Raw genomic sequence first — 144,179 nt, 5'->3', positions numbered from 1 at the left:
TATTTTTCTAATCTTTAAAAAGAAGAAAAATGCAATCCTCTGCTCGTCGACTAACATAACCGCAACCTCGTAGATAGCAGCTTACTTTAAGACACCTAACTTTTCCCTGAACTGCTTTGACAAAAGTTTAGAGGGAATTTATTTCCCTGATCATCATATGACTAAGTTTAAGGGAAATTTATCATTTGGTTCAAGCAAAGCGTTGCTATTTCCTCTATTGAAATGGAAACACTAAATCATACATTTTTCTCACATACCATATTTTGAAAGGTCTGCATTCTTTCACGTTTCAGGCTCAAATGTTCCCACAACTAAAGCTTATTATAAAAGCATTCAACTCAAAGCACTCCCACCTCCAGTAACCGGTCAACCCCAAACACCCCCCAGTTTTACATGTAGCCTCGTTCATCCAAAACAAATAACTTGGTCTGTTCACGGGAGATTTATTATCTTAATGTGCTCGTTTCATTGTTGGCCTTGGCAGAGACGTCCAGATTTAGAATGAAAGATAGAAAAAATTGACAAACCTTAAATCCCAGTGTTACAAAATTCTATTAGGTAACAGATGGAAAAGATAATTAGCCCACAACTCAGCTATCACATGCTTAATTAGGAGCCCTACTCCTATCAGACACAGTCGCTCAGAGATTTTATCTTCATGACAATAATGGCTATTGTCTTCCACCGGAGGGCCTTGAACTGGCAAAAAACAAGGCGAGCTCCTGAAATCTGGAGAAGAAAAAAGCCTATATTCTTCTCTAAATTCAGTGGTTTGCTTACACATTAGTAACTTACAGCGGTAAGTTGGCCCTGGGATCGCTGTGCAAGAGATTATCTCGGTGACCAAAAGGACAGCTCAAGAGTTTCTCAGCCAGTCCCCGGCGGCAGCAGAAAGTTGTTAAAGAGTTATCAAGCAGTGCAAAATAAATATACATATGCATAGTATACCAACAGCAGTGACAGTTTCTTCCTTAACTTCCATGCAGTCAAAATTTAACTGGAGTCTTTCTACTTCTGCTTATGTTCGTAATGAAACACTGAAAAGACTTGTGCATCTGCTACACAGCTCTACACTTAATGACAAAATATTCCAAGTAAGAGTAAATAGATGAAATAGCTTTAAACACTAAAATGGCTTGTTGAAATTTGTACATTATTTATATAGGTCAGACCAATTTTCCTCTGGAAAGACCTCCAGCAAAAAAATATATTAATTTCTAGAATTTGTGGGCTCACTCTTCCTCAAGTTATTGATAGGACAAAACCTCACCAGCAGGTCAGACCCCTCAGGCTCTGCAATGTCTATGTCTTTTCTATCATTTTTGTGATACTCTATATTACTAGTCATATTTTCACTCCATTACAAACTGTTAAAAATTAATAATATATTTTGAAACGAATTGTGTGCTGATTTATTCATATAACATACAGACTACGGGCAGCAGAGGAACCCAACTAAAGCTGTATCTGGTAACACACAGGAAATTTCAAAGAGAACCTTCCATATAGTATTTAGCCATTTATGTATAAAGTCACTAAAATGACCTGAGTAACGGTTGATGACACAGAGATTGCATCCTCCCCTCTTCCACTGAAGAACAGCTTGAAAACCACCCATATAGAGCGCAAAAGAAAAGCAAACGATTTCCATAGAATCAGGGGAAATACCACGATGAAAACAGCGTATTTTTTGCAGATCTACAGTTTTATTCTCAATGGAATTCTTCCAAACAGTCAAAGGAAGAACTGAGCCAGCCCTTTGATTTGCAAAATCGTTTCCACTCCCTCTTAAGTAGATGAACTGCAAAACAGCCACAGCAGAGGCAGAAAGAGATGAAACACAACCCGAGCCCTAAGCATTAGATAGCAGCAGTCCAGTTTGATGAACCCAAGCTGCTGCCAACAATGGGAGGGAAATACTAAAAACACGAAAAAAAATAAAACATTTCTAAGCATTTTGAACAATCAGCTTCAACTGTAAAACGAGCTTCACTAGCTGCCAGTCGCTGGGTCTTCCCTCTGGGGAGAACTCTTGAGTTTCACAGATTGGTGGTTGCAGCTCAAAGGTGAGCAACAATATTCTTATTCTCCCTGAGATGAACCACCATCAAATGTATCTGCCTGGATACTACTCCAGCTGCAAACCTTGGCCTGTTCCTGATGACTCAAGTGACCCCCTGATTCCCTGTACACTCATTTAAAACACTGCTGAGCATTATTAAAAAAATTCTGTTTCCACATTTGCTAATGTCCCCCCGCAAAGAGCCCTGCTGCGTGTCCCCAACAGGATGCCACCCACCTCCCAAAGGCCATAGGGTACTGTCTTCAGGTGCTGCCAGCAGAGGGTAAGGAGAAGGTGTATCTGCATTTTGTAGGAACAGTAACGTCCCCAGTTTTACTAGGACAGGCCAAAAGACTAAATTTCCCACACTCTGTAAAGCATCCAGGTCTTTGGGCATGCCCCAAATCAAGAAACAAGGAGCGTATCTCCGTTGTGCGACTGCTATTGATTTCATCACACCCACAGGGTGGTAATTTGTTGAGTTGTAGGGTTTTTGTTCCCCAGCGATACCTCAGTGGTGAAAACTGAATCAAATCCAATCCTCTGAGCACTGTCCTTTTTGGGGAAGTACACAATAAATCAGGCCCAACTTTGCTGGCACTGACCTTGACAATTCTTTATAGGTTTATATCATCCCTATCTCAGCTGAAATTTTCCTTGTCCTCAGCTGGGAAAGGACTTGTATGTGAACTAAAGCTTAAAAACTGCATTTCTTAACAACTATCACGTCTTGCCTACCCCTCCCATTTTTTTATTTTTAATAAAATTGACCTTAACACACCATTCAGATAACAGTGCACCACAGGTAGTTACTTGGTTTAGACTACATTCGGTGACTGGTGATCTCTACGGAAAAATAAAAAGTTAGTCTTTGGTTTTACCTATACCCTAAAAATGTGTCATTTAAATTTCCTCAAATTAGTTGCCTAAGATTATGAAAGGGAGACAGCGTTTATCATTCCCTAATTGTGAACAACATGAACACGGCCACGCTACAACACAGGAGCGCCCGATTTTCATTGCAGCATTTGGGAAAAAACAGCCTTCCAGTTTTAACGAGAAGGAATATAAAAAAAACAGATGGCAATTGTTTTGAATGCAGTTTATTGCATTCTTCATTTGGTGACTCAGCTTTACTTCTCAAGCTGTGTAGACCCATTACATCAAGAGCCTCAGGTATTTAAAAATAAGATAGAATTACTGCAACTACACCGTGAAGAACAGACTTCTGTTAGAGCTTGTTAACTTTCAGACGTACGCATTTACTTTTCTGAGGTCAAAATAAGGTAAGCTCTTTGAATTCTTAATATTGTTCTCAAGCAAATGCAGTCAGCTCTAAAAACCCACGTCTGCAGTTCATCAGCTGACACACACCTCGAAACCCTTTAATTCGGTCGGTGGAAACCCTTTAATTCGGTCGGTGTGCTGGCACGGGAGGCCACGCGTTTATTCTGCGGCTCTCACCTTCCACATTCCCGTGTGGTGTAGCCGTTGCTCTGCAGAAACAGCAGCATCAGCAGCAGAGGGAAGGAACAACAATTTGCACCCATTAAACAACAAGCACCAAAATAAAAAGGCCAACAATGACTGTTTGTGCCACCTCTTCCTCTAGAAAGCAAGAATTTCTATAAAATGAGGCTACCTGGCCTTTCTTTTTGCAAAAATAATAAAACATCTTAATTGCTAATTCAGATAGTTCACTATTTCTTAAAGTACTGTTACTGTTTGAACAGTGGTTAATAACCATCATTATTTTAGTACTGTATTAGTATTTTTGTATGTTTAGTGTATTCAGTTTTCATTTTACAGTAACTATGAGATGACAACCTTAAAGTACATTCTCTACACTCACCACTATTTGATGAGCTGCAGCATTCAGACCGAGAGCTACGCTGCTTGCTGGCCTGCAAGAAAACGCCTGTCTAGAAATACTGTATAAACCCAGATTAATCCACAAAATACCTAGTGAGGTGGCCTGATGTATCAGCGCAGCAGGAGACTCACCTTTACGGCTGCCGTTCCTTTCTTGCCATTATTTAAGGTATCACAGAACTCGAGTTCCGTGAGGGACGCAACACGCGCACAAACGGACACAGGAAAAACAGAACTATACAAAATAACCGGCTTTTGGGACCGAGTCACAAAGGCTCCAGCATACGGGGTGGAGAAGCGGGCCTCACATTGCTCGCCGTGTACAATTTAGCAGAAGTTATCGCCTGCTGTAGCACTTTAGGAAATGTACTGTAACCTCATTAACAATCAAGTCCTTTTTGTACAGCCACGCACCGCTCTTCAGCGCCCACATACAGCCCGCCAGGATTGCTCCTGACACACAGCCTCTGGGAGCGAGCATGAGCTCTGGAAAGAGGTTTTAAAGAGCATCAAATCAAGCTTTTCTTTGTATCCTTGTCTTATGGCTTAGCAAACTATACATTCAGAAAAATGTCATCATTCTTTAGCCAGCTTTTTTTTTCCCCCACAGCATACCTTTCTCTGAACTAGTTTTTCCAGTTAACCAGCACAGAAATCCAGTTCATAGTTTTATTAAGCACATGAAATCAGACTATAGAGGACTTAGTACCTTTCTGGATTTTTATGACAACATAAGGAAAATTAGCCCTAGCAGCAGATATTGCTGATGAAACATTAGGGATTATATGGAGTTGTGTTCACAGTCGGTTACATACAGTTTTTAAATTCATTTATCAGCATATGGTCTTGTGTCTAATCACAACAAACTGTGTGAAATCTTGATGGACCCATAGAACCTCTATCACTCACCAGTTTTGTTTCAATATCCTATTCCCTAAAGAGTAAATGAATGCAGGCTAGAGAAAAATACAAAAGACTTCACTTGCCTTTTCACATAGCCACTGCACATTGTACTTATTTTTTCTGTCATAATACAATTTTTACCATGTTATTTGTAAAACTTGCGCTTAATTCAGGATTGGATAAAACTGGCACGTATTCTAGAGATCAAGGAAAGAACTATGTCTGAAACAACTCAGGTGTTCCCAACTTGCTAATAGCATTAAAAACATAACTCTTAACTGGGAACTCTTAAAGCTTTCTAACACTTTCAACAATAAAGAGAAGAAATCACAAAGAAAGTTGGCTTAAGATACGCTGGTTTGTTTACCTTTGTCTATTATTTATTTGAGTTACAGTGAAGAGTTACTTTACTGCCTTCCAACTTGATGTGTTTGTAAATCAGCATATATGGGATGAGGGATTGCAGAGAATCACCTGGGAAGCAAACCTGGGGCAATCTTCCCTCCAGAAATCAAAACACGGCTGTTTTACTATGGCTTCCACTCCAGAACTGCATCTTTGTGACACCATGTTTATGTCTAGAAACAGTAACAGAAAGAAAAGAGACACAAGATTAGCATCATTTACAGAGCTGATGGTACTAGAAAGAATGAAAGCCCAAGTTTGCCTTTTCTCCTTCTCAGTTGCCCAGAAGTTTGGGTTGTGCTTTTGTTTGGTTGGTTTTTTAATTAAAGAAAGGCGACTTTGAGAAACAGTGGCCAAGATAATTAACCTCAGAATCAATTTCAGAGACAGCATAGAATGAAGCTGAAAAAAATTCATCCAGAGAAGCTAATTTCATCAATATTTCTGTTTGCATCTTCCAACAGTTAAGCACTTACTCTAATAGTATTTTAGGAAATCCTTATAAACTCAATTAAAAGACATGGATGGCAATAAGCAGTGTATTGAGCGATCTCACAGGGCTACCTGTGACCAGAACTGGGTGCCCGTTGCCCAGAGGCGTTATCAGCGAGCCCTGCTCAGGGGCTGCAGCCAGGCAGAGCTCCAATACCCCTTGGCATGCCTGAGCCTGCGCCCAAGCTCTCCACTAGACTGTAGCGGAGCTGTGACCCCTGCTTATGATGCCATTTTAAAAAGGTCTTCTTATAGAATCTGTAAGAATAATATTACACAATGTTCAAATAATTACATTTAACTGTTCTGGAAAAAGTAAAGAAATAGAAGTTAGAATACATATAATATTATAATAAATATTTGTAATATTATAAATATATATTATATTGTATTATAATAAATATTTATAATAGCATAATAAATAACCATAATACAAATAAATGGGAATTAGGATCTCTAGAACCCCTTACCTGCAGAACTCCACCCTCTTGCTTGTGTCCGCAGGGCAACGAGCAGGGCTGTGTCTCATTACGCTGGTACGTCCCCCGCTAAGCCAGACCAGCACTATCGTGACACGGAGAGTGGTTATACAGCTGTCTCATCACGTCACCTGCAGCTACGCCTTTCCCCCTCTGCTTTCCATTAATCTGCACAGCTATGATTATCACAGGATGTAGTCTTGGCAAAGACTTAACTCATCTAATTTACAACAACACTCCAAGACAATCATAATATCTTGACATTAAGAACCATCAGACACACTAGTTTTTGGAGGTCCCACAAAAAAACCCCACATACTTCTGATATTTGTCAACTTGTTTTGATTTTTAAAGGAATCAAATTAAAATCAGATTCTGTTTCCATTCTTGAACAAGCTCTTACGAATTACTTCTACTCAGGCAGCAATCAAACATCTCCTTCTGACCCGGGGCCCTATCGAGCTGCTCATTCTAAAACAGAAACAATTGTCAACAGGAGCTGCTGTGTGTTCCTGCCACTGACTCCGACCCTCAGGTGTGCACGAGAGCCTGCCTCCACACATCCATTCCCCAAAATCTCATACACCAAAAATGATCCAAACTCTAGTGTAGCCACCGAACAGAAGGAGCAAGCCCAAATTCCACCAAGCCCTTATGCTGAGAATTTCTAAGTAGCTGGAGGCCTCTGAAGTGAAGATCGGCCACCGGGAGGACACTGCCCATGGGAAAACCCCATCAGAAAAAATCAAGAGTGTTCTTGGTGACACTTTTGGTGGATGGTTGTCACAGGGAAGATTAGCAAAGAATGAGAAGAGATAGAAGTTAGCATAGAATATATAGAAGCAGCAAATAAATACCTACACGTACCAGGAAAGATGCTACAGTCCCACAGAAAGCAAAGAGGCTCTTGCTGGCTCCAGCTCCAACCTCACGCGCAAGGACGGCAGAGCACAGGCTGCAGCTTCTTCTTTAGGAAACGTTCCATTTCCTTGTCTCATCTCTGCTATAGACCTAAATACATGTCTATTGTATTTTGCCCTCTTCTGTACCTGCAGCCAATACAGGGGCAAATACATCACAGCACAAATGACAAGCTCTCAGCTAACAGGATTAATTACAGTTTTTCTTAGGTGTCCAAAGTGAAAGAAAGGAGGCATCTCTCTGTTCTTACAATACCTTGCAATCTGCTCTAAATCCATTAAGGACTAAATTTAAGACACTATAAAGAAAAGGTGCATTATTTTATGCTGGCCTTGAATGCACTTTTTCCCTTTTCTCTTTTTTTTTTTATACACAAATCAAACATGTATTTCCAGAATAAAGATAATCAGTTCCAGTGAAGCTCAAAGGATGTCTACTCTCAGCTGCAAAATAAAACAAGTGTTTGGATCTTATTAGTGAAATATATAACTAGCCTTATATCTGAAAACAAATAGTTTAACTAATTATCTGTAATGTTACTTTTGAAGGAAGAAATGGTTTATGGAAGTGTGCCATGGCTGCATAGACCACTGCACCAGCAAAATACAATACTGCAGGACTGATAACACAAGATGTGACTGACATTATGGGCAGTTTTTCATCGTTTTTGTACTTACTCAATCTCAGGTAAGCTGTAGGGAGGGAGGTCAGACCTGCACCAGGCTGGTAAGTCAGAACCAGAGCCCCACCACAATCATTTCCTATGCCCATTCCATCTTTTCAATCAAAACAGCTTTTTTGTCTGACCACAATATTCTGCATTTAGTTTCAGGAGGCAAGTGCTATGTGCAGCACATTCAAAAGGCTGTAAGAAAGTAGGGCAGGAGTTACTTTGTCCTAAGAATTATCTACAGGTCGGTACCGCAGTTGCATTGAGTCAGGTTCTGAGCAAATCCAACCTCCTGTTCCCACCGCCATAGTAAGCCTCGGAGAGAATTGGGACCAGTAATAGGAACTAGTCCTTCATACAGCTCACCAAGATGTCATCTCTTTTTTTTGGAGGAATTAATTCTCTTGATCTTTGGTAAAAAGTGACCGGTTGTAGCAAAATGATCTGCATAGCGGATAAGATAAAGAAGGGAAAATTAGATGAGCGCTGGGTGAGAAATCTGAGAGGTTATCAAAAGCGACAAGGAAAGACTGAAAAACTGTAAATCATGCTTATTTAAAGTTTAAGCTAAAGGCTGGCACGTACTGAGCAATTTGCAAGTGTGCCTCTAGAACGGCTGGGGAATACACAACCTGTGCTAAATTCAAGGCAAGTTCAGGACACAGCATCACTTGGGATTAGGCCCTTTAGTATTGCTTCTGAGACGCTCTGCATTTTAGAATCAGCCGGGGGGTACGAGGAAGATCATCTCCCATCGGGCAAAGAGCAAGTGAACTTTCCTCTTCACCGAGGGATTGCAGTTTTCTTGAAAGAAGGTGGATTTCAATTATTCAAACACTGGTATAGCAGACCCGGCAGTTTTCTGAACCCAGCAAGCTCCTTCAGCTCCTGGCAGCACAGTGTGAGCCAAGTCGAGATCCCCAATTACCAACTTCATAACTTGTGGATTTGTCAGTGTGCTCCCCAAAGCGGCTGCATGTAGGACACCACTGTAGAGTACAACTTGTAAACTGCAAGAAATTCCTAAGTGTCACTTCACAGACAGCAAAAAAACACGTGCAGCCAGCTCTGAAAAGAATCGTGTGCCTTGTTGTGTGTGCAAGAGAAGGCAGACACACTGTGGAACAGCTCACTCTGGTAGCGGGACCAGAAGGTTTCGGGGAATGGTTTCAGGACCATTAGGTTCCTCAAGCTGTGAGGAACAGCAAGGAGCAGAGGACCTGGGAACACGGACATTTATTACTCACCAAACATAAGCATTACTTCCTCCTATCCCTCCCAATAAACTGTCCACCAATTAATTTTTGTAATCTTTCTTTCTTTTTTTTTTTTTTTAAATTACAGCTCATTTCCCAAATTCCTCCTTCTATTCACGAGACAAGTCTGGGACTTGACAGTGCAGGGTGTCCAAAAAAAAAAAATCACACAAACCAAAAAATCCTACCTTCAGTTTGAAAGAGACTGATATTAGCACCTAAAGCTAAGATGTATCAGCTAAGACTATGACCCCAGCACCCAGTGGTTTTCATGCCAGGTTCTGGACTGTGTCAACTCTCTGACAGAGGAGGGGGGAGGCTGGAGCTCAATGCACCAATCGTAAAAATCACATAGATGAAAACACCAGGTCTTCAGTTTGTTTTTTGAACGCATTTCACACGTGGATGACTAACAAGAAATGCGTGTTTGTACATTAACTGGAAGTTATGGAACAACCCTCACTATTTCTTGCTTAAGTAATTTGAGTCAAAACTACTGTGTCTTATTATGAAAGAGAAGACCTGCTAGGTCTTTCTTCAAGATCGTTTTTTGGTTGTAAATTAGGGGATCAGTTCCAACACATGCCTTTCTATACGGGAGGATTTTATAGTTACAGCTGCAATTAAAAAAAAGCCCAAACCCCACATTTTTCCCCCATAATATTTGCGACTACATAGCACTGTCCCACCAGACCTACACAGGTCTTTGCATTCCACAAAAGAAAGCTATAAATTTTGACAGTGGTAGATCAAGGCAAGGTTTCCGTGATGAAATTTTCAGTGACCTTTGCCTCCCGATAACAGTATATTAACTATGAATCATACAATATCTGTGGTCTAATTCAACTCAAAAAGTTTCACCACTTCTTTTCAAAAAACAGTACACATTTATATAGTTTCTTAACACGTAGAAATTAATCTGTTGGTTTTAACAACCAAGTCAAATATCATACTAAATGAAAAATTTTGAAAAATATGAAGGAGGAGTTGTCTGCTTACCAGTTCTTACTTTATAACACTGAAAATACAGTCAATATGTCCATTGCTTAATGATCGCAAATTTTACAGAGGAGTCGGAAAGCGAGCAGGCTCTTCTGCAAACATTTCCTTCTCTCTGAAGAGATAACGATTTATAAGAGACCTCTAACAAACTACTGCAGCTTTAACAGAAGCTTAAAGTTTACTATCTGTAACGATAAAATACCTAAAATAGGAGTTGAGAAGTCATCCGCTGGTGACAAACCTTGCACTATTCACCCTTAAGACTCACTGCGGTTTCAGTGACGTTTTAAGTAAGAAAAACACATCTTCTTGTCTTCTCAATCAACTGTTCCATTCAAAGGTTTTGACAGCCAAGACACACGTGAAGTGAAAAGAAAAATCAGCCAGCATTGTTCAACGTCATTTTAATCTCCACCAAGGGAAAATAATATAAACATGTTAACACAAACAGAAAGTGTCTTGGAAAAAACCACATGGTCCTATGACAGGGGTTTAGTTTATAGAAGTGTAATTTATCATTTTATAAAAATTATATGAAACAATAACATTTCAGTAACATCAGACAGTATAGAAAAAATAAATCTCAACATTAATTGTACTCTGACGGTCCTTCTAGTAAGAAATTTAAAAGTGCTTTTAATAACAGTGTTGCAACTCATGATTAGTGCAATATGTCAAATCTGTTTTAAAGCAGATATTTATAGCAATTGTGCAAGGTCTTACAATTAACGTACGCGATCAGTCTAAAAAACTAACCCTAAGTGAGGTAAGTATTCCAATGAGAATTAAACATTCCTTAAATAGCTTACACGCCAATTGTACTACAAGGAAATTATTGGTGTTTCTTCATAGAAAGGCTCCAACCTAGACATGACATGAAACTTGTACTACAAATCAGTGAATACTTGGAGGTTAAAAAAGCTGTTGCAAAATATACAGTTTAGTACGTTTACGACCCAATGCTACAAACAGCACCTAATGCAAAATGTACCATCTTAAATAAACCCAAACTTTAGAGTTAGTGTACTGAATTTGCTTTTGAACACGGTATTTTGTTCCCATATCCTCCCAGAGGCTCCCACATAAAGTTAGCACATTAGCGTAATGTAGAAATTGCACTGTATTTTTACCTGTAAGTATGAACAATTTGGTTACCAACTATGACTGCAACTATGAGTACCGTTACTCCTTGAGCAAGTGAAAAACACAGCACTAGTTGAGGGGAAAGAAAAAAAGAAAATCAAAATTTACTCTTCACTGTTTTATACATGACAAGCTGGCAGTAATAAAAGATAACCTACATTTCTACCTAATATTTTCTGCAAGAATTCTCAGAACTCTAAAATCAGCTTTCATTTTATTGTAGTTACTGTACTCTGATTTACAATGCATAGTAACTATTGCCTTTTATATGCAGGCCTCTTTTTAAGAGAGGCAAACACTAGACTGTTAACGCTGAGCCCTTATGGCTCATTTGCATATGGAGCCAAAGGCATTTCATATTTTATTTCTCAAGGTGTTTATAAGGGGGATTTAAGTCACCATCAACAACTGGATTAAAATATAAATGAATGAACTTTCGTTCTAATAGGCTATGGCTTAAAAGCATACCAACTGCACTGGTTTTTATAGTATTGCACTTAACTTTAACTTTAGTATTTCACTGACAGCTGTACAGAACTCATTTTATAACAGTATTTCAATTAAAAAAAAAAATAAATAAAATGCAGTATCTAACAAAAAAAAAAAGTACCAGTAGGTTTAGTCCATATTTCTCCTACCACAGTCTGAACTGCGTCATCTGAAACGGGTTGGGGACAGCCTTTGGATACCAACTGCATAGTTCTTTCAACATAATAGACTACCCTTAACAATAAGAGAAGCAATTGAAGCTTTCTACAGTAATAACATAAACTGAAAGACAGTACCCTTGAGTATAAGTCTCAATTAGCTTAAAAGGATTTGTTGCCTTCGCTCAATATAGCTTCAGCAGTTAGAGACAGTTACCCTGTGACTGCGTATGATCTCTACTCTGTTATTTTACCAGCAAGTTGAGTCTTTTTAAAATACATTAACCCTGATAATGACACAGAGATTTCCTTCTCCTAAACCAGGAAGTTGTTTCCTAAAATTCAGTAACTTGTCACTGCAGTGACAAGTTGGTTAAGTCTTTTTCAGAGTCTCTAATCATCTGTTCTACCTTAGGGTTTCCAGCTCCGCTGGTTGCGAGCTCCTTGTCAATAAGCCCCAGGTTGTGCAAATTGAGGATGGAATCAGCGATAATTCGTGCCGTTCTCTTCTGGTAGCCTCCGGACGTCACCATCAGGATTGGGATTCTGCGGCTTCGGGCAGCCTTGAACACCACTTCATCTCTCTTCACAATTCCCTGCAAGTTTACAAGTCACACACACAAAAATAAATTAAAAAGAAAAAAGGAAAAAAAAAAAAGAAGAGTAGTGATATGAATATATTTTAGTTCTACCTTATGGTTTATGGATATATAGTATTGGATGCTTGGTAAGTGATTAAGCCCTACATTTTACAGTAGGAATAAAAAATTAATTTAAAAGGCCGTTTAGCAGGTTTACATGAATAATCATTAAAAAAGAAAAAAAAAAAGGAAAAAGGCAAATCAAAAATCCTTGACTTGGTTTTAGAGGACACGACAAATAAAAGTCTTTAGTATCAATTCCTAGAAGAATTCCTGCTCAAAGGCTTTGAAATCCAAAACGACTACAAAATGTAGAGGTGTTCACCCTGTCTTACAGGTGAGGAATTGAGAACAAGAAAGATTCAAAGTGCTTTAGTTTGTGCTCAAGTTGCACAGCACCCTCTGACAGAAGTTTAGCAACTTGATCGAGATTTCACAAACCTACAGAAGAACGAAAAATTCAAATCGGATTTTACATGTTCACAACCACCAGTTGAATTATAAGCTTCCAGTTTCTTTAACAAAATGTAATACTAAAAGAATCTATGGCTGAAGTGGGAGATGCAGAATGTAAGTAATGGTAGATCCATAGAAAGGAAAATAAATTCTAAATAACGTCTTACTAATAGAGAAGGGTATGGAATTAAAAAAATAGCAAAGATTGCTGGCCAAGAGGTACTGTATTGTCCTTTAACCCATACAACAGAAGACTGAGTCTCTTGCGTTTCAAATAGGTACCCATGGGGAAAAAGAGAGAATCCAGAAATGAGCGAGAACATAATTAAAATCTACTTCTGTGGAAACAGGAAAAGCAGAGAGTTCCAGAGATACACAGGAGGCATAAATAATCCATTACAACTCCTCAAAAAAAAAAAAGGACAAACAACATAATAGACAACAGCTTACAATGGTCAGCTCAAAATGTAAATAACTGCAAAAGCTGGAGATGGAGAAAGGGATTAAAATGCAATCAAATACAAAAAAAATTAAGGAAGCAGCAGCAAAACTGTCACAATAAAATGAATATGCGCTACTCAGACTGGTTAGAGGGAGACTGTAAATACATCAAGAAATATTACCCTCCCATTAAAAAAAATTAGGCCACAAACAAATGGTAAAGGGAAAGAACAGAATTCAAACGTAGCTGAAAAAATATTTTGTAGCACCATAAAGCAGCAATGGGTTTCGTATAGTTTGACACAGCCCTGTAAAAGAACAATGGGAGTAAGGAATAACAACCGAAAAATAAGACAAAGGAAACTGAAGAATTATATTAGGAACAGATCCTTGAAGGAAGTAACAGAATAGTGGAATGAGCTGTACGTCCCTCGGGAACTGCTGCTGGAGCAGCAAACACTATGCTACCCAACAACTGGAAGCAGCCGCTGTTCCCAGGAGCCTCCAGCATCTCCAGTGCCTGAGCCTGGAAAAACTGAGGGGAAAACACACTGGCTTATTCCAGCTTTTGTGTGTTACCAAGAAAGAAAATACATCAAATGAAAACAACAGCCTGATGCAGTTCCCTCTTGCAAACAAAGATCAGAGGGACTCACCTGCTACACCTTGAGTTTCCTGGCTATAGCCTCAAACACCAAGAAACTATCACTCAGGAGGCATCATTTTGAGTAGAATTAACACTGTAGCAAGATTTTAAAACCTGAATGACATCTACAACTGTAGGACTGAAGACTGGACTAATGAACCTTGAAGAGATGAACTATCCAGGCTCAATGCCCTCAGTTTTGGCATTTCCAGTAGCCTGGGATGTCAAGCCTGGGGAAACATGCCATTCACACCGAAATCAACGAGATCAGGGAGACAAGAAACCCTGTCTTCAATTCAAAAAATAAAGACTTGAGCTGCACAAACCTTCTCTCCATGAGTCACTTGAGCCACTGGTTGCACAGAGAAATGGCACTCTGCCTTTCTTATGACCAGAAGAACCATTTCGCCTTTCTTTCCCCATCCCTACGTTTTGCCTCTTTCCCTACGCAGCGCCCAACAAGCTACAGTAACTCAGTTTTCTTGGCTATTAACACCGCTCCTTCTGAAGTGGCAGAAGAATTTTTGAAGAGGCACATCTTAAAGTATTCTCTGTCTATCCACCAGCTTCCATTTCTCCATTTTCCACAAAGCTCTGCTCCACCAAATGAGATCTGACACCTCAGGTCATACCTTATCGCTCTCTACAACTCCCTGAAAGGAGGTTTGAGGTGGGTGTTGGTCTCTTCTCCCAAGGAACAGGCAATAGGACAAGAGGAAATGCCCCAAGTTGCACCAGGGGAGGTCTAGGATGGATATTAGGAAAAATTTCCTTCCCAAAAGGGCTGTCAAGCCTTGGAAGAGGCTGCCCAGGGTAGCGGTGGAGTCACCATCCCTGGAGGTATTTAAAAGCCGGGCAGACGTGGTGCTGAGGGACATGGCTCAGTGGTGGGTTTGTCAGTGTTGGGTTGATGATTGAACTCCATAATCTGAAAGGTCTTTTCCAACATAGACAATTCTATGACTCTATATCCTCTCCAAGGTCAAACCCAAACAAGTCCAAGCCCCGCAGCTCTTCCTTTCTTCTTAGAGATTTTTACACAGCAATGGAAACACTACCTGGAGATTCAGAGTGGCTTCAAGTCCTTCCACCTGGGATCCATCGAGGACCTTGCAGGCAGTCAGAAAGCAAAGCAATTGCTCGGTGACATAGATAAGAATGAGGAAATAAAACCCAGCAAGGAACTACAGTTCTGTGCAAAAGGAAGCATTTGAGAACTAAAGTACTGCAACACAGAATGAAAACTGAACAGATCGAGCAATGGCTCGATTAGAAGGGAATCTGAGAGCTCACAAAGCAAAAAAGCATTTTTCTGTATTTATCTGGTGGACACTAAAAGAGACCCAAATGTGAAAACAGGAGAGACAGAACCAAGGAACTATCAGAGAAGGAATAATTTTTTGAAAAACGGAGGAAATAAGAGATCTGTAAATTTTTGTGTATTTTGAGAAAAGCAGACCTCTTGTATCTGGAAGGTGAAGACTTCGATGAAGCTATACAGAATAAATCAACATTTTAATCTGGTACCAAACTGGGGAGATGGAAGATAAACTGAACTGAAAAAGTGGAATTATATTTGTATTGAAAAGAATGAGGAAAGGGAAAAAGTCTGTTGGTTTGCTAAGAATGCACAGACAGACTGCACGAAATTGCTAGAACTGGAAGATACCAGAAGAGCAGTTTAGAACAGCTGGGAGCACTACAGAGGAAATTAAGTGTAAGATACATACTGGGGACAGATGACAAAAGAAATACATCACAAAATGGGTTATGGGAAGGTAAAAGAAAGAAAGAATGAACAAACCCAACAGGAAAAATAGGAGTCAGGTGAAATATGAAAACATATGCCCCTCTGGTTACTGTCCGGATGTTCAAAATCGGTACACTTTAGAAAGAAAAATGATACTGGAACAGGCACCTGAAGAACAAAAATATTTAGTCAGGAAGAGCCAACAAAAAACATACGGTGAAATAGATACATTCCTATTGCTCCACATACCTGTAAGAGGAAAATGCTCTGGTTTTGTGTAAAGTATTGCCTTACCTTCTTCTAACCACTGGCCACAAGTCATTGTCGGGACTGCCCTTGCTATCGAGGGAGGAGTGAAATCTGTAGGTATTTCAGTATTATACAAACCTGAGGGGAAATAGCAAGTCCTCCCAAGGGATCGCCATCCAGAATATCAGTCCCGGCATTATAAACAATGACGTCCGGTTTTAATTCATTTAATGCTCCTTCCACGTGAGTATGTACCTTCTGAAGATACTCGGTGTCCTCCGTGCCCCACTCTAACTCCACCTTGCGTTTTATGGCACCTAAAAAAAAAAAAAAGTTTCGATGTTACTCAATAAACAAAGCATTGCTTTGAGAAAAAATGCAAGATTTCGGTAAGCAAGAGAAAAAGATAACATTTCTGGAAATTCTGTAAATACATTGCATCTCCACAGAACCTTGAATTAAAGATTACTCAACTACTTGTCTTCCCAGCAAATGTAAGCAAAATGACCTTGAAAAAATTCCAATGAAGAAAGAAAATTAGATGCAAGGGGAAAAAAAAAAAAATATCTCTGAGACACAAGTGGAAAATGTTATTGAAAAGCAGCTGATCTACATGTCCATTTACCAGTCAGCAAAGAAATCAAAGAAAATTATTAACTTAAAAGTAATCTAAATAAAGCATAAGGGAAAGAAAACACTGAGTTGCTATTGCAGAGGAAACAGTTGGGGGAAGACACAAGATAAATATCACTGAGAATATTAAGATGCTTTATTTTTATCACAACACTCAAAACTTAACAGCAAGGGATCATGGATTTATGTGAACTGCTTTATGAACATGTAACCAGATTCAGCTTTGCCCCAAGCATTTTCAATTTAATGTTCTTACCCTGTAATCCTACCAGAAGAGCAAATATCTATCCTTAATTTAAATCAAATTATTTCTAGTGTTTCTAATAAAGCATTAGAAGTAGAAGAGGAGGGTTGAGAAGGTAAAGAAAGCCAAGGTTACGCAGCGTAGTTTTGGGTGCTTTTACAGAGTTATGTATAACTCTAAATCTGAACTAATCAAATCTACATCTGAGGTGTTTCAGGGTATGAATTCCACCATGATGTACCCCATGCCTAAATCACTTGGAGTCTTAAATCTTCAGAGTGGATTCAGCACCCATCAAGTGTGCATGAATATATTCAACACAGAATGATACTTATTCATTCTCGTGATTGCTGGGTAGGGGTTTTTAATGCTTCGCATCCTCGTTCAACATGAGTGAAGCATTCTTTTTCTGTCCTTTATGTTATTGCATCAACAGTAGTTTCAAACATTTTGTTTCTTTATGATATTCTTCCTGAATTCTTTCCTTATTGTTATCTAAATGTTTATGTAAGTCTGCACAGCTGTGCTCTTCTGAACACTACTTAGAGCTTCTTCAGGGTGAAGAACCCCCTGGCTGGGGAGAACTTTAGAGGAGGGGGTGAACACTTTAGTATGGGGAACAAGTAAGTATTGTTCTGATGAAGCCATTAAAAAGTTGAGATGATCATGAATAAGATTCCATGCCTTTGCATGTCTTTATCTTCATCTCCACCACAAAACAGAATTACAGTGACTAGTTTATTACCCAGATCAGGGACTACTGATGGACACAGTGATGGATCTGTAGGTTAGCGTGAACACAGATTTGCATTTGATAGCCCTTTGTCCATCTCTTGCTAATTTGTGAGTATACTTCTGCAGCTTTGAAAACAGGTAAAATGACACTCAGACCAATAGCATTGCTTTTTTAAGGCCTGAAGTTTTAAGGCCTGTGAACTTTTTCTGCTCATCTTTCACTGAGCTAGTCCTTTTCCCCATCCAGCTTAGAATCACGGAGTGGTTTGGGTTGGAAGGTACCTTAAAGCCCCCCCAGTTACACCCCCCTGCCCTGGGCAGGGACACCTCCTACCAGACCAGGCTGCTCAATGCCCCGTCCAACCTGGTCTTGCCCCATCTCCAGGGATGGGGCAGCCACAGATTCTCTGGGCAACTTGGGCCAGGGTCTCACCACCCTCATAATGAAAGATCTAGTCCTGATATCCAATTTAAACCTCCCCTATTCCAGTTTGAAGCCATTGCCTCTCGTCCTGTGCCCTTGAAAAAGTCCCTCTCCAGCTTTCCTGTAGGCCCCTTCAGATACTGGAAGGATGCTATAAAGTCTCCCTGGAGCCTTCTCTTTTCTCCTCTCCTTCTCTCTTCTCCTTTCTCTTCCTAAACTTCTCTGTCATTCCAAACTCCTTCCCCTTAGCGACTCAACACACTTATGGCTAACCATTAGTCAGTGTTAGCTAGTGGTTTTTTGTTGTTTTTTTTTTTTTTTCCCCCCACCCTAATGAAATACACGGGGCAAACAAATGCACAGAAGAGAGCCCTGTAATAAAACACGGTGAAAGAGTAGGAAGTCCATCTGCAGAAAGGGAATAGTGGTATTCCCAGCTTTACAGGAGTTCAGCGTTTCAGATTTCCCAACAAGGCCTTATTCTGCTTTGGTCTTCACCCTTCTGTTCAAAGTGTCGCCATTTGATATATGAATAAAGAGATGCTTTTCTTAGGGAAAAAAAAAGTACCTTCATTTGCTTTCAATTTGTCTCTTACAGACATGATGTGCTTTAAATGGTCATTTTTTAGTTTAATAACTTGAAATCCACATACAATTTTCAAAATCTACTAGTTAAACAAAAGTACAATGCACTGAACCTAACTCTTGCCAAGAATTCAAATTAAGTAGGCTTTTCAGAATGAAGAAATTCAACAGCAGAAAAACATATCCCTCAATAAACTATCATTCAGTTAACAAATGAAGCCTGTAATAAATGACAGCGTAACAGAATCAAAGATCAAATAAACTTGGGGCTTTTGCATTCCAATTTAACCATTATCAAAAGCCCTCTAATTAATTGTGACAGGTCACCAGACACAAGAGGCACATCACAGTAGGGAAAAACAAACAACAAAAGAATCAAGCACCAGCTCTTAACATCTGTAGGATTTCCTTTTGCTTCCCAACTTGTTTCACATTCAAATGCATCCTATTTCCTAGATGCTTAGAAAACAAGTTCTACTGGAAAGACAACACCTAAACGCGTTATAATTTCATAGAGTCATAGAATGGTTTGGGTTGGAAGGGACCTTAAAGACCATCCAGTCCCACCCCCTGCCCTGGGCAGGGACACCTCCCACCAGACCAGGTTGCTCAAAGCCCCGTCCAACCTGGCCTTGAACCCCTCCAGGGATGGAGCAGCCACAGCTTCTTTTGAATGGACTGCTACCAAAGTCCACCTACCACCCACATCCGGCATCCCAGAAATTCATTCCAGAAGCGAGGGAAAACACCACTGTATTAACACTACCGTGATATATCACAGGGATAATTGAAAATCCCATGTTCAATGGGAAATTTAAAAAAAAAAAAATAATCAATATCTACTTAACACTGTTGCAAGGAAACTTATTAGTCAATGAAGTTATTTAACAGCACAATAGGTCTTTTATATTTTGGAATATGAATTTCAATTATACTTACGTTTAGCAAATCCATCCCCTGGATAAATATATCTATTGTACACGTCCATAATATATACCCGATGATCATCCATGAAGTCCCTCTCATGGCCATTTCCCTGAAGGAAACTTAAAGTTAGCTATTCCTAGCACACTAACACAGAACTAAATAATCTGCCAAATCTAAAGTAATTAAAAGATTTAATATTTAAAACTCCTGTGTCATTCTCTTATTTATAGTCTTGAAGTTTATTTTGAGGTGTAGAGTTTTGAGGGTTTTGACAACATCAGTCTGAAGACCACAGGTATTACCAAAATCAACATCCTTGTATCTCTGTGAACGCAATCATCATACATCTCATTACATACATAAGAAAAATAAATGAAAATCAGAAGCTAATTGTCTTCAGCAACATCACAAAAGCAACTGTGACCACCAAATAGATCTCTCATCTTCCAATTGTGCAAAGAAAGTCCCTTTCAGCTGCTACAGAGACACTCATACTCTTATCCAAGGATTAAAAAATAAGTGAGTAAATAAAAACCAGACTACAGCTCTTCGGATAATTAGAGTCCTGGAGGGATAAGTAATTCCTGGAAAAAAATACAAGCACTAAAGACCCAACAGTTTAATGTTTTGTTTAACACCAGAGATGCCCTGCATAAAGACTGTATTGGGTATGATTCATATTGGGTATGATTCCCAAGAGAAAACTCAGATTCTGAATATGTCCCCCTCCCCCATTTCTGAATTTCAATAGAATTTTTTCCGCTCTTACTTAGACTCTTTTCCACTAGTATAAAAATAATCCTTTCACAGAAATCACTAAGATAATTGTGTTGAAATCAGCGTATCACACAGGACCCCAGCTCCTAGCCCTAACAGAACTTCATTTCAACTATAGAAAGAGGTATTTCCACAGATTTATTTGCTGTAATTCAGGTACAGAATTTATGTTCATTTTGTAACTCTCCCCAGACAGTTCAGCTATATTTCTGGTACAACCTCCCCTCCTGGAAACAAACCAAAAACAAGGGAAAAAGAAAGAATAGCCAGGCTAAAGCTAGTCAATGCGTGTGGAGGGGAATGGGAAGCTCCAGAATTGTATTTCTTTATGCTTCATTATGCAAAAAATGGCAATTCCTACTTATTTCTTCAGCACCTTTGGTCCACAAAAAGAGCTCATGAACAGAAACATAGGAATACGAGAGCCTCTGGGTTAACCATTTTCTTACGAAAGGTGAAATTCGCCAATGCACCAAGAACTGGAACACTTACAAGAGGAGAATATCTGCATACTTAAAAAGGATCTGCTGAGCTGCTGCTCCACACACCTCTCATTCCCCAAAGAAAGGAAACTGTTACAGAAAGGGAGCGATTTAGCTGCAGGCAGAGATTACCAGCACGACAGCTGAAAATCAAAACACGTTGAAAGAAGTTTTTAAAAAACAAACCAAAAAACACCCCCAAAAAGCACCAAAAATTCCACACCCTGACAGAGAAGGCTGAAGAGAATCACGAACACAGAACTCCTTTCTGTTGCATAATCTATGTCCTTATTTCATGGTCATTTTAGGATGTCTTAACTTTCAGACAAGAGAAATGATATTAGATGGGAAACTTGCAGCCATTAGGCTTCCTCATTGCAATGGAGCTACTTAAAAATGATTTATTTAGACAGATTAAATTAATTTCAATGCTTTAGATTGGACACCATTTTGGTGCACTACCTGCTTTTCTAAAAATACTATTTTCTTCCTTTCAGGATTTATTTAGGAAATCCTACCAAAGACAAGATTTGTTCTCAGTACCCACAGTAAATCACTTTGCCAGGTGAAGAGAGATGTATCTGTTACTTCATTAGCCTGAAGCCAGGCTTTCCATTAAAACGTTGAAGGTCAAATTCCCTGCAAAGGCTGCTGCAATGATCACTGTAATTCTGTTTCACGAGATTCTTGTTTCTTCAGGATGCTGATCTCCTCTGGACACTGTGATGCCTCAGATCAGCATGAAACTCAAAAAGACTTATACATCTAGCCACATGATGGAGCTACAACTCAGTTTAATTTTATTAAACTGGCTTAACAACCCTTTGAACCACAAAATAATTAGACAACTAACTCGTTCACAGTTTCCATCATCTATGATTAACTCTGTATTCTGCGAGTTGACAGTTTATACTACTATAAGAAAAAAGGGTATTTATCACACACTTGTATTTCGAGCAGAACACCTGCAGCACGGAATACAGGTCAGCTACTCACCTGATGGGCATCCAGATCGATAATTGTGGCTTTAGACACGCCCTGGACTCTTTCAAATAGGAACTGAATATAGAAGCAAAGAAAAAGATGGAGAAAGTTATGAAGCTAGGTGCCAGGTTAAACTGAAGGCTTGAAGTATATTACTGTTCTGATTTGAATGGAGTACGTGTCCATTCATTTCATTCACCAAATAAACGGCTACATGACTCCAATACATTTAATTACAAAAGCTCTAGTTATTTCGCATAAAAAGATAATTTATTTTGTGTCTTTCTACATCATCCCACACTAACCCGAAAAGCAGACTTAGCATATGAGGCACAAGTCCCAGTGACAGGAGCCCAGGGTCATCAACCCAGTGGTAGTAGGGCTGGCTCTACCCCAGTGCAGCTGGTGCATCCCTGCATCCCGTGCCAGCCAGGAAAGGACAGGGCCAGTGAGGGACCAGGAAAGCTGATGGTGGCACTGGTGCCATCAGAGACAGGAGTGGAACCAGCAACAGCACCAACTGTAGGCTGCGACAGGGTGACAAGAGCTGCACAGGCCCCAAACAAGGAGGAGCCAACTTCACGAGACACAAAGGACAGCACAAGTGTTCCCTGCGATGGCATTGAAGTGTAAAATCATAAAATCCACCATTTAGGAAAATCTGCTACAGGGCCTGGATGCATTAAAGCCACTTTTAGCTACAATTCATTTCTTATCCCACATCTGCAGAGAAAAAAAGATTTTAACACTCTGCGTCTTAACTTTGACAAGTTACTATCTTAATATAGACACGGTAAAACCCAAAGATTTTGTACAAACTGTCACCCACTATAATTTCTCAATCGGTATTTGAATGATAGGAAAAATAGAACACTGTGGGTTACTTTTCTGCAAATTACCATCTGCACAAATTAGGATGTTATGTCATGTAGTGTGCTGCAATCGCTAGAGCTTTTTATGGTTGGTTATTACTGATACTTTATAAATATTCTAGTATACAAATACACCACAGTACATTTGATAAAAATAAACGCTAATTGCAGAAGGCTCTTGCTTCAGCCTTTCAACAGCTAAATACCAAATGTGTTCATTCACATTCAGTGATTATTTTAGAGACGTTCACATTTTTATTGATGAATCTGAACCACTCCAAGCTCTGTATGGCGCAGCTTGATCAGAGAGAGGATTTCTGTCTCTGCATACCTCTTGTTTGTAACCACTGAAACTCACAGGGAATTTTCAGGTTCAACGGCAAGGCTCAGATAATGATCACTGAGGATATTAAAAGACAATCTGGTTTGATTTTGAGTGGGGTTTTTTTGCAAGAAGACATTATTAACGCAGTTGTAGTGGTTCATATTTACACTGATAATTCTGACCCCTGGAACTCTTCCCTTCCCCTTAACAAGGCTGCATATGCATTATGTTCTGCAGCATCAAGCACCACACCATTCTCCTGTTCCTACCCGTATATCGATGGCTTTGTTTACTCCTATGAAGATGTAAATTAGTTCTTACTAGATTTTTTTTCCCCCCATTTGCACCAATAGTAGAAAATACTGGTTTAAGAGTAGCTCCTACCTTTATAGCCAGTGTGATATCTGCATATGCACAAAATCCTCCACCTTTGTCACTCGAACAGTGATGAAAACCACCTCCTAAACATAAAAAACGTTGAAGAGGTGAAAAGTTAGATACTTAGATGGTCTTTGCAAAGAGTCAGAGACCAGTTACATGTCAGGCACTTTTTTTTCTTTAGCAAATACTCTGCCTAGAGCTGTCAAACTCCTACCTAGCACCACAACACATCTCACAGGGTTTCTGGAGGTTCCTTGTGTGAGGCCTATGAGACCATCAGGCAAAGGATCTGCAGATGCCCAGGTTAAAGGGAATTGTCCCTTTCATCTAGTGATGTTGTAGAAGATGAAGATGTGTGTAAGAAATAATGGAAAAATCCCAGAATTGATGAAAACAACTACGAAAACAAGAATCTATGAAAACAACAAGCTAAGTCTTACATGACACAAAATATTGCTTCAATAGTTTTGCATTGCTATTTGCTCAGAGCAGGAGAACAGATTCACTATATTCATGGTTGGTTCATTCAAGTCTTTTTCAGAACAAACTGAACAGCCAAAAATAGACACTAACTGGTACAGCCCTGCTCTCCAGCGTTTCAACCAATCCCTTCATTTGGTATAATATCTAAATTAGCTGATAAGATCAATGAAAATGATTTCATAATTCAATGAAAGCAAAGATTTTATTAAAATATTTACATTTACTCCAAAATCTTTTTTCTTACTTTTTCACAATACTTCAAGTTCAAATACTTTTCCTTATACATGGTATCGTATCTTTACCAAGTTATCTTCTTTTTTCTTGCCAAAAAATATTTTATTTAACTATAAAACTGGAATACAGGTGGTAGTGGATGAGAAAACAAATCCAGTACTTCTTCCATTTTTTGAGTTGATTTTAGTTAAACCCAATCGAGTCATTTTCTGTTACTATAAACAGAACACACATCGTGCTAAATGAAAATGATGTTAAACACACTATTCCAAGTATGATTTAACGCACTATGTTTGTACTTACCCACGTTGATTGCCCAGCCTCTATCAACAGCAAGTTTTCCTGCCTTAAGAAAATTACAGTGAGAACTTCACGAACGAACCATTGAGCACCATCTGCCTCCACCCCGCACCCGACCCCTGGCATTCTGACATGCCCAGGGAATTCTCAGATGTTGTACCACTGCTTGCCGTTCTGAACCACATCTCTGAATACGAACTATACAAAACTATCCCCAGCATAATTAGGTGGGAAAAAAAAGTATTTGATCTCTCATCTGTATTTCATTCTCTGGCAGTTGAACAGATCCTAGACTCGGCACGCTCTGCAGAGAACACCACCGACCCCTAGCAGACAAATGAAACAGGGGAAGTGCAAGCACTGGTAAGAATAAAAATAAGCAAGAATCTCCTAATATCCCTCTTGTTCATGTAAAAATAAGAGGAATGTAAGCTCAAAATTCTGAAAATACAGTGAACGCAGTTTCAGATGGAGGTGGGGACAGAAAAATGCTCGACTATGAAGCACCCTGTGATGACTTTTATTTTTTTAAATTATGTATCATGGTAGTACAGAATATTACCAATCTTCTTCCCTCCAATACAGAAAAACTGTACCTGTATCTCTCCTTTGAATTCAAGTGACACTCAGGGAAGGGAAAATATTGTCAGAGAAGAGATACACAAAGCTTAAATGATGAAATTTTATTTGAAAAACCTGACTTATTTTGGCCAAGAAGAGTCAAGCAAGTGTTTAACTGCAGTATTCCTTACATGCTACGTTAAAAAAAATAAGATATTACTAACTATAATTAAAAAAAAAAAACAAAACAACAGATTATTCTTTCCCATAATCATGGAAAGAACATATTACATATCATATATGAAAAGAAGTTTGGACAGTTGAGAATTCATCACCAATATTTATATTTGAACAGTTCTAATCTAGTATTAAGAAAACTACTGGGAAGGTAATCATCATCCTGTTATGAACATGCCAACTTACACAAATTACATCTTGAGAAAGAGACTGTTGTTTCTGAACTATAAAAGCCATTAAGTGACAGGGAAAGCACATTATCTGTGATTTAGCATACTTCCTAGGGATTCCTCACCAAAAAACATTCTTGCCATATTGCTAAAAAAAAATAAAAAATAAATCATTAAAAAGTACAGAAATGCAACAGGAATTTTCATGATAAACAGGACCATCAGGAATAGCAGAAGATTGTACTTCTGACTTGTACTGTACAAATTTTATCATCTGATGAATCAAAACTGCTTTTAAAGTACAGGCCTATTTCCCCATAATGAAAAATAGAAAAGGTAAAAAAATAACAGCATATGGGACCAAGATCAACCCAAAAGCGATCAGTGATGTCACCCATGTTCCAGGAGACATGATACAAAGACATAATAGACAACTAGTGGTTATCTCTGCTTTGTGATCACGTTTGTAACTAGTGAACACACATTTGTGAATTAAAGATAATACAAGCACAACGAAAAACATCACAAAACTATATAAAAGTATTGACTAGTTAGAACCACGCTGAAATAGATTTCACACACACGTACTGTCAAGACCCTCAAGAATTATCAAAGGTAGAGTATTGGGAAACTCTAGACTCTTCCCAATTCTTTTTCTCTTCTACCTTTTCCTTCATTCCTCATAACTACTGTACAGAAAGACAGCATGGCTATAATAAAAGAAGATTATATTACAGTAAAAGAAGACATAGACTATTCAGACAGGACTTTGCAGACTGAAGTCCCTCATCTAAATAACCACTGACGGCACTCAGACATACAGCACAGAAGGGAGACCTGACCGGGCGTCTGAGCTGATGCTGAAGGGCTACATGGAGAGACAAAGGAGCTACTTCTTTCTCTGGGAGTGACAACCAAAAATTTGTAAGGACCTTGAACTATTTGAACCATACGAAACCAGAATTCTTTCCCTCTACTACTCCCCAGTCTATAACATCAGGTTTTAAAAAAAAAAACAAAAAACAAAAAACAAACACACACAAAGAAACCCCACAAAACAAAAGTCAAACCACCTCCAAACTTCCTTGCAGTCCCTTGAAAGCAAGATGAGTACTCAGATGCCACCAAACTCAGACTGGTGCTGTCTCCAGCTCCCGCTGGTAATTTGCCAGGAGAAAGCATTCCAGGTGGATTGTTCAGGTTTGATCAGGGAGATGCTCTGTGTTCCATCAACTCTACTTTTCCCAGTTAATACCTACTCAGGAGGTAGCACTTTTTATCTAGCCTACTACCATAATCCAATAAATCTAAAGATTTATCCAGAACCTAGCATGGTCTTTCCAAACTCATATAGGTAGATTGGCCTTAAAGTTGGTTTAACATTTTCACAGAATCACAGAATGATATGGGGTGTGAAGGGACCTCTGGAGATCATCCAGTCCAACCCCCTGCCAAAGCAGGTCCACCTAGAGCAGGTTGCACAGGAACTTGTCCAGGCAGGTTTTGAATGTCTCCAGAGACGGAGACTCCACCACCTCTCTGGGCAGCCTATTCCAGAGCTCTGCCGCCCTCACAGGAAAGAAGTTCCTCCTCATGTTTAGATGGAACTTCTTATGTACAAGTTTGTGCCCATTTCCTCTTGTCCTGTCACTGGGCACCGCTGAAAAAAGACTGGCCCCATCCTCCTGACACCCACCCTTTAAGTATTTATAAGCGTTGATCAGATTCCCCCCTCAGCCTTTTCTTCTCCAGACTAAAAAGACCCAAGTCCCTCAGCCTTTCCTCGTATGAGAGATGCTCCAGGCCCCTCATCATCTCTGTAGCCCTCTGCTGTACCCTCTCCAGCAGTTCCCTGGCCTTCTTGAACTGGGGAGCCCAGAACTGGACCCAGTGCTCCAGATGGGGCCTCACCAGGGCAGAGCAGAGGGGGAGGATAACCTCCCTCCACCTGCTGGTCACACTCTTCCTGATGCCCCCCAGGATGCCATTGGCCTTCTTGGCCACAAGGGCACATTGCTGTTATTTTCAGTAGTTTATCTGGTTTTCTCATGCTTATGCAGACTTTTAGGCTTCAACAAAAGCCCCAGACATCACTACACTGTACAAACACTCTTACAGATTTCCTTACCCCAATATTCTTTTGACTTTAAACAACACATACATCCAAGACAACAGAGCAACACAAGAGAATTAACGTAGAATTAGGAAATGGGATTTAAGAGGTGAGAACAATAGTTGGAGAAACAGAGTCCAAGGTGGGCAAGACACATACAACTTTTACTGTATATAAGACAGCCATTTCCCACTCACTACATTTTTCACCTCGAATGACATATACACTGCATTACATACACACTGCATCCCCCCTTTTAAATCATAAAATGCACCAGTTTGCATTTTACACCTCTACTCCAACTTTTTGAAGAGCTCCAGATTTTTAAATATCTCTGACCAGTGTTTCGGATATGACAAAGGGAGGTAAGATGATATGCTTAAAACAAATCACGCTGTTAGAAGATGTTTCTGAATGTTAACAGTAGGTATTTAAGCCCCATCACAAAGTGTCCAGTCCATTCTATTCCTCTCTCTACTACCTTTTGGTAACAAAAACTGGCAGAGAGTTACTTTTACACACACACTTGTAAATCCCAGCTGGATGGGACATAAATTTAACAAGAGAGTACTAAAATACTGAAAGAAATAGCCAATTTTTGTCGATAAAGAATCAGGCATTGAGCAGTTCTGTCACTTCAAAAGTAAATACAACAGAAAAGCAGGATATTTCACCTTGCCTTAAAATCTGCAAACAACTGGCTCTCTACTTTCATTTCCCATAGTAAAACGCAAGAGGGCTGAAAGGTACTAGTGCCCAGATCCGTTTCAACCCCCCACAAATGACAGTAGCAAGAGTGAATCTCACGTCAGCCCCACAGAATTAAAGAAAACTTGGGGAACTGCTTCATCAAACTTTTTGGGCTGGCTCACATCAGTCTCACAGCTCAGACTCACAGCCAGATTCAAGCTTTTTAAATGTTTCTGAAAGCCATACGTACTGCACTGCCTTTTATGCGCCAGTCACAGAAGAGCTCCTTGTATTATTTATGTCTTTAATGAATTCTTGATACATTCACGAAGGGAAGCATTTAAAAATAAGAAACCTTGATTCTAGTGCACACATTATTAAGTACCTACACTTCTGTTGACAGAAATGGGAAGCTCCCTACTAGCCTATTTCTGAAAATAATGCCACTACTTTATCATTCATTTATGGCTTCCCAGTCTCGCTCACCTTTAATATCTAGTGGTTGCAATAAATCCTGTTCTCATATCTGGCACAGACATATTCTGACTCATTTGCCAACCCACAGAATAGTGTTCTTCAATAACTGGCTTCAAATAGGTACAGAAAAAGCAATATGTGCTTCTATCCTTTTCACATGCAACAGCAACCTTCAGGAAGAGTAGCTAAAATGCAGCAAAGATCTATTTGTACCATAATATTAATGACTTCAGACAGGATTATTTGTCTTTCATTTATGTAACTGTTACAGCTCAGTGCCTGGGAAGAGAGATCGGGACTGTCACCGTCTCCCAGCACCACGCTGAACAGTTTCTGAACTCTAGTTCTAATATGACAAGGAATGATAAAAAGGGCAGAAAAGGTTCCATTAGTTACTGGTTTACAATTACGAAGGCATCTTTTCCTCAATACATGGTTTCCTCAATCCTGGCTCCAGCTATTAACTGTCTTATTACCTCCTACTTCCTCAACATCTCTAATGGTAATTCTCAGGCAAAATTAAATGTCTGGCGACGCTTACACAGCTCTTCTGTCCAAAGCATTCATTGAACTAATTAGAAAACATTTCTGTTAAGGTGAAGCAGGCTATGTCTCACTCGAGTTCTGCTGAGCTGCTTACGCAGTAGCAACAGGAGAAGTAAACTAATCATTAAAATTAGCAAGGTGATGTGATTTTTAACCTTGGCAGCTGCTACCAAGTGACAACCTTTGCTCAAGTTTAGGACTGTACATTAACTCGTTCCTTCTACAGACCTCCAGGGCTCAAGCCTTTGAGTTATACAGAATATTACAACACACGGGTTCACGCTGTTTTGATCAAGAAGCTTAAACAGACTAAAAGTGAATCAAGAGCACCTTACCATTATCGTGCCTCCTGTCTGGGTTCGTAGAGGTTTCAACACTTTTCTCTGAACAACGAAATTGGGAAGAAAGGCAACTGGTGGAATTTCCGTGATTGTAGCCACAACAAACGACCACTGCAACAGGTAAGAAAAAATTTCCAATTAATTTAGCCTGTCTTAATGACGACATTTAGGTCTCTCATCAGTTGCTATTTACTGTAGAGAAGCTCAGGTGGCGGTGACAACAACAGCCCCTTTTAGTAACCTCCAAATAGGTTTGTCCTCAAGTTGTTAACTATGAGAATCATCACTTTCAATCACCATCACTAGGTTTTTCGGTTTTCAGTATCAAATGGTAATAAATCAGCAATTTTTCAGCAAGCTAGTATTTCAGAATACCTAATATCCCTGGGATTAGGAGGAAGAACTGTAGGATGTCCTTCAGCAGTATTAACAGCTAGCTACACTTGATATATTGTTCAAACCTAAAATATCTTTTCCCATGTCAAGTCAAAAGGATACACCAAGGAGAAATGAAAAACAAGCAAACAGACAACTCAACCAAGAAGTTCAAATACCGCAGTGAAGACACAGGGCAAATTTTAGCATGGAGAATTGATTCAAATTTATTTAGCATATTAAACACTGCTGGAAAATGTTCCAAGGAAATGTTTTGTTAAAAAGTCCTACCATCAAGAACATGATTTGAAGGTTAGAACACAAAATATTTGCAATATGAAAATGCTTTTTTTTTTTCTGCAAACACACATAGATTACTTCAAAGAACTTCTACCAACATTGCTAACAGCGATACGACTTCTAAATATATTTCAAAGCATAAGTTGGGAGCAAGAATAAACCTCTTCATCCAATACTGAAACATTCAGGTACCGAGAATTACAAATTTGACACGCTGTAGAGATTGTGAATAGATTCTATTTTCTTCAACAGTAGGAAACTCAAGTATATTGACTACATCCGTTGCCCAATTAACCCAAGATAATCACATGCCAATTTCTGTGTCCTCTGATACTCAAAAAACCTTAAAGCTACTTCGGCTTCCCAGCTATCAATGTTTCAACTAGAGAGTACTCTTGGCTGGGGTGGGGGTGGCATTAGTCATAAAGTTCTGAAGTACTAACTATATTTTATCAGCAGTTCATTTTAAGCTCTTACTACTTTTCTATTTGTAAGACATTATTCTGTTACCGTACTCTCAGCTCTCCACCCTTAACCGTGGGATTTAATTATTTTGTAACACAGTCAATCTTGATCAAGTCCTTTTGCGAGATATTTTAGCTTTTAAACAAGCATAATGTAAAAACCTGGTGCTCTAAAATGGAACTGAAGAGGTCACATTTGGATAAAATAGATTTTGATTTCAAATATGAAAGATGATCACAAGATTTCAGAAAGTTTTAATACATTCACTGCTTCGGACTTAGTCCTTCACTGTGTTTGTGTAATTCCTAAGAATCAGGGGAAAAGCCATGTGTGAGGAAAGTCTCAGGGTTCAAGAATGGAGCTATAGATTAAAGAAAATGCTTCTCAAACTGAGAAATATATTGCCTCAAACTGTGCACAGTTTTGTGCTTTTTTCCTTCAATGTGCTAATTTTGTTTTCCAACATTTCCTGCAATAAATTCTCAGAACAGCTATGTATATACTCGAAAAATAAATCAAGAGGAATTGGTTTTACATAATTGTATACTTTTTTCATGTTGTAAAAATAAAAAACAACATTTTGAATAGATGGGGACTATATTAATTACATTTTCCAGGCTGTCAGTTGGCTTCCATAACACAAGGCTTCACATAGATTAGTTTCCTTTGACAGAGAACAAACCCTTCCAATTTTTTAAAATCACTACTTTCTGCACTCAAATTGCATATATCAGGATATCATCAGATATTTCTTTTGGTAGATACTTGCTCTCCCTCAGCCATCATCAAATCCCTGATTCTGTAATAAAGTTTGCAGACATGTAATTATGTAACTTAACAGAAATTACAAGTTGGTCTGGATTCAGGGAAGAGTAATAATCATATATAAACACTATTCAGTAACATGCCTTCACTTATTCTTTGTAGTTGTCAGCTCCATTCAACTCTTTATTTCTATTGCTAATATCATAAGATTTACTTTCCTGTGGTTTGGATAAATAATTCAATTTACTAATTTAAGCTTGAATTTTTTAAAAATTTCACTCCCTGTTTTCTTAAAAGGAGTAAAGATGTCAGGTTAACCTCTAACCAGGTATATTTTCCCTTAATACATGCCTCCTGCCAACTTAACTGCTAGGCAGGATCATTAAGTGTGGCTAGAGTATAACACTATACCAAGGTGTTACATACAAAGAAGCCTCCAAAACAAAAAGGAAAAAAAACAAAACCAACAACAAAACCCAACTTCAGGAGTTCTTAATTTTCCTTGCTTAAGCCCAAACTCTCTAATAACATCTATATTTAATGAGGATATTCTCACAGGGCTTTACTTAGAAGCTATTATTACCATTAACTTTAATTCCTTAACTATAAAAACTCCTCTTAGTACGGTTAAATGACTTTACAAATTATTTTGAATTATTAGTGTTCAAGGACTAAAACTTAAACTGAAAAACTAATATTAGGAAGATAAAGGTAAAGTAGTTGCTTTTATGCTGATACATCCTGGATTAATGCAAACAGCACATTAACGATCAAAGCCAACCTCTAATGTGCTGCCTTTTATGTTATGCATTCATTGCAGTCCAGCATTTTAAAATAGCCAACAACGTGACTTTTTTTTTTTTAAAATATGTAATTTTGTTCTTTAATATCTAAATTTAAACTGCATTTAAATCTTTGATAAGTTCCTGGAGCTAGTCCCAACTTCAAGGGAAAATTCACAGACTTACAAATCCAACCATCAAGCAACTGACGTGATTTCTTACTTAGAAGCTTGTCTGGCACAAAGCTATTTGGGGTCCACCTTCAATAGATAAAGAAAGTACGTTTTTAGCTTGAATTAACATTAAAAAAAAAAATAAATCAAAAAACAAATAAAATAAACAGAAAGAAACCATAAAGGAGAGAAGGAAGCTTGCTTCTTCTCAGAAAAGTTTCCAGGTGAAGGTATGGACGCACTATTATCATTAGGAATAAGATACCTGGTAGAAAGCAATGACAGCCAAGGTGACACCGCCAAGAAAAACAACCAGATAAACTCCAGTTTTGATGCATCAATCTCCCAACCAATGAGTTGGAAATCTTAAAAGAAACAAATTGCTGTTAACCAAATGCTACCTGAGCCTGAAGAAGTTTCCCAGTTGCTTTAGCTGCAAAGAACACCCCGCAGCATTCGTGCAGTGCTGTAAATGCTGAGACCTGTCACACCTTGTTCCCCGTGACTATTCTTGTTCAGTGCTTTCTCCAAACATCCTCAAAGACCATTACCTTCAAAATAACATTTTTTGTATATTCCTACAGACACGTTACCATTTACATGAAAGTATAGGTAAAAGGGATCAAATACATTTATCTGCTCTCATGACCTTTTAAATTAACATTTTACAGCAAACCACCATTCACTTTCATAAATTTTTCACCAATGAAGCTTGAAAAAATTGAGCAAGGAACAAAGCACAACATAGGGAGCAGAGACAGAGCAGATGACAGCACAAGAACTGCATGAACTGGGGAACTGGAACTTCTAAGCACTTCTGAAGGTGCCCATTTTATTCAAACCAAAACCACTCATTTTCAGCTGCTGAGTCACCTCTGGTCACTAAGAGAATCCCAGACTGGCAGGGGTTGGAAGGGACCTTTGGAGATCATCCAGTCCAACCCCCTGCCAAAGCAGGGTCACCCAGAGCAGGTTGGACAGGAACGCATCCAAGCGGGTTTGAATATCTCCGGAGAGGGAGACTCCACACTTTCTCTGGGCAGCCTTTTCCAGGGCTCTGCCACCCTCACAGGAAAGAAGTTTTCCTTCACGTTGAGATGCAATTTCCCGTGTTCCAGGTTGTGCCCGTTGCCTCTTGTCCTGTCCCCGGGCACCACTGAGAAGAGTCTGGCCCCATCCTCCTGAAACCCACCCTTTAGATACTGCTCAGCATTGATGAGGTCCCCTCTCAGTCTGCTCTTCTCCATGCTGAACAGCCCCAGGGCTCTCAGCCTTTCCTCAGCAGAGAGATGCTCCAGTCCCTCACCATCTTCGTAGCTTCCACTGGATTCTCTCCAGCAGTTCCCTGTCCTTCTGGAACTGGGGAGCCCAGAACTGGACCCAGTGCTCCAGATATGGCCTCCCCAGGGCAGAGCAGAGACGGGGGATGACCTCCCTCCACCTGCTGTCCACGCTCTTTTTAACGCACCCCAGGACCCTTCTTGGCCACCAGGGCACATTGCTGGCTCATGGGCAACTTGTTGTCCACCAGGACTCCCAGGTCCCTCTCAGCAGAGATGCATTCTGTGCTGGTTTAGCTGAACACCTCAAACAGCCAGAAGTATCACAGGCCAAACGGATTATTTTAAGAGGCTGCTTCTCCTGCCTTCACCCCCGAGAGCCCCCACCATCCCTTCCCCCGGCACGGGGCCAACACCCCCACGCCACAGACAGGCAGGTACCACTGCTCTCCTGGCAAGAGGCAAAGCACACAAGCCCCTGAGCACCATCAACACTCCCTACACTCACATCAATCCACTTTTCACCAGGCATAAAAATTTACATTTCTAATACAGTGATTAACTTTTTATTTTTAAACCTAGATAATTTGTAAATATATAAAACAGGTTAAAATTTGTAAGTCCAATTGATCGATCACCTGTTTCGGATCACTTTCAGAAAAGCACATCTTGCATTCCACTGACGCCCGAGCATTATCCTCATCACTCACATTTCGGTGTTCGCTCACATATGTTATCGTAGAACTTGTCAAATAGAAAAATGGTTCAAGTGAAAGACTTATATGGTCTGAAACGAGCTTAAACCTCATTGCCTATCTCCTTCCAAAATTGCAGCATGCTGATATGCGGGAAACCATTATTTTATGTAACACCAGAAAAAGGCAGTAAGTGGAAAACTACTGCAAGCAAATTATCCAAAGTTCTGTCATTACCTTAGAGACTTAAATTCTTCAAAGGAATAACTGAGGGGGAATCACCTCAATTCAAAAGGCCAGATTTTGTTGAAAGGACTAATCACATTACCTGAAAAGCAGGGAAACAGGGAGACCTTCCTTCCGACACAGAATTGATTTCCGGGGCTGTTTGATCTATTTTGTGCATACCATTTTCTTTCTCTTCAACCAATTCCCTCCCAGCTTCTTCAGCTGCTGCTGAGATACCAACCACCACTTCTCCTTGCAAGCGTATGGAATTTCCTACCAAAATCATGCTTAAATTTTAAATGAGGAATACTCAAGTGATCCATTATTTTAAAAGAACTAGGCATTCCCAGAAATGCACGCACCTCTGTATCCTTCAGAGCTGATCTAACATAAAACTATGGCACTTACTGGTAGATCTGTATTTGTCTGGATTAAAAAAAACAAACAGCACAGCAGACTTCGGATAAGGCAATACAGAGGACATCCAATGCCTTGTCATATCCAGCCACATTATTTTTTGTTTGGAACAAAGCACTTTTACGTTGGCTGCTTGGCAGGAATTTGCTGGCATGACCCGTGCAACATCTTCCAGTTTCTACAGTTGCAGGAAATAGTCTCTCAAGAAAAGGGGAATGAGAGACACACAATTAATCACATCTGAATGCATACGACAGTCCTGGTTTTGAACACCAAGACACAAGTTATACAGACAATTCCCTCTGAAGCCATCCTGAAGGTTCTAAAAATATTATTACGTTATTCCACACCGAGCTATGCACATTACACCCTGCTTCAAAGTGGTGATTCAGTAAAAAGAGGTGGGTGGTTCCATGGAATTAAAATCTCAGTATCAAGAATAGCTGCAATAAGATCGAATCTAATGATGTATGAAATTGCAAGTAACTGTATAGCACAGAGTGAAGAAGTGCAAGAGAATTCCAAAAAGGAGTAAGAGCGAAAAAAGTTCACACAAATAATAGAACCCTTACACAGAAATATAAAACATTCCAGAAATAGCAAGACAAGGACTCTTTCGCTGTGGAAGGACAAAGATGACTCAAAATAACTTCTTTTGAATTATGAAATGGAGGATTATTTCTCATACCAATCCATTCTCTGCCCTCCAAGTGAAGAGTTGCAAAATAAAAGCAATGTCACCTGTGCTCGTCTACTACCCAATTCCACCTGCAGATGCCTGAATATATTCAGAAACAGAGATCTTGCATGTTCGTGTTTTAAAGTCACATTGAAGTCTAACAAATGGATGTTTAATTTAGAAATACCCAATGAATGCTGTTTATCCCCTGTGAATACGTAATCCTGTATGAGCTGGCATTGGAAACCTCCACACACAGGTAACATGCTTTGATCTTTCAACTTTCTCTGTATTCCACCGACACCAGCAGTGTCTAAATATGCAGGCAGTACTTCCCCCCACAACAGAATCCCTGTGCAGATGCTCTTTTGAGATTATATAAACCCCAAACCCATAAAGCAATCTTTACATTAAAAAACGTCCAATAATGTACTCTGTTTTAGTGGTTTCCAGCACATTTTCAATTTCAGAACCATATTTTACTGGAGTAAATGAAAACTTATATTTTTGAAGACTAAAACCCTGGTACTAGAGAATATTATTTACATCTCAAACATAAAAATTTTCCTTATGTTCATTTAACTCTCCTGAAATATCATTTCAGGTCACCTATCTAACATGGTAGACCCTCTTTCTCCCCCACCCCTCTGTAGTGTGAATTGCCTACCATTTCTATGGTTTTCTTCAATGACAATGTTAGCATTGTTATCAAAACACATCGTTCTATAACCTGTAAAAGTTGATTCTATAACAAGTCTAGTAGGATATTTGTTGCCTTTGACACTAATTCTAGATCGATTGCTTGAAAAACAAACACAAGAATAAGTACAGCACCTTTAATTTATTAAGGTAGCGCCTTGTGTGAACAACCAAGAGATCTTCATCAGTGGCCTCCTGTGCCTGTACAATCAAGTCGTCTGCAATTAGTTTTTCTTCTGAAACAGGAGAGAAATAACAATTGGCATTGTAAACCATCACTTAATGCCCCATATTCCACCCTGCCACAGAAGCTACTTTGACTCTGAGGTAATAACTTCATCTGGAATGTAAATCACTCAAACAACTTTTGTTTACTCGCTGTTTACAAATTTTCCAAATACATTCCCTCTATACATGTAAGCTATTAAGTTAGTGTGTATATGATAAATATTGTTTACAGAAAGCTTTCAGAGTGTAATCACGGTAAATTCTCGTTTAAACTAAAAGAAAAGACACGTAGTGACAGAGGATGGACAGACAGAAAAGAATCCTTACAGTCTAGGGCTTGATACACTGGGGAGATCTTGGTACTCATACCATCGAATATTCCCCGCTCTAACATGCTGTCCCGGTTTGAAGTAAAACTGAACCAATTTTCTGTTCTGTAACTTTACATCCTAGCTAGGCCTCCTCTAACTCTCTGAAATTAACAGCATATTGTGGAGAAAACTGCTCGTTCTCAGAATGATCAGCCCAATGTTTGTGCTCTATGCCAAGGGATGGTGAGCAGGGAGGCCCTTGCTTATACTTATTGCTGTAACAACCAAGGGCAGCCAGTTTCGTTATTTGCCCCCTTAGAGGGTCGGAAACAGAAAAAACGTAGAGGGGTCACATCGGTGGGGAGGAGGGGACAGGAGAGGTGACCCAAACCCGACCAACTGGGGTATTTCATCCCATCTGCCCCATGCTCAGTATAAAAGCTGAGGGATCAAAGGGTCAACCCCCTTCCTGCGATGGCCGACGTCCAGAGAGGACTCTGTCTATTCATCTGCCTTTGATCCCGATCCGTGTGTTCCTGACTCCAGAGCTGGAATCCAGTTCCCATCCGTCGCTGACTCCAGTCTGGGCCTTCCCCAGTGCCTGCCGGTGACGTGACTGTCATCCTGGGAGCTTGATACGGTTTTGTATATATTGTATCTATTTCATTATTTTCTTCTTTATTTTTATTTTAATATTAATTCTTCATTAAAGTAGTTTAGTTCATTCTAAACTTCTGAATCTCCTTATCTCTTTCTCCTCCTCTCTCCTCTTTTAGGGGGGGGGAGGGGGGGGGAAGGGCCATCTGTCGGTCCGGTTTTGGTAAATTCAGCCGAAACCACGACAGATTTATTGGCGCCCAATATATTCCCCGCTCTAAATTCCACACTTGATACTAGTATTTCATTCCCTAAATCAGGGAGAATAAAAAAAAAAAAAGAAAAAAAAAAAGAAAGGATGCTCATGGCAGCAAACACTTGTGCTTAATTAGGATGTCTGTCGTATCCCTGCCTCTGTTTAATTTCGAGAAATACCAATGACCAACTATTAATTCTTCACCTTAGAGACCAAAAGATAGTTTATTTAAAACCCTAGGTTTATAAGACCAGGTTACAAAATATCACCCCAAGATTTCAGAATGTGATCAAAGACAACATCTTGGAATGCATACATCTGGATACATTTGCCAGAAAGTTCAATTTAGGGTCAACTGGAAAAAAATCCAAGCAGTGCAGAAAAACAATGTTGCTTCGCATATAGTCACTACAAACAAATAATATAAGGCACTATGCCAATTTTCCCAGACAAATTTTGATATTTAAGTGCTGCACAGTTACAGTTGTCTAAGACTGCACCTTTTCTCCAATTTATACTTGAAAAGGAAGAAAACAACTCAAAGGTGAGAGATTTTGTTCTGAAGTGTTACAGGAGAGCAGGACCTGCAACAGTATTTGTTTTGGGAAGCGCCTGTTTCTCCTGAGGGAGGCCTGAGAAACATTCCATTCATTCCCTGGTGTCAGAGGGAAAGCCAAACCCGCAACAGTTTCGCTCTTGAGGAAGGAGAAAACTTTCTCTGGAAGACTGGAAAGACTTTCACTGGAGATTTTTCTAGAAGATGGCAGGGAACAGTGTGGGTCAGCTGTCGGCAGGAGCTGCTGCAGAGACAGAGAAAACCAGGAGCGCCCCGGGGTGTGCTGTGGCTTCTTTCTCCGTTACAAAGCAGGGAGAATAAAAGGATTGGGAAAACCAATTTTCTGTGAAATACTGAGCAAAGAGTGGACACTTCACACAGGAAAGAGCTGGAGGAATAGACTTTACACAGAGAAGGAGCAGAAAGGCAAAGGTTTTGATTAAGAAAATGGTCCCGGAACCCAAGATTTCATTATTTAAGGTTGCTAGAGGGAAGATCCAAAACTCAGCAACCAAACGGAGCGTTAGAATTCATTTAACCTTGGTTAAACCGATGCAAGACAGCCTAAGGTTGGCAGGGCAATAGTTAACTGCAAAAGTTCATCAGTTGAAGGAATCATTAGGACCACATAAAGAGGGAAGCCTGGCTCTTCAACAACCTTTGTCTTGGCAAGAGAAAAACATTTTTATTTTTTTTTTACTTGATGAGCAAGCTTAAACTTCAGATGAAGAGGTGCCAAGAGTTTATAGGCCCTGATCCTAACTTTGGTTCTTATCTTTGTATTTTCTTAATGTAAAGAGGGTGTGAAGCCACAGAAGCACGAGGCTGTAGGATGCCACACGCTCCCAACCTGCAATTTGGGCCTCGCAAGCCAACCCCTTTGGAAGCTTGCAGCGGAGATAGGAAGGATTTCCCATTCATTGCTACGAAACTGCAGTCTGTGTTCCGTTTTAGATCCAGGCTTGGTCCTCAAAAGAAAGGAGAAACTGGAACTGCAAATGACAGCTATCCTCAACAGGGAACTTGAGAGAAATCTTGTTCTCACACATTAATCTCGAACTGAATCATTAAAAAAGTCTGTTGAGTATCAAAACACGGCACCCTGAGCTACGTCCACAAGGCTCCAGCATTCTGCACCCAACTCGGGCTAGGCTGAAAGTCACGGCTCGGGTGCTCGCTTCAGAGGTGGAAGCAATTCTGAAACATCCCCTGTAGACATTTGTCGTAAAGGCCAAGCAACGAAATGCTGCTCACTTCATGCCTTCATTCCAATCCCAAGGACTAGAAATATTTTAAGATGGACTAAGACATTGCTAAGCTCCTGTTTCTCCTTACTCCTTTTCACTCAGAGTCTTGCAAAGCCAGACTGAAATGAACCAAACAGGTTTCTCTGACTAGTATTATCCATGCCTCTGGGGAGAGCAGATCATGTAACGAGCATCAATTTTCAATCCCATTTCAGGAATTTCACTCTGCACAGACGCCATGACTGAGCTGACACCAAAACTGTGGGTTTCTTTAGTGGAGCGGGCTAGAACATACATTTTCAAAGGACCGTGGAACAAACCTTTGTATTAAGAAAAACCCTGTTGTAGGACGTTTGCTCTAACACTACAATTTCATCTTTTAAATATTTAATAGGCGAGATGTTCAACAATACATAACACATGACATTCAACCCACCTCAGAAACCCTACAATCAATTTAACTTGCCAAGACTTAAGTCTGCAAATATGTAAGAATCCGAAAGCACTCCAAATATGATTAAAGTGTGTAGCTTAAATCCACACAATGAACAATGAAGACGTACAGCCACTATTATATTGACAATTATTAACGTTCAGTCTGCACTAACTACATCATTCCTATTAGCTTTTGGGCAACTGTGGGTCTAAGAGGTTCCCTCTTGTTTTACCTTTCAAGAAATTGATTACTTTTCCCCATTTCCCTGCATCGAACGGGTGCAGTTTCTCAAGTCCCATGAAGGTGATGTTGTAGTCTGGGGAATACACGATAGGCCAACATGCTGACGGAGCGTCCTCGTACAACTCAGTTCTGTGAGGCCTTGGAAAGCAAAAAACCAAACTCGTCACCATTTTTAGCAACTATTTACAGAGCCAAATGTTTTTCGCTAAAATCCCAAATTAGAGTCCTTATTAATACCAATGTTACATTAAGAATAAGCCCCGATGTTGTTATTTCCCGTGGTTGCTGAAGGAAACACTTGGTTTTCACTGAATTATTTTTTTTTTAGAGTTGGAAGGGACCGTATAGATCATCTAGTCCAACTCCCCTGCCGAAGCAGGATTGCTTAGAGAATGCTACTCAGGACTGCATCCAGGCGGGTCTTGAAAATCTCCAAAGAAGGGGACTCCACAACCTCCCTGGGCAGCCTGTTCCAGGGCTCTGGCACCCTCACCGGGAAGAAATTCTTTCTCATATTCGAGTGGAACCTCTTATGTTCCAGCTTGTGCCCGTTGCCCCTCATCCTGTCACTGGGAACCACTGAAAAGAGTCTGGCTCCCTCCTCCTTCAACCCACCCTTCAGATACTTATAGGCATTAATAAGGTCTCCCCTCAGCCTTCTCTTCTCCAGGCTAAAGAGTCCCAGCTCTCTCGGCCTTTCTTCATAAGGGAGATGCTCCAATCCCTTAATCATCTTGGTTGTTTGATTGCTCTTCGGCAGTAGGGCCAGGGAGATCCCTCACTGCCAACCAGTACAGTTAAACTCTTGAGCTAACCAGTACTGGGGGGAAAAAGAATAACCCAAGACTGAAGAATACACGTTAACGAATTATGCGTTGGAAGCTCATTGCAGCCATTAATTACTGGAAACATTTGCTTCTCTTCCCAAGTTCATCAAGCAGCACCTCTGTCTTAGAGGGTACAACCCATTTTACAGACAACGTAACCTTCAATAAATACCTCACCAGACTCACATCTTAGAGCACGCATCAAAACGCAGCCACAGGACGTGCTCTCGACTCCGGACTTCGTGCCTCTAACCCTTAACCAAACTCGTGTATTCTCCAAACCTCAGTGGCACAACACAGGCGGGCAACGGCGTGCCCTGCGCTACAGACGCACAGGCTGGGTGTTGGGAGGCCGCCTGTGCGCACACAGGGCTCAGCAGCCGGGCCAAAGCCCAGGGGTGTCTCCGCGCCCGCACCCCGCTGCGGCCCCTCTGCCCCGCACCCCGTGACACCAAGTTACGCCGAGGCCTCTCGTGCCCCCCAAAAATTCCGCTGAACTTCACAAAAGTCTCCGCGAGACAGAACGGTCCTTTGTCAGGTGAACAATACAAACAGGAAAACCTTTATTTCCAGCCTAAATGTGCTCAAAAATACCCTTTTAAAATGCAGTTAAAAACAAAACGAAACAAAAAAAAAAAACCCCGACTGGAAGACAATGGATGTTTTTCACCAGCCCGCAGCCGCGACCCCACACACTGCCCACAGACACAACCGGGGCTCCTTGCGTCCTTCCCTCCTCCCACCCCGCAATAAAAGCGGCTTTTATCCGGGGCGAGCTGCCACGCCGGGCCCCGGCTCCTCTCCCGGCCTGCCAGCGGGACCTCGGGGCTGCGGCAAGGGGACGCTTCCCGGGGGTCGCCCCAGGCCGGGCCCGGGCTCCCCGGGCGCACCTTGCGGCCCTCCCCCAGGGGCAGGGCCAGGCCTCCGCCAGGCCCGGTCGCCAGCCGAGCCCTTCCGCCGCCCCGAGAGCCACCACCCGCCCCGGTCCCTGAGCCGCCGCCGCCCGGCGCTGTACTCACATCCCCCCGCCTTCCGCGGCCGCGCTGGCCGGGCCGCGCAGGGGACGCGGCGGGCCGGCACCCACAGCCCCGCGCCCGCAGAGGGGCGTGGCCAGGGCATTGTGACGCGGGGGGCGTGGCCATGGCCTTGTGACGCAAGGGGGCGTGGCAATGGGGGCGTGGCCAGGGCATTGTGCTGCGAGGGGGGCGTGGCCAGGGCGGGCGTGACCAGGGCATTGTGCTGCGAGGGGGGCGTGGCCAGGGCGGGCGTGGCCAGGGCATTGTGACGCGAGGGGGCGTGGCTCTCCCGAGCCGCGCCCACGGCGCGGGTGATTTTACATGGAGGGCCTCAAAGCGGCTCCAGGCAAACGGTGTCTTTGGTGAGAAAAATATGATTCTCATTAGCAAATAAAATCGACAGCCTCCCAGGAGGTGACGAGGCGGAGCGGGGCAGCACCAGAATGGGGGAAATAAAGGTGAAATAGTGCTATTATCTAACGCAGCAGCAGAGCTCCCACTGATTCTGTCAGGTTCACCCCAGGAACACCACCCCCAGATTCAGGCACTCAACAAAAAAATAAGTTAGTTTCAAGTCAAAAGCCAATTTCTAAGTGTACTTTGCTAATCCCGCTTGAATATATACAAAGAGCATTCCTTAGGCGGTTGTACAGCTAAATCAATAGTAGCATCGTGAAAAATGCTCCATCAATCGCAGCAATATCTATCAAGCCAAGGATAAACGCACAGAAGCCCTCTTTTCTCATGAGGAATAATGTCTCTTTATGAGAGTTCCAGATAAATATCTGCCTTCTTAAAATATGCTGGCTTGGGCTTGGCATTCAGTTTTGATGGATGCCTGGATTTCACCTTGGTATTTATTTAGCGGCAGGAGGCTGTTATCCCAAGAAAACATTCCATCCTTTTGACATTATCTTTTAATTAACATTTCTTTTTGTTCTGGCCCTTTCTGCACTTGCCTCAGTTCAGCATATCTACCTTTTATTCCTTGTTACCGGCTGCTTAATGCTCGGTGCTTAATCAGAGTTTCAGCGTGGCTTGGTTAACTAGATACGAACATAACGTGTTGTTATTTCATTTTCGTTTAAATTAACTTTCAAACTTAAATTGAAAATAAACTCGGGGACTAGTTTCCGTATTTGTTGGATGTTGTGAATTGGGTTTCGTGTGCTCTTTCCCATTAATCGTTCACATCTAAACTACGACGCTCACACTTCAAACAGAAAGTTTCCTTCATCGTTCCTTTTTTCACCACCAAAAATGAGATGTAAGTATCTACTCCTCTGTTCCTGCTACCCATGAGGTCTCTTGCTTTTGTTTTCATCGAATCGTCGAATGGTTCGAGTTGGAAGGGACTCCAAGATCATCGAGTTCCAACCCCCTGCCCTGGGCAGGGACACCTCCCACCAGACCAGGCTGCTCCAAGCCCTGTCCAACCTGGTCTTTTCCTCCTCTTGTGCCACAGTAAGTTGGATTCTTACCTGCAGGCTGATTCTCCCACCTTTTCCTTTCTGTGTCGGGGCAGAGACAAGCTCTCTTGGAGGCTCCCCGAGGAAGAGCTGCGGATTTATACTAGTGCCTGGTCACTCTTGCTGGGCTACGAGTCTTCCTGTCTCCAGCAGAAAAAGAAAAGAAAAAAGAAATACAATCAAGACGTGTACCTATATCAATGTAGGACACACTATTTACTCTATTATACATTAAAAAATATTATTTATAGTATGTATTTACTGTTTGGACGTTCTGTGATTGTTATTCTTGACACTCCAAGGAAGTGTGGTTGCGGACACCACACACCCGACAAGCCCTCTGCAGAGGACGTACAGCCCTGCTCCGGAAACCCACACAGTCTCATTTCTAACAGCTTTTAAACAAACCAGCTGGGGCATAACTTTGTTGTTCAGTCTTATCTTTTTGGCTGGGAAGGTAATTGCTTCCTCATGAACTAGGCCCAAGATACGCAAAAAAGAATGACCCGTGCTGGATTTTGGACATTCTCCGAGCTCCGGTTTTCTGCCAGCAGATTTTGCAAGGCAAATGGGTTGGGAAACCTTAGAGCGTGGTAGAAGAAACAGAGCTGAGGAAATAATGACACTTTTGGTTCACTAGTCACTTAAAAAAAAAACTTTTTTGAAGGAAAATCAGTGTTTCTCATTATTTTTTACAACATTGCAATATTTTTTAAAAAGTGAATTTTTTTTAACAGTCTGTCCTGAAATTGTATTTTAAATACATATAAGTGAAATATTTTGATTAAAAAAAAAAAAAACAACCAGACCCAAACTAATAACAAACTTTTAAATTAATATGCATCCACAAAATGTACTGGAATAGCTGAATCCATACTTTTGACAGAAAGGTATTTCCTTTAAAAGTTCTGCTCAGTTCAAATCTTCTCTGTACAAATTAGGAAAGTGGGGCAACGAGCTTAACTCAACAGCAAATAGGAGAAGATGCCCTAAGTCTCTCAGAAGAAAAGCCCGTACCCAGAACAAGCAGAAAATAGTTACGGACCATACAGAAGCCAGCCCTCTCTAAATTACTTGGAATCCTTCAAAATTAGGCCCCAAATACGCCAAAACAGTGAGAAAATAGATGACTTGCAACCCAGCTCATGCAGACAGAGGGAATGTTTTCTCCTTATGCCATTTTGCTTCTGTTGAGACAAAGTGCAACTTGAATCACAGAATCACCTAGGTTGGAAGGGACCCTTTAAGATCATCTAGTCCAACCAATGAAAAAAAATAAAACAAACCACCACACACACACAACACACCACACACAACCCACACACACACCACCACACCACCCAACACTAATCCATATCCCCGAGCACCATGTCAACTCCTCTCTTGAATACCTCCAGGGATGGTGCCTCAACCACCTCCCTGGGCAGCCCATTCCAATGCCTGATAACCCTTTCAGTAAAGAAATATTTCCTAATATCTAACCTGAACTTCCCCTGGCGTAACTTGAGGCCATTACCCCTTGTCCTATCATCTGTAACTTGGGAGAAGAGACCGACCCCCGCCTCTCTACACCCTCCTTTCAGGGAGTTGTAGAGAGCGAGAAGGTCTCCCCTCAGTCTCCTCTTCCCCAGACTGAACACCCCCAGCTCCCTCAGCCTCTCCTCGTAAGACTTGTGCTCCAGACCCCTCACCGGCTTCGTTGCCCTTCTCTGGACCTGCTCCAGCACCTCAAATGGGTTTGAATGTCTACCGCTGGGGTCCTGTGGTAAGGGAGTTTATTAATTGCTGCATACTTGAAAGCGCAGGCATACCATTGTTATAATAAATAACCAGCAACCTATTAACTCTCAAGGTCTGGCCTGTTTAATGTGCTCTTCATCATCCAGGAGATCATTCATCTTGTGGAAAATCATAAAAAGCACCTCCGGGAGGACAGACTGCCTTCCGAAGAGAAATATTTTTTTTATAACAGGGCTCCAGTTTGAAATTGTTTCAGATCCTGGCCCTGTCCTTCCGGGGAACTCATTTCAGGCCATTCGTGTGACTGGTCTCTTTAAAATCCAGGGATCCACTTGTGCAGATCCATCTGAAGGTGGGTCCCAGAGTCGGGATTGCTGGCAAAACCAACTTCTAGCAAAGAGAAAATCAAGCCTGACTAATGTCCCCTATGAAACATACTGGTCTGCCAGGAATCATGCCAGTTTATTAAAAAATCTGTTCAAGCAATTCATTGCACATCCATTCTTTAGTAGAATGAGGGAATTTGGCAAAAGCCCTTCATCACCCTCTCAGCCTCCCATAGAATAGAAAACGACTTCTTAGTTCTGAAGTTCCTTGATGGTGAAATGACTTAAACACGATGAATGGTGAAATATGATAATGATATGGTGAAATATGAAAATCTCCTTCTCTGGAGATTTTCAAGACCCGCCTGGATGCAGTCCTGAGTGATGTGCTCTGGGCAACCCTGCTTCAGCAGGGGAGTTGGACTGGATGATCTCTAGAGGTCCCTTCCAACTCTGACAATTCCATGATTCATGATAAGGGTTTTTCCACATCAAAAACAGTGAAATTAGAGACAAAAGTTGGCGGTAGCAAATTCGTGATACTATGAAAATGGGCACTATGGATCCACTCATCCATAATCTGGATCAGTGAGGTAACCTGTGGATCACTTGCCTCACAGGTGAAGCAGTGCAAATTAAGAGTTGTTGCAACTTACGGTATTATTTTAACCTCCCAGAAACTTTCCTGGAGCTGGAATGACCAAGAGTTGGAATATTCCCAGTAGGTTTGCTCCGGCCTGACCCTTGCAGCTGCCTCCATGGTCTCATCCCCATCTCTCGTCACGACAGCCTGTCCTCTATGGGAAAGAAATCAGTGTGAAATCAGCTCATTTTGTTTCAGTTGTGAGATGCAACACAACCTGCCTTAAAGGACCCCAGGATCCCCAGGACTAAAATAAAAGCCAGATCACAAACAGTTTGGTGTCAAACTCCTTGAGGCTTTTGAAACAGGTTAACATGAAGGGAGGTGCTACAGATAAAATCAGGGCTGAAACACTTTTGAAGGAACATAAAGAAATAGGATTGTTATTTACATTGAGACTGACTTCTACAAAAATTTTCACTACTAACTCATTACATGAATTTCTACAAGAAATTTTAATTAGTGCTTTTTAATCAGAAAATAATATTTTGAGAACCTGCGCTACTTTAATCTCTTTGATCCTGAGGGCTTTGATCTGCCGTGTGGTGACATGACTGAGATCAGGCATTTACTTCCATGGTGGCTAGAAAATGTGAAATTATTGATTCCTGTAATCCAGCAGAGCAGAAAAAGGTCTGTGCTTTTTATAGCTCAGAAACTGATACAGTTTTCTTCCCTCACTGTTGCTCAGAGCAGCTGGAAATGCAAGGCCAGGATATTGCTTAAAGATATCATTATTCTCCTCACAGTCTTATCTTCACCCTTATTAGCCTAAGTCCTTCTCCCTCGTGGAATTATATTGAACTGAAATCCTCAGTTTTTAAAACAATAGAGCATGATACCACTAACCGCCACTTTGTGCCTTCACCGTCATGTGATTTTCAAAATGAGAGATGTAGGCTATCGCAGCAGAATTCAGGTTATACAAATCCCAGCAAGGCTTTATCCAAAACAGACTTTAAATGGCCTTTTCAAATTCACTAGAGGGACTCAGCTTAATGCCTTGAGCCCACGACCAGGGAAGGAAGCCATAAGACTTGATTTACTCTCAGACGCTGTAAACATCTGCAAGTCACTAGCAAAATGGAGAAAATTGTGTTTAGTACAACGAGGCGCTTTCTGACGCAAGAAAATTGTTCAAAGAAGTGATTTATTTGCAGGTCGCTACTTAACAGCGTGAACAGAGCACAGGAGAGAAATACAATTAAGTTAACGACACATTCTCTATTACCGCAGATTTGTCTCCAAATTAATTTGTATCCATTCTCCTAGAGCATATTTATAAATGTATGTACGGTATATAATTTGTAATTTCATCGCCAATTACAGAAACAACCTGATGTCTACTACTCTAATATCTAGCCAAATAAACAGGGTTGTGTATAACATGTAAAGTTTTCATAATATTCAGTCCTAAGAGCAACCAGATACACAAAAACTGCTTTCATCTAATAACCAGCGTGTTCAACTGAGCACGTTTAGTTGATATTTGCTCTGCTCTGATTTTTAAGTGCTTTGATAATATGAGTGATATTTAGTCTGTTGTCTGTAAGCAAGAAAGCAGCGAAGTAAAACAGATTTCTGTCCTGTATTTTCCAAGTACATTCAATAGAAATTCATTCAAACATCTGGAACTCAGCTGGGGGTAAGACTGTAATGAACATTAGCAAAATGTTTAAAAGTATACTATTCCTTCTACCACTGGGAAAAGATTAAATCTCAGATTTCGGGACAACTTTTTGTTTCTGATGGCCTCAGGCACCTTGCCCATTAACAAGGTAACATTTGCTATAATTTTCAATGTAACAATTTCCTAGTAATTAGTATTGCTACTTAATCAAATTGGGGGTGGTGAGGTGGGGAAGGAAATGCAGTTTTACAGAATATTTCTAAAGATATCAATAAGTAGAAAGGAGAATTCCCACTGGAATAAAGTCTAGGAAGGGACTAAAATGTCCAGTCCAACAGTCTAATGGGAAAAGATTAATCAGAATCATTGATACATCCATTATATACACATTACACATTCCTTGGCATGACAACATTCGTTAGAAAAGGTACTGTACAATAAGTAAGGACATTCAAGCTCATGCTGGTAAACAAATACACCTGAAAGTTCAAGTTCCTTTGAAAGAATCTTCTCTAAAAAGATAAGTTAATATAAAAATCTGGTTTAAATATATTGGGCAGTTATAGCTGACTATTACTTTGCTACAGATTAAAGCCAGGCACGTAAAGCATAACCAGAAACATGAATTTTCTGCCACCAGCAGCACAATCAGAATTTGCAATGAGTGGGAACACTTCTCCTGTCCCAAGAGAAGTCAGGGGTTCAGCGAAGGAGGTGAGGTGGGGCTTGGGGGAAAAATCATCACAACACAAAACATACCTGAAACATTTCCAAATCCACTATCCCCTTTCAATATTTCCATACTTCTGTACTAGGTTTAGATTCACAAAGCGCAATGTAAACACCTCAAGAGATACCCTGAAGGAATTTCATTATCAATATTTACCTGAGCACAGTCAAGAAAAGCAAAGGAACTACAATAATACAAAACATTACTGAACAACCTGGCTTTGTTTCAGGCTTTGTAGGTTTGATAAGCTCAGAACTATTCAGAAACTCCCCTTCAGAGTCAGAGGCTTCAGATGAAATTCCTCCCCGGCACCATGAGATGTTTACACACTTAGATAGGGATGTCTTGCCATAACTAGATTGGACGTTTTATTTGTTCTCAAGTATCATGGCACAACTTAGAGGTGAATTACCAGATAATTGGCACGCAAGCTATATTAGGCATCATGAATTAATATCAACATTCTGAATTGCTTGTTTTAGCAAACAAGCAGCTAGCGCGATCCAGCTCCGTATGGCTGGCATTACTGAGCAGCTGTTTCGGCTGCTGGATGACGAGGATGGATGATCACAAGAAGACAGACATGGTAAAACGTAGTCAAATAAGGCCACACAGCTTCTGAGATAATTGCCCTACACCGCTGCATTCAGCCAAGCTGTGGTTATTGAAGGAAAGAACTAAACTATTACACAAAGCATTTCAAAAGAGAAGTGGCATACGTGGGGGATGCTAGGGATATCCGGTGCAGGGTGAAGAATGCTGCTTCAAATCATCGTGATCAAATTCCCTAAGAAACTTCCCAGTGGTATTTTAAAAACCCTTTTTCAGTCACCTTAAGAAACCTTTTTTAAAAAATGGACCTAACTACTACCAATCCAGAAATGCATACAGTGCTCACAGAAATGAGAGGGAGCAGAGAGGACTCCGCAACAGCACTTGCTCTGCTTTTGTACCCAGGACACTCTTAAGGAAGGCAGAGATCTCTGAAGTGAAGGTAAACCCTAGCAGCAAGAAAAGGCAGTGCCAAAGGACAGCCTGCATTGGCTCTATGTGGCCTCAGCATGACTCTGGGGAGCTCTGGTGGGTGGCCAGAGCAGCTGTCAGGCCAACTCTACCCAAAATTCATGGTGGCAAGTATTGCCGCATCACACTCCTACATCTGAGATGTGACCCACGCTAATTTTCCCTAGGAGAAAATAATATTTCTTAGTTGTACTGCAATAAAAGTTCCTACTGGTGAAGAACCATAAGAGATATATAGGCATATATTTATATATAAAAAGATAATAGAAGTAAGATGGGAACAAAGATGGATGTAGTGCACCCTGCTGCGATCCCAGTTTAAGAAATACTTGCTTTTTAGAAAGTGCCAAAGCCTTCATAAGGTCTCACAGAGGAAGAGAATTTCAGAAAAAGATGTTTTCTTCTCTTGTGTTTTCTTTACCATCTGACTAACACTTACAATCACAGCAAAACAAACCCAGATTTTTCAGCTATCTCAGCAAAACTCCTCTTAATGTGTAAGGAGCAGCTCATTTCTTATTTTGATTCCACAGGAAGTTATTTTGACAAAGACGTGCTGATCACGCAACGTGATAGCAATAAACCTCCTTCATTTCTAAGGCTAATAGGCTGCAGTATGTCAATGACCAGCAATTAGCACCCTTCTCATTTAGCTACTGTGATTACATCAAATCTTGTATTAGTGCTGCATTAATTGCAGCTTACATCATCTTGGCTTGGGGTGTGTGGGGATTTAAAGCAGCAGCAGGGGGTGGAGACTTTTCTTATTTCCCTTATTGCCAGAAAAGCTGGGAAAAATCACCAAAATGAGGAGTGAGGCAACTGAGCTCCCTCACTGTTGTGTTGCAGGCTTCCAATTTGGCTTCCTACTCAGGCCTTCTCTCTAATCACTGAGACTAATTGGAGTATTTGCTGCTCCCTCAAGCTTAACTTTTTTTTCTCGTGAAATACAGGATTAATGTCAAGGTAAGTTCTGTTAGGTCAGCCTGGTCTTTCTGACTGCTTCGGTTAAAATTATTTATCTTGGTAAAATCTATATATTCTTGGGTTATGTGGCTACGAAGAGGGAATCTCCCAACTGGGACTTGGCAGAGCCCTCAAGAGTTTGCAACTTCACATCTATGTAAAAAAAAACTGTTATGGTGCAGTATGGTGAACCAAAATATGCAATTAAGTTTGTTCTTTCTGGGCTCTCCCCATCTACAGCAGTATCAACCTTGACTCTGAAACCCAGTTCTTAATAATTAGCACCAAAGCTTTTCACGGATGCTCACTAATAGTGTGTTGTTTAGGGGGGTGGCGCTCTGTAGCTGGTATCACAGACTTGTTTACACATAAAATTAACAAAATTAAAATCTAAACGTAACAATGTCAGAAATTCTTGAGTGTGCCCCTAAACCAGGGCATTTCGAATGAGTAGTTACTTGTGAATGGTGCATCTGTGGCTCAGTTGTCCACCTGTGTATTTAGTATTATTAATAATACTACTACTATAACTATGACAAATACAACTTTTCTGGCTGGCAGAAACATTGAGGAGATCTGTTGACGAGGGCTGGCTCTTGGATGGGTAGATGTGACAGAAAAGGAAACTAATTATTCTTCTCCATAGCATGGTTTGAATCATGTGCAGTAGACAAGGCTTCAGGGCACACGCTTGAATAATGAGGAGAAAACAAATAGCTATGTATCATCCTTCCTCTGCCCTTGAGTAGGACAGGGCTTCTTCTGAAAGGTCCCTGTCCATATTCCAGCGCTGTCTGAACAGGGAATTAAAGATTATGAAATCTTACATGTGAAAAAAAGAAGCATATTAAGTTTGCCCAAGTAATCATTATGGTATTTCCTAACATTGCAGAGTTCTTTTAATTTTTTACATAATTTTTAGCATATTTTTATTTGAACTTGTCACAGAATCATAGAACGGTTAGAGTTGGAAGGGACCTTAAAGATCATCGAGTTCCAACCCCCCTGCCATGGGCAGGGACACCTCCCACCAGACCAGGTTGCTCAAAGCCCCATCCAGCCTGGCCTTGAACCCCTCCAGGGATGGGGCAGCCACAACTTCCCTGGGCAACCTGGGCCAGGGTCTCACCACCCTCACAGCAAAGAACTTCCTCCTAATATCTAGTCTAAATCTCCCCTCCTCCAATTTGAAACCATTACCCCTTGTCCTGTCACTACACTTCCTGACAAAGAGTCCCTCTCCGGCTCTCCTGTAGCTCCCATCAGATATTGGAAGGCTGCTATGAGGTCTCCCCGGAGCCTTCTCTTCTCCAGGCTGAACAACCCCAGCTCTCTCAGCCTGTCTCCATAGGGGAGGTGCTCCATCCCTCTGATCGCCTTCGTGGCCCTCCGCTGGACCTGTTCCAACAGGTCCACGTCCTTCCTGTGTTGAGGACTCCAAAGCTGGACACAGTATTCCAGATGGGGTCTCAGGAGCGCAGAGTAGAGGGGTAGAATCACCTCCCTCGACCTGTATGTCTGTATGTTTTGTAACAGCTTATCTTCTGGCAAACTATTATTGGTTTATTTGAACATTTGCATGACTCAAGAGTGGCATTTGTTAAAAAAAGAATGCAAAACTGAACAGTGTTTGTTTTTTTTTTCTCCCCGAATGGATTACCCTTCTTGTAAAACCCAATATTCCCCTCTCCACAGTGCAAAACTAACCCAAATTGGAAGCCACCTTCCACATAAGCCCAGCTGAGCAGTTCCAGTGTGCTCCATTCATTTAAATTGTCAAGACAACTAAGCCTTTGGGGAGGCACCTTCCCCGTGCTTCCCGATGTCTTTAAGCCGAAGGCCAGAGGCAGGAGATCAGTCACCACAGATTACTTCTATTTACCCTGTAAATTCTCCCTTCATTTGGTGTGATGCCAGTGTCCTACTGAGGAGACCACAAAACCTCAGAGCATCTTTTGGACTCGAGATGAGCTGACAGGTACATCAAGTTACAGAAAATTAGAAGCAAACTCCCTGGTAAATACCTAGCTCCAGGAACGGAAGAGTATGAGTTATTCTGGCTGGGTTTGGAATCAGCTACACAGAATATTTATGGAGATGGATGCTGTCTCCTGGCAGTGCAATATGCTTTGGGTTTGACTATGCTTCGTCTTTCCCTCCTCCTGGAGTGCTCGTATGGAGCTGGCTGACCAGCAGTGATGGAGTCAAGGATAGGTACTGTTTATCCCTTTCTAATTTTGGCAGCATACACTCCCTAGATAATGTTCCTCCTTCCTGGTGTCTGCCTTGGGCCACTGAGCAGTTTACCCACTTGGTTAATTATTAGACAAGCACATTTGCCTGCCCTTTCTATAAAGCGGGACACAAGGGATAGCTGGGAGAAAGGGAAGGAGGAAAAGGGGTGAAGGACAGTTCTATGTAAGCACAAAACTTTGGGCACCTTCTGTTTTTCAGTATCAGATACACAAGCTGTTGGTTCCCTAATCAAAAAGCAAATCCTTATACTTTACAAAAATCTAAATTTCAGCAGTTTGCAAAGTATAGCTGTTTATTTCAAATTCATACTAAGCCAAGTACGAAATATCCATTTGTAATACCATAGCTAAAATGTAATTAATGTTATTCGTTCATTATCAATGTAGGTTAGTGCACTGGGGACTTGCTCTGTTATCGGGCAAAAAGGCAACACAGGTGAAGAGTAAACGAACAGCAGCAAAATGCAAACACATAATGTATGTATGTACAAAATTGGATATAATCAATAGCCAGGTATAAATTCAGGTCACCAGCCCAAACTAGAAGCCCCAGCTTGCAGGTCAGATTGGGAATTGGTTTGGCAATGATGTGTTCTCTCCTATTGTCTCTAATGCGGTAAAAGACAAGACTTTAAAAAAAAATTTTAAGTAGAGAAAACATTAAAAAACCTTCAGTTTTCTGCTTGGCAATTCATTACAGTCCCCCCTGAAAGAAGAGAAGATTTATTTGGTTAAAAAGATATCTTGCTTGGTCTTCAAAGTCATCAAAGTTGAACTTTGGTCTCTACCCACACCATCCCAGTGCCAGTGGAAAGGAAGGAGCGTCTGTAGCAGGATTCTGGACAGGACTTGCAAAATGCAAGGAAATGTGAACTCCAGGCCATATATCCACTCCAGATACCCTCACCTCACAAACCTGGATCGATTCATAGCAAAAGGTGCAATTCAAATGTAACAGTTCAGAGGGCATGCAGTGTACACGGGTAAGTACGTGCATAAATCTGCTGAGGGGCAGAGCACCTGTAATTATAGTGATGCAATTCCTTAAAGAATTTGGAAAGTCAATAAAATATTTAGATCCTTTACAGATAGATTTTGCGCTGAAGGAGCATCTTGTGCTCTACTGAATTGTTTATAATTAAATACTGAATTGTTTATAATTAAATTATGTCCTTTACAAGAAGATCTAGGATTAAGAGCATAGCTAAATTACTGAGATTTTGCTTAATATTTGAATTCTGAAGCAAATGATGTTTATTGCAGATATAGTACTTGCATGCACACATAGTCCCGCAATATAAATCATGTTTAGTTCACTGCAAGATGAAAATCAGGCATAATTTGGAAGGAAGTCTATATGTATGTCTATATGTATGTATATAGTAGTGTGTAGTCTATATGTATGTATGAAGGAAGAAGTCTATATAAACCAAACCAGAGTTGGTTTGGGTTTTTTTTTTCAGTGGAATAGAATTATAGTCCCTGAAGCTAAGCAGATGCAAGATCAGATCTGAAAGAAAGCTCCACAAAGGTCAAACAGAATGTGATCTGAAGTCACGAAAACACAGTACGTCATATTACAGAGCTACGGAATAGAGAGTGCAGGGTATTTTTTGCTTTATTAAACTTGGGGTTTCAATTTAAAAATCAGGGTTATTCATTATTTGTACAGAAAAAATCTCATTTATCTTCTGCTTTTCACCAAGTGCTTTTCAATTTGAAAGGGTCATTTGATTGTAATTAAGCCAAATGTTAGTGAATAATTCACTACCTTTTCCCCTTCATCCTGTCCTATTAATTACTTAGAGCCAAAAGGCTCAAACTTCCAAATAGTAACAAATCTTTATTCAAATAATTGGTAATAATCAAAGACTCAAGCTGTTACAGCAGTCAGTTATGAACAAAGAAGATTCTGTTTGTGAAATGAGAACTAATAAGTGAAAAATTAATTTTTCATCCACTTAGATATTTCCAAGAATGTAGGCCTTCATACAACTTACTATTGGGAATCTCTGTGTAATTTCATTTGATAAACACAGAGCTAAAATTGGCATCTTTGTAATTAATTTATGCAATTGCATAAAAATAATTCACAAAGACAAACTACATGCTGCAGAGTTGCTTTAAATCTTTTTTCCTCTTTCTATGAACAATGTCAGATACCTAGTTATATAAAACAGCATGGCATTTGGGGGGGCTCTTACACTCTGAAACGCTTAAAGAATCTTGCACGTTTTAAGTAGAACTCAGGGATTGTAAAATAAGTATTGGGCTATACAGAGATTCTTTGAATTTTATTCATGTGTTTCACAGGACTTGTTGCAAACCTCTTACGTGAGAAAAGAAAGAACAATATTGGTCTACTGCTACTAAAATGAGCCAAAATTTTAAAAATACATGAAAACCTGTTGAGAAACACCCTTCTGTGGTTTTGGTTCTGGGTTACCACCACAACTACAAAGGACTGTTTGGCTGTTCCACTGGAGAAAAAGTTAGAAATTGCAATTTCCCGCTGGAACAGAGTTCATCTAACGAAACTGTTTAGTCCGATAGGATTACTGTTGCTTAGGGTGCAACTAACCTTGGCTCTAACCTCGAGGAGTGTAATGCTAATGAACTTAGAAGTTGATCTTCCCATCTCTTTATCCCCCCATTAGTATGCGTGTTATGCACAGAACTGATCTGAGATAGTGAGAACTTACTCAGAAGGAACCAAAACCAATAAGAAAAGCAAATGGGGAAAAAAAGGAGAATACAAATGTGTCTCTGGGATCCCAAGAGGAAATATTTATAAAGACCATAAAAACCAGTGTCATCAAGATGCCAGCTAGCTAGGAGGAATAAAATGGAAGATTGATGTTGATGTGCTCAGGGTGATCAGAAACGAATAAAAGCAGACTGATGACATCTTGTAGAGAGCAGACCTTCTCTTGATAAATCGTCAGAAGTACATTCAAGAGCATATCACCAAATGGCACTGAGCTTGATAATGAAAAGCAAAGGGAGGCAAACGATCTTCGCAGATTCCTACACAACCCGGCATGTCTTATGACAATGGCCTTCCAGCTTCTTGGGTCAGAAACAAAATAGACTTGAAGATGGATTTAGGAATTATTAGAGGCATGGCCCTGTCCTATCATATCTCATGTAAGACGAAATGACCCTGGCTTATTGTGAAGTTTAACGTAAAACTGGAATTAATATTTTTCCACTGTATTTTGGGTCTTTTCTATGCTCTTTTTTGTATTACAACGCCTTTTTTAGATTTGGACGGTGCAGGGCATCGAGAAGAGTTTTTAATTGTGCTGGGTGCTCTCTTCTCCTTAGCAGTTAGCGGTAAGTTAGAACAGGGCCATGTGTCCAAGCAGTTCAGATTTTTCTGTCTAATGTGCTCTACCCTGCATTTGTTAATGTCTGCGTTTCAGCAACCATTATGCTGCCAATTTGTCTAGTTCAGTTTCCATGAAGCTCATCCCAGCCTTCTCTTAAAAAGACTTACACTAAACAATTTTGTCATCTTCAAATCCTGCTGACCTCATTTTTTTTTTTATTTTTTTTTTTGTTCTACCCCTCGTTTCTGCCTCTCTGGATAATTAATGAATGTATTAAATACTAACTACAGTACAGATCCTTGGGACATACTAATATTAACCTCCTACTGAATTGAAAACTGACAGCCAGCCTAAAGAATTAAATCCCCTACATAAGAACAATGGAGCTGAGAGTGAAAATCAGGATGACTTGTGATTTATTCCTAATCTGAAAATAAAAACCAACCCAAAAAAAGCCAAAACAAAAACCAGTCCAACCACCCAAACCTCTGCAAGTACAAGCACCTACAATTTCCACTGACTTTTATGGGACTTGTGAAAAAACAGGCTAATAAAGGAAAAAACAAAAACAATTTTAAAAAAAGAGGGAATATGCCCTCTGTATACCCGTTTCTCTTGCTGTTTACAGCATCATTGGGCTATCAAGCAGCACCTATGAAATTGTTAAAAGTGCCTCAGCCAGAATATCCTTGGAATGTCAAAACTTGTTTAGGCATTTGATCCAAAGAGGACAAGGTATAAAATTTCTAGCTAATCAAGCCTGAAGTAAAAGATGAAGGAATTGAACTAAACTGATGACTGCTATAGCTATAATCGTGTTGGCAGGACATGCTTCCTTGTCAAAGTCATTTAGTTTTTTCTAGATAGCAGAAAATTTCTCACACTTCTCTGACACTTCAATACAGTATCTGTAGCAGACATTTCTGTAAGCAAAAAATACATTTGGAACAAACATCACCAAGCCACACAAAAAAGGGCAGTTTCTTAGTGTTCTGCCACTGATCTAAAAACTAGTGTATTAAAACTTAGATGTGTTACAAACATCAGCAGAACTTCTAGTTATTTCTGAGCCCATTATACTTCAACATGTAAAAAAGTGTGTAATTTATACAGCAGCTTTAAAACGCTCTAATTAGCATCTTCCAAGTACAAATCCTGTTGTTTGAACTTTGTACCAAAGTAGAGATGGAAGAATAATACAAAAAATACCAATGAATATTCACATGCTCTTGAAATGAACCTTCTTCATTCATGAACATTTTGAGAGATCAAATTTTCTTTGCACAAATGTTCACAAAAAGTATAAAGATGTAATAATGCATTTACATTATCAACTTTTTACTAACCTGTATTACTGAGCTAATAGGCCTTTTCATAGGAAGCCATACAGTTCTTTGGGAAATATGCCTTGTTTTACTAAAGTTTTCAGTACAGGTTCTAGACAGAGCAGATTCCTTTATTTAGCTTAGAAGAAGATTTAGATCTGCTAAAGTTTAAAAAATAAAATGGAGTATTCTGCCTTTTAAATCCTATTGGATGCTATTGGCATCATTAGGCATATACACATTTGGATCGCCAAATTTAGAAATTAAGACCCAATCTCAAATATTTAGGATAAATTAGGAGCCTAAACCTAAGTCATTGTAACTCATTGTAAGGTCATTGTAACCAGACTAGACTGTACTTTCAGTGGTCGTGCCAGAGTAGGGCAGCATTCAGTGAGTCCTAAATCTTCTCCATACATCCACCATGGTGGTTTAGATGTTTGTTGTTCAGTGGAACACTGGGCCAGATAGTAGTCAGATTTACGGTACTCAGATGTGTACAGCAGATTTTAGCACACACAGTGTCTGTGTGCAAGATTTCCAGGTGCTCAGCAAGAGCCAATCTAATATCCTCTCTGAAGAAGGTCCTAGTCAGCCTCCAAATTTCACCAAAATCACATTGCCAGACATGATATGGGTCACCCAGGAAACCCAAACATACAGTAGGCTAGGAAGGTGCATGGTATGTTAGAGAGGGATATTGGACATTAAGAGTAGAATTTCTAGCATAATCTCTGATTTCTTTCATGTTTTTTTTGTTGCACATCTGCAAACTGGGGCTTATGGGCAGCTGTGCAAACACAGTAATTAAATACGTGTGAAGCCCGCTGTACCAGTGGTGAGGTGGCAGTGTAAGATGCAGGACAGAGAGCAAAAGTGAAAATCAGGCTTGCGTGTAACTAGGACGAGTCAGAGTCACCACAGAAACAGAAATCAAACAGGAAAAAGTTGTAAGCAGGCAGAGGTGGCTACAAGCAGCACAACTCAGACCTCAGTTTCAAAGGCCACGGGGTTTAGGTTGCTGTGCCATACTTTGCCAGCCTGGGGACAATTTCACTCGTGCGAGCTGTGTCCGTGTTGCTGGGACTAGACCTTGATTTGCCAAGATCCTGAAAGTATTTATGAAAAACAGGAGACCTTTAAAATCTCCGTTCAGTGCTTCCCTATTTGCACTGAATTTGTCTCAGTGAGACTATATTTAACTTTTTTTTTTACAAATCTGTAGTTGCAAATTCATATTGAAAATAAGTATTCCATTCCCCAGGGTAACTGGTAGGTGGCCCACCTGGAAAAGTGACCCTGAAAGGAATTAAGGAGACAAAACAGAAATCAGTTCACTTCAGTGCAATGTGTACGTGACCTGGTATATTCGGATGTGTATTAGAGCACTTCCTGCTTTTCAACTATCATTCTACCGATGAAAGTGAAATCTCCTTTGGAAGGACTTACTATACACACAACAGAACTTGCGTTAGGTTTCTTCAAGGCCAGAACAAAGGTGCTCAATTTGTTGTACTTATGTACATATTCAAATGGAAAAAAATAGAATTTATTTTGAATAAAAAAATGTAATTTTACAGTTGAAATGCACACTATATAATGCCAGTATATATGTAGAAACAGAGGAAGCCTGACAGCCTTGCTGTGGGGTACAGAAGCCCTCTATATCGCCACTGCCAGTGCTGAGAAACATGAGGTCAGCAGACTACTGCGGGAAGGGAATGGGAAAAAGAGGAAAGATGATGGAGTTTTATAAATTGTCCCATGTTGGTGTTTAAAGCATAAAAAATAGCAAACTAATTCAGAACAGCGTTAACATTTAAAAAGACTCAGAATTATTGCACTTGATTCCCCACTTAAAAGTTCTGAGGTGTACACACCATAATTTGAAACCAAGTCACCCTGAAAAGATCATAATTCCGTTTCCATAGTACTATTAACTAAGTCATTAAACATATTCACATGCCTATTTATACATTGTAGTAATTGCTTTCAAGATTTAAGACTACTATGTTTTCCTAAATTTCCCTGATGTGTTTAAAGCAGAAGGAAAGGTTGGGATTTTTGTTACCTGTCTGTTTCTTGTGGGTTCCATCACTCATGCATTCATTCAGTTGTTCGGTGAATAGCTCATTAATGTGATTTCTATCTGGGGATAAAGGCACACAGCAAAAGCACTATTATGTAACAGTTTGAAAAGACAGCTATAAATAACCTACTTTAATAACCAGAAATTTACATTAGAAAGGTAGATAAACTCTGAAGTGAAAAACATTTATTTTTATCTGATGTTACTGTTTCATAATCTCAGTGTTATCAGACTCATCCTGTATAATTTAGTAAGGTCTTGGGGTTTTATACCGTCTTGGAAAGGCTTACACATCAAATACATTTATATGATAGGAACAGAGATTTTACAAAGAGCTACATTTCTTTTTTGGGACACAGAGTTACTTACCTGGTCCACATTCAAAACTCCCAGTGACATCCCTGGCAGATTAGACTCTGCAAAGAACGGCAGGCTTGGCGATTCTTTTACCAATTTTCTAAACACAAGTGCTCCTTCTGAATAATTTGAAGGAAATCAACCTTGATGGAGTTTTGTCCTTCCTTATTACCCTTAACTGGCTGCTTTAATTTTTGAAATTTAGTGCATTTATGCCTGCCTTTGGCCAAACCTCTTTGCTTGGAAGGGAAGTACTGCCAGGGATTCAGTTTTATAGATGCTGTCAATCCATCATTATCTCTGTTGTAAGGCTGAGAGGATGTTCTCATAAAATCTTCAATAGGAGTATGAAAATACAGAAAGTCTAATACGGTAAATGGAATGCGATAACTCTACTAGTAGAGAAAGCGATAAAGAAATAATTGAAGAAGGAATGTTGTTTTATGTACTCTGGAAGACTAGGATACTTATTTTAAAGTAATGAAGTGTAATGCCCCCTCTTGCAATTAGATCTCTGTAGGGAGACAGGAGCAGCTGAACAGACTTAATGCAGAAGCAGGAATGTATCCCATGCGCTTCTGGCAGCAGGATCAATGCCTAATTAATGAGTTTTGCCAGTCAAGCTCAACCACTGTGTACATTTGTATGTATGTAAGATCTTACATTGGCTTTTTAAATAATGGATGGTTATAACCACACGCTCAAATACAATAATCTATGAACTGCTAATTCCCATAAGCCTTTTGCTAGTGCTAGGGGATACCAGTTGTAATATTGTTCCTGTATTGAGTGTTTTTTAAGTGTCTTTTCATATATTGGACTACTTTAAGTAATTCTTTTGCTGATGTTTTCTTTGGTGGAGATATTTTGCGAGGCTCTGCAGCTATGAGGATGGAACCAGACAGCAAATTAAGCAGGAAAAAAAGCCCAGCGATGAAAGCCATAGAGCTGCTCAGCCACAAAATGCGCATAAAGCACCATACTTTGGGATCAGCGATGGGTAAGAGACACAAAGTGGGCAGCTGAAGCATTACAAGATGCAACCTGATAAGGAGGAAGAAAACTGACCATCCTTCCCAGACGATTTTTGCAGGATACTTCTTCAGCTTAATCACAGACAGAATCAGACACAAAACAAGGCCCATCACTGTTACTCTCACCTTAAGTTCCTACTCCCAGACCACTTTCTTTCTCCAAATCCATTAACCTGCCTTTTCAACTCCCGCTCAGCCTGGTGTAGGCAACTCCCCATATCTTCTCAGCCACAGCTTCTTCCCTAGAGGAACAGTCTTTTCATTAAATGTGTTAGTACTATTTGCCAGTCACTCTTTAGCCTTTAAATCGAATATTACTTTATTTGAGAGGTTCAGGAGCATGAGAACGCAGCATATTTTTCATCATTCTACTGTGGCAGCCTTGTTTCTTCCAGTTTAATGAGACAGTTCTTACAATGAAATTGTACACAATGCATTTAGCTGCTGATACTACACAGAGCCAGCCCTATACTGTTAACACACAAATATAGACATACCTGCAAGGGTTCTGCTTGGAACTGTTTTGAGTTAGCTTGACCCAGTACACTTTAAAATAATCTTCCACAACTCATTGTCTTATCATTTTGCTGGAATTTCACCTTCTGAGTTGCAATTATTCGGAGTTGTGGGTTTTGGTCTGTTTTGTAGTTTTGTTTTTGGCCTGGTGTTTTTTTTTGTAGAGGAGCATTTTTAAAGATTTTAAATTATTCAGACATTTTAAAATATGAAACGCCTGGAAACGAAGTCAGGTGTTCCTTGGCCAGATGGTTTTTTAGTAACCTTTTTTTCCTGAATAAACTCTAGAACCTGAGGTTTTCTTCATTCAAAATTTGTCAGAGACTCAGGCCTCAACCCAGGAAAGCACGTATGCATAACCCTAATATTAGATACACGCTGAGTACTCACATCAAGTTGGTTTAGCCTTCCCAAACATGATGAGCCCTGCAAGTCCTTGTAGTGCCCAAAGACATGAGACACACGCGTTGTACACCCTTGAGATCTGCGGGCTGGGGAAGCATCAAGGGAACTCAAAGGGAAGACGGGCAAACAGGCGCCATCATTGCTCTGCCATTCAAATACTCTCTTTTTTTGAGCAAGGATTTAAAATTACTTCACTGTGAACAGAAGATCACCTTGTGATATACAGATACATGTTTTTTCTAGCTTTATAAAAAATATCTTTCCACCAGAAACTGATTAATTTCAAAGATTTAATCCAAGTATATGTCTCCTTGCTTCCCTGGGAGTGTTTTCAAAATCTTCAGACCAACCAAGTGAGTTCATAAAATCTTTCAGTAATTCTCCCCCTTTTATTTTCATATTTCAGTGGAAAAATTATCAGCACCTGGTGTTTTGTTATTTACTGCATGTATTTTGATTGCCTGTTAAATCTCTTTAAAACCGAATTCTTCCACAAATGGCTCAGCTGCTTGGAGAATAACCATTTATTGTTTGCCTTTATCCCTCTCACAATTAAGCAGCTCATTAAAGTACTCCCTCTATCGTTGTATAATTGCCTTCTTTGTGACTAAGAAATTTCCATTTTTGTTCTTTATCAGACTTACTCAGGTGTACATTGATATGCATGTAAAATTATCTTATATTTCTAATACGTCTATCCTGTTCCAACCCTCTACCGCACCAGCTAACCGCCCCACCCACTGGAGGTATTTTCACCTTCTTTGCACTCTCATTTTAGTCTGAGGGATGCGCTGACTCCACACTGGTCTCATCCCTGCAGTATGGAAAAAGACTGTAGAGCAATGCAGCAACTATGCTAAGTCAACCCATGATTTTAGGAACTTCTCACCGAGCATGCAGCTGCACTCTCTGCCTCCTCACCTCTGTCCAAAATACATAGTCTCTAACGCTAACGCACTGCTGCAATGTACGACTTTCCATTTAAGTAAGCAGAAAATTCACTTCATAATTTTACTGTGTAACAGAAGCAGCAGAGTTGTTCATCAATGTCTCCTGCCTTACAATTGTCTACTCTTACAACTTCGTAGCATGCTTTTGAGTATGCACTGAAAGATGTCAGATATTTAATTGCTGTACTTAACTATCATGTTTCATTGAAAAGCTTTACGGTCCAAAGTGCACTTTGCTGTTCCTTATGAAAATCACTCAAGTCTAAGAAGTATTTGAGAACAACAATAATTTCCCTGTTAGACACTGAATACTCATCACCATACACTGCTGATGAAAGAAAGTAAAGACATGCTGAGATTGTAAAACCCACCTTTAAAAGCTAGGAAGTACTGGGATACAGACGTTTTCTCACCTCATTCGCTGCACAGGATGTAAGGTACTCGCCATCTACATCGTATCTATTTAATTGTAATTGTACTAACTATAAACACATTGTATTGATTTAATCATGGGCTATTTTATCACATCCCTCCCTAATATCCGGATCTTTACTGAACTTATCTTCATAACATGTCTATGAAGGAAGGTTATAGATTGATTGACAGAAAGAGTAAAGAAAAAAAAATAACTGTATTTAGGGGAGCGATTTAAGGTGTAGCAGCTTGATTTGCCAGAGCTTTTAATGCCATATATCATTCTGGGCTCAGCTCCCAGTGACTTAAATTGCAGCTGTAAAGTTCAGCTCTTCTCTAAATCAGACTACACAATTTCAAGATGTGCATTCAGAAAATGAGTAATATACCAAGAGAAGCTGCAGCGAGAAGTGAACTGTCCAGCACACAGTCCTCTGGGATAGAAAATGGAATAGCCTTGCTGAGGTACTGATAAATAAAACACTAGGTGAATAAATATTGAAAAAAAAATACTCCTAGGTAAATAAGAAGTCCCGTATAAGTTTACTCGCTTAGAATAGATGAGAATTGGTAAACTTCTGTACTACCTAAATTAGAACTGGTTAAACTGTCAGGTAGTGTCCTTGGACAGCATCTGATCTTCCCGGGCAAAATTCAAATAGCTTAATTCAAAGATGATTCTCCCCTTCTTAAAATTCCTTCTCTCACTGAATATATACCATCCCTCTGTTGTAGGTAATGACAGACAGATACTCCATGCAATAACTTAATTCACTAAATAGTTTTAATTAATTCCAGGAGCATGACTTTTCCCACGCACCATGAATGGTGAAGAGAATCGACCATTAAACATGTGTTGAAATGGTGATACATATGAATGCATACCGATAACAAGGACAAACGAAGACTGCAATATCAGCCAGACTTTTGACCTACAAAATAAAATGGTCTTTTAGAGTGCTTTCAAGTGTGTTCAAAGTTTCTAAAAAAGCAAATTATTAAATACACAGGAATTCCATCATATAGAATTGTGTTTATCTGTACATAAATCACCAGCTCATTTAAGTCTTCAGCAAAAACATCTGTAACAAAGTGAACTGAGTAGTACAATGTCATCCACAACAAAGTCCGATCACCACCAGGAGGTAAAACATACATTTTGCAGTATGTTTACAAAATATAGGGTAAAATAAAATAAAATAAAATGACTTGCAGTTCCTGAATTCCATTCCAGGCTCTGAACGCAGGTAAATTATTACAGATCTGTCAGTGCTGGTTAAAACTTCCCTCCTCCTTCTTCTTCCTACAATGTCCTACTTCCCATGCCATCCCACCACACTTTTGAGCAATACGCAGGAAAAGGTCAAGCTTGTGTTAGGCTGGCTGATGAAATCTAGCTACTTACTGTGCCTCTTGGAGGAGCTCCAAGCGGCTCAGACCAAGACCGCTTGTGGTATTCACCTGGTTTGCAGAGTTCACCTACCACCAAGTTCCTCATCTCGACTTCTTCACCTTTTTCTGCACTTTGGTCTGCCTACATTTTTTTTTTCCCCCTAGGACACAAAGAATACAGGAAAATAAGTCTTCTTACTTGAAGGATATAAGGATGCAGGTAAGTAGTGGTTTCATGACAAAAGAACTGTTGCTTAGCTTAGCTGATAGCATCACTCTAAGTACTATAATGTACACACTGAAAGAGCATAGCATGTAATGTAACCATACCCTCGATGGATTTATTTTTTAGGGTTTTCTAATCCGGAGGATTTAGGACTTAATCCATTTAGGTGTTGTGTTTTTTTATTTTTTAATCCATAAGTCCTGTTTTTCTAAAAAAAAACCAACCCACCACCTCATCCGACTCTACCTTGGAGACGGTGCTCTCCAGGGCCTGACACCCCACGTCCCCAATTGGGGTGGAAAACAGCACCCGGTGAGGTATAAATTCACCTAGAAACCCCTCCAGGCCAGCTGAGGTAAACCCACCAGCGGCCCAAGCCCTTCCCCAACACGATGTACCCCCGGCAGGCGACATTTTAGCCGCCCAAACCGGCGGCGGTTTCACTTGGCGGCCGTCCCTGTCGCTCCTCGCTGTTGGCGCCACTAGAAATTACCTCAGGGGAGGCGGCCCCGGGGGGCGGAGGGGGCGAGGAGAGGGCCGGGCCTGCCCCGCAACGGGGCAGGCCCGGCCCTCTCCTCGCCCCCTCCGCCCCCCGGGGCGCCCTGCCCCGCCGTTGACGTCCCTCCGCCGGCGGCTCAACCGCCCTTTCCCGCCCCCACCGGAGCATGGCTCCCCCCGTGCCTCTCCTTCTCCTCCTCCTCCCTCTCCTTTCCCTTCACCTCACCGCCACCTCCAAGCTCAACATCCCCAAGGTGCTGCTGCCCTTCACCCGCGGCACCCGCGTCAACTTCACGCTGGAGGCCAGCGAGGGGTGCTACCGATGGTGAGTTGCAGGTGCCGCCGCCCTTTTGTCCGCCGCTTCTTCTCCTTCTCTTCCCCCCCCCCGCCCGCCTCCCGCCGCCGCCCGGATGCACCTGCGGCGTTTCCTCAGCCCGCGGCGGGAAAACGCGGCCCGGCGGGGCCTGGTCTCTCCGTCTCTCCCCCCCCCCTCCCCTCCACCCCGGAGCCATTGGGCGCCAGGCCGGTTTCACCTTACTTTAGGGCAGGTTTTGGGGTGGCCCAGCAGCATCTGGGCAGGAATGGAGATAATCCCTGAGGGGAAAGGCTGGGTGTTACAAACCATCCTTGGGTTTTTTTTGGGGGGTTAAACCCGCTGGAGAGGGGCTCTGGCTGGAGGCTGGGGCTGAAAAGGCCCTGAGGGGAAAGTCCCTGCTGTGGGGGAGCTTCCCGCCATGGCTGGGTGCCTCACAAGTGCCTCACACCCCATATGTGCCCACCTCGCCTCCCCACATACTCGAGGCTTGCCCACCCTGTCTCCATACATGCCCAACATGCCCACCCTGCCTCCTCAGACACCCTCACTGCCACCCCAACGCCCTCAGTGCCTTGCTGAACACCCTCAGTAGCCACCTCAGACACTCTCAGTGCCACCGTAGCCATGTTTGCCCCACAGCCCCACACATGTGGGGGCAGCAGCCAGGGCTCGGGCATCTGCTGCTGGTGTAGAAGTGCCCCTTCCCTCCTCGTGGTCAGTAATGAGGGACAGACCATCATGAGTTTGTGATGTGGACGTGAGGAAGGAGGGATGGAGTCATGGCACCTGGCTGAGGTAAGAGCCTCTGGGTGCTGTTGTAAGCATAGACGACACACTGAGCACGTTGCCTGGTGAAGGTGAAGGCAAGTTTTAAAAAATTCTGGTCTTCCTGGGTTTCTGTTGGAGGCCTCGGTGCTGAGCACGTGGGATGCACTTCTGTCTGGAGCCCCTGTCCCACTGGGCAGAGGGCTCCCAGGAGGCAGGTCTGGGTCAGAGCATCAGAGGCTAAAGGCAAATACCACGTTATTTTTGAATCTGTGATTCAAAAACTGTGTCACAGCCTTCGTGTTAAACGAGTGCTACCAAATCCTCATCCTTCCTTGAGCGTACCAGAATTGTAATTTGGATCAGTAACAAGCAGGAGGTCCCCACCTGAAAAAAATGTGGCAGTCGAGATATGTTTGGAAAGATACTTCTGTACATGCCAGATGGATGCGGGTAGCAGTTTTCAGTTGTTACATTGTGCCTGACAGTTACCGAAATACATCTCGTAGGGCTGTGTTTTCACCCTGCATTGGTTTATTTACTTGGTGGTCCTACAGTTCTCATCCCTGGGCTGGTTACAAGCCTTTGATCTGTGACAACTTACACATCTGAGGGCATTTGCACACAAGAGCAGTAATCACAGTTTCTCCAGAAGTTGACTGAAAGGAAGTTACTGGAGGAGCTGCATGTGGTTGTGTAATTTCGGTTTTATATGGATCGTTTTAGTAAAAATCTCGCAATGGGTTTTTTCTTTTGCCTTACTCTAATCTTTAAAGGGAACCGAGTATTTAAAAGGATTTGGTTGATGTGGTAAAGTACATTGTATGAAGGTAAAAAACAAACTCATCAAAGCACTAGAAAAATTTAGGAGGTGTAGAAGGTCTGTCTTATTTTGCCAGTGAACCGCTGGGTGATGCTGGGCTGGCTGCAGCCATTCCTGCATGCACCAGGTGCTAGCCAACTGTCAGAAGTACATAGACCTTTGTAAATCTCACTGAGATCTATGGATTAAAATATGTAAGATTGTACTCTGGGGAAATACTGGATTTGGTCCATATATGTATCTCTGATGAGAGTTGTTTGTAGGCACTTCAGACCGTGTTATATTGGCGCCAGTTGCTAGCAATGGACCGCATCCCTCGTGCAGATAGGCTTCAACGTGCTTTTCCGTCCTCTCTGCACAGACTGTGTTTTATCCCCGGAGATAGTACCACGTACAATATTTACAGATGGGAACACTTTGCTTCACAATTAAGGAAACTATACCAACTTCATACCGAGTGTGTCGTCATTTTGTGTCCCGGCGTTGTAAAAGTGTGTTTATTCACTTCTGCTTTGCAGGGACTGGCAGGATGTGGGTGGTAGAACTCAACATGTGCTTACAAAACCACCAGAAAGAAGCAGTAGCTGGGTGTGTGTGGCGGAGCAGAAGCAGTAACTCTTGTCATGGTGCTCAGGGCATGTTTGCAAGATTGCATCTGTGTCTCTTTCCCCCTGCATCCTTGCCCCTGCAGGCCTTGAACTGCAGAGGATTAGAAAGAAGTGTACTTTGGAGGGGCAGGCAACTCTACAGCTACTTGCTGACAAGTTTCCTGTGCTTTCCTGTTCTGGCCGTCAGTAAGAGCTATTACTGGAAGGAGGCTGTTAAACTGGAGAAGTTAGGAAGTACCGAAGGTATTCACTTCAGAAGTTGTGACTGTTCCTCACCCAGGGTTTATAAAATGATGGGTGGGTTTGCATTCATGACAGCAAGGATTTGGAATGGAAATGATATATCGATTGTGCCTGGAGAGGGGACGGAGGTTGTATAATATAGGTGATGGGGAGGTTAGAGGTAGCATATGAAAGCTGTTCTCATCTTACAGCATTATCTGTCTTCAAAATACATCCTTCAAGTACATAAGGGACTTCCTTACTCATCTCAAACATTCAGAATTCATACCTGAGCATCTGATTTTGTGAAAAATCAGCATGTTGTGACCTTATTTCTTTCCAGTTTCCCTTTGGGGCTTCAAGTTTACCCCTGAAAGCAGGAGGTTTTCAAAGCGCTCGTAGTGGTGGTTGAGAATTCCAGTGATTCAAAGGGAAAAGGTGAAATTTTATCATTATCCCAGCAGATTGGGAGCAGCGATAAAGTTATAAGCATGGCTTTAAAGTATTTTCTGATTTTCAAGATGCTCATGCTTTCTGGAGTTTGGGTTGCCTTTATGTTGAAATTATTTTTTGGTTAAAGCTTTGTTTTCAAAGCATACAGTGTTCCTATCTGTAAATATTGTATGTGGTACTATCTTCAGGGATAAAACACAGTCTGTGCAGATATATTTAGCATTTAAATTACATCTGTATTTATCTTTTAATTACCTTAATCCAGAAATTATACCTGGAAGAATGAAAGTACTCAGAAACAGAATTATCTTCTTGAAATCTGTCTTATTACAATAATGGTTTTTGGTGGGGAAGGAGGGGAACACACAAAACAAAAACATTTTCCCCCAAGGTATATACAGCATGGTCCAGGGTATTTATAGCAGAAATTATATGTAGGGTATAAACATGCTTACACGTTATTTGATGTTTTGTGGAATTTTGTAGAATCCTCACCAGGTGAGAACTGGTGGGAAGTTTAAGCTTCAGGAGTCAGCTTTGAGAAATAAACTGGTTGAACTGGACCCATTGAAGTCAGAGGGCTTGCTATGGAAAGGTTACAGCTGCAGGAAACTGTTCACCGGTGATAAAGGCCCTGTACAAAGTTGTTTGTTGCAAATATAATGAAGGGGAGCTTATTGCTGCCTTAAGTAAAAGAGTTTCTGGGTGCTGCTGAAGCCCTAATGATGAGGTTCTGTAAAGCTAATTGCCATTGCGAGAGGAGTAGGGGGCAGAGTGCTGGGGTGAGATCCAGTGGCTGAGTGGTGTTTGAGCTGCATCCTGCTCAGGTACTTCCAGAGAACCCAAAACCTATATACAGTGCTGCTGGCAAAGCTCATTGTCTAGCTCCTTGTCACATTCCTGAATTTGTCTTATCAGCCCATGTTGTGGCTTATATGTTTTAAAAATGTATATTAAATGGAGTGTTGCTGATCAAGGTCTGTTACTTTGCTGTAAAACTGACAATCTCATCTCTGATAATCTGGGGATGGTGGTGGTGTTTCTTGGATTACCTCTTTTACTATGGGTCTAAAAAACCCTGTCTTTGACTCTCACAGAAAAATGTCGTGTGTGAGACACCGATTGTTAATTGCCGTATTATGAAATGACATCTTAAGTAATGATTCTTATCCGCTGCTATCCTTACCGCTTGCTTTGGTTCTCACCTGCTCTGCATTTCCTACTTAATTAGAGCAGGCAGCAAAATGTTGTCCCTTTCTCTGGGAGGTGCCTATGCTGCCAAGAGCTGGGGAGGCTGGTGGCACTGCTGCTTTCCCAGCATGGCTTCAGGCTCCTGTAGATACCAGAAGGAGCTTAGAATTGGATTGAGGTGTCCTCGTTGGGAAGTGAGATGGGTTGTGCTGCTGTGGCTCAGGGCTGCGTTACCTGAGTGTGTTGGCTCAAAACCAGAGTGGGTAGCGTGAGGCTGCGGCATGGATGTTCTGCCAGAGTCAGAGAGCCAGAAGAAATAATCATGTTTTTTCTCTTAGCCAATGTGTCAACCTACGGTGCAGGTTTACTGTTGAAAAATCTTTTCCTGAATCTGAGCGTAACTTGCCTGGCAAGGAGGACAGAAAGAGTAGGGACTGTAGTGGCTTTTGGGCAGCTTTCATTGCTGAACACCCATGAAATGCTTTAAGACTTTTGCTGTCTTTGGTTGTGGGTCTTACCTTAGTAATTAAAGCTTTAAGGGTGCTTACGTGTGAGAAGGTTTAACAGAATGGATTAATTTGAAATAATGCAAAATGTGACATTTGTGTTTTGGGACTAAACTGCCGTTTTCTAGTTTTATTTTCTAACACGAAATCAGGCCAAGCTAATTTCAGACCAGCTTGTGTAGACCAGCCTTTATTTATTGCCGTTTTTTAGTTGGAAGATGACTGTCAGTAGTGTGCCATGCCATTTTCCTTCATGCAGCTAAAACAGGTACAAAGCTAAGCACTTATGGTAAAATGCTTTGAGCCACCAGTTGATTTGACAAAATATCCAAGTTACTGTTGGGCATCTGGGTCGGATTTTGCGAACATTCATCACTGGCTTAACTCCACTTCTCTTCCTTTGAAGTTAATGGGCACGCCAGCTGATCGCCATCGTAAAATCCCAGGAGCAAAAGCTTAATCCTTGGCTCACTCTGTGCTGTGTGATGTTTCCATTTTGCTTTTAAAGCAGAACTGGATGGAGGTTTTTTTCACTGCTTTTTGTTTTCCCGGTACAATAAGAAAGATCCTAGGAGAGGATTGAGTGAACAATAGAGAGATAATCTGCCACTGCGTTGTTAAAAATCCTGAAGAGTTGAGGGAGCTCTGCCAGGCTCCCTCTGTGTTTTCTTTGGAATGGGTTCAGTTCCCATGTCCTTGGTTCTCTGGGAATCTGTTTTTTATCATACAACTACAGTTGCCTGGACGCTGCTCCGGCTCTTGTCTCCTCATTTTTGTGTGTCAACAGTGTTTGTCCCAAGAGTGACTGGAAATAAGGTACGTAATGGATTGGTCAATCCAGCCTTACCAAACTCCTGAAAACTTTACCATCCAGTTTCTCTCTGTCTTTGTATCTGCCCACAGCCCTGATGTAAATTCTAAGAGATGAGCTTAAGTGCCAGTCATGGTGCCTCTCCACAAAGGTGGCGTTTTGCTAATTTAGTCCGTTGAGTTTAGTCTGAAGAGCTGACAAAACAATATGAAACACTGAAGCAATAAGAATCAACAAGATTATTGCTAGAATCAGGGAAAGAATAGTACTTGCCTGATCTCTAAACCAGCTGATGAGTAAATTAAGTATAATCCTTGAAGTATGCACATGTGATATTACAGAAGAGTTGATTAAGACCGTGCAGGCCTGGGTTTGGGTAGATCTGTAGATACACTCTTGGCACACAATTCTGCGTTCGGGGGGTGAAAATCATGAATGAAATGGAAATCAGCAAGAGGGCTGGCAGTCTTTGTTGCAAGTGTCTTTAATTCCTCTGCAAGGAGGATTTTATCTTGAGGGAAATCAATATTGGGGTTTTTGTTAGCTTTCCTCCCCACCTCTTTGCTCTTCTTTCCAGTGCTTCCTCCCCCGCCTTGCTCTTTCTTCAGACACTGGCATGGGATCGAGAGGCAGTGCCAGAAATGCTTCCCATTACTTGCTTCTCGGGATCTAATTTTGACCTCTGACAAGGCCGGCTCTCAATATCACATGCTGACGTGCTGCTGCTGATCTGCTGTAATTGGCAGGTGATATAAATTGCAGTCTTTGTTGTCATTTTAAAGCCAAAGTTTCTTTTTCTCGTCCATCTAGGACAAGTGGCAGAGTAATGCCACTGTAATATACAGCCTCTTTGAGCAGGGCCTTATCCTTTCTGTGCTTGACCCTGGATGGATGTAGCTGTAAACAGAATGTGCTTTTGATATTGTCGAGCAATACTGAGGAGTCATCAAATATTTCATAAGCTACAGTGTGAAAAACAATAGTTATGCAGATAGTTTTTGGATACAAATGGCAATAGTAAACCAAGCCTCCGAAGCCCCCTACTTCACCTGCCCAGTTCAGGTAATTGCCTAAAATAGCAGACACCCTATTGGTAATAAAACTAAAAATGTTCTTGTATTTAAAAAAAGTAAGAAATTCAGCTGATATTCTACCTCCTGTTTTAAACTACCCTCAGAGCCCAAATAGTATCTAATCTCAGGTTCCCTACGCCAGTGTCATCTAAGAGTTAACCAGCATTTAGCTGTAAAAGCTTAAAAGTTCCTTTATAATTGTGGAGTGTATGTAAGTTTACAGCTAAAATTTAATGCAGACTTTTAGTTTATCTTTGTTCCTTTCTTTTTCTAGTCTGAAAAATATCCTGTAATTAGATTTAGTTTCACAACACTGCTATTAGTGCAAACTGTAGTGGTTATATATTACAATACCTAACCATATATTAAAAGAACAAATACAAAACACAGTGAAACCCCTGTTGTGTTGTAAACACAATCAATTTCAGACTGGAAGAACACAAAAACCTAAAATTACTGAAAAAAACTAAAATATCTAATGGCAGAGAATATTAAACAATGTAAAGAACTAAATAAGAAAAGTAGAAGTCAATTCCATAGGTATAATGCTTATTTAAAAATGCCTGCATGCATATTAAGTCAGATCTGCATACTCAGCTTAAAAATCCTGCCAGCCAAGTACAGAGAAAGCCTTGCTGGTTGTGAATACTAACGTTGTTCAAAGAAACTTGCTAAATGTTGGAAAAGTGTTTCATGGTTGCCTAAGAAGCAAAATAACTAATCATTCACTCTTAAATTGATCACTGATACAGAAAATAAATCATACTATTTTAGAAACTGTATAAACGCTAGTATAAAAAAAATGCTCGTATTTATATACATTGCTTAGGTATCTAGAATATAACAATTCTCAGCTTTAAGCTTTTAATTGGTGTTTAATTATCCATTGCATACTGCTGTGGGTTGTTTTTTTCTCGATCAGGTAAAATACTTCGAAATTTCAGGGTGAGCATTTGCTACTGTTGTTTCAAAATCCTTTAAAACTAGTTTTTTTGTAAATGAAATATTGTTGGGAGCACACCAATATTACAAATTAATAATTCATTGAATTAATGAATTTTGCCCAAAACAAAAATATTGTACTGCTGTGCAGTACACCGCCAGTAGCATGCACAATTAAAAATGTTCTGACTTCTTAATTACAAGCTTTTGGGGCCTCATTGTTTGGGCAGTATAGTATGGTTAACATCCAGACCCATGTGTAGGGAAGCAGAGAGTTGACACAAATGTATTTTTGTTTCATGGAGGTTTCTGTGAGAAATGCAGTATTCGGTGTCTTACCGACTGCTTCAAACCAGAGGGATCTTCATGTCTTGCACGATGGGATCGGTCTTCAGAATTGTGCTTTTCATGGCTTAAGGTTGAACACAGGATTTGCAATTTTATTCCAGTGACTACAACCAGACCGGTCCACGTTCACCTGGACTGCAGCGGTTAACTCTAGGATGGCCAAACATATTGTGATATGTTATTTTTTGAGATGGATACAATTTTAGTTAACAAGAAATTTTGTTCTTTGCTGTTTTGGATTGGTTGGTTCTGCCAGTAATAACAGGAGGTAAAACCCTTGTTTGGGGAGAAGGGAGAATTATGATATCGCTGTTTGTTTGGAACTCCCCTCCAGCTCCTTGCTGAGTTAGAAGAGTTTTCCATGGATCACAGACAGGCATTTTTGAAAATCTTACAGAAGGAAAGTCTAAATAAATCCAGTTTCACCATTTACCAGGTGGGGATCCAGTGCCTGATTTAGATTGTGTTTTCCAGTTAATGCAATGTTTTCATCAGAACTGCTGTCGTGTGGGAGAAGCAATTCCTGAGCAGCTTTGTCATTAGTGCTTGCTTTCATTGTTTTAATCCTTCAGAGGACCCTTGTGAGAGAGCTTTGACTCGGGATCCCTGAGCAAACAGCAATGGCTGTTTCAGGCGCTTAATTCATTAGCGGCTTAAGCGGGGTGCTGGGTACTGAGCTGGACTCAAGTGGGCTGCCTTCCTGCTTGCTCTGCAGGAGAGTTGGCGGGGTTCAGCCTGGAGAAGAGAAGGCTCCAAGGACACCTTAGAGCCCCTTCCAGTCCCTAAAGGGGGTCTAGGAAAGCTGGGGAGGGACTCTTGATCAGGGAGGGGAGCCATAGGATGAGGAGGAACGGTTTTCTACTGAAAGAGGGGAGATTGAGATGAGATTTCAGGAAGCAACTCTTTAGCATGAGGGTGGTGAGACCCTGGTCCAGGTTGCCCAGAGAAGCTGTGGCTGCCCCATCCCTGGGGGGGTTCAAGGCCAGGTTGGACGGGGCTTTGAGCAACCTGGTCTGGTGGGAGGTGTCCCTGCCCAGGGCAGGGGGTGGCACTGGATGGTCTTTAAGGTCCCTTCCAACCCAAACCATTCTATGATTCTATAACTCCTGCAGGTATAGCATGAGCAAGAAGTTGTGTAGAGCAGCCACCAGCTAGTTCTCCAAAACAGTTGGCAGCTCTTCCCCTGATGTTCTTTAACTATTTACAGGTTGAATGAATTGAATCCCTACTTGAATATTTTAATTGCTTTGAGCACTCTACACTCAGGCCTCAGATGCATATTGCTACTATCTCAAATTTAATTTCAAGAGGCTTCGTTTTTAATAACTTCTAAAGTTATTTTTTTTCCTCATCTTGACATATTTGGCACACAGGAAGCGAGAACTGGACTCTCTGTCCATGGTGAGCTTCCCACAAGCTTGTTCCGAGAGCAGTTGTGTTTAGAAAAGCCATACAAGTCAGGGCAGGAAGTAATAGATGCATCAAATTTTAGGTTAAAACTCCATGTTCACCAGATCTTTCACTGAAGATAATTATACAACTTCATATATTTTACACAGCATTACATACTCCAGCTAAACAGGCTAAATCCTTTTTTTTTAATTTCTTGATTAAAAAATGGTTCTTACTTGGTCAGAGTCTCTGCCCTGGCAAACATACATAATTGTGATGTTCTCTCATCAGGGAAAGCTTCCAATTTTTGCAGAACTGTGTTTCGAACTTGTGTTGAAAATGCAATTACAAGTGGTGAATGGGCCTTTAGCTAAGTTTATTTTACCTTCTGCTTCAGTGTTCTGTGTGTGTTTTTGCTTGTTTCACGCTTCTTAGCTAATAAATAGTCAGACCAAATGCTTTTCAACTTCATTAAGTAGCTGGGCATAGCTCTGAACTGACTGAATTGCCTTCAGCAGTGAAGATGCCGTGGTAGAGAGAATGCTGTGTTTTGGTGGCTTTTAAACCAGACATTTGATTTCTGTCTAGAGGTAACTGAAACCCTGCTAACACGACCATATAATCCTGTAGGTCCTCCAGCAGGCCGGAGGTTGCGAGCATAGAGCTGGCAGGTGAGGATGAGCGCCAGTGTTCACAGAAAGCTGTTGTCCAGGCACGGTCCTCACAGCCCACGCGTCTGACAAGTATCATCTTTGCTGAAGATATAAGTAAGTTTTAATTCTTGTAAGCACACACACTACTTGCGTCCTGCCATCCTCCAGAAAGAGAGTAGAGATGTAAAAGTGCACAAACCAAGAAATTTCCGTTCATACACAGTCATTTTAGACTTTCTATGGGCATGGTTTTTAAGTTCTGTTTGTTAAAGTCCTCAGATAAGTGGTAATGATATTAGTGACATATCCAGGAAAATGGGTAGTTCTTTAAAAAAAAGAAGGGAGGGGAGGGAGCAGTGCCTGAAAATGATGTTCAGCACATACTTTTTATATAATGCAAATTCAGATGTTAGAAAGCTGGAAATTGCCTTTGTGTCCATCATACAATATACCCGGTTAGTTTCTGTAATGGCAGGTAGGCAAAAACAGATGGTCAATTAAAAGTCTTGAAGTCACTAAATGAAGAAATATATAGGGGTTTATTGTCTCTGGGTAAAAGTCATTAAGCTCTCTAGGATGTGAGCCATGTCTGACAGTTGCACTGTAGAACTCTTAATATGTAGTCAGAGAAAACATCTGTAACTGCCAATGTAGATGGAAATCACAATTTTTTAAGATTTCTTCTAAAGTCGAGTGAGGAAGGGAATTGCTTTTTCTTGCTTGCTTAGCCACAGTCACTATTTGATGAAGAGTTTCTTAGTAAAGGTCATGACCCAGTTTCAGTTCCTTCAGCGTCTTGTGTCATTGTCTAAGTTTACGGTGCATTTGGTCTTGGTGCTTTTGATGAGGTTGTTCAGTGTTGCTGAGTTCATGTGCTCTTTCTGATGTCTCTTCAAGTGACTGGACAAGTCCTTCGTTGTGATGCTATAGTCGATACCATTCACGGCATCCAAATTGTGTCCACAACAAGAGAACTCTATCTTGAAGACTCGCCACTGGAGCTAAAAATTCAGGCTTTGGATTCTGAAGGTAAGATCTCTACTAGAAGGAGATAAAAATATATATTGAAGCTCTTAATTGTCTGGTATGTGCACTGGTTTTATTTGCAACACAGTTGAATGTTAGAAGCTAAGCTGAGTAATTTAAAGGGAGTTCTCTAAATAATATGTTCAGTAACCTATTGTTTCTGTTTGTTTAAAATCTACATACCACCTGAATAGGAAAATCAAACCCTACTTGATTTCCAACAACTTTTGCTTGCCTTTTTTGCTTATTTTCCCAGGAAACTTAACTCTAATGCTAAGGGTATTTTTAAAAATCAGAATTTAAAATAATCAAATTAAAGGTGTCAGCTCTTGGCAATTCTACCTCCAGGTCAGGAGTAAGAATGTAATGAAAAAAGTCCCAACACTTGTCCTGTTGAAATGTCCCATCTAGGGCATTTAACTAGGTCCAATCAAGCATTTAGCAGGGTGTTCAGAGATGATGTTGGAGACCAACCACCTACTGCTTGGATCAATATCCCTTCATTATTATAGAAACATTCACTTTTGAGAGGTACCATTTAGGCTCACGAAAGTCAGTGCATTTGGACAGAATGCATGATTGTTTTATAGGAGCAGAGAGCTTCTCCTTTTCATACTGTCTGTAGCATCTGAAAAAGAACCACGATGCTGGTAAGAATTTAATGCTTTGGTTTCAACAATGGATTTTTATGCACACATCAACACTCACATAAACCAAGTGATTTTTAGGACAACTACTGGGCTGAAAGGAAATTATACGTAAAGCAGCTATAAAAGGTTGAATTGTTTGTTTTGGGTAGTTAATGAGCCCATCCTACATTTGTTTGTAAACTGTGAACATCAGGTTATATATAGAAATATGTTAATAATGAAAAGTAATTTTGTTTTCTCATACTGTGCATAATACCAGATTCTTGGCTTGGTGTTTCTGCAAACTCTCAAGCTTGCTCAATGGACAAATTTACCTTGGAAGCCACCCAAGTGAGAGTCTGAACAGGAACAATGGTTCAAAGCCCACAAAGACTGTGTAATCTGCATGACTGAAACAAGGTGTTGGTTCTAAGCTGTAGGACTAAACTTCCCAATCTAAGTTCAGGGGATCAGGACACACTCAAAAGCTTTGAAAATCATTTCCTTTTGACCCAAATAATCTTGGGATCCATCCTTGGGAGACCTTTGGACGTGTTGGACTCTCAGTGGTCTTTCTCATCTCACTCAAAAAAATAAATAAATACAAGAGCAGTAGCAAGTTTATTGAAGGACATAATTGTTCAGGAAAAGTCAGAGAATTGAATAAAGGACTTCTGAACACTTTTTTAATATTCAGAAGGTAAAAAAATCAATATAAAATAATTATCCAGTTAAATGAATATTGGGAAAAAATCTGCTTAGCTTTGCTGAAAACCTGCACAAGGAATGGGTGTCAAGGCTGTTACTGCAGCCTGTGTGAGGGAGTGGGAGCAGGTGCTTTGTATCAGCCATTGTATGTATATAGTGTTGGAGTGAGGTAGTTTTTTCCCCGCATGTGTAAAGTAGTTAAGCGAGCCCTAAGGATGTACTGAGTGCTGATGGTGATTATAGCAACTGGTATGGGTCAGACCATTCATTAATATTCATGATTCTACTCCTGTGAGTATCGATGTATCTTCACAAATAGTTTATTTCCTTATTCTCTTCCATATATATATATAGTCCAGTTATTGTTTTTTATAAGCTGTATTTTTTAATCAGTTCCATTAATGCAGATTCCTTTTTGTATGCATTTTTAATAAGCCACTCCAAATATTAACTTCATCCCCAAATAGTACTTTTCAAAGATTACTAATGCAAGAGAGAAAGATGACGATGGAGATCTTTGGCCAAATTAAGTACAGAATTGGGGGTGGGGGGAAGTCACCTATTGTTTTCTTTTATCTGTTTAAATTTGCTCAGGTTATTTCATTATGACTTAGCTAGAGGTGAGTTAAATAAGATAAAGACTTAAAGCTGTGAGTTTGCATTTCTTTGTCTGTGAGTGTGCAAGGCACGGTGGCTTCCTGACCCAGCAATGGAGCAGGGCTCATCCAACCAGGTCTCCTTGTTTACTGGGGTTTGCTCCAGCCTTGCCAGTGAGAGCTGCTTTTCTGCTGAAGCATCACAGGGGAGCAGCTCTGGGATTACGGCTCTGGAGCAGGAGCACAAGTCACTGGCTAAGTTGACATCTGAGGAGCCTGGGCGGGTAATGTTACAGCTGGTCTGTAGCTCCTGTGACAGCCCTGTGATCCTGCAGGAAAGGACAAAAGCACAATACAGATCTACTTCGCTCTGGTGAGACCCCACCTGGAATACTGTGTCCGGCTTTGGAGTCTCCAGCATAAGGAGGACATGGACCTGTTGGAATGGGTCCAGAGGAGGCCACAAAGATGATCCGAAGGCTGGAGCACCTCTCCTATGAAGACAGTTTGAGACAGTTGGCGTTGTTCAGCCTGGAGAAGAGAAGGCTCCAAGGACACCTTAGAGCCCCTTCCAGTGCCTAAAGGGGGTCCAGGAAAGCTGGGGAGGGACTCTTGATCAGGGAGGGGAGCCATAGGATGAGGAGGAATGGTTTTCTACTGAAAGAGGGGAGATTGAGATGAGATCTCAGGAAGCAACTCTTTAGCATGAGGGTGGTGAGACCCTGGCCCAGGTTGCCCAGAGAAGCTGTGGCTGCCCCATCCCTGGAGGGATTCAAGGCCAGGCTGGATGGGGCTTTGAGCAACCTGGTCTGGTGGGAGGTGTCCCTGCCCAGGGTAGGGGGGTTGGAACTGGATGGTCTTTAAGGTCCCTTCCAACCCAAACCATTCTATGATCAGGGCAAGCACTGTGTTACCTGTCAGTCTCCCTGGGTGCTGCCTCCGGTAACCGGGAGGCTGCCGCTGCCCTCTGTGCTGCGGAGATAGCTGATCCTGTCTTGGAAGGGCAAGGCCCCGCATTGTCTGGGGTTTGTCTTTGAAAACCTGACTTTGCCTTTGTAGTGGCCAAGAAGGACAGTATCAGGAACTGTGTGGCCAGCAGGACTGGGGCAGTGACCATCCCCTGTATTGGGCACCGGTGAGACCCACCTCGAGGGCTGCCACCAGTTTTGAGCCCCTCATGACAGGAAAGACGTTGAGACTCTGGAGCGTGTCCAGAGAAGGACAACAGAGCTGGTGAGGGGTCTGGGGCACAAGTCTTGTGAGGAGTGGCTGAGGGAGCTGGGGGTGATCAGCCTGGAGAAAAGGAGGCTGAAGGGAGACCTTCTCGCTCTCTCCAACTCCCTGAAAGGAGGGTGTAGCCAGGGGGGGTCGGTCTCTTCTCCCAAGGAACAGGCGATGGGACAAGAGGAAATGGCCTCAAGTTGCACCAGGGGAGGTTCAGGATGGATATTAGGAAAAATTTCTTCACCCAAAGGGTTATTAGGCATTGGAAGAGGCTGCCCAGGGCAGTGGTGGAGTCATCGTCCCTGGAGGTATTTAAAAGCTGGCCAGATGTGGTGCTGAGGGACATGGGTTAGTGTTGGGTTTGTCAGTGTTGGGTTGATGGTTGGACTTGATGATCTTCAGATCCCTTCAGGATCCCTTCCAGGACCTTCAGGTCCCTTCCAACCATAACAATTCTATGACCCTGTGAGGAGCTGGGACACCTAGGCCCAAAGGTGGCTCAGAGGCTGTCAGGATGGTGTCATGCTTTTACCACCAGTTGGCTGTGGCACCAGCTGTGGCACTGGCTGTGTCCAGCCGCAGCCTCTCTATGGTGCCATCTTCTGCATTTCTCCACTAGCCTTGTGATTTTCAATGGGAGCAAAACAAAAGAGCATAATACAGCTTTGCAAAGCTAAAACATGCGTCATTAAAAGGAAGTTAGACTTGAATGCATGTTAAATAATCCAGACTCAATCAATTTTAATTATATTGCTTTGTGTGTTCAGAGTTTTGTCTTCTAAATCGTATTTATTTGGGATTTGGAGCTTTCTGTGGTAAGTTGTATAGAAATGGGAGAAACTATATAGGCTGCACGTTGTGTTAACTTGTCTTAAAATATATTTTTGGCTTAAAAATATTATAAACCTTTAAGCATAAGAATTCGATAACAGATTTGCTTTGATTCTTACTTTATTAATAGAGATATAAATGTCAAAATGAGTAACACAAATGGAAATACATTTTAAAATACAGTAAATACTTGGATTTCAGTTCCTTTTTCAGTTGTGCCAGTGGGCACTGCAGTTCAGAGCACAACTCACCTTGAAGATCGTAAGATCTTTCAGATTAGTAGCTCATTACACTTAAATGTAACCATGATAAACCTTTGTTTTCAGTCTGTTTATTCCTTTCTGTTCCTTTTTGTCATTTACAATTTCTCATGTTGTAGTAGTCCACAGTTTCTAGGAAGAAGGTGCTCAGTTTGGGTTCTTTGAGTGGAGACTTACTCCCGGTGTGGGTAAATCATGGTTGTGCCCAAAAAGAAAACAATGTATGTGGAAAGTGCAGTGAACTGTGAACTCAGGTTACCCAAATGGTATCTCAGATCCACATGTTTCAAAGTGAAAGATTGTTTAGCAGGATCTTTTTTTAATGTCCTGCTAATATCCAAGTAATAATAAGGTTTTTGTGGCCAAAGGGGAAAGGAGGTTGTGGGTGCCAAGCATCTCTCAGGAGCTGACAAGTGGAGGATGAGTGGTGTGACCTGCACCTACCTAGTGGGCCGTGTGAGAGACATAAAGTGGCACGTGTACACAGAAAAGGCAGTTAACAGAAACATCTTAATTTTGCCGAAGTCAGAAACGCAAGGTAGATTGTCATTTTTGACTAAATACAGAGAGTGCTTCTTTTAGGGATAAGACAGAGAAATTTCCTAGGGGAAAAAAGTCATAGCTTGTCTTCCAGGAAGACTCTGTGCTTGTTATTTATTTTTGTTTTCATCTGATTGTTTGATTTCTAGGAAACACTTTCAGCACACTGGCAGGTTTGGTCTTTGACTGGACAATAGTGAAAGACACGGAGGCTGATGGCTTCTCAGATTCCCACAATGCGCTACGGTAAGGTCATTTAAATTGTTCACAAAGGTCTCGTGTCCATCAAGCTTGATGTGTATAAATATTTTCCCACATCGAGGCAATTTACAGAACTAATGCCTAAAATAATGTTTATGGGTCAATTGTTCCAGAGGTGGGGCTTTTTTCAAAGTGCCTACTGAAGAGTGTGGGTGCTCTCCTCCCTGTTTAATGTCACAACTGATAGTGTTACGTAGCGACAGGAGGCCAGGGAGCTCTAATGCAACAACCAGAAATAAATAGATGCAGTTGTTGATCTTCCTGAAACATCTTGTGCAAAGGAAAGATTTATCAGTAAGGCTGTTACCTCAGGATTTCAGCAGAGTGTTTTATTTTTAAATTATTTTTAAAATTAAAAAAAAAAAGTCTTCTTTCACTTCAGAAAGGAGCTCTTCAAACTTCAAGAGTTTCAGGTTTCGGTCAACATGTAATTCTGGTATTGAAATAGCTTTCAAAGTATCTAACCTTCAAATTGGAACACACCAAGTGGCTGCTTGTAAGGTAGCTACAGCTCATAAATCCAGGTGAAATAATTCAATGAAAAGTATTCAGTGAAGCTATTCAATATATTGTTTTTCAGACGAATCAATGAATGGAAAGCATTTGCTTGATAAATAAACCGTGGTGCTTGGTTCATCATCTGCACTGACTCAACGAATAAGTTAACTGGAATTTACAAGTGCTGTATTTTGTGGAAACCTCCATCCGAACATCTTGAAAGTTGGGGGTTTTAAAATTTTATTTTATTTTTTATTTCCTCCTGTATTTGCCACCAGATCATCTTTGGCCTCTGTTTTAGTGTTGGTTTTTTAAAAAAAATATATTTTATCAAGCATATGCACTGTGTAGTTTTACAGCGATTACTTCATTGTTCTGTTCTTCGGTGGCTTCAAACAGAAGTTTGAGTTTCCATCCTTATTAAACTAACCAGAATTGAAGGCTACTGAGTGGTACCTTGTGTGGGATATTTTTCCTGTTGGACTCGAGGAGTTTTATCTTTGCACTGATACCAACTGGTGTCATCACACCAGGATCCTGTTATCTAGCAGTATTATGCTAGTATTCATCATATTGTATACGCCATGGTGAATCTTGACTTTGCTCAGTGTGAATATTGGTAGAAAAAATGCCTCCCTGATATACATGAATTTGATCAGACTGCAAACACATGAAGCATGGGGTTTTCACACTAAACAGTTCACAGACATTTCTTGAGTGAAGATTTACTCAAAACTTCCCTAACATCTATTAAGCTTGTAAGGTGAGAGAGATTCAAACTCATGCACTGGAGGCTTCAGCTACTTTAGAAAACAGATTCCAGCAAAACATAGGTAGATTGCGGGACAAAAAATAATGTAGGAAACTCTGCCTTCCTTTAAAGGACCTGGCTTTATTTATATGATGATTCTATGACTAGCATGTGGGGAAGGCAGTTCTCCTAGAGAGCAGAATGGATAATAGTTAACTTCCATCCTCAAACCTGTATTCCACATACATTGGGAATGGGGTAGGGGTAGCAAACAAGACTCTCTGCTACTGGGTAAACACAAACTCCCAATTTTGCAGCCTTAGAGAAGCAAACAGGCAGCATTACCCGAGGAAAGCCTATAAAGCTGATAATACACTTGAAGCTGCAGGTAGGAATGTATTGTTCCTATCTACAGTGCACTAATTGTTCAGTGAGACTCAAGATCCAAACCAAACTGATATTGATATGTGCTCTACTGTTAGCATAGCTCTGACATAAAAATGTTCTAATGGCGTTACAGCTTTGCAAAGTAAACAATAAACTGTCATCAATATGTTAATATTCCTAACTGTTCTCAATAAGGCTTTACTGATTTTACTGGGAAAGTGCATGTAAAGCCAGAAAGATCCTGTGCATATGGAAGCTGGCAACCTTTAAAACTCTTTCAGCTTCTCTCTTGTCCTTTACCCATTCGTGGCAAATTCCTTTCCTCTCGTCATGTCATTGAAACTTCAAACAGTTACTACAAGTATTCTGCTTGTAGATTTTTTCATAGTCATTTATTCTTCCTATAGGTCAAAGTTATGTTGCGGTTTGTTAAGCTGTTGCTTTTATAAACATAAGCTTTGGGTCTTTTACATCAGTTATTCCACAATAATCTAGAGAGTTTTTGCAGGCTACACCTACTGTGGAAACTGGAGGGATCATTACAGACAACATGTGCAGGCTTCTGATATCTCTTGAAAGCCCACGAACAAGCTTCAAACAAACTTTTATCAGTCACAGAAATTAGCTGCAGATATCTTGAAAACTGAGTAAAATTTGGATATCTGGTCCCAGGCAGACATCTTAAATTTGCTTAAAAATGGAAATAGTGAGGAGTAGGTGCTGCTCTTGTTTCCCTGTGGGTTTACAAAGATTGGACAAAAAATTTCTCTTTTTGATTCACCTTTCAGTATACTCAAGTTCTTGGAATCCACTTACATTCCACCTTCCTATATATTGGAGATGGAAAAAGTTGCCAAGCAAGGAGATACCATTTTGGTGTCTGGAATGAAAACGGGGAGTTCTAAATTAAAAGCAAGAATACAGGAAAGCGTCTATAAGGTGAGAAACTTGCATTGTTCTTTCTTTTTTTCAGTCATTTAGTCTTATAGTCCTGTAAGTTTGCCCTGTGGTATTGTTCCCATTGTGGATATCAGTGCTGTCTTACTGGGTTGACCTTGTAGTCAAAGGTTGTTCTAAACCTAACTCTCTGACAAAAGGCCCTGGGGCAGAGGAGTACATTTCAAATACTTCAGTACAATTTTATTATTCCTGATAGTCATTCATATTATATATATAACTAGAATCATGCTGGATAGGGCATGATTTTAGCTCTTTTTAAAAATAACCAGCTAGAACACTTTAGGTCTTTTTTTTTTTTTTTTTCCCCAATAAATAAATAGCTAGAACAAGGATTGCTATATTGGATATACCTTTATTTTCTGTTGGGCTTGAAATGAGTACTTCGTTAATATCTAATTCTGCCTCATTAGGTTCTGGTCTCCCAGGCGGGGTTTGGGATGAGGATGCCAACACTGGAAGGGTGTTATGCTGCAGCATTGGCAGCTTCCCAGCTCTTGTCTAGATCCATGCTGGCTCTTTCTTTCTAACTTGTGGTGACTGAGTTTTTCATTTAACTCTAGCAACAGAGTTATTTCTTCTCTTAATAGAATTTACAAACACCTGAGAGAGTTTTTACGGGTTATCGCTTACTTGGCATTGTGCTAGTATCAACTTAATACTGCACCTTAAAAAAAATCCTTCTATAAAATGGTGGGATTTTTCTGAAGTTCATCTCATATCTGCAGTCTGGTTTGGCAGATTTATGTTACTACATGTTGTACTTTAATGTTTTTGCTTAAAACAGAATTGCCTTGGACTATCTAACCCATACCTGTAAAAAGTGTTCTCTGAAAATATTATCTAAATGTCTGTAATACTAGTAATGTGGAACAAATAATTGTGCATGTTAAGAATTGTGAGTTTATTACAGATCTGCCTAATTGTGCTGAATATAGTTACTCTACATGATATCAGTCTGGCTTTTTTTCATGAATGCTTGTAGCTTGGTTAGTTTTCTGCTTTAATATTTATTTTTCGGAATTAGCTTTGGGCTGATACTGTAAGTGAAATGGAAATAATATTGTTCATTTGCAGTTTTTTATGGCTTTCTGGTTAGTAGTTCCTTTAAATCATTCCCTGCTGGCAGACTGCACACTTTCAGTAAACATCCCTCAAACTGTATTAGAATTTATACAATTATCTGTTGTATTCCTAATTTAATAGACCAATGAGTTTGATACAGATTCCTCAGTGAATTTACAGTGGATATGTTTCATGGAGGTACCATGTTTTACAGTAGGAAAAGTAAATTTCTAGATGTCTGAATTGTCATTGTGCATCTGTCTCAAATTTTGCTGTATTCTCCAGAAAACTGAACCAAAATGATATCCGTATAGACTTGATTATTTTTTTTTTTCCTCAGCCTTGCACAGCATGCACAGAGCTGATCTCTATAACATTCACTGTCCCTTCCATTTCCCCATTGTGACAAAAATTGAGATGATAATAGACAGCATATTACAGCAAGTGGTATTTTTAACTTATAGGTTATAAATTATTGCTGCCTGGTCTGTTGCAAACAAATGAGCTGCTTTAAATGTGGTTGCTTTTCCTTCTTTTTCCCCCTCAATCAATAGCATGTACCTCCTGCAGAAGTCAGATTGCTTATTTTGGAAAACATCCTTTTAAATCCAGCATATGACATTTATCTTCTGGTTGGAACGTCAATTCAGTACAGAGTTCAGAAAATAAGGCAAAGGAAGATTACAGGTTTGTCCTGTTTTGTTCTTTTTTGAACTCTTTGTGTGAATTTTTAACTGCTGAGAAATTTTTAATTGTGTTTAAACTACTTTATTAATACCATTTTCCGAAACCACATGATGATACAGCTGTTTAGTTTTTTCTGTCCAAAAAATTGTGTCTGTAAGGGATATACTCTTGCAGATTTGTCAAGGACACAAAGGTAAGGGTAACTTAGAGCAGGAGCTAACACTGCCATTTTAGATATACTCCTTTATTCCACATTGACTAAGAAACCGTGTCTGACTTTCTTAGTTAAATCAAATTTAGATTAGTAACTTTTCTAACAGGAAATGTTTTCTTGACAATTGGATTTGCTCCACTTGTACAAGTGTGGGTTCGCTGGCTTGATGTCCATTTAGAAGTGTGGAATTTTGTCATTGCATCTGTTGCTTACAAGCAGCCTGTGCTCCTTGTAACTTGACTTTTGATGATTGACTTTTTTCTTTTTCTTTTTATATTTTTTTTTTTTTTTAATAAAAAGGCTCACTACTGGCTAGCAGTGCAGAATGGAGCAGCAGAAATTGTCAGTAACTTGTAGAAAGTCATTTGGCCACTTTTGAAGCTGGGAATGAATTGGATGCTTGGTGTAAAAAGTGGGATGATGATAGTTGGAAATTGAAGCTGGGCAAGAGGCTCATTTTGTGTGTGTGTTGATATAATCACAAAAATGCTATTTCTACAAAGCATTAAAAATACTGATTTAATGTGTGCGCTAGGCATCAATAAAAATCAATCAGCAATAATTAGCAGCATCCAAACACTGAGACACTTGCTTTTATTGTTCCATATTTTGTCTTGTTTTATGTCCAGAGTTAACGATGCCGTCTGAGCAGTATGAACTGCAGCTACAGAACATGCTTGATCCGGAGGGAGAACCATCATGGTCAGTTGCCAAGTTGGACCAGGCAACATCGGTTGTAACTGCGTTGCAGCAGGGACAAACCAACCTCGTTCTCGAGCACAAGAGTATCCTTCCTGGGTGATGCTTTTCCAGCCAGGTCCTCATAGCAGGAAACAAACTTTCCACCCTTTGCAGAAGAAAAAAGATAAAATTATCCACGTTTGTCTTGAAAATTGGGAGCACCTGGTGGAGCTGTAGAAAGCAGCACTGCTGTGAATTCGGTCTCAACAGAGCTGCCTGGTGCCTTGAAACGTTTTAAGAAATTACGTTGGCAAAAGATCAATTAAATCATGTCTGTTCCCCTCAGTCAATGTGGAAATGTGATGGGGCTCTATTTAATTTTTATATTTAGAGCATTAAATCCTCTAGTGGAATCTCTCTAAAATGCTCGCTGTCTGGGGTAGCGGGGATGACATTATTTTCAGTGTACAGTTAGCTTTCAAAGAGGCACAAGGAGCCCCAGGAACAAGCTGATCTTTACTTGACTTTTGTCAAAACTTTTCTGTTCCTTTACTGAGACTTCAGGTATTCGCATGCAAGGGGTTTCCAGGCTACCCAACAGCACTATCTATGTTGTAAATCCTGGGTATTTAGGTTGGTACTGGCTGCAATTCTCCTGATTTGCTTAACATCATTTCTTGCCTTGTTTTCGTCTTGTTGCTTTTCTGTGTTCATATACCCAGCTTCCATTTCTTATATTACTTTTCATAGAAAAGTAATTTTATTCATAAAAGTAGTTCAATATCAAATAGGTTTAGTAGAAATATTTTTTTTTTTTTTTCATCTCTGTACTCAGCCGCTTGAAACAATGAATGTGCATCTTCAGAGTGTGGGCACCAGAAGCAAAACGCTTATATCCATTACGTAAAGAGGCTGTTGGTTTGTGCTGTTCAATGTTTCCTGTTTTGTAGGATTTACAGTTCATCCAGGTGACCGATGGGTCCTAGAAACAGGCAGACTTTATGAAATTACAATTGAAGTGTATGATAAATCAAGCAATAAGGTGTATTTATCTGATGTAAGTTGAAATGTTGATATACTTCTGAGTGTCTGTCTCCTAAATCCTGACTTTCTTTGAGATTAGTTGAGCAGTTTCTTTTTTACATTGAGTTAGGACACTTCAAAGCATGTTGTTTCTTGCCTTTTCCTTTTTTCCCTTCGTTTGGTTTGGTTTTAAAAATAAAACACTCGGGAGTGATTCATGTGAAAGTGCCTTTGGAATCTAAGTGCTGTAGAAAAAACGGGAAGAAGTTGGACAAAGCACTTCAAACATAGTGCTAAAAAATTTCACTGTATGGTAGTTAAATAAGATGAATTCTAGGTACTAGGTACCAAATACATACTGCTCTTAAAAAAAAAATAAAGAAAGAAAACAAAATTTAAATAGTTCATTTGCAAGCAGAGAAGTTTTATTAAATTATTAATTTTCAGAATATCCAATTTATGTGAATGCTATTTTATTTGCACTTTTTTGCTACCTGAGATAAAGATCTGAATTTTAGCTAGAACTCAGAAATGTTCTATTGGGGCGATATACTTGCATGTTCTTCCCTTTTTGTGTTTAAATATCACAAAATTAAGAAATTACTGTAAAATATAAATTATTTAGTGGTATAAATATTGGTACTTTTCCTGTTTAATTACATGTAGCTGATAATTTTAAAAAGTAAATTTTTTCCATAGAGTTAATGTTGTGTCTAAAAGATATAATCTTGTTGAAAGGCTGAAACTTTCATACAGAAAAATTCTTACTCAGTCTCAGATAAGTTTCTTTGATCTATGTTATTAAAGAACTGTTTTCTTATTGATTTGTTGCTAATATGTGTATGGCTGGCTGGACAGTATTAACGTCAGTTACCTGTGGCAATCTCTGTTTCATGTTCTTGTTTTAGAATATCAGGATTAATACAGAGCTGTCCAAAGAATATTTTGAGGTGCAGAAGTCATCTCTGAATGGATCATACCATTATGTGAAAGCAATAAAGAAGGGTCAGATCACTATTGATGCTGCGCTGACATCGATAGTAGATAAGGTATGCTTTTATAATAACTCTTCTGCTTTACTGGTAGGCCTAAAAATAATTTACTTGTGTAATAGTGACCTAATAGTGACATAGTAAAAGGAAACCTAAGGACTACATGAGCCTAAGCCATCTTTGTTTGAACAGATTAAGAACCAAATTCTAATATCCTTACGTCAGGAACACTCTCAATTAAGTCAACAGAGGATTTGCTTAAATAAAGCTTGGGATTTTGCTCGCGAGTGCGTGGCAAACGCCTGTTAAACCAGTGGTGCACAGCACTGATTTGTTTTTTCGTGGCAGATACTTTTGTGGGCACATATCATTCCTTTCCTTGTGCTGGTGCAAAGGTCCTCTCACAGCCTCTGAGTGAATTTTACAATTTATTGTGGTAGGATCATCAGTGTCGTACCCTGGCCTTATTCTGCATTCAGTTACATTTGGGAAGTTTTCTATCATTTGGTAAGTGATGTTAAATGTTGGAATGAAAATCTGCCAAATGTATCAGCCTGCACATTTCCTCAAATTAATATTTGTTAACTTTCTGCTAGTTGGGCAGGCTGCTGAATGTATGGCTAACTAGGACACATGGTGCAAAAGTGATTTGCTTTGGCTTGAAACGTGGAAAAATTCAACATTTCAACCCATTTACGGTAAAATCGTTTTAGTGATTCCTTGAGTAGGATTTAGTAGGTCCTTGTATATGATAAGCCATGGTCATTCTCTGTGTCAGAGAGGTGCTCTTGAATGAAATGAGGTCTGCTGAGAGCTCATAAGGTTTTCCTTCCAAAAACCAGTAAGAAACAGCATGTTGTGCCAGAGGGTTGTGGCATTACAAGAGCAGCAAAGCTGTAAAGGCTAGTGTTTTGGCATGAGTATTTAGGCTTTTTGTCTTTACCTGCTGCAGAGAGGAATGAGCAAAGAGTAAATGCAGGTGTGGAGTTACCTAATTAATTTTCCAGACAAGGTCTCAAAAACCTTTTAAATTAACGTGGGAACCTGTATCTCTATAGTAGTACTACTTATTTAATACAGTAGCACACTGCTGCGATGAGCTGACTGTTTGCTCACAAGTAACACTGTTCATACGCAACCCTAAATGCTTTCCTTTCTCTCTGAGATGTTTTCAACAACGTGCCTATATATATAAAGAACTAAACATTAATTCTAGGAAGCCCTGTGGTGCCATTTGTAATACTCTGCTGTTGCTTTTTGTAGGATGGCGGTGTTCATACGTTACCAGTTCCAGTGCAAAACCAGCAAGATGTTGAAATATATGATCCCATAGTTCTTTCACCCAGCATTTTGACGTTTCCTTGGCAACCGAAAGCAGGAGTCTACCAGTACACCCTACAGGTATGCCAGAGGGGGATCTAAACGCGGGCAGGATTGCTCAAACACACACAGTGGGGCCTGTAGCCACTTAGATAGACTTTGGGTCCTTCAGGCACAGTGATATCCAAACCTTGATTTGGAGGAATTTTTTTGGATCTTAGTTACAGGAATTAATGTGTAGTTTAAAAAAAGCACACAAGAAACCAACAAACATTAAAAACCCCACCGAGTTTTGCCTTTTGTCTTTCATTCACTTCCTCTCTGCCTCACGCATGCACCACACAAAGGTGCGGAGTGGTTTGGAATTACGGAAGACATCCTAGGTATGAAACTTCATATTAATAATTAGAGGCTACCATGTACTGTAAAGGGATGGAATTATGGGAGCATGAATCCGAGTGTGAAGTGACTGCAAAAAGGGCATGGCAAGATGAATTATCAACCTTTGACATCGGCATCCTTCACTCGCCACATGTCTCGTGCTTCTAATTAAAAGTTACAGGGAGGCAAAGGCCACAGTTTCATTTACAGTATGCCCTTCTAAAGGGACTTTTTTTTCATATTTCTTCTGTGTGTCTTTGCTGCCGGTCCTTCTGTACGCTTCATGAAGCAAAGGGCTTGTCTTCCCGTACCCAGAGTATGGTTTAACTGGAGAAGAGAACGTTGTGCTTTCCCAGCCTGGACTTTTATCCCGGTACTATGATATCCAGATCCTGCACTCAAGTGTTTCCTGCACAGTTCCTACCACTCCCTTTTAGCATGAAGTAGCGCTGAGTTTTGGGTCTGTTTTCAAGTAAACACTATACAAAAAGAGGCGGCAGGAAACATGGTGTCTGCAGTAAACAAATCAAGCTCATGGGGATAAAACTGCATTCTCTAATGTAAATCTGAACTTAACACCATTGAGTTTAGCGCTGTCATCTGTACGTTTTAATTTCTGTGGGATTAGAGTTTAGTTTAGTTCATGTTATACCCAACCACACCAGCAGAGTGTGGTAAAAATTCTTAGTACAAATATGCATTGTCAGTACTTCATCATAATTTCTGCTAGTTTGCCCAGTAAAGGAAAGGATGTGTTTTTCTGTTTCCCGCCTCTTTTACAGTTCTGCTCGTGTCTCACCTTATCTGCATATATCATCAAATATCTCACTGGAGAACATTCCTTTGTGGTGCTTCAATAATTGCATCAGTATTCTTATTTTACTGTGATTTTTTTTTTTTTTTCCCCATTTGAAAACAAAACCATTTTTTCTCTGAACATCTAAATGAGTTTGCATTTACTGAAACTGAGAACGCTTTCCTAGTCTGCCCATTCCACAATACTGGTGGTGGTTTTCAGTAGCACACAGCTTGACTGTTGTTGCTGCCTGTAGATTAGCGTTCATGTTCTACTCCATAGCGTTTAAGTCAGGCTATTTTCAAATCATGAATAGACTTTTTCTGAAAATAAGTTGAAAAGGGAGATGTGGATCTAGCCAAATTCTATTTATAGCTAAAGTAACTCCTTCCAGATGGTATCAGAATGACTTTTAGGTTTTACTTTGTCAGCTGTCTGGATTTTTTTCTTGATTGCTTTGTTCATATTTGTGGTAATAAGATGCCTTCCGTTGCAAGTAAAAAAGGGGAGGAAAAAAAAAAATGTTTGTTTCCTTCCTTCCTTCCATGCATTAGAGAAGTGAAGTGACATCTTTGTGAAGTTACGTGATGCATCTGGCTTGTATGGCAAGAAGATGTGAATCCATAAAATTATTAAGAATTAGGTATTTCTATTTTGTGTCTTCTGCTTGTTTCCCTGTTTTAATTGAAAATATGTTTAGAAAACATTCTGAACTTTTACATTCTTTAAATGTTTCTGACCACATCCCATGCATCTCCTTCTGTCAGACACTGTAACTTATTTATCCATTTGTCTTTGTCCGGTGCTCTTTCTGTAATCAGGCTGTGCCCATGCTCAAGGAAGGAAAAAGGGAAATTACTGTCCTTTTAATTAACTTTTACCGGAAGAAAAAAAAAAAAAAGATATTAGCTAAACTGCTGCATAATTTAGATTTGTTTAGTTATTTATGTTATTATTGTTATCAGACATTGGAATGGGCTGCCCAGGGAGGTGGTTGAGGCACCATCCCTGGAAGTGTTCAAAAGACAGGTTGACGTGGTGCTGGGAGACATGGTTTAGTGATGGTGTTGCATTTTGTTGTTTTGTGGGTGTTTATTTTTGTCAGTTAGGTTGATGGTTGGACAAGGTGATCTTGAAGGTCCCTTCCAACCTAGAAGATTCTGGTTGGATTCTGTGATTTTCCACACTGTCCTTCTAGACAAGATTTATCAGCTTGTCCACTTTTAGTTTAATTATGAAACGGGTTAGAGCAAATGCTGAGGAAGTTCAAGGAATGAAAACAATACACGTAAACAAAGAAATTGCTCTGATGTTCACCCTTGTTTTACTGTGATGGAACTCTGAAATTTATTTTGGAGTGCGAAGGTCTTTTTTTTTTTTTTTTTAGCTTGCTTTAAAAATGCATTACGTTGAGTATACCTTTCTGCACAGTGTTTGTCTCAAGAGATACTTCTTCTAGCTTACAATAATGATGTTTAAAACTTATATATTTTACAGCATTGTAATGATTGTGTCTTTTCAGTAAATAGTATGACACATCTAGGACAACACTTTACTTGTGCTGGCAAAATGGGTTTTCTCCCTTCACTTCATAAAATACGAACCTACAGCAGCAATAACCCTGTCTGGCTGCCGAGTGCTCATACAGTGGGGATAATAATCTGTCGCTCTTGATGTGGACCATAATATCAAGTAACTAGACCTTACCCTTCTGTAGGATAATTCCACTCACTTCACTTCTTCTATCCCTCGTTCCATGACTGATCAGTTGCTGGAGTAGCACATTTGTTGAATGGCTGCAGGTAGACATGCTGATTTTTAGCATAAAAAAAGTAATGATAATAATAGGGTGAGTTTTTTTCTTTTTTCCACCTCTTGCCTCATTCCCTCTGTGCATCCTACCTTCTTTTTCCTTCCCTTTAGATCCCTTACCAATTCCCAGTGAAAGAAGCTAGCTAAGTGTCAGGTTAGTAGCTCTGAGACCCAAAATCAGCGCTTTGGCTGTCAGCAGCAGAGAAACAGTGGGAATTCTCACTAGGATGATAATCCGACGTGCCAGGGCTCTGGTGGGCCGATTTGTGCAGTGCTTTGCTGACTCTTGGCACTATCAATCACTGGGGGTTGTGAGCATCAGACTTCTGCAGCTGGGAGAGAGAGATTTGGGTTAGCAGTGCTGGTGAGCACATAGGATATGTACGTGAAGAAAGCTGAAATTCAAATGGATGAAGGGTAGTAATCTTCTCATCTCTCACTTGACCTTGCTTATTTGAAAGTTCTGAGGTGTTATTTTATTTGTATTTCCTCAATATTAGCATTGTCATTGCTCAATGTGTCCTTGTGTCTCATGCAAGATATTCAAAGGCTTGACAGCTAAGAAAAGCAAGAATCATATACTTTATAAAATATTTGAAAGATTTTCTCTTTGTATTCCAGGCTCATGGTGGAAGTGGAAATTTCAGCTGGTCCTATTCTAACCAGGCAGTTGCTACAGTGACGGTCAAAGGAGTAATGACAACTGGAAGCGATATTGGCATCAGTGTCATTCAGGCAATTGATGTTCAGAATCCATTGCATTATGGGGAAATGAAGGTAAAACTTTTATTTTTCCCTGATCAGTCTTGAATATGGCTCCTGGAAGCAGCGAAGAAGCTGATAATGCTATAGACATTCCCCTTTCCACAGTGTTCCCAAGAGATTTCCCTGCCTGCCCTGTGCCAGGTTAAGTGATCTCTTTCAGAGTTTTTGCTTCTGGGGATTCAAACTCTCTTAACTCTATTCAGTTTAGTCACATTTTTGCCCCTCCCTGGTTTCCTTGGCAAGTTTTTTTCCTTGTTGAAAGTTTCAAGTGTAAGAAGGAAACAGTGATTTACTACTGGCCTAGCCATCTAAGCAGACAAGCCAAATTAAAGTGCTTTTGTGGGATAAGAGGTGGGTGTTATAAAATGATGACAGATACCATCAAGATGTGCAAGGAAGTTCCTGCCTGGAGAAGTGGCTGAAGTGCTATGCAGGGCCGCAGAATGAACCTGGAAACCAAAGCTGGCCAAGCAAAAGTAATCTTTTAGGAAAATTAGGAGAAAACAGGAATGAAAAGTACATGTCCCAAGAGGCATTGTGTGGTCTCTGTGCAAATCATACCCTATTCTTAGGATTTGGTGAGGGTGATCAGTGTGTGGTATGGAGTGAAGAAAATACAGGAACAAGATATGTAATGGCCCCACAGGAAAGAGTGTGCAAAGACTGGTGAAGAAGCTGCTCTGGTTAACACTGTAAATCTACAATTTTAAGTATTTTTTTCTCTATAACGTTACTGATTTGGAAGTATCTCCTTGTGTCCTTTGCACACAAACAGTTTTGCTTAATGAAACTGTATCAGTGCTTACTCTCTCTGTCAAGCTCTGAAGAACTGCCACACTTAGGGACAGAATAAGATTAAGAATAGAATAGCAAGTAAAAGTACTGCTGTGTGGTATATTCACTACTGTGACGTAGTACTACTCTGCTGCCTTCCCAGAATCAGGCATTTTAATATGTGCTTTAAGTTCATACCTTTTGCAAAGAGCTGAGCATTGGAATAGAAACCTGACAGAGAAGAGGAAACGTGCTCCTGATGTCAGAAGAACTAAGAGATCGTGGTACTGAGCACGTGTGATTAATGTGTGACCCAGAGGCTGTGTTTGTCCAACTGCGCGGGCGTAAATGAAACAGGTTGGTTTGTGCCAAGCGGAGGCTGTTGAGGCTGGCAAACACCCTCCATCTGGTGATGGCCCTGTAAAGGTGATGCTCTTTGCTTCTGAGGGAGCGCAGAAGGTGATTTAGGAAGCACGTTTCGAAGCCCAGGGGCAGTGCCCCTTCCTTCCAGGATACGTGCCTGTAATTTAGCAACTGGCGGGGAACAAGCTGGTTGCATCGAATATACAGCTATACAAAATGCCTCATCATTTTTAAGTATTCCTGTGTGCAGCACTGCTGTAATTGTACTGCACTTCTGTTGCACCAGGATCCCTTTTGACTAAAGTGTTAAAAAATGTGTTTGGTCAAGACTGCGAAGTCTGTTCCATAATGAAGAGAGAGCAATGTAAGCACATCTCTTTCCTCTCTTTTGTAATTATTATTACTTTTTTTTTTTTTAGCATGTGTGTTTTGGGAAAGATCTTTCTAACCAAGTTTTACGTGGAGCAACTGCATCTACTAATGCTGGGGTTTTTTTGAGGGGCACGTTAGCTTAGGTTTTGTGCTCAGATTACTTAAGTCAATTCTACAAACTGGATTTGAGAGAGGTACTAAACTTCATGCTTAAAATAATGACTTAAAACAAAACAATGACACAAATCAAAATTTGTGCAGAGTTTAGTTTACAGCCTTGCTCTGAAGTTATTCGCTGGACAGCCCAGGCTGCTGCTTTTTAGCACCGTGACAGTTACCAGCAGGAGACACAGGAATGAAGATTTTCAGTTAAAACTTCTTACCCTCAAACATAAGTCAAAGCCTGAAGACAGAAAAAAATCCTCTCCATGTGAGCTTTCAGAGCAGCGCATTGCACAATCTGAATAGGTCATTTTTGAATGCCATTTTCCTCACGCTAAGAATTGCATTCTTCATAGAATAACTCTGAAGAGTTCTATTGACTGACCTCAGTGAGCAAGTTTTAGGAATAGTTAACTCTGTTCCACAAGGATTACAGCTTTAACTCGGTACCATATGGTTCAATATTCTATCCTCAAGCCATTTGCAGATGGTTAGGAAGTTGAGATATTGCAAATGAAAAGCTTTGGTCGTAGTGATTGTTATGAAATATACAGTAAGTCTTTGGTGGATTCTTTAACATTAATGTTAAAGTAGCAAATCAGAATAACAGATAATACAGTTAAGGCTTGTTCATCAACGTGCCAGCTATGATAGCATAGAAGGTCTGTTTCTGGCAGTCTTATTTTTGAAACTTTGGATTTTAAAAATCTCTCTCACATAAAGGTTACTTGTTGAAGCAGAAGGTTGTTAGATTAGTAGATATTTGTTCACTTATTTTAGATTTCTGACATTATTGTGGGGAAACGTTGAGCCATGGGCACCTTTAAAAGTGTTTTTCCAACAGAAATGCAAGAAAGAAAAAAAGCCATTGAGGAAATATTTGGGCCATGAGTTCACTTCTACACAGCTGCTGGTGCGAGCGATGGAGGCTGGGGAGCTTTCCAATGGAGGCCTTCCAGTACCTAAAGGGGGTCTGCAGGAAAGATGGGGGAGGGACTTCTTATCAGGGAGGGGAGTGATAGGATGAGGGGGAATGGTTTTAAACTGAGAGAGCGGAGATTTAGATTAGATGCTAGAAAACTTCTTTGCTGTGAGGGTGGTGAGAGCCTGGCCCAGGTTGCCCAGAGAAGCTGTGGCTGCCCCATCCCTGGAGGGGTTCAAGGCCAGGTTGGACGGGGCTTTGAGCAACCTGGTCTGGTGGGAGGTGTCCCTGCCCAGGGCAGGGGGTGGGACTGGATGATCTTTAAGGTCCCTTCTAACCCAAACCATTCTATGATTCTATGCTGGCTGTGGCAGGTCTGGCTCAAGTATTTACGCTGTGAAAGTCAAGGGTGGATACTAAATCTGTCCCAGTTGGTGATAGTACCTTCTGGAGATATCGTGCAATATAGTCCACACTTTAAAATCAACAAAGCAGAAGAGAGAATTGTAGAAGTAGCAGTAAAATGATCATCAAACTAATGTGTACTTAGACTGTTATGGGAAAAGAGCACTAAAATAGTAGCAAGCTTTCCTGGCCCTTCATGGTACCCTTCTGTAGCAGGTAAGCACAAAAGCAGTGTTGAATCTGAGAAGAATTGTGTCCAGCCATCAGAGGGAAGTCATCAGCTAGGACATGTATATGAGAGGCCTAATAATATAAGGAGCATATTGAACTCTGGTTTTTCTCCTTTTTTTTTTTTTCTTTTCCTGATACAGCTTTGTGGAGTTGTGTTCCTACATCTGTCCTGTGTTTCTCTCCTCCCTCAGGTGTACGTAACTGAGCCCAGTGGGATGGAGTTCGTACCATGTCAGGTCGAAGCACGTGTTGGCCAAATACTGGAGCTGCCCCTGAGGATTAATGGCCTAACAAACGTTGAAACCGGCGAGACAGTCCCACTGAGTGACTGCTCACACTTTGATCTAGTTGTGGAAGTGGAAAACCGTGGTGTGTTCAGGCCACTTCAAGGTGATTTGACTCCCTCTCTGTTTTGAAAGTTAAATTAAGATGTTACCAAGTCACATGCCTCCTTTAAATCACTGTTTGAGTTGCAGTGCACAGTATTGCCAGAGAGGTGCTTAACTTCCGAGGTGGGTATCAGAACAGTTTTATTTTGAAGATGTATTTACTTTTTTATGCAGAACTTCCCTTTGATATTTTTGATGTTATGAGGGGTAATGGCTTTAAATTGAAAGAGGGGAGATCTAAATTAGATACTAGAAAGAAATTCTTTGCTTTGAGGGTGGTGAGACCCTGGCCCAGGTTGCCCAGAGAAGCTGTGGCTGCCCCATCCCTGGAAGTGTTCAAGGCCAGGTTGGACGGGGCTTTGAGCAACCTGGTCTGGTGGGAGGTGTCCCTGCCCAGGGCAGGGGGTTGGAGCTCGATGATCTTTAATGTCCCTTCCAACTCTAACCATTCTATGATTCTATGTTTTGAGGGACTCTCAAGGGTTTTAGCAATTATTTTATTGGATAACATGGAGTTTCCCATATGTCTTTCTATTGATTTAGTATTTTTAACATGCTTTTGTAACAAAGCTGATGGATTTTCTCCTAAGAGGGGTCCATGCATACTGTGTTGTGAGGTAGCATTGGAAGACTTACAAGAACACTAAGGTTAATAACTACTTTGCCCAAATTGTCCGGCAGGACTCTCTGTTCTCTAAAGACACTGCTCATTGTTTGCTCACAGGGAACTAAGACCGTCAGCTGCCTAAGTTTTGCCAAAGCTCTGTCACTGTTAAGCTCATTGCTCTAAGAAATGCTCCTTGTCAGGTTTGTAAGAGTGTGGAGTATGCGTGTTATTTTCAAAGATTGCCATTAATGTTGCTGGGCGAAACGGACATTGAGCATCATGCTTGTTCCTCTGGCTGCTGAATTCAGTATGGTATTCGGATGTACCATTCATTTTTTCAAAGTGCCTCTTAAATGGAAGCTCTTTCCTGTGCCAGTAAAACCAGTCTGCATTGTGCCATCTGTTTGCCTGAGAGGCAGCTATTTTAAATGTCATTATGTGGTGTGCTGTTGTACTGTTTGTTTCAAAAAAAGAAAAAATAGACCCCTCCCAAACCCCAAAATGTCCTCTGAGTAAGCAGAGAAATGTCATTAAAATACCTTACCTTCAGCTAGAGAAATGTATTGCCTACAGTTCAAGTTGTTCTGTGCAGGAAAGCTTGTCTAAGCAGCGTGACTTAATTGTGCTTAATTACAAGCCAGTTTCATTTTAGAACAGCAAGATGAAAATATTCAGTGAGAGGTAGAAGCTATATTAGTTTGTACCAGAGTAAAGACTCACATCCTCTTTAGGACAGTGTGAAAATAAAGAAGTTTGTGAGACACAGATACCTGAGTGAGTGTTGGGTTTGAGATGAAAGACAGTAGTCAACATTTTTACCCGTTTGGTTGGGGGAACACATCTCTACTTATGGAAATTCCTGGGCGTTTCTTTCCAAAGATATTATTGTGTTTATATATTTTTAATTTATCTGACAGGAAGGCTTAAGCCAACTGCTGATTTTTGTAGTGGAGTCAGAGTGAAAGCGGAAGCTCACGGGTTCACAGCACTTGTTGTTAGTTACACCCACGGTCACGTCCACCTCAGTGTGAGCATCACCATTGCTGCTTATCTGCCATTAAAAGTAAGTCTGGTTTTGCCGTTCTTTAAGCAATCCACCACTTCAAATGCCTTTAAATGCCCAATAGCAAGTTGATATTATGTAATGAGTGTGTTTTTAAAAAATGTGGGTGGTTGATTCACAGGAAAAAATAATATGGACTGTTTTGGGGAATCATGTTTTAACCCTTTCTCTGTGGAGTATGCATATAGCAGAGTTTGCTTACATGGCCATTGCAGGGCAACTGCAGAGGAGTGAGGAGTGCCAGAGTGAACTAACAGATTGTTGTAACTTCTGAAGTGGAATTTTGAGATCCATGTCCGTTTTTCAGCCTTTTGGTAAAAGAGTCACAGTTGCTGTCAGCTGAAGAAATACGCAGGACAGGCACAGGAGTCAGTCCTCGTGCAAATGAGGATGTATGTTTTGTTTTGCACAGCACACCTGAATTAGTGAATTACTTTTCAGCAGACTCTAGATGGGTTGAAAATTATGTGAGACTCAAATAATTTGTTTCTTGACTGTCCATTTTACTTGCTTAAAAATTGGCTGAATAAGGTAATAAGGGGGCAGTTACAATTCTGTGTCCACAATGGCAAATGAAGGTAGACCTAGCTTATGATTTCTGCTTTCACAGTATATAAACTGATTTTTGCAAGAAGGCAACGCTGACTTGCCTATAGGGCGGTGAAAATGTATGCTTTTTCCTATGAATGGGAGAAATATATTTTGCTGTTGGACAGTTCATTAAAGAAAACAGGAGGAAAGATCCCGAGTCCAGGGTCAGTATATGGAAATATGAAACAGTATGTTTGTTACCCTCATCTTCAGAGATCTCTCACTAAACCTGCAAAGCTGAAGTTTAATACATTTGACCGCGGCTTTATTCCCCAAATCTGGAACAAAGTTTGTACAATTCACACAAATCTGTGACTATAATGATGATTTTAATTTTTCAATGTGCTTTTCTGTCAAAGATCTTAAATAGTTGAATGTAATCCTTTGAAGATGCTGAGACATCCTGAGCAGAGTGTGTAAACTTTTCTATTTTTGGCAACCCATGGGAGAGAGAGGTATAGTCCCTTTAATTAGGAATTTTTCGTATGTATGTAAGTGTAGAGCAGTGACTTCCACATTCTTTTCCCTCATTTCTGAAGAATGAAATGTTTATAAAGCCCAGAAATGGAGGGCATGGGCATTTTTCTCTCAGATGATATCTATTCAAAAAATAAAAATTATAACATAAAAAGTGGAAGAAAGATAAAGAGGAATCAAAAGGCAGGCAGACACTCGAGACTAAACCTCATGTTTTCACAATGGGTTTTAGCTTTATATTACAAATATAACCAGGGAGTGAATGGGAGGAAAGAGGAACGCTTATGCCAACGCTTCCCATGCCTTCTCTCTCTTCCTATGCACCTGGGGAAAGAATTGAACCATCCTTTATGTTAGCTGCTATTTTTTGCTTCCTAAACTCCTGAGTAATATGATGTTGTGGAATACAAGCTACAAATGGTTATTGTGTATTAAAATGTCAGGTTAATTTCTGTGATGATAAACTGCGCAGGTTATCCCAGTGATGCACGTCAATATAGAATTTATTGTAGAGATTTGAGGGAAAACTTGTATGGGTAATAATGGCATTCACAGAACTGTGCTGGAGAGAGCAATGTCAAGTGAAAGGAGTTTTAAAGAGTAAAATTTAATTCACTTAAAGTGCTATCTATTTGAAAAATGTAGTGGAATACTTTGTCTCTAAATGTGCTCAGAAGAGTATAGCTTTTAATGAAAGAGATGTAATTAGAATGTAGTGAAAACTTTTCTTTGAATCCATGCTTTCCAGTGAATATAATCTAACTGGACAGAATTCTTGTAGGTGATGCTAATTATTTTGGTACAACTCTGTTCTTAAATAACCACTGTATGGGAAAAATCACAGCCTAATCAAAATAATAAATATAGCTCTTCCATTAAGAAGGAAGTTTCTTTTGCAAAGTACAACCAAACTTTGTGTAAATAGACTCATTAATTTGTAACTGTCATTCATTACAGGCTATTGATCCTCTATCTGTTGCTTTAGTGACTTTGGGTTCCTCTAAAGATATGTTATTTGAAGGAGGACCTCGACCATGGGTACAAGAGCCTTCAAAGTTCTTCAGGAACGTCACCACTGAGGATGCAGAAAGTATTAGTCTGTCTTTACTTGGACCTCCTACATCACGAAGTAACATCCAGCACTGGGTTAGAGCATCTTGCAAAAGCCTGGGAGAGCAAGTAAGTGCCAGAAGGTATTTCTGTTGTCCTCCATCAAACACTGAGCTAAGGCTGTTGGGAACAGGCTTCAGGCAGATTTATGATACCATTTTATGTAATGAGTAGTTTTTATAATAAGCCAATAGAGAACGTGGGTAAGTACATAGTTTATGCCTTGTGATGCTGGTACAGATTTTAGAGTGAGCATTTCATACCATTATGTTATAAAGTGGTTTATGATGGATTTATTGCAGTATAAAGCCAAGTCACGGAAACCTTATGTTGTAGAATGTGTTAAACAGACCCTAATAAGAGCAGCTTCACTTGCATAAATAGGACGATAGCAGAAGGTTACTGCAGTAAATGGACTCCTCTCTCTGACCTGCTTCTAAGTTACCTTCCAGTGTGATTCTGTTTATTCAAACAAACGACAACCGTGTGAATTTACTGCTCTGATATTTGTGCAGTCTTTGTGATAGTGGCTGTAGTCATTTTCCACCTGGTCTTGTTTTCTCCAGCACGCAGAGGTGATTTCTCCTGCTTTACTCACCCTGGCCGGTTTATAAAGCATTTAGCTTTGATTTAATGTTTTTCTCCTATAATTCTGCAAGGCCTAAGCATTTTGGTGTTGCTGCTAAATTGTTTAACTGGTTTTCTCAGTGGACACTGTACAAAGTGTATCTGGTTTTGTGAGTGCAAATTCAGAATGGAACAAGCGTTTGTTTTTTTGCTGTCTGTGACTGTGCGTGTGTTAGCTGGCTCTCCTCGCTGTTCTCCAGCACAGATCGCATCTGCACAGGTGGGTAAGGCCTCAGCCTGCTGGGATGGCCTTCTCTGGGTTTACATTGCCTTTGTTTTGTTGAGGGCTAAAAAAGGAATGTAAAACATAAGAAGTTTTTAAACACACTGAAGTGGCTACAGATAGTGTTCTGTTCTCACTCTGCAAGAAAAACACCTGCCTGTTAGCTTTTTAGGTCACAAAAGATTTGATATTTCAAGACAGGTTGGACAGGGCTTTAATCAACCTGGTCTGGTGGGAGGTGTCCCTGCCCATGGCAGGGGGGTTGGAACTCGATGATCTTTAAGGCCCCTTCCAACCCAAACCATTCGATGACAGTAATAAGCATGAATACCTAGGAAAAGTTCCCAGGAATAGTACTTCAATAATGGTATAGAACTGTTCTTGAAATATACACCTCCTTTTACATCTTCCTGTGTTTTAACGGTGCTGTAAATTCCCAAGAATCGTATTTTCCTTGTTCATTCTGACATCAGAGCATAACTGAGATATGTGAAACAGAATATGCCTGAACTCAGTAGTCACAGAATCACAGAATTGTAGGAGTTGGCAGGGACCTCGTTTAGTCCAACCCCCTGCCAGAGCAGGGTCACCTAGAGCAGGTTGCACAGGAACGTGTCCAGGTGGGTTTGGAGTATCTCCAGAGAAGGAGACTCCACACCCCCTCTGGGCAGCCTGTTCCAGGGCTCTGCCACCCTCAAAGGAAAAAAAGTAGTTTTTCCACATGTTGAGATGGAATTTCCCGTGTTCCAGTTTGTGCCCATTGCCCCTTGTCCTGTCCCCCTGTCCCTGAGAAGAGTCTGGCCCCATCCTCTTGACACCCACTCTTTAGATATTGCTCTGCATTGATGAGGTCCCCTCTCAGTCTGCTGTTCTCCAGGCTGAACAGCCCCACATCTCTCAGCCTTTCCTCATCACAGAGGTGCTCCATTCCTTTTCTCTCTCCTCACTTGCCTGTTTTCATAATTGTACAGGTTATCGCCTTAACAGTTGGGAACAGCCCCACAATCACCAACCCATTTCCCGTGGCTGAGCCTGCTGTTGTGAAGTTCATCTGTGCTGTCCCTTCCCGACTCACTTTGACTCCTGTTTATGGAAGTCCTCAGTTTGATCTCTCCTGCCCTTTGCTGCAACAGAACAAGCAAGTGGTAAGCCTGAGGGGTGACAGGAAAAGAATGTGTTCCTAGAACTTAAAAATCAGTGTTTGGACCTTCACATATGAGATAAAGCATCTAATTTGCTGCAAGAGTAGCAGTAACTGGTGATAGGGGCCACACTGGTGTCATCTGCTTCTGCAGAGAGCAGTCTCAACGTGAATAATCCTACAGTGATCGTTCAAACAGGTTTATAAAGGGACCTACCAGAAGATAGGAGTGTATATAAAAGCATTTGGATTGTGGCTTCTGCCAAAGGTGTCACTGTGAGGAAGCCTTTCTGACTTGTCTTGAGATAAACTTCTTTTTTTCGTTTAAAAAAAACCAACAACAAACCAACCAAAACCAAAAAAAGGAGGAGGGAGACATGTTTCAGCGACTGTTTCTAAGAAAAGTACTTTTTCCTTAAACCACTTCATTCCAGTCGAGCTATTCCATCGAGTATATAGAGACATATTTTACCATATGTGCACTATTACGTGAGTGTACATTTGTGTGTCTTACTAGTAACGGCACAGATGCTGCTGCTGTGACGATACCTATCTAAGGGGATACAGTGAGCGTTGTCCAGTGACATCAGGTGTATTCACTTCGCAAATGTGAGTCACGATAAATGGCCAATGATTGTGGATGTAGATGTAGATTATCAAGCATAAAGAACTCTTTCCTCTCTATCCTAATGAGTGCCATCACGTGTTGTCTGCTGAGGAAACTTTGTGGTTTGTGTTAATGTTACCAGGTAAATATAAAAGTCATCCTAGTTTCATAAAACTGCAGCGTGTATTGAGTTGATGAATCATTTTAAGTAACTTCCGTATAATAACAACATGAGAAGTTTTTTACGTATTATAAGTCACTTCAGAGTTCACCTAATTTTCTAGCTTCATTATGTGTCAGACTACATCAGTACACTGCTGTCGCTAACGCATTTCACTAGAATTTTGAGCTATGTCTTGTGACAAATAGCAATATTTTTCATTATTTGTTTGAATTCCAAGGATGCTGTAGTTGAGCTGTGTTTCAGTTTTTGTTTTCAGGTAATTCACTGGCTAAAAAACCCCGCCATCCCCCCCCACAAAAAAAAAAACAACCCTTGCAGTTGAAGTACAGCTTAATGACTTTGTATTGATGGCTCATTTTAATGAACATTACTCATGTAATGAGTGTTATAGTAAATCTCATAGAACTCAGCATGCTTTTTTTTTTTTTTCTTTTAATGATTAAAAGATCCTCTTGCATCTGTTCACTTCAAAGTATTCATTCTTTTTCAGGTTCCTGTTTCAAATTATCGCAATCCAGTGTTGGATTTGGCTGCATATGACCAACAGGGTGGTAAATTTGATAATTTTAGTTCTCTTAGTGTTGTCTGGGAATCAACAAAAATGTCCTTAGCAAATATTGACCCTGGTGTGCCCATGGAGCTGACACTGAAAGAAGATGGAAGCGGTCAAAAGAAAATGCACGGTACGAGTTAGTTTAAATGAGCACTTCATTATTTGAAGAAGGTCAGGATTAAATCTATTTGGCGATGTCTGAGCTTGATTAAAGAAATTACTGTAATCTGCAGTCATATTTTGGTTTATCCTCAACACACATTTGAAGTGTGTGCTATTTAACAAAACAAAAAACAATGCCTAAACCTGTCTTGAGAGGGAAAATCCTTGTCTGTTTAGAACGATAATGGGAGACGTTAGCAGTGTACATTTCATCTTCTTCTTCCTCGTAATCAGTTTTATTTGACTTTTTATTTGATTCTAGGCTTACAAACTGTTCTAGTTCATCATGAGTCTGGAACAACTGCCATCTCTGCAACTGCAACAGGGTACCAGCAGTCCCATCTCAAGGCAGCTAAAGTCAAAACGCCGGTACTCAGAACTCTGCTGTTTTGTTGCCATTTTCCTATGATGCCTAATGTATAGTCTTCTTATGGATTTATTTTCTCGGTGCATAGTAATGTCAAAATAAGTAGTAAACCAGTAATTGATTCTGAAGACAGATTCATACTACAATGTTTTTATAACGTTCGTGGCTTTTCCTGCTTTCCTCCACACTATTTGATCCATATCAAATATATCCAATTCATTTTTTTCCTTTTTTTTGGGTGTTTTTTAAACCATCTGGGCAAGGGGATGACAAAGAATTGTTTCAGTTGGTTTTGTTTTGATTTAGGGTTTTTTTTCATGAATTGGTGAATCTCTGCCGCTTGTCCTTCACTAAAGCAACCGTGTGCTTAGCGCAGCTGTCGCTGGGGAAAGCAAATGTATTATTTCCACTGCAAAACTGGGTAGAAAAGTTCCGCATGAGCAAAGCAAAAGCTGGCTGATAGCCTCAAACGGGCCATATGTAAAATCTGGGCTCTGACTAATACTCTGTTTATTTCATTTGGGCTCGCAGTGATCTTACAGAAGGGAGAGACGACTCATTCCCACAGTGCCAGCCACAGGCCTAGGCTCTCATTTTACAAGTCATTAGCCACTCCCTGAAATACTTTAGTTTGTAGATACTCGACATAGGGAAGAACAGCAAAAAGCAGTGATAGTGAACAAAGAAGGCAAGTGTAAACAGATGGCAATTTTCTGTTTGTGTCACTTTTTTAACTGAATATAAGGGCAGGATTCAGCCTATGGAACAACCTGACATACATCGTAACTAAACCTTAAAATATCCCACTTCACTAAATTGAAATTCTGTTTGATTTTGTTAAGGAAGATTAAAGTGGGTTTTGACTGTATGCGGTTCTGAATCATGTACCGTGAAAACAGAGTTGAGACAAAGAGTAAAATATAGAGTTTAATTCAGAGCAGGTAACAGATGGGCACTAGTAACATGAAATATCTACGGCCCAGACTTCTGTCAGTATGTCCAAGGGTTGGCATCTGGATGGCACATTTCTTTGGATGATCTATATTATATTGCCAGTTGGATCTTGCCTTTTCACTGAGGTTTCCAGTCGGCTCTTATTGGGAAGTGTGGTGTAGATGCATTTCCACTGAAGAATTTGACTATAGCTTAGTCAAAGTGACTAGATTAGAGAGACAGTTTGCCACCTAAGGTGCTTGGTTCTGTATCTTTTTTTTCTCTTAAGAAAACTGAGCTGTAATAAGAACACTTGGTGTTCTGCAGTCATTTTGTAATTCACTGTGCTCTTTTCTTAAACCTATATTCAATAGTCTTTCTTACATACAGAGAGGTAGTTTGACTGCTTTTTTCAAATACATTAGAAATGGATGCTATATTCCCTTTTCAAACGTGTCCATACTTACACTTCATTCGTACAGACAAAAACACAAAAATCTAATAGATGGTACATTAAGATGTCTCAGTCATTGTTCCATGTTTAAGTGGAGCATGCTATTATGCCATTAGGGAAAGAAGACATACTTTCTACATCAAGGAAATAATTCTACTAATTAGGTGAAATAGGTACATAATAGTAACTTCCTCTAAAAAACATTTTTGCTTTTTAAGCTAATGTTATTATGAGTGAATGATTAAACTTGCATCTGGTCCAGTGTTTTATGTACTTACGTTTAAGGAAGAAAATTCTTTTGGTGGCCTCCTAAAAATATGAGCTTGAGGTGGAAGAAAACATTCTATCTCTATGCTTTATCATTTTTTATGAACTTACAACATGTCTTGGAGTTAATATCCTGTCTGTGTATGTCAGACCTGGTTAACTGATCCCACTGGAATGCGCAGGCCTTTGTTCTTTGTCTTGGTCAGAGATGCAGAATACAAGACCATGTCCTGGGTATGACCTGGCCTCTAGAAGAGAGCTCGTAGCTAAGCCAATTGCCAGATCTTGTGGACATTCTATTAACCTGAACTTCTCCAGCTCTGGCTCTTTGTTCATCTGCTTTAAGCATCCTTCCCTACATATACAAGAGGCTCGCACTGTTCTCTGACTCTTAGTGTTTGCTGTTAACAGCTATAATTGCTTTTTTCAGTATGAACCTCTTCTACCAGTGTCTGCCACTATTGAACTCATACTAGTGGAAGATGTAAAAGTGAACCCTACTGACGTCTCCATTTACAATCACCCTGACATACAGGTAAGGAATTATTCTGCTACTTTCTAACTGCAGGGAGGAAAGCATCAAAAATTATATGATACGTGTAAGGCTACCAGTTTTAGCAATGTACTGGAGAGGTACAATCTGATTTTGGATGCTTTTCCGGTTTTGCAGGCAGAACTTTTCATCAGAGAAGGTTCAGGATATTTTTTCATTAATACCAGTGTTGCAAATGTTGTGAGAGTGACCCATGAGGAAACTCGAGGTGTTGCTTTGGTGAGTGAAATAGTTTGTTATTTTATGTCTTTTTGGCAATCTGAATATCGTTCTGCAGTTTCATTACTATTGGTTGTTTTCCAGTACAAGTGGACAAAGAGGCAGTAACTGAATCTTGGATGTGTTCCCTGTCACAGCCAAGCTTCAGGCAGGTATAGTTTCAGGTATAGGAAATTGTTTCCCTACAGTTGTGATGCATACGTATACTCTCTACAAGATAAAAGCCAGTACTGAGTTGTTCCTTACCCATTACAATTTTGCAGTAAAATGCTCCTGATTTCGTAAACACAAAATGAAAAAATAATGTGACAACTATTCAGAAGTACTATACAACAGATTAATTGGTTTCTAGAACAATATTGGAGTATTTCCTGTAGGCTAGTAATTCTGAGACCTTCAAATTCTTCTTCCAATGCTTCAGGATATTTTGCTATCACGGTATTTCATCCTGATTTTGTGAATAAATATCTATTAAAGAGTTGATTTCTGATCTCCATATTAATTTTTTAATGCACCTTTTCACTAGAAGATGCAGCTAAACTACAGATATCCTTGACTTCATCCAGGCCCAGGATATGAGATGCATTCTACTGTAAATGACAACAAAACTATATATTTGCATTGTACCTTTCATTAGACAACAACTGGAAGTGACACAAGTTGTTTTAAAGAGTCGTCTTCCCAAATGTATGATTTACAAATTTATCTTGTAATAAATAATGTTGATAAAGTTGTGAAATAATGATGATAAAGGTGAGGGGTTTTTTTCATTGTAGAGAATGTAGAAAGTATTGGTGAAACATTTTGATTAATTGTTCAAAGTGCAAGATGGGAATATTTTTCAACCAAGTCAGCTATGCACAGAGATGGGGGGGAAAATAGAATTGATGAGCTGATTTTTGTACTCTGGGCACTGTTTCAACTCTTAATAGCGTTTCAGTCAGATCTCCCTCGTGGGTTTAGCAGTGCTCTAACTGATGTACACGAGATAATTTTGGAATAGAGCAGTGAACTTTAGTGTGACAGTCCAGTAACATAGGCTTTGTGAAGTAAGAAAAGAGATTTCTTTTAGCTACCTGTTAGATTAAAGGAGAGAAAGCTCCACTTTTTAACACACTTAAAAAACATTTTGGAAAAAAACCCCCACATTTTCAAAGTTTGTTAGTCCTACGTGCTCTGTTTGAGTTAAATCTCAGTATTGCCTGTGGATTTGTCTTTCTGTGGGAGCCAGCAGAATGGTCTGTGTAGAAAACCAGCAAATTCCAGGCTGATGTGCCAGGCTGATGCCGTGACAGGTATCAGTGGAGCCAGCTTGATACAGGATAGTTTGATAGTAAACTGCTCTGAGAAACTAAATTCAAGTTATCTAGTGCAGTGATTCTCAGAGCTTTTACTGGGGCTGCCAAGAATAAATTCTATACCTCTTGCTCTCTTTTTGCCGCAGCAGCTTTCCTGGATGTGGGTGGTATCATAGGGAGAAGAATGAATAGTGATAAACAGTGAAATACACTGTGTACTGGGGAGCTGCTGGACACCTAATAGGAGCTGAGAAGAGGTCGCTGGGACAGGAACAGACTTCATAAGCTGTAGTAGCCCTGCTTTCCCTGTCAGCCCTTCGCTCTGGGAGCTTCTTTTCTCTGGTTTCCCAGCCCAAACTGAGCTCCGTTACATCTTCTCCCCTGGTTGTGCTGGCTGCCACCTCCTGGCCACATCCCCTTCTCCGCTTTCCATGGCTGTGCATTAATACGTGCCCCAGCACCTGTATTAGCCACCCACTCTGGGAACTGCTGCTGTTCTGAAAGCTGACATTTATTAAAACTTCATATTCCATCCTATTTTGGGACAAAAGTTGAGTGGTGCCCTGAAAGAACAAAATGTCAGCTCTTCCCACTGCTCTTACTGCTATCTCCTGTAGCACTGTCAAGTCATGTTCTATGAATTTTATTAAATTCCTTTGAACCAGGGGGCCTGGCTGTCCATCACTCCTTGTTTCAGAGCTCATCTTCCTCAGTCAGAGGAGTGCATGGAACAGGACACCCAACATCTGCGCTGCCTCTGGCCAAAGGGAAGGTACCTGTGAAGGTGAAGAGAATAGTTGGATAGAATAATAGTCTATTCTGAGGAGTCAGAATACTTCTGAGGGCTTATCTTTGTGGGCAGAGGTCTCTTTCTTCATTGTTTGATTCCCACTGTATTCCGAGAAGTGCAAAGTGTGCATTCTTTATATGAAAAAAATAATAAAATAGTAATAATAGTTGTATCAAAGAAATCTGGTTTATTCCTCATCCTTTTACTTGGGAAGATCTACCACCAGAGTTTGGGTATTCATTCAGATTAAAAGCAATAGCTGTAGAGTATGAATCATGTAGGAAGCATTTCCAATACTTTGTAAGCATAGTCTCTGTCCGTGACTTTTTTTTTTTTCCTTATTTTGTTTTTCATTCCACTAAGAAAAGTTTCATTGCTCTGAATGATTTCTTGTGTGTTTTTTGTCCCTGTGATGGCAGAAGGAGAGGAAGAGGATGCCAGACTGCTTCTAGATTAAGATCTGTTAATCCACCTGCTGCCCTGAGGACATTTGCACTGGCATTTTACATACATTTTACAGCCTTACTTTTACGTTGGTGGAAGAATTATCTGTGTCTGAAGTTTGGAGACTTCTGCATCCAACTGTGTCTGCCCCAAAAGTGACAAATGTCATCCTATGAATGACAGAAGTGCTATAATAGAGGGTTTTTTTGGCATTGCAGGTGCATCCTCTGCTTCCAGGATCAGTGACCGTAATGATTCATGACTTGTGTTTGGCTTTCCCCGCACCAGCTAAAGCTGAAATTTATGTATCTGATATACTGGAAATGTATGTCCGAGTTGTTGACAAGGTTAGTGGCTTGGAAACCAGCATTATTAGCTGATTCCTTGTGCTGATCATGGACAGAAAGGTGAGACACGTACAAGATAATTCGATGTAGTGGTTAAGGCCCTCTGCTGCAGCTCTGTGACCTGAGAGAAGTAGTTTGATCTCCCTGTGTTTCTGTTTCTCCCTACCAAATTTATCCTTTTAGGTTATAAGTCTTTCAGAGTATGAAGTGTCTCTTACTTCATGTTCTGTGGGGCAGCGATCTCAACTCTAGCATTTACACAGCAATGCTAATTCATCATTTATATGAGCGCACTAATTCACATTTCCTGGTGTTTAAAGTGCATGAGAGCAATTCTTTTAGGAGCAGGTTTTGCCCCAAGGTAGTTTTCCATATGTTGTGTTTTAAAAATTAACAAAAAAAAGTCCAACTCATTTCACTTGCCAGCTTGGGTGTGTCTTAAACAAAATAAGTGTTGATATTTCTGGATGTTTTAATTATGCCCTTGCCAGCTGAAACACCTGAATTCATTTATTTAATTTGATGCTAACCGTAGCTGGCAGGGATTATTCTTTAATATCAGTGCTAATCTAACCTTGGGGCTTTCTCTCTAATACCCTACTAAAAGCGTAATATGAAATATAATGAGAATGTTTATGCTAATAAATAAGAATAGTTTAAATGCAAAATGACTGAATGTGACTGTTTCAGGTGGAGATTGGAAAAACAGTTAAAGCTTATGTCAGAGTTCTGGATGACTCCAAGAAACCTTTCCTGGCGAAATACTTTGCTGTCATGGATCTCAAACTGAGGGCAGCATCTCAGATTGTTTCACTTGTGTAAGTTAATGTTTGGGGTTTTTTTTTTATTAATCTGCAAATATGTTTATAGGCAGAATAAGCAAAAAATGACTACAGGTGTTGGCTTGGAGGCATGGTAGTATGCAATGGCTGAGTTTGTTTTGGTTTTGTGAAGTTTTAATTACCTGTTAAATGGTAAAAAATGGTTACTTGTCAGGAAAGTTGCCTAAGCTAACAGTCTAAATCTAGTTGACTGATGAATGAGACAGTATTCATACACTATAATATTTCATGGAGCCTTCTGCATCTTGGAAGGAGTGAGTTGGCAAATGATGTCAGGTGAAGAACTCTGTGAAGACCTATGTGATGTTATCAAACTCATTCTGTCTGTTACTTAACCTTTCAGAAACAGGTAGGCTAAGTCATCCTATTGCCTCGAAGCTCCTTTTTTTCCAAGCTCTAAACACAATGATTAAAAGCACAGAAAAGTTTTTTGGACTGTTGTTTTTTAGTGTTGAGGTAATGAGTGAAAATTGCTTAAGATATAGTCACTTAGTTGTCCTTATGAAAAAACTGCCGCACCCTAAATAAGTCCTTTGAAGTTATTAATGTAATTTATTCAATGAACTGCTCTATTTTAATGTGTTTCCTTGCTACAGCCCGCTGAGTGAAGCTCTTGATGACCATACTGCTGCTTTTCTAGTGCACGGCGTGGCCATTGGCCAGACTAGTCTTATGGCAACCGTGGCTGACAAAAGAGGACAAAGAATCAACTCTGCTCCACAACAGATTGAAGTAAGTAATTTCAGATAAAATATATGTGTAAACAAAATGTTCGTTATGATAGAATAGGGATAGTATATTATAGTTAATTTATATAGTTTAATTTGCCGTGAAAAGTAAACCTATCATTCTGTCCAGAAGTTATCCAAATGCTCGTCTGTTTTGGATTTCATAGTGTTTTTAACTCCACGTGATCAGTTAAGATTCAGCACACTCAATTTACTCTAATTAAGCAAGTGAAGACCCAGGTTTATACTTGTATGTACTGTTTTGTGACATAATTTATCTGATTGAAACAACGTGAATGCAAGTATTTATATTTCTATTTTTAGGTTTTTCCCCCATTTAGACTTCTACCAAGGAAAGTGACCCTAATTATTGGGGCCACGATTCAGGTAAGGCATCTTCTTACGTATTTTCTTTCTTTTGTAATTTCTATTTTAAAATAAAAGTTTATAACTTATTTTTCAGGAGTAAGTATTCAACTTGGCAATTTAGCTCCATTCACACTGAATAATCCTCCTAACAACCTTCTACAACCTAACAACCTCCTAGCCACCTTCTATTTTTCTGTATTGCTGGATCAAAGGTTTTGTATTTATTTGTGTCAAGGGAGTGTCAGCTTTTCCAATGTTAAATGCCAGCACAGCATTAATAATCTGTTCCCTCTGTGAAATTAAGCGTAGTTGGGCTAGTTCTACAAACTGAAGCACAGAGCAGAGCTGTACCATGTGTGGTGAAGGGAAAACGAGGTAATTTCTTTCTGAAACTTTCTGGGCTGGATGTAGCATCAATCTGTTACATTCTACATAGCACATAGTCCACTTTCATGCTTAGCTTACTTATTTCCCACTCCAACATCATGCAAGGATCAGTGTGCAGGAGGAATAAGCCCCAAGATGCCCTGGGAAGGTTCGACAGCCTTTTCTTCCTGAAGACATTGTGCTGAGTGCAGAAGGGGTGTACCCTTTAACATATACCTGACAGGTTAATTTTAGTTGTTCTGTGTGCTATTAATTATAGATCACTTCAGAAGGAGGCCCTCAACCTCAGTCCAACATCATTTTCTCCATCAGCGATGAGAAGATTGCGTCGGTGAACAGCACAGGGCTTGTCAGAGGAGTGGCGATTGGGAACGGAACAGTAACAGGACTGGTGCAAGCTGTTGATGCAGAGACAGGGAAGCTTGTCGTGGTGTCTCAGGTGATGTTTTATGATACTGTTCGGGGTTGAAACAGTATCTCTTTTTAAGTACTCTTTTTAAATACTCTTTTTAAGTAATGGGTTTGGCTCAAAAGGGATGAATAGTCTTTTTTGCATTAGTAATGTTATTGTGCACTTGATTCCTGGTTTCCTTAAGGACATGAAAAATCAGTGTTTCTTACTCCCTGGCCTGTGAAGTTATGCGTGCGTTGACACAGCTGATACTTTCCACAGAGCTAAATCTTGCTGTACCTTAAAACAAAGTTCTACTGATAACCTAGGGAGACCTTATAAGCGGCCTGATATCTTTAGAATTGATTAGTAAATCTAAAAAAGCCCATCTAAAAAAGCCTTTCTAAAACAGCAGAAGGTTGTCCTTGCCTGTGTCACCTTAGGGTTTAGCAGCGTCTTATGTCAGTGAAAGTCAGAGGGTGACTTTGCTTAAGAAACACGTTGTCAGGCAGGCTGTACAGAAAGCTGTCATTCAGTGCCATGGTCTGAATCCATCTACGAAGTTCAAGCAGTGAATTCCTGATATTCCATCAAAATCTCTGTCTGTGTAATTTCCTACTAGCTGCGCGTAAGGGAGCTGTCGAGCAGACCTATAAAGGAGCACAAGTTCCTGGGACTTGCATGAGACTAAGAACAGTAGAACTTGGGCCAAATCTTATGGCTCTTCATTTGGGGTCAAGGCAGGACAGCTGCTGCGCACCGCAAAGCTCTGCTGCTTGAAAGATGTCACCACAGGCCAAACAGAGACAAAGTAATTTAGAAAAGAAAAAAAAAAAAAGTGCTTTATAATGTGGGGGCAGCAGACTGGCCTGAATCTGAACCAGAATGAACTTGAAAGCTAAATTTACTGCCCAATGAGATCCAGATCTGACCTTTCCTCCCCAGAACGCAGTAGGAATAATATCCGTCAGGAATGTCAGGATATGTGAGGAGGAGACATCAGAGTATCACATATATCATCCTTTTATTCTTGATTGTCCTGTTTGCTCCTTACAATTCTCTTCTTCTTCTGATTCTCTCAATGTCTTCCTTTACCTTCTGGGATTATTCACCGCTTTCTCCTAGGGGTCCCTATGATCTAGTCCCTTACAGTCTGTCACCTCTCGGCTCCATCACTCATGTCGTCAATAATTTTGAGCAGAGTTTTTTGTTTTGGTTTATTTTGTTTTTTAAGTTAGGTGGCATTTTTAAATGCCTATCAATTTACAAAGTTAATGCTTTTGTAGTTTTTTACAGTCCTACTGAATTATGTCCATCTGTATTTTCTGTGATGTCACAGGCAAATCACATGGCAATAGTGATTAAATAATGGCAAAATAGTGAATAGATCCTGAAAGTGAAATTTAGTTCATACGTGACAAGTCTTTACAATGTCTTCTCTTCCTCTTTTTCAGGACAAAGTGGAAGTTGAAGTAGTACAGCTGACAGCCGTTAGAATTCGTGCACCGATTACACGAATGAAAACTGGTACACAGGTTAGTTGATTTGTGATAAGCTTTTATTACCTTTCAATTTTGACCTGCAAGCTGTGACCATTCTGGTTAGGGCATCTGATAATCCACTCTGGCTCTCACAGTGGTTGCCTGCTCTGAAGGCTTTAATAAGTCTATTTTTTAAGAGCCTGTATTTCCCCAATTAGTTACTCATTCCAAAATCTCTAGTGATTCTAGCTCATTGGTCCCAGGTGAATGAAGCTTTGAAGATTAAAAATAAAAACTTGCAAGTCCCTGTTTTTTGTTTCTGTGTTATGTTGTCTTAGTGTGGAGAGTTGGAAGGGGAAGGTTGATGTCCAGAGTGGAGTTAAACAGGGAGCTCATCTAGAAAAGATGTAGAAAACTTAAGAGTGTACAATTGAAGTAAGATTAAGTGGTTTGATGCTACAAATGGGACAAATGAATTATTCAGCTCATCTTTTTTGATGGAAAACTGGCACTTGTTTTTTGTAGAGCATGTAGCAAATGGGAATAAATCCAAACTTACTTTTTACAAGTGGGTGTTTGAGTCTTCTGCGTGATACATCCTTGCAACACATACAGCAGCCAAACCATTTTCTTCATAAGAAATACCATCTCTCGATCAATGAATTTTAAGTTCATTTAAATTTGCTGTGTGCAGGTTTGGTTGGCATCTGAGAATTACCTAAGATGGTTGGTTTCTCTATTCCTAGATGCCAGTTTACGTAATGGGCATCACCAGCAGTCAGACTCCTTTTTCCTTTGGCAATGCAGTGCCAGGATTAACATTCCACTGGTCTGTCACAAAGAGGGATACTCTGGATATCAAGACACGACACAGTGAGGTAAATTGTGTGTGTATGTGTATGTTGGGAGACTGCCACATAATGGCAATTGAGAAAATACTGTTTCTTCAACTCAAAATCAAAGAGTGATTGTCAGCATTGGGTGAGGTCTTTCCTCTGTATCAATGTCAGTTCTTTCCATGAGTAAAATTTTAATCACTTTCTCCTGTCCAAGGCTTCTTTTCAGCTTCCTGCAAAATATAACTTTGCAATGGATGTTTATGGCAGAGTGAAGGGAAGAACAGGCCTGAAAGTTGTTGTGAAGGTTCTTGATCCTGCAGCCAACCAGTTTTACAACATGGCAAGAGAGCTCTCCGATGAAATCCAAATCCAGGTATGATGCTCTTCCTCAGAGTTAATGGTATGATATCTATTTCAGAGCTGAATTAAATTCTGTATTTGAAGTCAGGAATTTAAAATGGAAAGGACTAGTTCCAGATTTGTTTTTTTCTTTTCTTACTCTGTTTGTATAATGTTTGACTGTTTGGAAACCTCCAAGTTTCCCAAATGTTGGTAATGTGTATGCTGAACAGTCACATGTTAGTGTGGTGTCTGAATGAAATTAGAGAAATTAAATGTCTGAGTTAGGCTTTTTTGTAGACCCCTGAAATTGAGGTGACATGGATAAAGCAGTTAGTTCCCCTCTACACAGTAATACTTCTTGTTTATAGCACTTACCATACGTGTCTATGCAAGCATGTTAATTTGGATCAGGAATTAGCTTCTGAAATGAATCTCCTGGTTGTTCCCACCCACCGTGCTTTGGGGAGCAGTTTCAGAGTATGCGAACTGGATTCCTTTTAGATGGAACAAACTGGAAAATGTGCTTGAGGAGTGCACCTCGTGTGGGCCTTTGGTTCATGGTCTCAGACTTGGGGTAGTCTAAAATAACTCGGGTGAACGTGGGGTCTCCAACACAAAATCTGCTTCTTTTTTCATACTACTCCATAGTATAGCTCTAGCCATAGAAATGAATGTTCTTCAGAATAATTTGTAGAAGATACTGCCTATCCCATTCTCAAATATTCATGTTTAATTTTTTTAACCACATATATTATACAAGGTTAAAAAAAGTGTGTTATAGTTTTATTTGGGGTGCTTTTTTTGTTTTGAAGGTGAAATAAATGGATATAAATTCCTTGCTGCACACAACAGTAGGATAAAATGCCTTTTATTTTCCAGGTGTTTGACAAACTGCACTTTGTCACACCAGAAGTAGAAGCAGAGCAGATCTTAATGTCACCGAATTCCTTTATTAAGCTTCAGACAAACAGGTTAGTGATCAGTTTTCATACTGTGGTTTGTGTCAACAGTTTATCAAACCTGTAAAGCAATTCTGTTTGAAGTAAGCTGTTTCAGTCTTTTAAAAAGAATATCACAGTACATCCATAATACACAACTTATCTGGTGATTAGTAGTATCTTATCTGTACTCTTGGGTTCTGTCAAATCGTGTATTGATTAGATTGTAGCTAGAAAATTCATTCAGTATTTGAACTTTTGGATCCTTATTTTAAAAGATGCTGGGCCAGTTAAAACAGTAGCTTCCTTCCGCTAGAATTTTTTATGGGCGATCAAGGCTTTATGGTATATGCTTCTCTGTGTTTCTTGCACAGAGGTTGTGACTAGATTATAAGATTAAAATGTCCTTTCCAAATGAGAAGTCATTTTTACATAATCTGTTTTCAAAGACTGACATTTCAGACTCATTTCAGGCTAGAAATTTGGTTTTCCTACCAAAGAATGTACAGATATAGACAATAAGAGATACTGAGAGCAAGGCTTTAAATGCATTTGCTTTTTAAGAGGAGTGAACCATTAGTTTCACTGTAGTTCCAGTGACTGTGGTCATCTGCTTTTGGAACAGTTATATAGGAGCCCCATCCTTTGTAGTCCCTTACTACTGTTGTTTTGCTATCTCTCCTGAGCAGTTTTTCTAGTTAATTAGTCATTAAGTTGCTAGATACCAGTTTGTACCTTTCTTTGTCCCGTTATCTTCACTCTCCAATGTTGGATCCCCTGTGTCTGGACTCTACCACCAAAACCAATTACTCTATTGCCAAGAAAAGGGCAACTGAAATCCAGTTTACATCTTTTTTCCTAGGATAAAGTATTTCTATCTCAATGGAGGAGGTTGGGAGAAAAAAAATATCGTTTACCAATCTTTTGGAATATGTGATAAGTGATACTTAAAAGTAGCTAATGTCTCAGACTGCCCACTAATTACAGTTTATGTATTTGCTCACTTCATTAATATGCAAATACCACGGTGAGAGTTATTCCAAAAATTAACCTTGTCTACAAAGCCATTTCCAGGAATCTGATGAGATCCCCTTAATCACGTCCCTGACTTTATCTCTAAATCCTGGCGTTGGCCCTGCCAGACTAATCTCCCTCTAACTATTGTTTACAGAAAATGACGAGAGAAGCTGCGTGTTGCAGCCTCAGCCATTGTTATTTGGAATCAAGTTTACATCAGTGACGGATGGCACTGCAGGGCTCTGGATGGAAACTAGATTTCGTTACATGCCTAAACCCAGAATAGACCTTCTTCCAAACGAGCTTTAGTCAGAGCTTAAACTTTTCTTTCTTAGACTAGAACACAGGCTTTTCAACTTTTATTGCAGACACGTGGAAAAAACCATACCAAACAGCAATCTTATAGATTTGCATAATATATGTAAATATGGTTTTAAGGGGATCCCCTGCTTATTTGTTTTTCTGTTTTGTTTGTTTTCTTAAGGGACCGAGTGGCTTCACTGAGTTACCGTGTTCTGGATGGACCAGATAAAGTTCCTGTTGTGAAAATCGATGAGAGAGGTTTCCTTAACTCCGGGTCTTTGATAGGATCGTCAACAATCGAAGTGATTTCACAAGAATCATTTGGGATCAACCAGACCATTGTAGCTGCTGTTAAGGTAGTATCATCTCTCTTTCTTTGCCATTTTCTGTTAGAAGTTTATCTTATTATCTTCTAATATCTATTATATACTTCTATATATCTATTATATATCTATATATATATTATATACTTCTAATATCTATTAGAAGTATATCTTTGCTACTGCAGCAGGGATCATTAACTGCACATTTTGAACTTCACTTCTGAAAACTGTGAAGTATCAGAATTAACAGTCAGTTCTGAGCTTTGAAAAGAAAAGTTTAATATACCAAACTAGATGGATAAACATTAAATCCCAGCAAATTCTTAAATTTGGTACATTTTATAAAACCTGTGTGCATGTGCCTTTAGAAACTTTTTTTTTAAAAATGTTTGTCCTAAAAATCTCTTAGAAGGCTGATACTTACAGAAGTTCAAATAAAAGATGTTGTTAATATCATAAACATGCATTTTGCAGTGTGTGAAAAAGGTAAATATCATCTGGAGTAATGAATATAAAGGCAGCATCTTGTGAGGTACCGAAGTGATACCTAGATTTTCAAGATATTGGAGATGTAACTGTACAGTGCCCAAAAACTTCATTTTCTCTGCTGTTTCCCAGCAGTTCAGCTTTTACATATAATGTGAATCTCTGCACGAGAGAACCTATTTTATCAGATGCAATAATTCAGCTGCTGTTGCCTGTATCAGTGAGCTGCCGAGGAGCATGTCCGAGGCTGCCCCGTGTGCCTCAGCCACACTGAAACGGGGATGCTTTGGGGAAGGACAAAGCCGTAGCAAAACTCAGCAGTTTGTTTCCAGGCTAACAAAACATCTTTCTTTTTCAAAACTTCATCTGTTGGTTGAATGCTGTTATATGAAGCCTAATGTATCTTACTGGTTGGGCATTTGGGACATAAGGGAACCTTCATTTCTGCTCAGAAGTCCTTGTGCCAAGAACTTCCTACATCCAGCAACATGAGCCTTGAGATGCCGCTGCTCCGCTTCCTCTTACCCCTTTTTACTCTGTCAACATCTTTCTTATCTCCCAACTAAAGGAGAAAGACATGTAATCGAGTGCTAGCTTCAAATTATTTGTAAGTTTAATTATTAAAATCACTGTGAAGTGGCTTTATGGGTTTTTTTTTTATTTTAATTTTGCTTTTTGCCATGATGTTCAGCTTTATCTGTAGGGCAGCTTGTAGGTCTGTCCTCCTGGGTGGGAGGATGAAAGGAGAAACAGTGGCTTAGTTTCACTACTGCTCAGTGGTGGCAGTGAATTTCTACAGCTCCCTTATAGGTGACCTTGTTTCTTCCCTTCACTGCTGGATCCGGCGAGCGAAAGACATCTAATGAGTGTGGGGTTGGCTCAAATGACATTTAGTCAGCATCTAGCGGTACTGAATTAAATCCCCTCTTTGTGCGTTCTTTCCATAGGCAGTTCACAGAACCGTGGAGGCAGTTAAGCTTGGGAGCTCCTTGTAGTAGGAACCACCTCACTTCAGCATCTTGTACAACAGATTTGTTTTCCTGTAACTACTTTTATGGAAATAATATTTTTAACCTCTCAGTAACCTTGTGAGGTAACACGTGCTGCTGCCTTCATTTTGAGGATGAAAGACTGAGAGTTTGAGTAGTTTGCTGAAGGTCATGTAGAAAAACTTGTGACAGAGCAGGAGATGAGCTTGAATCTATTGTGTCATTGTAAGGCAGAGTTCTCTCCTTCACTCTGTCCTTCCTTTCGTAAGCTCTTGGTTTGTCTATTTACAACTGTACACAATTAAGAACCAAACTGCTGCAGCAGCATCACTTAACACTTAGACCTTCAACTTTGCTCAAAAAAAAGATGATCTTGTATAAGGTGAGCAGGAGGGTGGAAGTATGGAGTGACAGTGCTTGCCGTGGAAGCCAGCTAAGCACTTGCCTCTATCAGCTGCACTTAACTCAATATTTTTTTAAAAATAAAAAATACTTTAAATAATAAAAATAATAAAAAAAACTGAGGTGTTTTAACAGTAAATAGCTGTTTTCATCAATATTAAATTTAGTAGCTGTCCCTTGTGGGACAGTTTCCGAGATTTTAAAGTAAAGCAAGCTTGAAAATCTGTCAGGGAAGCGGTGTTTTTGTTGGCTTGTAACCTCAGCTAGTTGGGCAGATGACTACATGCATTGATATTTTCACTGATTATATCAGCCTGTGGAGTAGACAGTTGTAAATACTGATATCCTAGCCACTTTTTTTTTTTTTTTTCAGAATCTGCAAAGATGCTATTTGCTTGAGGGCAAATTTGTCCTTTCCTTTTTCAGTTTTGACATGTACATTTTCAGATTGCAGAGTTTTACATTTTAGCTGAACCTCTTAGGTCAGAAAAAAAGGGATTTTCCTACAAGATAAGCTTGAGGGCTTCTTTTAAAATAGTCTTCTCTCTATATTTGAGGGCTTTTGCTTTCTCTATCCTTCCATTATTTATTTTCCAACAGCTGTAACAGAAAGAACAGATACAGCTGGTTTTGTTGGGTAATTTTGCTAGTTAACCTAGATAAGTTAGTCAAGAACAGTAATATGTTATTTAAAAACAAAGCAAATGGTTGTGAAGTCTTTGTCTTCGGACAAACTTCCTTCATTGGAGTGTTACTGCAAAAATGTGGGGGTGTGCACATTTGGATAATCTCGCAGACTTGGTTAAAGTATTTGGAGCAGTTCCTGACTTCTCTCTTGGTTGAGGAAGAGGCATTGAGGCAACCAAGCGCAGCCCGCTGACCAGGTAGGGCTTGTCAGATCACAGAATCCCAGACTGGTAGGAGTTGGCAGGGACCTCTGGAGATCATCTAGTCTAAGCCCCTGCCAAAGCAGGGTCACACAGGGCAGGTTGGACAGGAACGTGTCCAGGAGGGATCGAATATCTCCAGAGAAGGAGACTCCACACTTTCTCTGGGCAGCCTTTTCCAGGGCTCTGCCACCCTCACGGGAAAAAAGTTTTCCTCCTCATGTTCAGATGGAATTTCCCATCTTCCAGTTTGTGCCCATTGCCCCTTGTCCTGCCACCAGGCATCACAGAGAAGAGTCTGGCCCCATCCTCCTGCCACCTACCCTGTAGATACTGCTCAGCATTGATGAGGTCCCCGCTCAGTCAGCTCTTCTTCAGCTGAACAGCCCCAGGGCTCTCAGCCTTTCCTCATCGCAGAGATGCTCCAGTCCCTCATCGTTTTTGTAGCCTCCTCTGTACCCTCTCCAGCAGTTCCTTGTCTGTCTTGAAATGGGGAGCCCAGTACTGGACCCAGTGCTCCAGATGTGGCCTCACCAGGGCAGGGCAGAGGGGGAGGATGACCTACCTCGACCTCCTGGCCACGCTCTTTTTAATGCCCCAGGAAACCACTGACCTTCTTGGCCACAAGGGCACATTGCTGACTCATGGCAACTTGTTGTCCACCAGGACTCTCAGATGCCAGTTCTGGCTACTTTTGGCTGTTGCTCTTAACTTCTATCAGTCCAGGCCTCAGAGGACGGCCTGACTGCAACATCATACAGCCACCAGTACCACCCCCTTACTCTCACATGGACTGTGTGTTACTCCCGTTCTATTAACTGGGGAAAGAATTACACTTCTTATTTCAAGAATTAGGGGCAACTTGTTCTCTTGCATATCCAGGGAGTCTTAATAGCTTTAATTTATAGGGTAATAATGTAGTCTCTGAAGACTGTGATGTGTGTTTCTACATCATCATTGCTTGCTTCAATTCCCAGTACTATTACAGAAAAATACTAAGCAATGTCTGAGGGGAGCATGTAAAGAAGCCAGAGCCAGGCCCTTCTCAGTGGTGCTCAATGACAGGGCAGGAGGGAACGCACACAAATTGGAACGCGTGAAATTGTGCCTGAACATCGAAAAGCATGTTTTAACTGTGGAGGCTGTTGAACACTGGCACAGATTGCCCAGAGAGATTGTGGAGCCTCCATCCAAGGAGATGCTGAAGACCCAACTGCATGTGATCCTGGGCAGGTGGCTTTAGCCCAGCTTGAGTGGGGGGGTCTGGACTAGACAATCTCCAGAGGCCCCTTTCAGCCTCTGTGAAATTCTATGAAATACATGTATTGATAATAAAAGCACTATGTCTCGCTACTGTTATGTGGCTAAAAATATAGCAAGTGGTTCATAAAGGAAGATTTGTATATTTATATAATAAAATCCCTCTTAGATTACTATTTTGTAGAGGTACCAAAAAGAGCAATCTGATTTTGCTTTTCACTGCTGATGTTTTTACAGGTCTGCCCCATCTCGTACCTGAGAATCTCCATGAGTCCTATTCTGCACACGCAGAACAAAGAGGCGTTGCTGGCTCTCCCCCTGGGTGTGACTCTGACATTTACAGTCCATTTTCACGATAACTCTGGAGATACTTTTCATTCACATAATTCTGTGCTCAACTTTGCAACCAACAGGTAGGTACCTATCATGGGTGGTAATTACAGAGAACAAAAAAGGCCAAATGCACGTAGCCCAGCCACAGCAAGGAACAAAGATTGTTCCAAAGGTATCAAGCGAAAATAGAGCGTGGACTGGGATTAGCAGAGAAAGGGTTTGGTCTCTGAGGCCTTCAGAGCACTGGAGCAGAAAGAAGAGTTCCAGTCAGCAATCGATATTCCCTAGCAAATGGAAGGTTGCCCAGAGAAGCATGATCCCTAGTGAGGCCTGCTGGGGTACGTTTCTGCTTTAAGTGACTCTGAATCATCAGATCACATACATCAGGGGCCTGTATAAACAATTGATCTTATTAGCATTTGCCTCATCTTGCCTCTGCTCCTAGTGCTTCCTTAACACTGACTCACTTCAGCCTTACGTGAGCCACTGAACCTTCTGGATCAGGGGCTGTCTCTTCCGATGTGCTCCTGCAGCCTCTGCTCTTGGTCTCTGCCACAAAGAATAATAAATATTATAAGCCAGCCTCCTTTGGTCATTAGTAAACAATCACTAATTCCATTACTATAACACAGCATGTTTTTTGCAGAGCACTCTGCAGTTATAATACAGTGATCATGATTAAAAGGGGGAAAAAAAGGAGTGGAATACAAGATTTTCTCATTCTCCTACCAAAATGATCTGCAGAAATTTCTATCGCCTACAGAGGTATAACACTGCCTTACCTTCCAAAATCCACGTGACGAAGCTGCTTCAGCACAGGGCTGATGATTAGCCCGTGACCCAGCTCTCCCGCTGTCGAGACCTTTGCCGTCTCTGCGGGGCGCTGCCAGGGCAGCAGTCCCTCTGCTGGGGGCAATTCCAAGGGCTCCCGGTGTCCAAGCGTTCGGGAACACTGAATTTTGGTACATACCAGAACTTGCAGTCAAATGGGATTTTAGCTTTGTAAAGTTGTGGCTGGAAAGCTAAGCGTTGGTGTTTAAATTTGCTGCTTAACTCCACGAGAAAAGGGAAAAGAGACAGATTACTGCGTTCTAAAGTTCTACAGTTCTTAAAGTTAGGAAGTGGTTCTCACACTCAATTATAACCTCAGTATTTCCTCAGTGTAACAATGCAAGAGCTGAAATTTGCCTCAGTAGCACCTGTCATTTTTATATTTTCCTTATTTTGTCAGACTTCATTAGAAGATAACCATCACTGAAAACAAGAAGTCAGCCATCTAAAAAGAGTTCGATAACTACTATTTATTGTCAAGATAATGACATTAGCAAACTCGCCTTAATATAAAAACATTTCTTTTTGCCTGCAGAGATGACTTTGTACAGATCGGGAAAGGAGCCACGAACAACACATTTGTAATCCGGACTGTGAACGTGGGTTTGACCTTGCTTAAAGTCTGGGACACGGAACACAGTGGGATTGCAGACTATGTCCCCCTCCCTGTGCAACACGCCATTTTTCCTGACCTGGGGGACATGGTGGTGGGCGATGTCCTCTGCTTGAGCACCTCGCTGAGGAACCAAGAAGGTAAGCGACGCTTGGGTCACTGTGGTTCTGCAGCTGGATAATTTGACATCAGTGTGACTCTTTCTCGTTCTTGGGGAAACTAAATGCATAATTGATGATGTTTGTTCAGAATCAAATGTCACTGTTCTTGTTAATGATAAAAATAGGTTTGATCAGCTCCTCTGATTTTAATCATACCATGCAATATATCGCTTGTATTCATGAGTATCAGACTTCAGGCAATTCCATTCTGTTAACTTGAAAGGCTTTTTTTTTGTGGGAATCATGCAGAGTCAGGACTGTCTAACTTCACTCCCTGTATTTGATTCTTGCTATTAATGCACTTTTGTCAGAGTAACCACAAGTCAGTGTGGTGGTAGGCTGTTGGCCATCCACCATGAGGCTCTGGAGCCCAGTTTCTGTGAACTGGGACACGTGTGTCCCCATGCTGCATGGATACCAACACCAGCGTGTCCACGACCTCTACTCCCCTCTGGTGAGACCCCACCTGGAGTACTGCGTCCAGCTTTGGAGTCCTCAACATAAGAAGGACATGGACCTGTTGGAGCGGGTCCAGCGGAGAGCCACAAAGATGATCAGAGGACTGGAGAACCTCTCCTATGAGGACAGGCTGAGAGACATGTGGGGGTTCAGCCTGGAGAAGAGAAGGCTCCAGGGAGACCTTATAATGGCCTTCCAATACCTAAAGGGGCTCCAGGAAAGCTGGGGAGGGACTCTTGATCAGGGAGGGGAGCCATAGCATGAGAGGGAACGGTTTTACACTGAAAGAGAGGAGATTTAGATGAGATCTCAGGAAGAATTCTTTGCTGTGAGGGTGGTGAGACCCTGGCCCAGGTTGCCCAGAGAAGCTGTGGCTGCCCCATCCCTGGAAGTGTTCAAGGCCAGGCTGGATGGGGCTTGGAGCAACCTGGTCTGGTGGGAGGTGTCCCTGCCCAGGGCAGGGGGGTTGGAACTGGGTGATCTTTAAGGTCCCTTCCAACCTGAACCATTCTATGATTCTGTGAAATCCTCCAGGTAGCATAAATGTGTTGAATGGTGTCCAAACGGTGTCTCTGTTCAGGCCTGCTGGGCACGTGGAGCTCCTCGTTAAGCAGTGTTCTCCAAGTGGACTCCAAGAGCGGCGTAGCCATCGCAAGGGATTCAGGTGTTGTCACTGTCTACTATGAGATTCCTGGATTACTTAAAACATACAGAGAGGTGAGGCATGGTTACATCCTACCAGAACTGCTGATGGTGGCTTGCTTCACGTGGACCCTCACCAAAAATGGATTCTATCATTTTAGTAAATATTTAGAAATGTCCAAACACATCATGGGTTTTTTTAATCATCTATGTTAAGGAGGAAAATTTAGTATAATAGTCTATCTTTAGCCTATACTGTTCTTATATTGTACATTTCGATTCCTTTCCTTGGCTAAGTTGTTGCCAGATGCTAAACAATTTTTGAGTACGACTGCTTTTATGAATGAAGCTTCACTGCAGAACTTTCTGAAGTGTTGTGCCATATTACTATGCATCACTGATATAACTACTCAATTAAATTATTTTATCTACAGTGAAGTCGTACTGTTGACACAATTCACTGGATTAGTTAATATAAGCACTAGACGGTCCTTTAAAATTAAATTTAGACATAGAGCTTTATGCCTATTAAGTTTTGGGGGCTGGGTAGAAAGAAAAAAAGGTTTTTGCTGGTTTAAATCGCCTTGAAAGGCAGTTTCTAAAATTAGAGAAGTGTAGGATTTATTATAAAGAGAAATACAACCTCTTGGAGTCTTCTCTTCTGTTTTGCATACAAGGATGTGTGCAATCAACCCAATCTGGTTTTGCCTTAATTTTAATTTGTTAAAACAATTTTTGGTAACAAAGTACATCATCCTTTTTTCAGATATTGATTAATATACCTCAGAGGACTACGGCAATGCATGTGAGTGGAGGGAAAACAAGCTTACAAGGAGTTGCAGCCTCAAAAGTGATAGTTTCAATTGGGGAAAGAAATAAAAATTTGAAAGGTATGATGAAAAAAAATTGTTATGCTAATTGTTTGTTGGATGTTTGCGTATTCATGGCTTTGGGTTGTGTTTTGGTTTTTCTCTTTGTTTTTAAATATCTGTGAAGCTGGTGTGGCAAGATCTCTGTGAACTTGTAGTCCCATTCCAGAATCCCAGGAGCTCTAGAAGAATCTCAGGGCTGTAACAAAGAATGTTACAGAATTTGGAGGGTGCTCTGGGGAACTATTAAGACTTCAAAACTACCAGACATATCAAAAAACAGTTAATAGGCAATTGTTTGCTGATTGTTTGCTTATATATTTAATTCCAATTGCCTTCTTGAAGCTACTGATTTTATTTACCGAGCGTGTTAAAGTAGTTGCCATCCTTAGATCTTTTACAGAAATTATTAACAATTAGAATCAATACAAAGAATAAGCATATTGTGTTCTCTGTTTAATAAGCTGTATTTTGTTTGATTATGGCTCCTTTTATTTTTTTTATCTTAACACTTAGCATTTGTTCAAATAGTATTATATTGTACCTTGTGTAAATTATTAGCCCACCAAAAGCCCATATTGCCAGATACTAAAATATAAATTGAGATTCCCAGGCTCATATAAGTTATTCAACAGACACATCTGAGCTGAAAATTCTCTCTCTTCCCTGTAAATAAATTATTCCTGTCAAAAAAAAAACCCACAACATATAAAAATTTCATTTGCTGTCTCTTTGGGCTTACACCTGGGATAGGACAGCTGTCTATGATTTCCAGCTATTTTAAGATCATTGGAACCTCGTGAAACTGTTTCAGAAGGTGGCAGAATAACCTGATATTTCAAGCAGTGGTTTTGCTTTTAATTAATTAAGAATTAATTATTTTAGAATTTTCTTTTCTAATTAATTAATTAGAGATTAATTAAATTTTTTTTTTTCTTCTCCTTAGGGGAATGCTTGCCTGCTCAGATTGAAGCCATTGCTGAATTACAACCCCAGTCCATTATCAATTGCCATCTAGATTTTAACAATGATGCATTTGACTTCCCAGCACATGATATTTTTATCGCAGAACCCGGATTTGATGCAGTTTCAGGTAAGATGAGACAAGATGCCACATTCCAGGCAGATGCTTTGAATTCTGCTCTGGTTTAGTCCAAATGACCTTCGACCCAGCAGATTTCCTTCCGAAGCCTCTGAGCTTTGCTGTGCAGGATCTGAGGCTTCAGTGTACTCTCCTTCTTTACTTCTGGGGTTTTCTGCATGTGGCAGAGACATTTATTTGTTTTAGAGAAAGTCAGAAATCAGTGGCAGCCCATTTCATGTGGTTTGCAGAGTTGTAGTAGTAAGTCAGGAGGAAATTAGGAAGCATTATTTTACTTGGAGGGGGAAAAGCAAACTTTGATAACGTTCCTTGACCACAAATTTAGGTCCTAATTTTGCAATTACTACTCGTATATTTGTAGGTGTGTAGCCAGGCCAGTGGTATCTTGAATGTAGACGTAACACGCTGGGGTCACACGCTTCATAGCAGCTGCCATCTTTTTCTCCAGCTGAACTGTACCAAAAATAGATGGCCTTGTGTATAGCAACTTAGAAAAGAATATCAGGCTTTGTATTTGTTAAACTATGAAAGCAAAACACTTCCTTCTTCAGCTGCTACAAATATGCGCTCAGGTGACAAATATTCCAAAACTGGGTATTTCTGCAGCTGTAAACATCCAGTGACTCTTTCTTGCCACACATCAGTGCCTTTACTGTATACTTAACTTGCACTGCATTTAAGACTAGGGATAAGAGAAGCAATCGTGAGTTTTAATGTCAGTGGACCACGGGTGTTTAGATGTCACCAGTTTATGCTTTACAGAGTCAAATGTTCTTTGTGTTTGATGCTGGCCTTTTAAAAGCCCTGCCGCTGTAGTTATTGCAATATAACTAACCTGAATGATGCTTAAATGTGAAGATCTGGTGAAAGTAATACATCTTGAATTCTTTATGTTCTGCAATTTACACATTTCTGGAATTTATCATGCTTTCGAACTTTCTTCTGCAACCTAAGTGCTGTAATTTCTTATGAAATGTAAAATTCTTAGGCATCCCCAAAACAACATGAGCTGAGACTTAAAACGAGGGGAAATTGCTAGATACTGTGGAAATGGAAATAAAATTGTGCAAGTCTGCAACGTGTTAGTGTTTCTTAACTATAACATGATATAAAAAGAACCCAAACACCATAGACTGTATGGAAATAACATGAATTTTCTGTTAGATTAGGCCCTGTGCCCATTGTGTAAAACACTATTATACCTTGCATAATAGTGGCTGTCTCTGTTACTTCGTTAAGGAGAGAAAATAAGGGGAAAAGATGCACCCAGCGAGTTGTGCTTGTTACTTATGCTTTATATCTTCCATACTGGGGCAATGTTTCATTATCCTTATCACTAATAATAGACAAATAGGTCCCGTAAGAGACTAGAAACATGGTGAATATATAACCTTTAAAGAAGCTTTTATGAATAATAAACCATGTCTCCACAGAATTTATGATGGTAAATTTTAACATTAGGTGAAGAGAATACGGAATAGGATGTTAAATTTTGTTTTCAGTAAAGCCTTTCTATCAGTATTGGCATAAATGTTATATTCAAAGTGGAATTGAGTCTCGCTGGCATAGTATAATGAAATTGACTGGAAACTGCCATTTTATGGGTTTTATCATGATGAATAGTTTGGGAGAAGGTATATGTTCTGTTGTTTTAGTACTGGGTTAGTCGTGCTTGGACCAACAGACACAGTGTCCCATTCGCCTACACACCTGATCTTGTTGTCTGTTGAATTTTACCATCTTCTCTAAAGATGCTACAGAAATCTCACTCTACGTGGAGTGAAAAAAACATTAAAGATGAGCGATTATCCATCAAACTGCTTTTCTTTTCCTAGGACACTACACCTGCTCCATCACGATGCAGAGGCTCACTGACAAGCAGCTGAGACATCTCAGCACCAGTAGAACCACGCTCAGAGTCACAGCTTCCATCCAAGGCAGCCACTTCTCTGGGGAACAGATCAGCGCTGAGGTGCCGTTCAATCCTGGGTTTTACGCTGACCAGACGGAAATGCTTTTAAGTAACCATTACACAAGCTCTGATGTGAAGATATTTGGTGCCACTGAAATTCTTGACACCCTGGAGGTGAGTATTGCTGGAAAGCATCGCAATGCAGTTGAAAGCGTTTTGAACTGTTACACGGAACTTTCTAACCAAAGGCCACTCTGTGCCACCTTTAATGTGTTAGGATTCATAGAATCTTAGAATGGTTCAGGTTAGAAAGGACCTTAAAGATCAAGTTCCAACCTCCCTGCCATGGGCCAGGACACCTCCCGCAAATGCTCATCTTGGAATGTTTTCCTCCTTAGTCTTCCCTTTTGTGTCGGGGCAGTAGAAATGCGTGAGGCTTACCTGTGTGCTAGGTGGGGAGGCGGAAGATCTGCCTGATCTCTAGCAAGAGGGGTGGGTTCTTACCCACGGTTCATGTCGCCCACTAAGGGATACTTTGATTTTTGCCTCTACGGGAGTAGCCCAGACCCACAGAAACAGCAGTTAATAGGGCAACCGTAACAGTTAAGTGAGGTGAAGTTACAACCCAGTCCGACTCCTGCTGAGGAGTGAGTTGCTCTGTTTTTGTGGAATAACGTTTCTGAAGTGTGACCTGGAAGACGGATGTGTGCTGTGCTTTCTCAAGCGGTTGTGGTTTGTTTTTTTCCCCCCTTGGCAGGTGAAATGTGGGTCACCAACACTGAAGGCTTTTGAGAAAGAGAAGTCCTACGGGCTGCCGAGTTACGTCGTCTACACCATTACTCTGGCTGATCCAAGAGTCTCAGGCCAGGGATCCCTTTCAACCACTCTGACTGTCTCCAGTCCTATGACTGACCAGTCTATCACTATCCCAGTGACAGTGATTTACTTGACTGACAGAACCAGTGCACCAGTGAGACGTAAGTTTTATCTCTAGATTTCACATGCCAGAATAAAACCTCTAACTTCCATTAATGTTCATGAGGTTATAAAATTTGGTATGTTAAAATCGGAGCTGGCAGCTAATGTTATTGACATGTAAACTGCTCTCTGGGCTTGTATACAATTGCTCATTATGACTGAAGCCAAACATATTTTCCTTCTGGGTTAGCCCAAAATACTCTGTTGAAGTGGGAATAAATATCCCAGTGCTAAAGTGTCTGCAAGTCTTTTTTTTTCTTTTTTTTTTTTTTTTTTGCTCTGCTTTTGTTTACACTCAAACGTGCCTTCTTATTTTGAAAACACATTAGCATTTTGGGGCTGAGAAAGTAAAGAACATGCTTAAGACATTGCATATCAGTGTCTTGAGCTGTTAATTGGCGAATTTTGAAGACTGCATTGGAAATAGTCACTTGAATTGAAGCCCTGTTATCTAAGTTGATTACACTTATTTACTATAAATAAAACCCTTCTTTTGGCTGTTTTCAGTTTGAGTTAAGAACTGTTAACTCTTAAAGCAGATAGAGTTAAAAGAGCATCTTCTCCAATATTGTCTCCTCTTCATCGATTCTACAGATGGAGCCGGTCTGTTCCAGCACGTTCTTGATTCTTACCAAGTAATGCTCTTCACGCTTTTTGCACTATTAGCAGGGGCAGCTGTTATGATTATAGGTAAGAGAATGAAAGATTGCAGAAGTATTTTTTTTCCATAACCTCTTAGAATGCATTAGCTGTAAGATATAAAGGAATAATATCCATGTGAAGTTATCTTGATTTTTTTTAATGTTGGTTTTTTTTGCTTTTGTTGGGTTTGTTTGTTTATTTTACAATGTCTTGCAGGCCTTCATGCAGTTTTCTCACCAGCAGAACAGCCCACTCATCCAGCGTTTACCCCAAGGACAACTCCTCAACACAGCCATAACAGTAAGCAGCTCTTACTGGGTTATAAATGAATTAATTGATAAGTCTAGCTGTTGCCTCCGAGTTGGCTGTAGGGAGGTGTGACTCTGAGAGGTCCGAATACTGAATTATATTGCAACAGGGACTGTGCCAGTTCCTAGGAAATTTGTTGCCCATCCTCCTGCCTCGCTCCCCAACCTCCCCTTTACCCATTGCTAATTCTTCTGAAACTCTTGGGCAGCTTCACCCCCGTGTGAAATTGGAAGGGGGTTAAAAGTGTAAGCATTCATGCAAATCACCAGGTGGGTAGGGGAGAGAGATCCACAATTTTGTTCCTGTCAAGGGAAAGGGAAGCAGAGCTCAGCTGCTGGTAGGATGTGCTTGGCAGCAGCTGGCTGGTTACTCGCTTCGTGCAATATCAGATGAGCTGCAGCGTGTGCATGGCATTTCTTCTCTATTTTACCCATTTGCAGTGTTGCAGAATCCAACTCTTTCAGAAATATGCAAAAAGTACCCATTCACTTGGAAGGTCTGTAATCAACAGTGGCCATTAAAACAAAATTCAAATTATTATACATCTATTTAAGTTAGTGAGCTGCAGCCCTGTTTGTAAAACCACATGCCTGACACCTCAGAGAAAATAAGGCAAATTCAAACTGAAAGTTATTTGCTGAGGTGAAATGTGTTGTGCTTCCCTTAATCAATTCTTTAATTAAAAAGTCCTTGATAGGAAGATGTACAAAATTCTGATACTTAGGTCTTCTCAACAGGCAATAAGCTAAAAGGGGTTATTTCACTTGGAATGGATCATTAGACTCACTTGCCAGGTGTTCCAGCAGACGATCAACAGCAGTTATTTGTTTCTTACTTCTTCCACCATTCCTGAGAATGATGGGGGCTTTTTATCTCTTTTTTCCCCTGTATTTTAGGTTTCTCTGCATCACCTGCACTTTCCTACAGTCCTCAGTCTTCAAGCAGGAGAACAAGCCCATCTTCCTCACTCTGGAGCACGGGTTATGGTTCACGTTAGAGACAGCGGGACTCATCTTCATGCACTAGAGCTGGAAAATAATAATAACAAAAAAAAAAAAACCAACCCAAAACAGTGCCTTTTAACAATAGCAAATTTAAGAACTTTCACAGTTTCAATATAATTCAAGTCATCTCTTGAATGTAACTTTTTTTTTTATATTTAGAGCTCTGCAATTTTTTTTATGTCAGTGCTTCAGTTCTCTAAAACCTGTTTTATCTGCTGTTTTATGCTGAGCTGACGAGGCTGAGTGGACTACAGGCGGTGTTTATGCTAAGCTATGTAGGGAGCTTTCTTGCACTCTTCAAGCAACTAGAAGGTACGTCTCAGTGATAGCGCTGAAAGCTTTTTTATTTACTTTTTGTAAAACTTAATTTTATTTTTAATGATTTTTTTTTAAAAAAAAGGGAAATAGAAAAAGAGGTCAAATATGAGCCAAAAATATGAAAGATTGTATATTTCAAAGAACTAGGTTTTTTTATTTTGAGTTCCAAAGACTCAGGAATGTACTGCACTGATAAAGCGTTCTTACGTTTAGCCTTACAATGTGATTCATCCCCATAATTTGCTGGTTTAACATTAGGAATGCTGGAACAACTGTGAATAATTCGGAGGTTTTTTACAACAACAATAACAAAAAAGAAAAACCTAACTATCTTAGGGTGGCTTCCTTCGGGTACGACTGCAGTATTCCTTTCTTCCTACTGTAAGCACTTTTTTGTGGACTGGGAATGTGAAAGCATGTGCCTTCTATGAGGACCTTTCTTCTGCTAGTAAATATTTTTAATTGAAGGCAATTATCTTACCCGTGTTGGGATATAAATATGATACCTTTCTATAGGTCAGTTCACATATAGAAGTACCTCAATAGAAACTGAGCCTCCTTTCATTGCCACTCGTCGCCTGGTGCACTGGAAAATAAGTGGCTTGTGTCACACTTGGGATGAGTGGCCTTTTCAGCCTGTCCTGTCTCCTTGTCTCTGGTGTGTTTGGGTACAAACGGATACAGCCGCACCCAAAACCCTCATTTAAACCAGACTTTGGAATTATTTGTACCATAATATCCAACTAATGAGTGCTCATTTATAAGTCTGTAAAAGACAATGTAGCATTTAACTGTGTAAGGATTAATGTGTGGGGTTTTTTTGGTTGACTCTTTGGTTTTCTTCTTGACTGGCTGAGACACACAGGTATAAACCGCACAATTCCAGGTACGTCAGGAAATGCTCTGCTAAACCAGGCAGTCGATCCCTGTGTGCTGGGATGGATTTTGCTTTCTAAACAAGCCGGCAGTGAGGTAGCCTGACTTGAACCTTTTTCCAAATTGATTTTAAACAGATGAGAAGTAAAACTTGATTCTAGTTCTTAGTCCTAAAGTAATTCCCTGAGAATAGAGAGGAAAAAAAAAAAAAAAAGTATCTCAGTTGGAATCCTTTATTTTGAGGATTATTATCATACTCACAGTAACTTTTAATCCATACGCAGTATTTTGCAGCTATCAGGTAAGGGCTTTGTTTACATATATCCAATATCACCGTTTTAATTGTGAATGGTATTCTGGCGGTCTGAACTCTCCTGAGGACCAGAATGAAAGTGTTCTATTCAAAATTGTTCTATTTAAAAAAAAAAACAAAAAACAAAAAAAACCAAAACCACCAAAATATTTAATTCCAAATACATTGTGTGCAGAACTAGGCAGGCAAAAGGAGGCATGGAAAGCAGACGCAGTTTGTGGCGTACAGTTTGAGTTTCATGCAGTATTACGGAAAAGCAGCATTGTGACGTGTTGTTATATGGAGTCTCGTGTAACTTGTGGGCTAGTCTTGGGGAAGTTGTGCCTTACATGCCAGTACTACTTAAAATTGACAGTCTGGATGTAAATAATAATAATTTGTATCTGTATTATTTAATAAAGCTTTGTAAGATTCCTTTAGTACGTTGTTGGTGAACTTTCTTGTCTTTTGGGTATTCAGAATTTGACGCTAGACTATTACTTGTACTTCACCTCTTACAGCCCCTCAGTATTTGCAATCATGGTTTTTAGGTTCATAATTTTCACTTTTATTGATAATGTAATGCTTTTTAATATTTTGACAATTTTTTCATCTAGTATTTGTTGTCAGGGGCTCTTCCCAGGTTTCACTAAGCATCTGCAATTCCTGCTGAAGTCAGTGGTGGCTGGAGAGCTAGCTCTTTTATTTTCCAAGTTTGTTCAAACTTCCCACTTCGTTCATTTAGGTTTCTAAAGAAAGGCTTCATTTTTTCTCCATTTCAGAGAGCAATGAAAGGGCTATGATTATCTCAGCGTTGCTGTGATAAACATTTCAGAAGTGCTTACAGGAAAGCTTTTACTCTCCTCTTCCTTCTCTTTCCCGTTCAACCTCCCAGTCTGGCACTGGATGTCCTGAAAAACGAACTGCTCCAAGTGGTGGGAGCACTTTGGCAAATGTCCACTGTTTATTTCACCTCCTGAGGCCAGCAGTTGCAGTCTCCTGGCATACATCTTCCTCAACTGGGATTTGCCACAGGCTAGAGGTAGAGGAGAGGTAAAGAAGAAAAAAAAGTACGAAATAGGGAGCTATATGGATCGGGAACCAACCTGCTGCAAGCTGTAAGGGGGGCTTTTGCCTTTAGGAGCTTGCGTGGTCTGGTGGGTGACCGCTGTCTGGAAGGGATTTGGGGATATAAATTTTGCTGAGTATGTTGCTGCAAATAAAAAGATCAATTTTTACTTTTTTTTTTTTTTTTTTTTAGTTGGCTAAAATGAGGTTTCGTATTTTTGCATTTAATGCCAGTGCTTTTCCCTATTCACTTACTGCTTGTTCCTGAGTAGGAGAAGGGCTGCTGGGAATGTGTATATTGTAAGTTAAATGCCTTTAGTGAGTTGACTTGTCTTTTTAAGTTTATCGGGTAATGAAACATCAGACCCCCATCTTGGTCCCTTCACAATCAGCAGGAGCTTTGTCTTTGCTCCTGAGCCAGGAGCAGGATTTAGCACACCCCAGCAATGGCGAGTTCATCGCATCAGGTTGGTTCTTGGACAAAGAAGTTTTCTTTTTTAATGGGCTGGCTGGAGCTTCATGAATTATGGAAAAAGCAAACCCTATCTGTGAGTAGTGAAATCATTTGGGCTGTCCTTGGGTTTCCCATCTCTGAGAACCCGACCAGGAGAGCTCAGTGTTACTGAGAGTGCCGGTGTTAGATCCATACCACGGGGTCTGCTCGGGGAGCAGGCTTCCCTTTCACAACTGTGAATACTTACATTGAAAACCCAATTCCAAGACTTTTTTTTCCTGAAAAAAAAAAATGGAAGCAAGCACTGACAATGAGGTGTTCACAGATGCTCCTACTGCAGAGAGGGTGGGAGCTCAGCAGGCCCTGGGGACAGCTGTGGGGAGGAGAGCTTTACTGCCAGATAGGACTGCACCGCTTTGCTTTAGTTTATCAATTAATCACCGCTGTAATTTATAATGAAGTTTAGACTTCGCTTCAGATTTTATGTACTTAAACTGAAAGAGGGGAGATTTAGATTAGATGTTAGGAAGGAATTCTGTGCTGTGAGGGTGGTGAGAGCCTGGCCCAGGTTGCCCAGAGAAGCTGTGGCTGCCCCATCCCTGGAGGGGTTCAAGGGCAGGTTGGAGGGGGCTTTGAGCAACCTGGTCTGGTGGGAGGTGTCCCTGCCCAGGGCAGGGGGTGGCTTTAAGGTGCCTTCCAACCTAAACCATTCTATGACTCGATGATGCAGAAGAAAGAGTTTCCAAAGAGGCTTTTTTTTTTTTTTTCCAACTTTAACCACTCCTAACAGCAGATAATTAGTGAGGATGTCCTCCAGAGCGATCTACTAAGGGGGAGGCAAAAGGGAGATGGGCAGGGGGAAATCGCGGTTAATCAAAGGATGCTCCAGTGATGATCTCAACACTGAAGATAAATGGGCACCAGCCAGACAATACTGGGCCTTGTCCGGGATAGTCATCAAAGGAAATCATCGGGATGCAACAGCTTCCTCACAGGAAAGCAAGCCAGCTGGGCTTCTAGGACCCGGCCTTTCAGGGTTTCCAGAATCACTAGGCGTATCTGCAATAACAAAATAACGAGGCACTATAGTATGTACAGTAGCACAGGAATTCCGTGTGGAATGTTCTGCTTTCATCATGGGGGAAAAAACTGAGGGCCAGAGGGACTGTCTGAGCTACCAGGGAACAAAAAGCTTTGCAGCGTTCTGCGACAGGGAAATACCCCATTCCCAGTTGTGCAAGCTAATTCCCACCTGGGGACATCCCTTCACGTTCTGTGTGTGAGAGCAGCACGTAACCTTACGGGGGGGGAGGCAGGCCAGAAATCACCACAACAGAAGACTTGAGCCTCTAACAACCAAATCCCTAGTAATTACAGTAATTAATTTTAGGCCAGCACGTGTCAATAGCTTACAGTGACCACCTTTTTTTAAAAAAAAAAAAAAAAAAAAAAAAAAAAAGCAGAATTATCTAGATAAAATCTGATGACTGACACCCAATTTACTGATAAACAACCTCTGAAGTTCTGGAACTGGTTTCTGGTACAATGTTCTGTATCAAATGTGTTCATCTTTGAAAGAGACAAGAGGTGGGAGATGCTTTTGTCTTTGAGAATCTTTTTAAGTGGCAAGAAACGGCCCTTAGTAACAAAATAGTGAAATTTGTCATATTTTACCCAAAAGGAAGGGAAAAAACTCATTTTCTAAAGTAATAACCTTGTAATTTGACAGCATGAGTCACTTGGGTTATTATGAGTGAGTCATAAATAGAAGAGGCACTAAAAGAGTTATTTTTCCAAATGCATTAAGGTAACAAAGAAACTGCCTCTCACAAAATGTTGCTAATAAGGTACAATCCACCGGGCAGTCTGAGGCAAAGCTTATTTGAAATATTTAACAAATTTACTCATTAAAAGCGCTATTTTTATGAACTTCTTTTAGCATTTTAAAAACCAGTGGTAAAGGCTGCTTTCAATTATTTTTTTCTGTAAAAGCCAATTAGCCTGCCGTTAGTGGAAGTTGGATCAAGCCTATAATTAGAAAAATACTAAAGCCGTGAGTTTCAGTGAGACGGTCCAGCTTCCACCAGCAGAGCCCCGCACTGGAACTGCCACACAGAGTTTCGTTCAAGGCACCGTGGGCACAAACATGGCTATTAACGATAATTCAGTCTCGTTACTTTGCCGTTGTTCCTACGCATATTTGATCTTTACCCTGATGGGGGGGGTAAATTGATCCTGGGGGGAACTGCAGAGAAATACCAGTGATATTTCCAGCCTGGTTCTCTAAAGGAAGGAGGCGTTTTCAGTCACACTGTCCCCGTGTCCGTCTGCTTCCACTTACTGTTGTAATTTTGAGCCTGATCCCAACCAATTTAGGTAATAAAATGGGTCTCTGAAGGACAATTAAGTTGACGTGAGTTTTAAAAACTGAATCCCAGTGTAAAGAAAACCTTATAATTGTATTTTTAGTGTTGTGTAAGCTCATCCTTTGTTAGTCCTAGGTAACCCACAAAGACTTTACAAATGCCCGATTTATATGAAAATCTTTAGTGAGAGTTTGCAGTTCTCTACGAGGATCAAACATGTAGGAAAGCGGCCACCAATAGAGCTTTTCTTCATCCCAAATAGAGAAGATGGGATTTGATTATAATGTAGTTTTTGAACAGAAGACGACAGTGGAACGAAGCAGCAATAGCGTGGCAGCCACCACGCAACGTATAAATAGAATCGGTTGTGGAAAACTGGAGATGTAATGAGACAAAGCTTCATCGATGGTACAAGTTAAACCAGTGAAGAATAAAGTCAGTAATTTACATCATCTGCATCTCTGAATGGGTTTCATTGTTACTTGGAATGTTTGCTTATTATTAGCAATAAAATCTGCAACAACGGCAGGCACGAAACCAGTATCAAGTGGAAAAGAATGAACTTGAACAAAAGAAGGAGGAGGAGAAAAAGGAAAGAAGTCAATTGAAAGCAAGTTTGTACTAGAGGGGAAAAAGAGCAATTCTTTGTGGAAGCAAACACGATGTTACGCAGAAAAATAATAATTTGAATTGGTCTCGCTACTCGGCAGTGAGTAACACAAGATAGCACTTATCCTGCATTTCTGAATTGGGGAGATTTTAGCTCCATGGATTTTTGTGTGTTCTCTCCCACACACATACAGCTAATAAATAAAAATTCCTTGGGTTTCTATGGCTAAACCAGAAGAGTCCCCTCGTGCTGCACTTGGAGAGCAGTCGTTTAAAAACTTCCCTTCCCTAAGGATCTGGCAGGGTGGGCGCAGCATGGCCGTAATCAGTGAACCTGCGAAGGAACCGAGCGATTGGAGCGCTCTAAACCCTTACTGCAGATTTCCCGCTGGAAGCATGTGCCACCACTCAGTTGCTCACCGCTCTTTTATTTCATCCCCATTTGCCTGATGTGTTTCCCATTTCTGTGTTTGGCAATGTGGAAGGGAGGAGAAGGAGGGGTGGGCTGGGCTCTGACAAGATATGGTGCTGAGGGACATGGGTTAGTGTTGGGTTTGTCAGTGTTGGGTTGACGGTTGGACTCGATGATCTGAAAGGTCCCTTCTAACCTGGATGATTCTATGGTTCTAAGGTCTGTGTGTACTCTCAAGATACCGATAGCCCTATAATTTCATTGGTTGCTTCTACCAGTCTCGGTGTCCTTCAAAATTCACACACCGGCCCATCTAACTTCCATTTGATTGTAAACATTGGGTTTGCATTCTCTTCTGAAGAATGTTTTGAAATTATCAAGTTGGATTATATTTTGGTTTGTTCTTCAGGGGCTCTTGGTATTGCATGTGTGTAGAAAAATGATTTGTCGAAGGCATCGGGGAGATGGTACAGTTCTGTGAGTTTTCTTTTGTTGTTACACTTTGTGCAGTGACAGCTTTTTGACCTTAATGTGTAAAATACTTATCTACCAGCTATGGGACTAAAGGCATGCTCTAAAGAGCTTTCGATCTAGCTATTTGTGCGAATCGGGGGAATTATCACAGGCAAGCTGTGATTTTTTTTTTTTCTATCCTTTGCATTCAGGAGGACAGCAGAAAACTCGGAAACAGCCCCCATGACCAAAGGAGCGGGGTGCGACTGACCACAGGGAAGTAAAATTCAGCATTTTAAGCTGTGACTGACTAGAGAAGTTCCCTGATAAATACTGGGTATGTATATAACCTTATTGGGGTTCTAATTGACAAGCGGCTGAATATGAGCCGGCAGTGTGCCCAGGTGGCCAAGAAAGCCAACGGCATCCTGGCTTGTATTAGAAATAGCGTGACCAGCAGAAGCAGGGAGGTGATTGTGCCCCTGTACTCGGCACTGGTGAGGCCACACCTGGAGTATTGTGTCCAGTTTTGGGCACCTCAATACAAGAGAGATATCGAGGTGCTGGAGCGGGTGCAGAGGAGGGCAACGAAGCTGGTGAAGGGCCTGGAGAATAAATCATATGAAGAGCTGTTGAAGGAGCTGGGACTGTTTAGTATGAGGAAGAGGAGGCTGAGGGGAGACCTCATCACTCTCTCCAACTACTTGAAAGGACACTGTAGAGAGGTTGGTGCTAGTCTCTTCGCACAGGTAATTAATGACAGAATGAGAGGGAATGGCTTCAAGCTCCAGCAGGGTAGGTTTAGACTGAACATTAGGAAAGAATTTTTCACAGAAAGAGTGGTCGGGCATTGGAATAGGCTGCCCAGGGAGGGGGTTGAGTCACCATCCCTGGATGTGTTTAAGAGACGTTTAGATGTGGTGTTGGGGGATATGATATAGGGAAGAACTCTGTAGTGTAGTGTAGATGGTTGGACTCGATGATCCCAAGGGTCTCTTCCAACCTGGATGATTCTATGATTCTATGATTCCTTACCTTTCCGCTCCAAAAAAACCACTGCAGTCTATGTATGGTGCTAGAATTCACAGTGTAGCGTGAGGGACTGAATGGACGTGATTCTCTCCACACAATTTTCTCTTCACAGCTCTCTGTTTGCAACTCACCGGTCATCTTTGGACTTGGAGCTCACGGCCAGGTCCTGGTGGTAATTTGGGGTTTCCTTAGTTGCTAGATTAACATTTTATTTTCTGCTGGTTTAAGATTGGCCAACAAATAGCCTTCAGTTCTAGCACAGCAACTCTCTCTTGGGGAGAAAAAACAAATGTGTTGTCCTGAGCATCTGACCCCAGCTGGTTTGTTCTCCCTGCCAACTGTTTCCTGCAGGAGAGGAAAATGAATAAAATCACCAAAAAAAGAAATATTTTCAGCAAGTACCCAAACATTTAGGGCTAAACATCCTCCTTGGAATGCCAGGACTCGATTCCAAACAAGCAGCTGAATTGAAGGATTATTTTGATAGCATTGTAGAAATATTGGTCAGCTGGAGATGTTTAAAGGTCAACTGGAGTCTTTTGTGGGGTTTTTTCATTCTGGGCACACTGCCTTCAGAGCACATGCTCTGGGACTCGCTGGGACTCTCATTGTCTGTACGTGACACGGGTTATTACCTTTGCTATCGCCTCCGTATTCCTCCCCTACCACAAAAATATGAATATGTGTGATTTTAATTTGCCTCTCTGACATGAGATTCCACCTCCTTCTTCAGCAAGAAGAGATTGAAGAATTGAGACACTGTAGACGGCGGTTGCTACAACTCTAAAATTATTTAATTAAATTATTAATAATTTATTATTAATAATTCACCTAGAGATATCCTGGGGGCAGGCAGAATGTAGTTTAGGCATAAGAAACGATACAGCAATTTCACTTTTCTTCCAGCTTTACTGAGTATGCTTTTAAAAGCGGCCAGGTATAGATGACTCTTTGGTTTGATGTTTAGGTTTAGGATCGCAGTAACATAGTCCAAAATGCCAGCATTAAGAAGCAGGTAAAGGCAGCATCAGGCACGGTGCTGAGTTTTAAGGTCACAAAACGCTGTAGAGCATATTCCAAATTAAACCAAAGTGACGTCCACTGTGCAAAACAATGCCCTGCCCCTCAAAACCTTTTCCTCACATTCTCCAATTGAAAACGTGGCAGTTGATACTGTCCAAAGGGGGAGGTAATCATGCAAAACTTGGGATTTTTACTGCTGGGTACATATATTCCCTCGCTAGCACAAACCACAAAGATCTATATGTGAATGTAGATTTTTTTTATTTTTTTTTTTGGATGTTCCATGGACATAAAGCTCGTATTTTTTTGTGTCTTAATCTATTTCTGGACAACTGAACATGGAGAGAATCCTCTCAGTAGCAAACCAGTAATATACCGGGAGGGATCAATCGAGCATCCATTCGTGGGAGCGCTGGCAGAGACTTCCTTGGTCTGGGGGATAACGGGGCTCACATTTGCACCTGCAAATCTCAGTAGGTGCAAAATTATATAAAAATCAGGTTCTTCCTGTGCCTTTTCATTTTGGTTTCAATTTTCAATTTGCTTTTTTCAAAAGTAGCACTACTAATAATCCTAAATCCCCACATGCCGTTAGCACCATAGCAAATGTGTTAAGCTTACAGAAGGAAAGGCTTGACCTGGAATCTACCTATCTATCATAGGCTTGACCTGGAATCTAAAAGTCAAACCATACTCTTTTCAGCTGGTGGGTTCTTTTTTCCCAGCTTTAACGACTAACCATATTTTTAATGTGCTTATTTCATAGTCCGTCTATTTTTAAAGGAACTGTGGTTACTTGATGCTTAAAAACCGTGTTAAAGTATTGTTTAATTCAAGTGTAGTTAACAATTCTGTTGATAATGCGGGAAGTGGAATCTAATACCACTGACTTCACTGCATCTGTGTAGGCTCCAGAAGTTAGCGGTGGTGGTAGTAATAATAAGGGGTAATAATTAAATTACAATAGCCTCTATGTTAAAATGAACAGAAATGCCAGTTTCAGTATGAAAATTATTTACTTTTTTTTTAATAGTCACGAAATGTTTCTTATCTGCTTGGAATCCTTAATTTCATTTTATTAAATTCAGTCTGTTTTGTAATTCTAGGAAAATGGTCTCCATCTTAAGATTTTTTTGCACCCAATATTGACTGTCTGGAATTCTTTTCAGCACTTCATGGTTTTTGGTCAAACATAGGTTTCATAGAATCATTCAGGTTGGAAAAGACCCTTGGGATCATCGAGTCCAACCATCAACTCTACTCTACAAAGTTCTCCCCTACACCATATCCCCCAACACCACATCTAAACGACTCTTAAACACATCCAAGGATGGTGACTCAACCACCTCCCTGGGCAGCCTGTTCCAGTGTCTGACCACTCTTTCTGTGAAGAATTCTTTCCTAATGTCCAGTCTAAACCTACCCTGTTGCAGCTTGAAGCCATTCCCTCTTGTTCTATCGCTAATTACCTGTGCGAAGAGACCAGCACCAACCTCTCTACAGTGTCCTTTCAAGTAGTTGGAGAGAGTGATGAGGTCTCCCCTCAGCCTCTTCTTCCTCAAACTAAACAGTTTGCAAGTAACATTCCTGTGAAAAGCACACGGCGCGTTCAGTCCTCCTTAACACAATATATTTCGCACCTAGGAAGAAGGTCTAATTAACAGTGAGGCGTTTCATTTCTTACACCTGCTGAGGTAATTAAGCACAATTAGTTCCCGTTAAGACGAAGAGACGTTTGAGATGGGAACTGGAACTGGGAGGTTTGGAGATAGAGCACCCAAGGCAGGTATGTTGTTTAATGGTTGAGGTGCATGATGAACTCACAGGGAGGTACTTTGATAGTTGAATTATGGTGATTAAAACAGTGAAGGGCAACAACAGTGAAAAATAGATGTGAAAATGTCTGCAGTACCCCTTTGGAGCAGCAGTCTTGCCGGTACCTTGGTACATCTTCTGCCTGGTCTCAGGGAAGGTCCTCTTCCCCGCAGTATTCCCTGCCAGTTGCTCGTCTAATGTCATGTTTCAAACCAGGTTAAGACCTTTCTTCTGGCCCTTACTTGGAATTAAAAGTGTTTCTTAACAATTTCCCTTTCTTCTTACCCCCTTGAAAGACCTGTTCTCTCTCATGCTGACAGTGATGGGCAGCGGGCTTTGCTGCTGGGTTTTATTTTTTAATATCAAATAATTTATATTATAAGTTAATAATAGAGGTTTGATACTTTCCTGCAAATCAATCCTGCAATTTTAGTGGAAAAGCTGTACATTTTAAAACAGGTTTTTTTTTTTCCCTGTTTTTTTAAGGTAGTATAGTGCTGGATGTTTCTTGGAACAATTGTTAGTAATATACTTACTCATAATCAATGCAAAGGCTCATGGCTTATATGTAATTATAGCTCATATGAGCCATAATTGAGCACCTAATAGATGAGATGAGGTTATAACACATAATTTGAAGTACAATGTTTTCCTTAATTTCTTAAATTTGATTTACAACATTGTTAAAATAACAATCCTGGCCGGTAAGATGAATGTCATATGCTGCGTCATCTGATCTTATTTCACGCATCAGGCAAGAGAGGACCCTACCATAATGCTCCCATAAACTTATATTACTTTATCATAAAATTATCCAAGCCGGCCATAATTTTGAGGTGATTATTAGGAGCTGGCCAGTCCCCTCTCAGCCTGAGCTCCCTGCCCTGGCACTGCCAGCATCCCCCTCCCAGACCGTCTCCGCGCCGGGTGATGCTCCCTGGGAATCAGGGAGCAAGTACTGTGTGGTCCTTCCTTTTTTTCTTTTCTTTTTTTTTCCCTTTCCTGGAAAAGGCAGTGTGTTTGGGTATT

At 40.5% G+C, this 144,179-nt stretch overlaps 2 protein-coding genes across 3 annotated transcripts; one reads left to right on the top strand and one right to left on the bottom strand.

Moving 5' to 3' along the window:
• Positions 1 to 10,462: 10,462 nt before the first annotated feature.
• Positions 10,463 to 40,419, bottom strand: HDAC11 (histone deacetylase 11). Of its 2 annotated transcripts, XM_074152262.1 has the most exons (10): positions 40,278 to 40,344; positions 36,550 to 36,650; positions 29,551 to 29,598; positions 24,425 to 24,467; positions 23,408 to 23,484; positions 21,839 to 21,901; positions 19,596 to 19,692; positions 16,174 to 16,352; positions 12,263 to 12,448; positions 10,463 to 11,274 (listed from the first exon to the last, which is right to left on the bottom strand). In XM_074152262.1, the coding sequence occupies exons 1-10, from the start codon at positions 40,342 to 40,344 to the stop codon at positions 11,245 to 11,247; spliced, it is 891 nt and encodes a 296-aa protein (XP_074008363.1). In that variant the 3' UTR covers positions 10,463 to 11,244. The 2 variants fall into 2 exon arrangements, with proteins under 2 accessions (XP_074008363.1, XP_074008364.1); XM_074152263.1 differs by lacking the exon at positions 10,463 to 11,274 and having other exon boundaries at positions 12,206 to 12,448; positions 29,551 to 29,667; positions 40,278 to 40,419.
• A 25,199-nt stretch (positions 40,420 to 65,618) lies between these two features.
• NUP210 (nucleoporin 210) lies at positions 65,619 to 132,460 on the top strand. The gene is made up of 40 exons (XM_074151420.1): positions 65,619 to 65,776; positions 75,532 to 75,668; positions 76,452 to 76,583; positions 81,518 to 81,614; positions 84,054 to 84,204; positions 85,842 to 85,974; positions 86,818 to 86,973; positions 87,434 to 87,502; positions 87,820 to 87,926; positions 88,801 to 88,941; positions 90,148 to 90,285; positions 93,815 to 93,970; positions 97,379 to 97,577; positions 99,101 to 99,246; positions 101,272 to 101,493; positions 103,246 to 103,419; positions 104,697 to 104,889; positions 105,184 to 105,290; positions 107,373 to 107,477; positions 107,613 to 107,714; positions 110,465 to 110,593; positions 111,284 to 111,411; positions 112,032 to 112,167; positions 112,488 to 112,550; positions 113,179 to 113,358; positions 114,765 to 114,845; positions 115,538 to 115,669; positions 115,845 to 116,003; positions 116,852 to 116,943; positions 118,412 to 118,586; positions 122,815 to 122,990; positions 124,277 to 124,494; positions 125,555 to 125,691; positions 126,383 to 126,506; positions 127,432 to 127,578; positions 129,423 to 129,673; positions 130,257 to 130,476; positions 131,072 to 131,167; positions 131,336 to 131,419; positions 132,325 to 132,460. The coding sequence occupies exons 1-40, from the start codon at positions 65,619 to 65,621 to the stop codon at positions 132,423 to 132,425; spliced, it is 5,652 nt and encodes a 1,883-aa protein (XP_074007521.1). The 3' UTR covers positions 132,426 to 132,460.
• The last annotated feature ends 11,719 nt before the right edge of the window (positions 132,461 to 144,179 follow it).

Source organism: Numenius arquata, chromosome 8 (assembly GCF_964106895.1).
Source record: "Numenius arquata chromosome 8, bNumArq3.hap1.1, whole genome shotgun sequence".
Classification (NCBI taxonomy): domain Eukaryota; kingdom Metazoa; phylum Chordata; class Aves; order Charadriiformes; family Scolopacidae; genus Numenius; species Numenius arquata.
Note: the sequence above shows the minus strand (reverse complement) of the source record. Positions and strands in the feature narration are given on the sequence as shown.

Excerpts from the sequence above, each read along its gene's own strand:
- HDAC11 (XM_074152263.1), bottom strand. The coding sequence starts at position 40,344 with ATGGGACTTGAGAAACTGCACCCGTTCGATGCAGGGAAATGGGGAAAA. Across the intron at positions 36,651-40,277 it reads AGTAATCAATTTCTTGAAAG|AAGAAAAACTAATTGCAGAC; the intron begins GTAAAACAAGAG and ends CTCCTGTTTCAG. Across the intron at positions 29,668-36,549 it reads GCTACCTTAATAAATTAAAG|TGGTCGTTTGTTGTGGCTAC; the intron begins GTGCTGTACTTA and ends TACCTGTTGCAG.
- NUP210 (XM_074151420.1), top strand. The coding sequence starts at position 65,619 with ATGGCTCCCCCCGTGCCTCTCCTTCTCCTCCTCCTCCCTCTCCTTTCC. Across the intron at positions 99,247-101,271 it reads CTGCTTATCTGCCATTAAAA|GCTATTGATCCTCTATCTGT; the intron begins GTAAGTCTGGTT and ends CATTCATTACAG. Across the intron at positions 116,004-116,851 it reads CCGATGAAATCCAAATCCAG|GTGTTTGACAAACTGCACTT; the intron begins GTATGATGCTCT and ends TTTATTTTCCAG.